Here is a 144,179-nt window from a genome sequence, read left to right as displayed (position 1 = left end):
TTTACAACATCAGGTTTTTTTTTCTGTGATCACTAGACCTACAGCTGAATTTCCTTTTAGCTCTGACCCACTACTTCATGAGAACTGAAGCTACTTGTCATGACATCAGAGAGGTGATGCCATGAGTATCAATATCCTTGATAGTACTTTAACATGGTTGGTACTTAAAAGATGTCTGCTGAATTTAATTGTGTTTATAGCAAGTCCTCTGATTGGTAGATGGGTAGCACCACAAATTGAGTGCTGGATTGAGAGTCAGGAAAATCTTGAGCTCAAATCTTACCTTACATACTAGCTATGTGTGGTTTTAGATGAATAGCTTTTAACCTCTCTCAGCCTGTTTTCTTATCTCTAAAATGGGACTAATAATAATAATAACACCTATTTTATAGAGTTGTTGTGAAGATTAAATGAGATTTTTTTTTGTTAAAAAAAAAAAAAGAATTGAAGCTACTTGTAGTTGTCCTCTAATCCTCCTCAATAGACTATTGGACATTTTTTGCCCAAAGGAACTCATCTTCTAATGTCATCTCTTATCATTTTAGTACTGCTCATGGCAAAGTGTCTTTTTTGGCAAACACACTGAAGTGGTTTACCATTTCCTTTTCCAACAGATCATCTTTTGTCAGAACTCTCACTATGACTAGTTCCTCTTTTTAAATTATAAACACACATTGCTTTATGAATCATGTTGGGAGAGAAAAATCAGAGCAAAGGAAAAAAAAAGACATGGGAAAGAAAAAAAAAACAGAAAAAAGAAGTGAATATAGCATGTGTTGATTTACATTCAGTCTCCTTAATTCTTTTTTTTGGATGCAGATGACATTTTCTGCCCAAAGTCTATTGGGAGTGCTTTAGATCACTGAACCACTGAGAAGAACCAAATCTTTCATAGTCGATCATTGCGTATTGTGTGCAATATATTCCTGATTCTGTGTGATTCTTGATTTCTGTGTGATGTTTCAGCATCAGTTTGTGTAAATCTTTCCAGGCCTTTCTAAAATCAAATTGTTCATCATTTTTATAGGACAATAATATTCCATTACCTTTATATACCACAACTTGTTCAACCATTCCCTACTCATTTTCCAATTCTTAGCTACCACAAAAACTGCTGCTACATACATTTTTGCATATGGGGGTCCTTTTCTCTCTTTTATGATTTCCCTGGGATACAGACTCCAGTGGTGGCATTATTGAGTCAAAGGGTATGCACAGTTTCATTGCTCTTTGGGCATAGTTCCAGATTGCTCTTCAGAATGGTTGAATCATTTCACAATTTCACCGACGATGTATTAGTGTCCCAATTTTCCCACATCCCCTGTAACATTCATCATTATCTTTTCCTGTCATCTTAGCCAAACTGAGAGATCTGAGGTGGTATCTCAGAGTTGTTTCAATTTGCATTTTAATAAAAGGTGAGTTGGAGCATTTTTCATATAACTATAGATGATTTTAATTTCATCATCTGAAAATTGTCTATTCATGTCCTTTGACCATTTATCAATTGGAAATGACTTGTATTCTTATAAATTTATGCAGTTCTTCATATATTTTAGAAATGAGACCTTTATCAGAAATAAGTGGCTGTAAAGATTTTTTCCCAGCTTTGTATTTCTCTTTTAATCTTGTTTCTGTTGGTTTTGTTTGTGCAAAAACTTTTTTTAATGTAATGTAATCAAAGTTGTCCATTTTGCCTTCCATAATGTTCTCTACTTCTTCTTTGGTCATAAATTCCTCCCTTCTCCAAAGATCTGATAGATAAATTATTCCTTGTTCTCCTAATTTGTTTATGGTATCATCCTTTATGCCCACATCATATATCCATTTTGACCTTATTTTGGTATATGGTGTGAGATGTAGGTCTATGCCAACTTTCTAACATATTATTTTCCAGTTTTCCCAGCAATTTTTGTCAAACAGTGAGCTCTCTTATTCCAGAAACTGGAATTTGAAGGTTTATCAAATACTAGATTGCTATAGGCCTTGATTATTATATTGTGTGTATATAATCTATTCCACTGATCCACCACTCTCTTTCTTAGCCAATACGAAATGATTTTGATGACTGCTGCTTCATAATACAGTTTTAGGTTTGGTACTGCTAATCCACCATACTTTGTATTTTTAAAAATTAATTATCTTGAATTCTTGATCTTTTGTTCTTTCAGATGAATTTTATTATTTTTCCTAGTTCCATAAAATGATGTTTGGATAATTTGATTGGTATGGCACTAAACAAGTAGATTAATTTAAGCAAAATTGTCATTTTTATTATATTAGCTTGGCCCAGCCATGAACAATTGATATTTTTCCAATTGTTTAGATCTGACTTTGTGTTCATATAGTTCTTGGGTTTATCTTGGCAGGTAGATCCCCAAGTATTTTATTTTGTCTACAATATGTAATTTCTCTTTCTATCTCTTGCTGCTGGACTTCATTAATAACATCTAGAAATACTAATGATTTGTGTGGAGTTTTTTAGAGCCTGCAACTTTGCTAAAGCTGTTAATTGTTTCAAGTAGATTTTTTAAATGATTCTCTAAGCATATCATCATATCATTTGCAAAGTGTATAGCTTTTATCTCCTCATTGACTACTCTTGATTACTTTCATTTCTTTTTTCTCATTGCTAAAGCTAACATTTCTAGTACAACGTTGAATAATGGTGACAATGGGCATCCTTGTTTTACCTCTGATCTTATTGGGAATGTGTCCAGATTTTCTCCATTACAAATAACACTTACTGTAGGTTTTAGATAGATACTGCTTATTATTTTAAGAAAAGATGCCTTTGGTAGGTATGCTCGCTATCTATTCATCTTTGATAACCCTAAATGACATAGCTCATAGTTTTCTTGAACTACACAAGTCCCTCTACCATCTCAAAGTAGTGATCTGGGGGCGGGGGAGGTCTCATTTTCATGCACTATCATCATTCCCTTCACCTTGAATCATAGTCCTATCCTGTATTCAATCTGACTCTTTTCTTCAGTATTGCCTCTCTTACCTTCCTTCACTTTTTTAGCCTATTCTGAGCTTTAGTACCAGCTCTATTGATAATATTCTTATAATACTGTGCTATGCTTCTGTGTTGATGCTCTATTTCTTATTTTACTCCCATCATTAGTTATCTTATTGTTAAAATCTAAGCTAGTTAGAGTTCTTTCAGGACCCAAATGGTTCTCTTTACACCAGTGATCCTTCTCCTCTTCCTAGTTTGATGTGTATGTGATCCTTTATCTTATATAAATATCACTTTTATTTCTTTTTCCATTGATCATCACCCAAATGCTCTCTACAGTGTCTCCCAACTACTAATTCCTAAATTTCCTCATATGAGTATGTCATCACTCAACTGAGACAGCTCTCTTCAATTTACCAATGATTTCTTAATTTTTCAAAAAAAGTAATCTTTTCTTAATTATTATTTCTCTGGACTACTTTGAAACTATTGCCCTCCTCCAGGACACTTTCTCCTCTGTAGATTTTCATGAAACAGTTCTTTCTGGTTGCTCTTTCTTGGTTTACATTGTTGTATTTCCAATCATGTCTTGGGCCTCTTTTCTTCATTCTCTTAACTTTCTCTATGATTTTATTAGCTTCCATGGCTTCAATTATCATCTTAATGCATATGACTATGAAATGATATAATCTAGTCTTCTCTTTTTGCAGCTTCCAAGATCACCAAATTTTTATTTCCAACTGGATATTCTATAAGCATCTCAAACTCAATATAGCCAAAACAGAACTTCATCTTTCCCCTTAAACCCAGTCTCTTGTCTATCTCAAGAGGTCTTCTATCTCAAGACCTGATAGCTAGAGAGGTTCTTGAAAGGATTACTAGACTTTGAAAGTCACAGCCTACATCTAGGGGAGGGGGTAGAGGGAAAGAGGGGAAAATTCGGAACAGAAGGGAGTACAAGGGATAATGTTGCAAAAAAATTACCTATGCATATGTACTGTCAAAAATGTTATAATTATAAAATTAAGGAAAAAAAGAAAAAAAAAAAAAAAGAAAGTCACAGCCTCACTGCTCATTTCATTTCTATCTCATTGATTTAGCAGCAAAATGATCATATATTTGGTAATATAAGAACTGTGATCAGGTTTTTCATCAAATGAAGCAGGAAAGATTAAAATGAGGCTTTTGTAGCAGTCAATTAACATATATTTACAAGGTGTCCATTATATTCCAGTTGCCTTTTCCTAATGTCCCTAAGTCTATGTCCAGCTATCACCCATTCTTCTAGATACCTAAACTCACAAATTCATTTTATTCTCCCTCATTTCCATAACAAATCAACCATCAAGCCTTATTTATTTTATCTTTATAATATTTCATGCAGCTATCCCCTCCTCACTACCTACATGGCCACCATTTTAGCTCAGGCCATCATTTAAACTATTATAATAATCATTTATGTGATCTATCTTTGCTCTAATCCAAACTTCATGAAGTTGCCAAAATATTAGCATAGGTTTAACCCTTTTATTGCCCCATTCAAAAAAACACCAGTGATTTATTTTCATCCTTAGGATCAATATAAATTTCTGTTAGTCATTTAAAGTCCATCAAAATCTGGCTACAGTTTATCTTCCCAGAATTATTACACATTAAAGCCTTCATGAACTCAGTCTCTCCCTCTTCTCTTTCCCTGGGGACCTAAAACCAACTCCCCAGGATTGTCCAGAATATTTTTCTATTCAAAGAGGAAACAGTGACTTCAGATCAGTTTAGTACAAAATCATGCAGATCCCTGCATTAGCCACTATATTGTATTACAGGATTGATAGATGCTCGCTCTAGTTAGAATTAGCTACAGATCAGTAGCTCAGCCTCAAGAGTTCAAAAGACTACCAACTATAGACTTCTGACTAGGGACAGGAGCCTGACAGCGCACTTAGCAGATACACCTAAGAAAGTGGGAATCAGCATCAAGAGCACAGAAAAGTATGATCAGGGCCAAATAGGGTTTGATCACCCCTACCCAAGAGTATGGGAGGAAGTAGAGTCCAAGCATTAAGGCTAAAACCAGGATCTAAAATTCAAGATATGAGCAAACAGAAGACACCAAATATTATGAAGAAACATTATAGGTGAAGAAGTATTCAAGAAAAAATCCAGAAAAAAGAGAATAATTCCATAATAACCATAATCAAATCCTCAGGGAAGAAAATAATTTGAATATAAGAACTGCAAAACTACCCAGAAAAAATAAAAGGATGCAAAAGGTAGAAAATGTAATAATAAGTGAAATAAAAGCTATGAAAAAAGAGGATTATCAACATAGAAAATAGCAAACCTTTCCAAAGAAAAAGACTTCCTGTAACTTAAAATATACGAAATCCAAAACAATGATTCTATAGGAGAGTAAGAAATATTAAAATTAAATCAAAAGATTAGAAAAAATGTTAAGTGTATACTATCAAAAAATCTATCCTGGAAAAAGTGATCAAGGAGACCTCATCAAACATGACTCTTTCCAAAACTGAGATGACTGATGTGAGTTTCCAATGATCTTGTGATGCTATCTACACCCAGAGAGAGGACTGTGGGAACTGAGTGTGGATCACAACATAGCATTTTTACTCTCTTTGTTGTTGTTCATTTGAATTTTGTTTTCTTACTCATTTACTTTCTTTTTTGATCTGATTTTTTTTGTACAGCAAGAGAATTATATTTATGTTTACACATAAAAAAGGAGAGATCATCAGACTACCTGAAAACTACCTGGAAAAGCTCAGCTAGAATATTTCAAGATATCAAATGAAAACTGCCCATATATCTTAGAATCAAAGGGCAAAGTGTAAATAGAAAGAGCCACTAATCATCCCTTGAAAGAAAACCCCTACATGATTACTACCAGGAATGTTATAGCCAAAATCTACAGTCTAATAAAACTAGCTGTAAGCAGTCAGGGAAAAAAAGAGTTCAAGCACTTCTAGGCCTCAATTTCCTGTTGCTCTGTGCCCGCCCAGTTAAAGGGCCCTTACATAATAGGTCAAGTGAAAGAAAGTATTTTTAAAGAATAGTGGAAATATGTACATCCTATAGGCAACAAAAAAATTTGAGGAAAAAATGCAAATTTGACAATGGGAAAACATGATCTAAGGGGAAAGATAAGAGAAGACAGGATCAAGGGCAGGAGATGACATTGGCAAGGGGAAGGGCCATTTTATCCTCTGAGCCTGTGGCAAAGGAGGTGGGGAATAAGGGCAATACTGAGATGGCTTAAAATATGGAATTGGATAGAAGAGATAGTTCTAGAAGAATAGTATCATTTTTTTTCTATGAATTATGAGGTTAAGTTGTCTGCTGAAGGGTGGGTGGGAATTGGTATTTTAGGTTATTTGAGAAAAGATGAGAAGGTTTGAATAGATACTGTGGTAGAGAGGAAGTTATGATCAGTTAAAGAAAATGAAAGATTCAAGAATGGTAGAAGTGGAATACTTGTGTTGAATGATATAATAAAATTAATGATGCTATAAAGTATGCATATGTTGGGGAAGAGATATGACATACTAATTAATTAATGATCACTAGAAACCTCATTATGCTGTTTCATTCAACATTGAATATATTCAATACCTTCACTCTTTAGCATCCTCTCCCCTCTGATTGGAAAAGAGAGAAATTATTTTACTATTATATTAATAACCAATTATTAAATTGAGATCTAGATTTTCTTCTCAATTTCCTCGTCAAGACTCAATTCTTGTTAAAGTCAATATCTGAAGGATGTGATTGACTGAGGATATTACCCTTTAGCCCTGAAGGAACATACTTGTCCATCTAGGAGACTTAATTTCCAGTCTGGGCAAGTTATGACGCTGGGGATAGGAGCCCCTGTCCTTAGAGCTTCAGTTTATGAAGGAGAAAATCAGCTAGAGTGGTCTGGATAGAGACAGCATTCCCCTGCCCAGATTGTTGGAGGTGACTGATTTTCATGATCAAACTATGTTCTCAGCAGGAAGAGCTGAAAATTTTTAGCCCATCTCCTCTTTAAATGTTCACCAATCAGGGTTAAGTTTCACATGTCAAGAGAATTCCCCTTATTATTTATTTATTTATTTTTTGCGGAGGCAATTAGGGTTAAGATACTTGCAAAGGTTCACACACCAAAAAGTGTTAAGTGTCTGAGGTCATTAGCTCAACAGAGAAGAGTTTCAGTTGGGAGCTCACCAGTTCAATATCTGGAGCCAAAATAAAGGAACAGATCCCTGGGGATAAATTACTCTTTGAGGGAAGGAAAGGACTTTTAGACTTTGTTTTCTCCACTCTGCCTCACCCCATTGTCCATGTCATCAGATAGACTGTTTAAGTAATAATTTATCCCTGTGGTAGCAGAGATACACACTAATAATAAATCAATAAACATCCATATGTGCTAGGCTCTGTATTAAAAACAAATTTCATGGAAAGACTGTCTCTTAAGGAAGGCAAGGATACTCTTCGGGAAACATGAGAAAAGACTTCCAGTATCAAGAATTGTGATTTATTCCTTTGCTACCCCCTTACATGTGTACCTGCTACCACTGAATATTATTTGAGCCCACCTTTTCAATGGACTCTATGTATCTGTGGAAGAGATAACCCAGGGGAGTCTTTTATATCAGTTGTCATTACTATCCCTAATTGTTTAATGGTTGACTGGAGGGAAGTGTAACAGGGAAGGATCTTAGGTGACAGTGTTAGGAGAATCACTGCTCACAAATGCTGTTCCTAGAACTTCCTTCTATATCCTCAACCCTCCAAATGCAAATTGGGAGATGCCCCAGAGGGCATATTATGTGACTATTTATCATTATGGAAATTCAAATATGTTCTAATACGATCCAATAAAACATGTGAGCTCTTAAGGGCATACCTCAGTTTATTGCATTTGGCAGATAATTGTTTTTGTTTTTTTTTTTTTTCAAATTTAAGGTTTGTGGTAATCCTGCATCAAATAAATTTATCAGTGCCATTTTTGCAACAACATGCACTCACATTGTGTCTCTGTATCACATTTTGGTAATGCTTGCAATATAGTAAACTTTTTCATTATTATTGTATCTGTTAGGATTATCTGTGATCAGTGATCTTTGATGATACTATTGTAACTATTTTGGGGCACCATAAACAAATCCCCAAATAAGCTTAAACAATAAATGTTGTATGTGTTCTGACTGCTCTGCCGACTAGCCACTTCCCTTGTCTCTCTCCATTTCTTTGAGGATCTCGGCTCCCTGAGATACAACAATATCAAAGAATATTACATAATCCTAGTTGAAAAAACAATGGCAGGTTTTGAGAGGATTGACTCAAATTTTGAAGAAGTTCTACCGTGCTAGAGAGAAATCTTTCAATCAATGCAGCAAATGTTTTTCTTGATTTATTTTAAGAAACTGACACAGCCACCCCAACCTTTAACAACCATCACTCTGATTTTCAACACATCAACACAAAGGCAAGGCCTTCCACCAGCAAAAAATTACAATTTTTTGTAAGCTCAGCATTTTTAGCAAGAAAATATTTAAATTAAGATATGTACTTTTTTTAAAAAGATATATACTACTACACACTTAATGGACTATAGTGTAGTATAAGCATAACTTTTATATGCATTGGGAAAACAAAAACTTTATTTTGATATTTGCAGTGGTGTGGAACCAAAGTCACAATATCTTTGAGATCTGCCTTTATGTGATCAAGCAGTTACTTTACTTAAGCAATTGCAGTAAGATACATAATGATCCTTCTCCTACAATGATCCTGGGGGAAGACCTTAACTTAAAAAGGCCAGGGGTCACCCACTGAATTCTGGACCATTACTAATCATTTTTACTTTTATCTCATTCCTGGATTCCATTGACTCTGGAGAAAAGAATGAGGCTGATGCCTTTAGGCAGCTTTGCCTCACTTAAATCCAATTACACATGTCAAGACATCACCTTCATGTTGTCATTTTCTCCTTTTAAAAAACCAAGAAGGAACAACAAAAATTATTTTGTGGTTAAAAAACTGTTATCTATAACTTCTCATCTGAAGTCCTGTATCACTGTAACTTATTAAAACTGTTAGCTGTAACTTCTCATCTGAAGTCCTGTATCACTGTAACTTAAATAAAGAAAAGTGGATACAACTTTTCTTTGTTTGTGTGTGTTCATGTTCTTGAAGACAAGGACCATTTCATTTTTGATTCTGTGTCCCCAGTGCCTATTACAAAGACTGGCACTAAAATTGAATCCATCAACAAGCATTTATTAAGTGCCAGAAGTTGTGCCAGCCTATATATAAATAGATTAGCAGGAGTGGGAGGGAAGGAGGAAGAGAGAGAGACAGAGAAAAGAAGAGAAGAGGGGAGGAGAGGAAAAAAGAGGAGAGGAAAAGAGAAGAGAGGAGAGGAGGAAGAGATGAGAGGAGAGAGGAAGGGGGAGAAAAAAAAGCATCTTGCATTTTTTTTGCATATAATTGATGAATATATTCCAGGTCACATAATATATGGCAAACCTTTTGAGCCTGAGGAAAATTTCAGTTCCTACTGAGATCGCACATATATGTATGCATGTATTAAAAGAAAGCACTATTTGACTTTTATTTATCTCTATGGAAAAGGTCAAAAAGGCCTGAAACACTATTTAGCTCTTGCTGATCTCTATGGAAAAGATAATCTGCCAAAGCAATGAGAAAGAACATAAACGGCTTTTAAGGATTAAATAATTAGAGGCAGATGTAAAATGAGCTTTTAATTTAAAAAAATAGTTCTCTTAAATCAGAATGGCTCTTAATGGATCTGTTGACTACCCAGGTGAAAAGGTCAATGTTAATGGAGTCAAAGATGAATAAGCTATGGAAGAAATTGTATTTTCTGACCCTGAGGATTCTCTGGAGAATTTATTAAAATTGGAGACTATAAAATACAATGATATGGGTAATCATGTTTGTGAACCATATTTCAATCCTGCTCATGTCTCTTTCTTCAGGAGTGTCTTCTAGTGAAGTGGGCTGGGGGAATATTTGATAGGGAATTTGTAGCTGCAAGAGAAATTTAAATAACAGGGCAACAAATTTTAGAACAAAGATCTGATCCAACCATTCTGGAGAGCGATTTGGAACTATGTCCAAAGGGCTGTAAAACTGTGCATGCCCTTTGGCCCAGGGTTTGTATCCCAAGGAAATCTTAAAGGAGGAAAAAGGACCCATATGTGCAAAATGTTTGTAACAGCATCTCTTTTTGTGGTAGAAAAGAATTGAAAAATGAGTAGATGTCCCTCAATTGGGGATTGGTTGAACAAGTTGTGGTATATGAAGGTAATGGAATAGTACTGTTATATAAAAAATGATGGAATAAGCTGATTTTTAGAAAGGCCCTGTTGAGGGCGGTAGCCCTTTGATATTCCTTGTTTGCTCTACAACTTCCTTTGGGACTTGGACCTTTGATACAAGATCTGGTCAAACTAGTTTGGGCTATCTGAGCTGGCCAGGGTTTTACAGCCCCCATTCTAATCTGCTCAGACAGACCAAATGGCATCAGGAAATTCCTTTTTGGGAAGAGACTCTGTCTGTCCCCAAAAGATAACAAGAGAGTCCTTATCTTATTTACATCACTGTATAAAAGAGAGAACTCGGGAATCTTCTCTGTGCAAATGGCCTTGTACCATGCAGCCATTTTGCCCATCGGCTCTCCGGTGTTTCCATTCTAATCAATAAAGACTATGTTTCCATACAGCATTAAGTAGCAAATTCCTCTGCTGTGGAACCCGCCATTGGTTACTTTGGGGAAGGAAGGAGAGAGAGAAAGGAACTGACCCATCTCGGTTTAGACCACAATTTACTCCTCCTCAGTTTACTCCTCATCAGCCTGGGGAAAGATTTACATGAACTGATGCTGAGAGAAATAAGCAGAACCAGGAGTACCTTTGTGCACAATAGCAGCAAGAATGTGCGATGATCAACTATAAAAGACTTGGTTCTTCTCAGTGGTTCAGTGATTCAAAGCAGTCCCAATAGATTTTGGATAGAAAATGCCATGTGCATCCAGAAAAAGAAAAAGGGAGATTGAATGTAAATCAAAACAAGATATGTTCACTTCTTTTTTCTGGTTTTTTTCCCCTCTCCCATGGTTTTTCCCTTTTGTTCTGATTTTTTCTCTCCCAGCATAATTCATAAAACAATGTATACTAAAAATAAATAGGAAGCAAAAAAGGAACAAAGATTAATGAGAGATGGTCTAATGGGGAAGTGTGTTTTAGAACAACTGTCATCTTAAGAATTATATCAACTGGGAGAGTTTAAGGATAATTTAAGTATTGCTCTTGAAAATCAGATTAATAAATTGAAGGAGTCAGATGGGGATCCCACTTTATCCCTTTTTCAGATGGAGAATCTTGCACACTTGGTCCCATAATGATAAATTCTCTTTACAACCCAGTTCCTTTATGATGGACAGAAAAGGAGGTTGTGAATTTGTTTAAAGAGATGGGTTTTATGGATGAATTTATTATGCACCACTTCTGTACCTCTTGTCATTTCTTATTTCTTCAGCCTACTTCAGTTACAATTATCATGCTTTTTGGCTGATGTGCCCTATATAAAGCCCCATATAAAGATAATATTATCCCCCATTTTACAGATAAAAAAAATTTTAAGTGGCTGAATTGAAGATCACATAGAAAATTAGTTACAAAGCCCAAATTAGAGTTCAGAGCTCCTAACTACTGGTCAGAAGCACCTTGTACTACATCACACTACTGCTCCAAGGCTCTCCTTAAAGAAAGCCTTATTTTTTTTGCAGTATGAGGATTGCTAATCCTTTTCCTTCTATAGCCTAAAAAATTATTACGTTCCTTCTTTCAGTCACTGGAATTCTCTTTTCATCATTTAAGAGCTCTCTGATACCCCTGGATGTCCTAGCATCATTCAGCTCTTCACTACCAAGCATAACTATCCCCATCAAATCTCTTGGCCTTCATTCCTTTAAAACAGACCTAATGGACTTTTTAGGTAGAGCCACAGAAGCTACAATGACAGCTAGAGGCAAACTCTTTGGGGAAGGAAGGAACAATAGGAAAAAATGGGGTGTTTCCCAAAGGTGGAGAGGGACTAGAAAAAATAAGAAATTCAGACTGCAAACCCTACCCCAAAGATCCTTCTTCCCACCATTTTTTTTATTTTATAATTATAAATTTTTTGACAGTATATATGCATGAGTAATTTTTTATAACATTATCCCTTGTATTCATTTTTCCAAATTATCTCCCCCTCTATTCCCTCCCCCCGATGACAGGCAATCCCATACAGTTTACATGTGTTACAGTATAACCTAGATACAATATATATATATATATATATATATATATATATATATATATATATATATATATATATATATATATACATATATATATATATGTAAATCCAATTTTCTTGTTGCACGTTAAGTATTAGATTCTGAAGGTATAAGTAACCTGTCTTCCCACCATTTTAATAAGAATTCAGGCTGCAAACCCCTCATCCTCCCCAAAGTTCTCTCCCATCCTTCATTCAATTCCCTCTCAACCCAGACTTTGCAAAACTAGAAACATTCCAAAAATCTCATTACACCCTAGTCCAAGGGAAACCTAGGGTCAGTACAAGAACTAGGAGGGAGCTTAGATTTCTCAGTTCATTTCTACTAACAAAAAAAAAAAGAAAATTGAGGCTCAGAGACATTAGAAGAGCTGGGGCTCCCATGGGATCCACATCTTTTACCAGAGATCAATCTGAGTATACTCTTTCAAGCTCTACAAATATAATTGCTCCTAAACTTTATCACCTTTTTGAGGTTCGCAGTTTTTTCCATGTCCGATGTAGAAAAGTTTTCCATATATAGCTGGACAGATGGGTATGCAATGTTTTCTATATATTTCAACTATCCTTCCAAAATAGTTGTATTCATTAATAAATCCACCAATCAGAGCAATATCAATGTGCCCCCTTTCCTCACAGTCCCTCCAATTTATTTTTTTGTCATCAGGTTTGCCAATCTGATCAGTATGAGGTATAACCTCACAATTGCATTTTTCTTGCAAATTAAGACAACTCTGAGATAACACTACACACCTGTCAGATTGGCTAAGATGACAGGAACAAATAATGATGAATGTTGGAGGGGATGTGGAAAAACTGGGACACTGATGCATTGTTGGTGGAGTTGTGAAAGAATCCAACCGTTCTGGAGAGCAATCTGGAACTATGCCCAAAAAGTTATCAAACTGTGCATACCCTTTGATCCAGCAGTGTTACTACTGGGTTTATATCCAAAGGAAATACTAAAGGAGGGAAAGGGACATGTATGTGCCCAAATGTTTGTGGCAGCCCTTTTGGAGAATGGTTGGGTAAATTATGGTATATGAATGTTATGGATTATTATTGTTCTATAAGAAATGACCAGCAGGATGATTTCAGAAAGGCCTGGAGAGACTTACAGGAACTGCTGCTGAGTAAAGTGAGCAGAACCAGGAGATCATTATACACTTCAACAATGATACTGTATGAGGATGTATTCTGATGGAAGTGGATATCTTCAACATAGAGAAGAGCTAATCCAATTCCAATTGATCAATGATGGACAGAATCAGCTACACCCAGAGAAGGATCACTGGGAAATGAGTATAAACTGTGAGCATTTTTTTGTTTTTGTTTTTCTTCCCAGATTATTTTTTACTTTCCAAATCCAACTCTTCCTTTGCAACAACAATAACAAAATTCAGTTCTGCACATATATATTTAGGGGAGGGGGTGGAGGGAAGGAGGGGAAAATTCAGAACAGAAGGGAGTACAAGGGATAATGGTGTTAAAAAATTACCTATGCATATGTACTGTCAAAAAATGTTATAATTATAAAATTAATAAAAACAATTGTATTTCTCTAATTATTAGTGATTTTAGAGTATTTTCCCCTCTGGCTAGAGGTAACCCGAGTTTCTACCCTTAATAGCTGCTCAAGCCATTTATCAATTGGGAAATGGCTTTTATTCTTATAAATTTGACTCAGTTCTTCATATATTTTCAAAAGAAAACCTTTATCAGAGAAACTTGCTTTAAAGATTTTCGTTAGTTATGTTTTTCCCTTCTAAACATCCTTTTATTGGATTTGTGTAAAAATTTTTAAATTTTATGTAATCAAAATTGCCCATTTCATCTTCCATAATCTCCTCTCCTATCTTCCCTCCCCCCTTCTCATTTGATCAAGAACTTTTCTTCTACCCAAAGATCTGATAAGTAATTTTGTTAATCCCATCCCAATTCTCACAAACCTATACTTGCCCCTTCCTGATTCCTATATTATAAAGGAGCCCAATCTTCCTTTTCTCTATAATAGAGATTCAAATAGAGGCAAACCTCTTCCCCTCTGTCATCCAGTAGCACTAGCCTCTTTACTGTCCATTTTCTATTTCCATGAACTTTTATGGGCTGTTCCCTATTCCTGAAACACTCTTCCTCTTCAGTCCTGTGCCCTGATTTTCCTGGCTTCCTTCTAGTCTCAGAGAAAATCCTGCCTTCTACACAAAAGCTTTTCTTAATGCTGTTGTCTTCCCCCTGTACATTTGTCTCCTATTTACCATGTATATTGTTGTTCATGTCTTCATGACCCCATTTGGGGCAAAGATACTGCAGTGTTTTGCAATTTACTTCTCCAGCTCATTTTACAGATGCGGAAATTGAGGCAAACAGGGTGAAGTATCCAGGATCACATGGCTATTGTCAAAGGTCAGATTTTTAACTCAGGGAAATGAGTCTTCCTGACCAAGCCTGATATTCTATCGATATGCCACAGACCTGCCCTATTTACATGTATAAAACTTGTGTGTTCTTTGCCTTGCTCCCCCATTAAATTATGAGTTCCTTAAAGGCAGGGATTGTATATTTGTCTTTATTTTCCCAGCCCAATGCTTGGCACAAAATAGCTAACTGCCTCACTTTTCTTCTGTGAAGAAAGCAAATTACTTATACTATAGAATCACTAAAATCTTTTTCACCTCTAACATTTTATATTCAATGTTCTGCCATCCCTGATAGATTATGAGCAGTTTAAAAATCCCTCCCAGTTTCTACATTATAAAATCCCTTCCTGCTCTGACATATTTTAAAAGTTCTAAAGGTCCTTCCTATTCCTATAGTCTTTCAAAGTACCTTCCTTCTTTGGCATTTTATATTCTAAGACTTGTCCTAATCCCAACATTTTATGTTAAAAGGTCCTTTTCCAATTCTGATATTTTACATCACTGCTTCAAAGACATTTTACATTGTAACTGTCCCTCTTAACTCCAATAAGTCTATTTTCCAAGGTTTTATCAAGCTCTTTTTTTATTCTATGTTTTAAAATCATTTTCCACTCTTGACACTTAATATTCTATAGTGCAGTATATGACGTGTTTAAGGAAGACTAGTAGCTCTGGTCTGTGGGCTTGCCAAGCTCTTTTCACCACTGCTTTTCCATTTTCCACATCCACTTTCCACCCAACTCTCACCTGTGTAAGATGCATAGCAGTCACACCCTAGAAAAACCACCTAAACAGACAAACTAGACCAAATTGAGAATAACCACAGGCATCAAACTCATTGAGTTTTGTAGGACTGGGGGGGAGGATGTCTACTCCAATCATGTGAAGACTTCTCCCAGTAGAGCAGATGAGAACAATTTGTTCTAATGGCCATGAAGGCAACTGAAGCAGGAGCTGGGCAGCACTTTAAACTTGGTCAGACACTGAAGATGCTAAAGTCATCCACTGCATCCTGACCATCGCTGGTCATCCTAGACTTCAATGACTCAAGACATTAGCCCATGATGTCAATGGTGGTCTTTAAAACAAAGAACAAAATATTCTATATTCCCTTCCTGCTCAGACATACTATGTCCCAAGGGTCCTTTCCTATCTAGTACTTTGTGTTTTAAAGTTCTTTCCAGTTCTAAGTTCTAAGGGCCTGCTCAGAAATACTATGTCCCAAGGACCCTTTCCTATCTAGTACTTTGTGTTTTAAAGTTCTTTCCAGTTCTAAGTTCTAAGGGCCTGCTCAGAAATACTATGTCCCAAGGACCCTTTCCTGTCTAGTACTCTTTGTTTTAAAGTTCCTTCCAAGAACTAAGTTCTAAGGGCCCTTCCTAGTCTGACATTCTATATTCTAAATTCTTTCTTACTCTGAAATTCCATATTCTAAGGTCTTTTTTCAATTCTGTTTCTAAATCTGTCTTCCAATGAAAGTCAATCCCAGCTTTGAAATTTTGTTTTAAATTTCCTTCCATCTCTAAATTTCCAATAATCCTCATTATTTCCTTCCAGGGTACAGGGACATGGCATTTGTCCATGGCTGACTTCTGGCATGTCCTGTGAACTTGAGATGCATTCCTTCCAAGGTGTTTGGAAGCTCTGCAGTGACCTTTCTACCTATGATGTCAAGATGCAGGGTTGTGAGATTGGGAATAGGGTTGGGGAGGAGATACTAGTGTGTAGGAGTATAGAACAAGGAGGTACCCATATCCTAGTCAAAAGGTGGCAAAGTGTAGTACAAAGAATGCCAGACTCAACACAGTCTAAAATATTGATTTTAGAACCAAAGCCTCTTTCAACCTTTTCAAATTTTTATTTTAAGTTATATAATGTATACAATTAACAGTATGCTTATATAACAAATATATGTGTATTACATGCACATATATATATATATATATATATATATATACATACAAATATATGTATATATGGTAGATGCTCTAAAAATTTTTACTGATAGATCTACAATCAAAAAAGTTCTAAAGCCCTTCAATCTAGACCAGGGGTTCTCAAATTACGGCCTGAGGGCCAGATGGCCCACCAGGTTATGGCCCATTGGCTGAGGGGCAGAGATAGAGTGTGAGCTTTTGTTTTTACTATAGTCTGGCCCTCCAACAGTCTGAGGGACAGTGAACTGCCCCGTATTAAAAAGTTTGAGGACAACTGATCTAGACTGTTATTAAAATTTTAACTTTGTCCCTACAGCCAATTTTTTTTTAGTCTGGTCCATCTTCCCCATACAGAATCTTCTTCCTAATACAAAAGTCTGACCATGTCACTCCTCCATTCAAAGACTTTCAATCTGTTACCTACCAAATAAAATTTAAATGGTTGATTCTGGCAGTCAGGCCCTCCCATACTCCATCATACTTCCCCATTTTCACACTACTGTAGCCAAATTTGACTTTTTCATCCCCTATTCTCATTCTGCTCTCTCCTGTCACTGAGATGGCTGTGCTCACAATCTCTGTCCTCACTAGAATGAACTATTCCTCCTCCAATCTCAGACATCACTCACCTGTTGAAGTTCCTACCTCCCTTCAAAGCTCAAAACAGCTAAACCTTTTCCTCCACGAACTTATAAGCTCCTTGAAAATAAAACCTATTTTCTAACTACCTTTAAATCTCGGGGGCTTAGTTTGGGAATAATGCATGGCAGACCCAACAAACATTTGTTGAATTATAGAATCACAAAAGGCGAGTCCACAAGCATTTATTAAACACTATGTGTACCAGGAACTGTATTAAGTGCTAGGGATATAAAGGCAAAAATAAGCCCATCTGGATATTCAATGGGGAAAAAACACAAAAATAACTAGAGACATATATAAGATATGCCCAGAATAGTTATAAGGTAATTTGGAAGAGAAAGATGCTAGAAGCTGGGAAAAGCCCTCCTGCACAGGGTGGGATTGGAGTTGTGTGTTAAAGGTGGAAAGAGAAGCCAAGAAACAGCTGTTTGAATGAAAGCATCCTTGACATGGGGGTAGCCAGTGTAAAGACAGAGAGATGGCAAATGGAATGTTGTGTGTGCAGAGCAGCAGATAGGCGGAAATAACTGGATTGTAGCAGGTATAAAAGGAAGGAAAAACAAGCAGGAACTAAGTTAGAGGATCTTTTATCTAGCAAAGGGCTTCCCATTTGATCCTGCAGATATTAAGTAGATACTATATTCTATTGAACAGGGGAATGGCATAATCAGACTTTAGAAAAATTATTTGGAGGGTGAGTAGAGGATGGATTGGAGTATGGAGAGACCAGGCAGACCAACTAGGGGTTATGTAATAGACCAAGTGAGAGGTGATGAGACCCTGAAATAGCAGGGTAGTTGTATAACTAGTGAGAAGACATATGTGAGGAATCTCAAGGCGGCAAAAAATGACAAGATTTAGGCAAAGGATTAGATGCATAGGGGAAATAACAATGTCATTCTTTTCATGATCCCATTTGGGATTTTCTTGGCAAGTAGTTTTCCATTTCCTTCTCCAGATCATTTTACAGATGAGGAAATTGAGGCAAAAAGGATAAAGTGGCTTTCCCAAAGTCACACAGCTAGTAAGTGGCCAAGGTTGGAGTTGACAGGAAGATGAGTCTTTCCGGCTACAGGTGCAGTGCTCTTCACTGGGCCACCTAATTGCTCTATTTCATTGATATCTTTTGTTTATATATCTTGTTCACTTCACAAAATATCCCCTTTTCTCCCTACAAAAAGCTGTTCTTGTAACTAAGATTAAAAAGAAAAAAAGACAGTTCAACAAAATCAATAGCAATCAAGTCTGACAATATAATGTTCCTCTCCCCAAATCCCCCCCCACCATGATTGAGAGTGCTTTTTCTCAGCTCTTCCCTAGGGTCAATCTCCATGTATAATTATACAGCAGTCCATTTTGTTTTTATTGTTCTTTCCATTTACATTTAAGTGCTTACCCGTGTCTGACATATAACAAAAACTGAATGTTTGACAGACATTGTATTCTTTATGTTTATTTTTTCCTGGTTCTGCTAACTTTACTCCATAATGGTTTATAACAAGTCTTTTCACATTTCTCTGAATTATTCATATTATTCTTCACAGTTCAATAAGGTTTTGTCACATTCACATACCATCATTTTCACCCAGTCCCCAATAAATAGGCCCTTGCTTCTCCCTCAAATTTTCTACCACAAAAATGGATATTAATAAAAAAGCCTGGTTAGTTTACCAGAAACATGACACAGCTAAAACCCAACTTAGCACAGTGTGGGACTCCATGTCTGTTTGGGGGGCTGCACCCAGGTCCAAAATCAACTCCAAGCTAGACCATGGATGTCCACCAAGACCCTCAGATATCCCTACTGCTAAAGTGTCACAAATGAAAGTTTCTCTTGACAAGAGAAGCCCCATCTGGAATCACAGAACTGGAAAATTGGAAGGGACATCGGTGGCCATTTAACCCTACTCAGACATGAAAGGAATCCTCCCATGAAAGAAATTCCAATAAATGGCCATCTAGCCTCTTCCATGGTACAAAAGAAAGAAGTACTTGCCTTGGAGTCAGAGGACCTGCATTAAAATCCTACTTCTTATATTTAGTATCTTTAATGACCTTAAGTCATTTCCTTCTTGAGTAGCAGTTTCTTCATCTATAAAGTGAAGTTGAATTAGATAATTTCTGACATCTCTTCCACCTCTTATCCATTATCCTATTGTTCATCACCTCTCAAGGAATACCATTACACTTTTAAACAGTTCTAATTGTGAGGAAGCGTTTCTTGACATCAAACCTAAATTGTTTCTTTTCTCCTTGTGTTCTGGGATCAAATGGAACAGATCTAATCCCTTATGCCCATGACAGACTTTCAATAAAGACTTGATGCCCTTCCCCATGACTTTTTTTTTCTCCAGGTTAAAACATTCCCAGTTCCTTTTACCTTTGACATCAAAATGCTTGGGGCACACCTCTAGAAACATCAGACACCAAAGAGTGAGTGGGAAAGTTGAGATTTCAGTTCTTCTTTCAGTGACTTTGACCTCTCTCAAGTGTTGAGGAGTTATAAAACTTATTCATTTTTGTTTTATTAGTAAATATGCATTTATAATCTACATGTGAAAGAGTCATTTCAGGTCATGCATTATTTAAGGTATTAGGTTTGGGAATATGAGACAATCAAGTCATAATTTATGAATTATTGTTGGTTATTTTCCTATTTTACATACTAAACCAGAGACTACTGGATTTGTGCCAAAGCAATAAAAGAATAATTTAGAAATCAAGGTCATCCATACATGTGCAGACACACTCATAAATTGGTCTGAGACAAAGTCATGTTAAGTATAGGTCTATTTTATTGTATTTACAGCACAGTAACTAGGGTAGGTAACTTAGAGATTGGAGTACCATCTAGTGGCTAGCAGAGACATTACACTCTAAAATCATTTCAGGTCAAAACCCCATGAAGGTATACTTGGTTAGTTGCTTTTCTGTCTCTTAATACCATGGCAAAGTAGGCACATCCATGGAGAAAAGTACCCTTCAAATGATGGGAAAAACATTGTAGCCAGAAGACCTGAGCTCAAATCCCAACTCAGATAATTATGAATTACAGTCAAAGCAATTTTCATATCCCTCAATTTGTTTTCTTAGTTGCAAAAAAGGAAAATTAACCATATATTCCACAGGATTTATAATGAGGCTAATTGAGAGACAGCACAGTGTATTAGGAGCAGCAAGTGGAAGTCAGGAAATGCAAGTGTGAATCCTAATTCTCACACACATTGGTACAATACATTGGTAAGTAAGTCACATCCCCATCCACAAATTCAGTTTCCCAGTTAAATGAGAATCCTCACAGTGCTGTCTTCCTCATCAGATGATACTCTGTGTCCTGTTCTAAAAGAATGGGACATGTGAAAATGCAGATTTACCAAGAGGATAAATAAGAGAATGATGAGGTACAGATAGGCTTCCCTAATACATCTGAGAAATATCCTCAAGCGTTCAAACACTGTGTACTCAACGTAATGGCCATTCCCCAACAGATAAATGGTCAAAAGATTATAAACAGATAGTTCAATAAATTCTGCAAATCACTAAAAAATTACCAAAATGAACATCAAAGCAACTCTGAGATTTCTTCTCACATCCATCAGATAGGTTTATGGGAAGCTGGGCATACTGATGATCACAAATGGGGTACTGGTTTAACTATCCTAGAATATAGTTTGGAACTTTGCCCCAATATCCACTTAATGGTAAATACTCATTGATCCAGAGATACCATCATTTGACATATATCATAAGCATCAATTCTTAATATGGGCTCTTTGAACTTTAAAAATAAAAATGTGTATATATATAGATGTATACATACACACATATGTGTATATATTTGTGTGTATATATATACACACATGTGTGTGTATTGTGTGTGTGTGTGTGTGTGTAGAGAGAAAGTATTTCAATGTAATTAGTTTTCTTTGTTATCCTATGTATTTTATGTATTTGAAAACAGTATCCAAAGAAAGGGTCCCTAGGCTTCACAAAGTTTCAAAGGGGACCAAACTCCTAAAGAGATTAAAGAGGGGAAAAAACCCAAATATACAAAAAAGCAGCTTTTTGTTTAAAAAAAAAAAAAAGCCATTCCTTAATTGATAATGGTCAAATGATAGAGACAGGAAGTATTCAAAAGAAAAAAATCAAATACTTCTGAGCTACCACACCTCATGCCTGTCAGAATAAATAGCATGATAAAAAAAGAAAAAGGCAAATGTAGGAGGGTATTTGGAAAAACTGGAACACTAGTTGGTGGTGGTATGAATTAGTGAAACCATTTTGGAGAACTATGACCAAGTAATACTATTAGGTCTATATCCAAAAGAAATCAAAGAAAAGGGAAAATAATCTATAGATACAAAAATATTTAAAGCAGCTTTTTTGTAGCGATTGGAAATCAAGGGGATGGCCATCAACTGTGGAATTTGATGGTTATGATGGAATACTATTGTGGTATAAGAAAAGATGAGCAGAAAAAACTGGGAAGATATATATATGAATTCATGTAGAGTGAGTAAAATCAGTTTCATTATATGCAGTCACAGCAGTATCGTAAGGATGATCAATTGTGAAAGACTTAGCTATTCTGATTAAGATAATGATCCAAGACAATTCCAAAGAACCCATGATGAAAGAACTCTAAATGAATAGTAAATATACTTTTACTAAATGTGGCTAATATGAAAATACGTTGTGCATGACTTCACATGTATAATCATTATCAAATTGCCTTCTTAAAGAGGGGAGGGAACAAGAAAAAATGTGGAACTCAAAGTTTGTAAAGATAAATGTTAAAAATATTTTTATATGTAATTGAGAAAGATTTGGGTTTTTTATTTTTTTGGTCTTTTATTTTTTATTTCAACAAATATTTCTGTTGAAATAAAAACCATATAGGTTTAAAATTTGATTTTACAGAATCTTGAGGATTTTGATAGGGAATTTGTACAAGGCTGGTTGGATAAAGATACACTGAGCTGAGGTTAAATTAGATTTGGCTGGTCTTTAGATCTGGATAAAGAACATCAGAAAATGTGAAAATTTGCCACCTTGAAGATCTCAAAGCCAAAAACAAATAAAAAAGGACCAAAAAGTCCCAATCCAAATCTAATTAGACATACTCCTACAACTTTCCTGACAGGTGAGCATCCAGCCTTTGCTTGAGAATTACTTCTCAAACCAGCCCATTAAACTCATCAGTAGGAAGTTTTCTGGAAATCAAGCTGAAAAAAATCTACTTTTTGAAAGTCCCATTCACTGTTCTAAGTATATCCTCTGGGGCTAAGCAGAACTAGCCTAGTAATACTTCCAAGTAAAAAAGCCTTTGAATACTATAAAATGGAGTTCATGTTCTCCACCTCCAACTTGTCATTTTTTTTTAGTCATCTCCAATTCCTTATGATCCCCTCCTTCGGGGGTTTTCTTGGAAAAGATGCTGAAATAGTTTGCCATTTCCTTTTCCAAAACATATGGGGAAACTTGAGCAGAATTAAGTTATTTATTATCACATAGCCAATAAGTATCCCAGCATGGGTATACATACATATATATATATATATATATATATATATATATATATATATATATATATATGTATATGTATGTGTGTATATATATATATATATATATATATATATATATATATATATATATATATATATATAGAGAGAGAGAGAGAGAGAGAGAGAGAGAGAGAGAGAGAGAGAGAGAGAGAGAGGTCTTGCTGAGTGTTCAGGCCTAGTGCTGTCCACCTAGCTGTCCCTCTTCTGAAACTAACCCACTTTCCTTCAGTCACCACATGGCACAGTCTCTAGGTTCCTCTTTATTCTGATTTGCCTTCCATTGTGCCACAATTTCCCATTTTTCTTCCTATAACATGGCATCTAGATCTGGTCGCAGCATATCACATGTGATTTAATCAGGGTAGAGAACAGTGAGACTATCATTTCCCTGAAAGGTTCATAACCATTTTTGCATTATGGACCCCTTTGGTTATTTGGTGACGTTTACTGACTCCTCCGAAGAGTGCTTTTAAAAACAAAATCCAATGATAGGGCTAACAAAAGTAATCAGAGAGGTTAGTGAAAATAAAAGATGTAATTGTGTTCCCATTCAAGTTTCCAGGTTCCCTAAAATCTACTCATGGTACCCTTGGATAAATTAAGAACCCCTAAAACCATTATAAATCTATTTTCCCTCCCCAGTAGTATTTTCTTCCAAATACATGTAAAGATAGTTTTCAACATTCATTTTATAAAGACACTGTTTCAAGTTTTTCTCCCTTCCTCCTTTACTTTCCCCACAAGGAATCTGGTGTGAATAAAACATGTACAATCTTCTTAAAATCCACTTACCTGTTTGCCATGTTGTACAAGAAAAATCAGGGAAAGAACCACAAGAAAGAAAAATCAAATAAAAAAGGTGAAAATTCTATGTTTCAATCCAATTCAGTCTCCATAATTCTCTCTCTCTGGATATGGATGGCTCTTTCCATCACAAATCTATTAAAATTACCTTGAATCACTTCATTGCTGAGAAGAGCCAAGTCCATCAGAGTTGATCATTACATAATCATCTTGTTACTTTGTACAATATTCTCTTGGTTCTGCTTTCTTCATGTAAGTTCATGTAAGTCTTTCCAGGCTTTTCTGAAAACAGCCTGCTCATCATTTCTTACAGAATATTATTTCATCACCTTCATATACTATCACCTACTATTCAGCCATTCCCCAACTGACGGGCATCCACTCAATTTCCAATTCTTTGTCACTACAAAAAAAAAGCTGCTACATTTTTATGTGTCTATGAAGAGTAATACTACATTAACTTTGAGGATAAAATGAGATTTGTCCAACAGAACACTGTGCAAGGCACATAGATGGTGATTAATATCCGTTTCCTTCTCTTTTTTGGCTGCTGAGTTATGCTGTTGACTTGGATTTTCTTCACAAAGAACTGTCTTCTCAGCACAAAATGTCATGTAGCCACATCTCCATCCTGATAATAGTATCATTTTTTAAACTCTAATAGTAGATTCAAAGAATTACCCCCCTCTATGACAAGCTTATAGGGTGATGTCTAGGACTTTGAACTGAATTTCGTGATATAGTCATATTTAACATAGGATCACATAGCTAGTATCTGAGTTCAGATTTGAAAAATCAGGTTTCCCTGACCTTCCAATCTCAGCTCTCTACTCAGTGCACTATCTACCTGCCCTGGACTGATCATACTCAGTAATAAAAGCTAGGAGCTATCAACGCAGTAAATATCCTTCCCAGGTAAGACAAGCCATGTGACTTCAGAGTGGACACTGAGCAGCCATGGAGCTCTCTTGGACTCTCAAGGACCTAGCTGTCTTTCTCCCTTTAGACTTTGCCCTTTTTGTGGGTTGTAAGTAAAGCTCTGGTGTAATGGATTTGTCCACTGAGATCCCTGGTCAGTCAGAAAAGCCCCTCCCCACATCCCAGCCCTGTTCCAGTTCAATTGAGGTTATTTACAAAGGCATAGATGCACATCATTCTTTAATCAAGAGAAAAATTTTAATCAATGTACCTTGTAGAATCCTAAAGAGAAGAGGATATAGGAAAGAGATATTCATTTAGTCTAATACTCATATTTTACAGAGGGAGAAACTGAGGGCTAGAAAAGGAAGGTTATTTGCCCATGGTCCCACAGGCAGCAGGACCCTCTTACTTCAAATCTCTCCACTTTACCACATCCAGAGCAATATCTGATCAAGCCGGACAGGCCAGGATGAAGCAGCAAGGGGGAGAGGAGACAGAGCTCCCCCATCACCCTCAGGTCCTACCTTGGCCTGAGGCCGTGCAGGGACTAACTCACCCAACCAAAGACAGTGGCAGACACAACTCTGCTCAAGATAGTAAAACCTAAATATTTATTAGCATGTATTTACAGAGAAAAGAATAAGTGGAAGCTAGGGGGAGGGGATATAACGGACAGACAGAACAGACAGACGGACAGACAGACCAGGAAGGCAGACAGACCTGACTGGCGCTGGAGAGGACACAGACACAATTGGAAGGGACAGGATTTATGTTGCATACTTTAACTACAGCGATTGTAAGACTGGGCCTACTTACAGGGCAGAAACACTAGAGGCAGGGTTTGGGGGACAGGGCCCAGAGGTCACAAAAGTCCTTGCCTCCTCAGAGAGGTTTCCCACCTCCTCCCCCCACCTCCCTGGAAGGCATCCATCTGCCTCAGCCCACCCCCCCCCTACCGACCCGTTCTCAGGTAGGGGAGCAGGGCCAAGAAGAGATAGAGGGAAAACTGGAGGGACAGCTCAGATGATGCTGGTGGGAGCAAAGACGGGGCCCACACACAGAGTGTCTGCGATCTCCCAGCCACACGACAGGGGTTTACACATGTCCTCTGCCTCCTCTTCCGGAGGCAAAAGCCTGCCTCGCACTGCTTCCCTGTGGGTGAGAGAGGCCTGATCATAACCACAATAACCAGCATTTACATTCTCTCTTTAAGGCTTACAGAACATTTTATAAACATGATCACCAAAATGACAAACAGGCTGATTTTAGAAAGGCTTGGAAAGATTTACATGAACTGATGCTGAGAGAAACAAGCAGAACTGGGAAGACATTGTGCACAGCACCAGCAGATTTGTGCGACTATGACAGATTTGGTTCTATGCAGTGATCCAATTCCAGTAAACTCTGCATGGAAAACACCATCCACATCCAGAGAGAACTAGAGAGACTGAAGCTAAATCAACACATGCTATGTTCACTTTTTTTTCCCTTTTTCGTCTTTTTTTTCTCTCTCATGGTTTTTCCCTTTTGTTCTGATTTTTCTCTCCCAACATGATTCATAAGGAATATGTAAAAAAAAAAAAAAAAAAAAAAGAATGTACATGTTTAACCAATAAAATGTTTTTTCATGTAACTGTAGGAAATAAAAATTTTAAAAATATTATCACCACTGGATCCTCACAACAAGTTCCATGAGGTAAGTACTCTTATTATCTGTGTCTGACAGATGAGAAAACAGACTGGTAAAGTAACTAGTCCTGAGGCAAAATGTGAACTAAGGTCTTCCTCCCTCTTTTTCCAGCACTTTCTCCACTGTGATACCTACCTGCCTGTCAGTAAGCAGGGAGGGACTATGGGCATCATTTGAGCATCACAGATTCAGAGGTAGAAGGACCCATAAAAGTCCATCTATTCTAATCCTCTAATTCGTGAGCCCCAGCAGGTAAGGGTCTTACACAGGACCCCATAAGCATCGGCATTGGGTCAGCAGAGACTGGATTCAAAGCCAGCGCCTCTGATTCTAAATCCAGCCCCTTTTCTACTCTACTACATCCCCTGGATTTTACCCAGAGTTTAATATAGCACCTGATATACAGTAAGCACTTAATAAATGCTCAATGACTAACTGCCACTCTCCATGTTGGTGAGATCAGTAGCAATCTTTTTACTCACAGCCTCACACCCAGTCAGTAAATAACATGTATTCAGCTCCAACTGTATGTACTGTGCTAAATGCTAGAGATTATAAAATAAAAGTAAAAGACAGGTCTGATTCTAGAGTACCTTTTATTGTGTCTATATGACTTAAGATAAATCAGATCCTCCCTTCTCTGAGCCCCAGTGTCCTCTGGTCTAGATTGAGGGAGTTGGGATTGATGGGCTCTCCCAGGACACTTCTAGCTCAGGGAAGTGGAATCGGAATCCTATGATCCTAAGCACAGTATCTGAGAATCAAGAGAGAACTGTAAACTGAGGACGAGGGTTCAGGAGACTTCATAGAAAGGGTTTTCATCTGAACTAAGCCTTAGAACATGGTGCCAAACTCATATAGAAAGAGGGGCTGCTCAAACAGCTCATAAAGCTCTGTTTGGGCATATATCGATTTATATGACCTCTGTTCTGATGAATTTTTATTTATTTTTTTTAGCTATTTCTTACATTTTTAATTTTATTTTTATTCCTACATTTTAATCTGGTTCATCCTAATGTTTGATACCTTTGCTTTACACTATAATGAGCAGTGATAAGGTAGGAGCATATTCCAGAAATGGAAGAAAGAGCTGGCGAGAAGGCATAAAACAGAAAACAGAATATATACTTCAGGGAAGAGATAAGTAATCCAAAGGGATGGGGAGATAAGAACTCGAAAAGGGGAATAATATAAACAGCTGAGAAGGAAGGCTGAACCCAAACCACAGAAAACCTTTTTTTTTTTTTTTTTTTTTTTTAAGGCTGGGGTTAAGTGACTTGCCCAGGGTCACACAGCTAGGAAGTGTTAAGTGTCTGAGACCAGATTTGAACTCGGGTCCTCCTGAATTCAAGGCTGGTGCTCTATCCACTGCGCCACCTAGCTGCCCCCAGACCACAGAAAACCTTAAAAAACAGACTGCGGAATTTGCATCTTATCCTCAAGATAATAAGGAGTAAGAGGGTTTGGAGCAAGGGAGCAGCATATCAAACTCATGCCATAGGAAGGTTCTTTTGACAGAAGGCCAGATGAGGTAATGAGAGCTGGATTAAGATATTGGTTATGTGAATGATATTGAAGGTATTAAAGGAATGGATGTGATATATGTCACTGAACTAAAATTTTATATATAATAGGGAACTACTGAAGGTTTGTGAGAAAGTTTATATCATGGTCATACCTGAGGTTTTAGGATGAGTATTCTGGCAACTGTATGGAGACGGGAAGGAAACAAGAATTTAGTAAGTACTTACTATGTGTCAGGCATTATCTCATTTGAGCTTTTCAACAACCCTGCAAGGTAGATGCTATTATTATCTCCATTTTACAGTTAAGGAAACTGAGGCAGAAGTTTAAGTGACTTGTGCAGTCACTTAATCTGACACAGATAGTAAATGACTGTGGTGAAATTTGAACTCAGTTCTTCCTTACTCCAGAGGTAGCACTCTATCTACTATGAAGGATAGTAAGGGGGATGGAAGATGTCAAGATCATCTATTAGGAAGTTATGACAGTAATCCAGGTAATAAGAGCCTGAATAAGGATAGCTATGTGAATGGAAAAAGATAGATTACTTATTCCTCAATAAATTAGTAATCTTTACAAATTTTAAAGTGCTATATAAATTTTTGATTAATCAATAATTATAATTAATACTGATATCCATTATCATTACCTCATCCTCCTCATCCTTTCAAAAATATTTGCAAGTTTGTGAATGTTAGAGAGCTTCTGTCATATAGCTCTGTAAAATTAATTATGTATTTCTAGTTATCCAACAGATGCTAAATTCTTTACAACCTGCAGCGATTAATTGCCCAGTTTCCTTTAAGCAATATACTGTTTTCTTACAAAATATGTAGAAATTAGTAAGTCTGGATATTCTATAATTTCCAGTTGCTATGCTGTGGATTATTTCAAATGTAAATAAAACTATTTTTATTTTTTTAAAAAAAGGATGGATATAGAAGAATGAAGGTAGAATTTCTTATTGATGGAGGGTGGAATGGGAATAAGAGAAAAAAAGACAAGGGATGACCTGAGATTATAAAATCCTGGGTGACTTGAAGGATAATGATATGACTTTGGGCAGAAAAAAGCAAAATTTTGATGCAAAAACCAGTCCAGGGATAAAAACATCAGTCCCATTTTGGACCTTTGAGATGCCTTCTAGGTGGAATTATGAGCCTGGCCTTTCTCAAGAAACAAACTGGGGCTGGATATATAAATTTGGGAATTATCAGTATATACATCCTAATTGACCCCAGGAAACAATCAAAGAAATTATTTAGAGAAAAATGTCGGGAGAAGAGAGGACAACTTGAGATGGTCTTGAAAAATAGCAAAATTTAAAGAGAACAATGAAAAATACTGGAAAGGTTAAGTAATTGGGTAGGTAGAAAGGGAAATGTCAAGAGAGGAAGAGAGGTTTCTGGTGTCGAGTAGATCAGGGTTGACGGGAGGGGGGAGGAAGACACCATTGGATTCAAGGGTCTGGAGGAGGGCAGGGAGGAAGATGGATATAAGATAAAACACCCAAGGGTGTTTTCATCATCAGAAATTGTGCTTGAGGCCTTAAGGACCAGCATGAACCAGTTCCATCTGGGGGCACTTTCGATTGTTAGAAAACTTTCTAACATTAAACCTATTTCTGGTAGATTGAGGGGATTTAAGTCTCCCCAAGTACTCCTGTTGCAGATGAACATAGAAATGGGGGCCCTATAGATGGCCCCCAAAGGTGGGGGAGACATACACTTGTTCTTGTCAAACTGACCTACATCCAGGTGCTTTTATGTACTATTCTGTGCCCTGATCTGTGGGCTTTTGTACAAGCTACTCTCCAAGGCCTGGCATGTATTCCCACTTCAACACTGTCTCTTCTAACTCCCCAGCTCCCTTTAAGTTCAGCTCAAAAGCCACCTTTCTCCATAGGGCTTTTCCTAGTCCCCTGAGAATTTTCCCACCTCCCTACCACCACCAAAAATATGTATTTTGTATATGTTTTGTACTGACTAATCTTGGTCCATGTTGCTTTTACCCTTGTCCCTAGGACACTGTGACTTCCTTGAGGGCAGAATTGTTTCATTGTCTTCTCTTTGTATCCCCTAGTAGCTGGCACAATGCCTTGTACACATTACTGGCCCTTTATAAATGTTCATTTAATAGGAATTAAATTCTCCAGTCTAAAGTGAAAAGGATACAGGAGAGGTAACAGCCTCCTCACCTTCTGCTCTCTTTCCAAAAAAGGGGTAGGTTTGAGAACTTTTTGATTGCCTGATTCAGTAGGGGCCACCTCAGTTCCAATTCTAATAAAGCAAGGGAAATGCAGAACTAACCAACATCCAATCCATTCTCATATGAGCCTCTCCACACTGAGCAGGCAAGAGTCAGCATCCAAAAATGTCTGATGGGCTAAGAACAATTTTTGGAGGCATAATTAGGATATATTTGAACTTAGGTCCATCTTATTGCAGGGTCGATGCTCTCTATCCACTGCACCTTATTTTTTAAAATTAATTTACAGATATAGAATAGGGTAGTGCAGCCAGACAATAATATATATGAAAAAGATAAAGTTTCAGTGAGCTTACAAACTTAATAAAGCCAATTATGGTCACGGCCAATAAAAACTCTTTTTCTTGATATAATCATTATTGTTATTCAGTAGGCTTTTTTTTCAATCATGTCTCATCCCATTTGGGGTTTTCTTGGCAAAGATCCTAGTGCAATTTGTCATTTCCTTCTCCAGCTCATTTTACAAATGGGGAAACTGAGGCAAGCAGAGTTAAGTAACTTGCCCAGGTCACAAGTGTCTGAGGTAAATTCAAACTCAGGAAGATGACTCGTTCCCCTTTCAGGTCTGGTGCTTTATCCGTCACACCACCTAGCTGCCCCAATGAGGTGTATTAAGAGAGGCACTGCATCCTGAAAAAGGGAGAAGATTGTCCTGTTGGATGCTCTCCTGGTAAGATCACGTTTGGGATGGTCTCTAGAAATGTTTTAGGAAGGAGATAACAAATGAGAACAGAACAGGATCTGAGAATGCTTCTCCTAGAGAAGAGAAAATTTTGCAATATTTGAAGGGTTGTTATGGGGAAAGGCTTCAGAGAAATAAGTTCCCCTAGAGAGCTGTCTAAATGCAGAATGGGCTCCCCCTCACTGGAGGTCTTCGATCATTTGTCAAGGATGGTATAGAGGGCTTTCCTACCAAAGGTTGGACAAGATGTTCTCTAAAGTGCCTCTGAGAGCTGAGATTCTTTGATTCTGTCCAGAGTCACTTGTCCAAAGACAATACACTAAATTAGTTATTGAGAGAGCTAGGATGACCACTCCTTAGAAAAGCAGCTATTTTGCACCAGCTATCCCTCCACCCCAACCCCAAGCCCCTTACCAGGTGACTCTAGACATGGCATAAGTAGTCTGGCAGGCCTGGCGCCCATTGCAGGAGGCCGTCGTGCCCACGGTGTAGGCTCCCATGTTCTCAAAGATGAGCCAATCGCCCGGCTGCAGCTCAGGCAGCCAGAGGCTCTCAGCCACACGGTCCAAGTCATCACAGGTTGGGCCCCAGAGGCTGCTGCTAAACACACGCTGATCTGGAGATGGTTTCTACAGTCATGGGGGAAAAAAAAGGAAAGGAGCAGTCACTAGAGGGACCCAGAATACTCTTCACAAGAGTATGGCTGAACAATGGACCTGGCAAGTCATCCCCAAGGAAGCCTGAGGAACTTAAGGCACAGGAGAGTGAATTGGAAAGACCTCTGATTTGAAATCAGAGACCTAAATCGAGGAGGGACTTCAGAGGGCCCCTCATTTTATGGATGAAGAAACTGGAAAGGGGGGAAGAGCATTCATGAATCATTCATTATGAACAAGCACTATATTACGGGCTGAAAGGACAACTAGGTGACACAGTGAGGTCAGAAGACCCAGGTTAGTGATTCCAAATCTGATCTCAGACACTCATTAGCTATGTCATCCTGGATAACTCATTTTACACCTTGTTTGCCTCAGTTTCCTTATCTGTAAAATGAGTTAGAAAGAAATGCCAAATCACCCCAGAATATCCCAAATGAGGTCATGAAGAGTCAGACATAAATGAACCATAAAAAATGGAGCTAAAAATACAAGTAAAGAGCCAGACAAGACAATCTGACTGATGTCAATGAGCGTAATACGTTCTAATTAGGGAGAGATACAAATAGAGACATAAGTAGCAGAAAAAAATGAAAAGACTCAGGAGTCCTTACGGCGCATTATTGGGAAAGGGGTATCTTGGTGGGATGTAAGTAGGAAGAGTAAGGCTGAGACTATTGGAAGACATCCATTGAGGTCCCGCATCAGTCTGGTGAAGTCCACCCACCTCTGGACATACAAGATGATCCAGAATAGGGCTAAGGCTTAGTGACATGGCCAAGAGGTAATTTTATTTTTTTATTTTATATTTTTTATAGTGGCAGAGATAAAATTAAGAGTGACAGGAGAATTGCTTTCTAGTAATGGCCTCTCATTTTAGACTTGGTGTTCTTTTCACTGTACTATCTTAGGAACACCTGCCTCCCAACCCTCCCCATCACACACACACACACACACACACACACACACACACACACTCTAAGAGATCAGCTCTTACGTTTACTATCATCATATAACCTTGGACAATCTCTTCTCCAACTCTCAAATGCCTTATGTGTAAAAGCAGCTGATCCCTAAAGTCCTTTTATTTCACAATCCTATGTCTGGTCCCACCCAGTCTACCCTATTTTTATTTCTTCCAACAGAAAATCTTTTTCTCATAAGAGACAGCTTATATAACAGAATCACTGAATTTCAGAGTAGGAAGTGACCTAAATGACCCTTATCCAAATCCAGACCCAAAAAAGTCCTCATTATAGCATACCCAAACAAAAGGTCATTTAGCCTTTGCTTAAAGAACTCTGGTAAGGGAAGAACCTGCTATCTTTTTCAAGCATCCCATTAAACTTATGAGAATAGCTCAGACTTTTAGGAATTATCTCCTTGTCAGCAAGCCTTAATTTATCATCCCATTGATCCAGGTTCCAATTTCTGGGGAAAAAATCAGGATCTAGGGAAAATGCATTCATTAAATACCTACCTATGTGCCAGGCGTTGTGCTTAAGCACTTATTTGATTTTCACAATCCTATAACTGAGGAAAGTGAGATAGTCAGAGGTTAAATGATTTGCTCAAGATCACACAAATAGTGTCAGAAGCCAGATCTGAATTCAGGTCTTCCTGAATCTAGACCCAATTACTTTTCTTTGCCACACCACCTTGATGCCCAATTCATCTTCCAGATGGCAGGCTTGGAAATATCTGAAAATGACTCATGCTCCACCCCCAAGTCTTCCCTTCTCTGGGCTAACCATTCCCAGGTGCATCACGATTTTCCTACGGCATGATCTGCCCTCCTCTGGCGGCCCTCTTCTGACACTCTCCAATTTATTGCTGTCCTTCCCAAAATGCATGCCTGTTCTCCACTTTCCACTTTCTCCTTGTATAAATCTTCCCCATTCCCACCTCACTTCAGAATTCTCCCCAACCAAGATTGCCTAGTTCACCATATATTTGAGCTTTTGGGCACAACCTTAGAGTAAAAGGTGAAGTCACAGATTAAGCAGCATTATCCAGGACTGTGATGATAAATGTTTAATCAGCAGCTTTCAAGGTGATGGTGGTGGTGGGGGAAGAAATGTATGATAAACTTTTAAGATTAACCATCATTAATATTTCCATCATTTTCTTAAGCCTATACAATCAACAAAATAATAAATCAAGCCCTGATTTGCCAATTTTGAAAGTGAAAATCCTCTCCAAAAAAATTTAACAATCAGCTCTCTGGAGTCCTTTGAACTGGCTCTAGCACACCCTTTTCCCTATCACAATTATAGTCTTGGTTGTTTTTTAGAACACTTCTTATCAGAGTTAGTGTGTATCTGATCACTAAACCCTTGACAAACAGGGATGTTCCCAATCCCTGATAAGACAACCAGAGAGCCAAAGACATGTTAGAAAAATACAATCTCCCCAGATTGCCTCCCCATGGGAATAATTTCTTCTCCTTACACATACCTGGCATCTCTTCCAACAAAGTCATGGGTGTCTATTCTCTGTTGGTGTGCCATGTTATTAAGATTTTACAATTATCTAGTCTCTTGTTCACTTATAATCTGTAGTCTAGCTCCTCAGGCTTTGAACTATTGTGGATCACATTCAATCTTGGGGCCCTTCCAAAAATCATTTCTCTGGCTCATACTGCCCTTCACTCAGAATGACCTCTGGGAAATTTGATAATATAGCTCATGTCTAGTATTATGATCAAAAGTAAGGTAAACTAAGGCACAAAGTTCTGAGCATATTCAATTTATTGGGAAGACTAGCAATTACCAGTAAAAATGGGTCTCAGAGATCCTCAGAAAGCCAAAATACCCCAAGGAAGGGAAAGATCTCCTATATAAATAAATGGGCTTTATTTATTTATATTTTATTTATTTACAAATAAAAGACTCTAAGGAGAATGAATTTTTCCTTGAGTTTATGCTATCATCCTAGATTAATACTGCTACCCTGCTATTTTTGTTCCTTATAGATGGAAAAGTAGCTATGAGAGAACTCTCTAACAATCCAGTGAGCACAGTGTATCCACCTGTCCACAAGTAGCCAGGTTTGGGATAACTGAGCCATTTCTAGAAACTGGAGTAGAAATACTTAAGCCAGATATACAGAGGGACCCCATGCACACTCAGGGCCAGGGCGTATATGCACATTTGTGGAACTTCAGTATTGGAAGTAGTTAGTCTGGAGGATCAGCCAGGATCTACCCTCTGCAGGGTCTTAAGAAAGCATCCATAAAATGGAGAACTCCCTTCCTGACCTAGGCTCTAAGCTGGGGAGTCTGACCTGAGCCCCTCTGCAAGTACAGGTAGCAACTTTTCTTTATCTCCTCGTCCTGTCCAATTTCTTGTCTACTCTCTTGAAAATCCTTTCCAGGTATCTCCCCAACAAAGAGCTAAGTAACTTTCTACATATCTCAATGTTGTCAGGACACCAGGAAAGTAATACCGGCTTTTCTCTCATCAAGATGGCCAATTTCCATCCTGCAGAATGTTTTAATGTTTTATTATTTTATGTATATTTTAAAATCAATCATATGAGTATATTCCCTCCCACTGCTTCCCCTATACTGAATTCCTTGTAATAAAGAAAAACAGTTAAGCAAAAACTATTAATAATGCCGATCTTCTCATAATAAATGCAATAGCTTTTCTTCACAATTTTTTCCTACATTTCCAGCCTTACAATTCTCCTTTTCACACACTATCATATGGTGATATTAATTTACTTGCTTTTCCTCCCTCCACCGTGACTACTGACCTCCCTGGCTTCCTTTAAGATCCAGCTAAAATCTCACTTTCTACAGAAACCATTCTCTAAACCCTCTCAAACTAGTGCTTTCCCAATTATTTCTTGTGTTTCCTACATATAGGTGGCTTTGCGTATGTTTGCTTGCATGTGCTCTCATTTAATTGTAAGCTCCTTGAGAGCTGGGATGTTTTGCCTCTTTTTGTATTTTCACCACTTAGCACAGTGCCTGACAGATAATAAGTATTTAATATTTATTGGATTAAATTTTCCATCCTGGAATATTCTCCCTCTTAATTCCATCTCTCAGCTCAAGTGCTGTCTCCTACAAGAGGCTTTTGTCAGTTCTCCATCAGCTAGAACATTCCCCACTAAGATTATTGTGATCAGAGTCTCTCACACTCTCAGCTCCAATACACACTGGGATAGTTCTTTTCCTTAAAAGATACTGAAACTGAGTTACCAGCCTTGGAGTCAGGAGGAGTTTAAAATCAAATCCAGCCTCAGGCACTTGACACTATATGATCCCAGATCAGTCACTTAATCCTCACCAAAAAAATTTTTTTTAAAGTTATTGAAACCATTCTCCACGTCTAATTGACTCAGGGGACTGAAGGCTTGGAACATTGACATCGATGCCTAAGTGCTAAAAACCATAGGGAAAGAGGGGAGACGCGCCATCTGATTTTTTCCTGTCAGTGATTTCTCAGAATCAATTAAAATTTGTCTGTATTTGTTCTGGCCTGTGTCTCTAAATAGTATTGCTCCATTTGATTTTTTCCTGTCAGTGATTTCTCAGAATCAATTAAAATTTGTCTGTGTTTTTTCTGGCCTGTGTCTCTAGATAGTATTCCCCTCAGCCTTGCTGACATTTTACTTTCCCTCTTCCTCCCAGGAGCCAGGCAACTGTCAGAATAAGTTCCTGAAGTCAAGAAGAAATCATCCTCATTTTATAACTGATATAATTGCGCATATTGACATAAAATGACTTGCCCATGTCACACAACTAGTAAGAACTGAGAGGCAGGATCTGAACTCTGGTCTTCCTGATTTCAGGTCCAGCACTCTGTCCATTAATATCTACTACCTCTACTACAGAGGCTGACCTAGAAAAATCCTAGAAAGAACTCAGCAATAACTCCAATCTAACACATATACAGATTCCTAATGACTTCAATAGAAATGTGAGCAAAGAGGAAGATAGTAAGGGGAAAATAGGGTCAAAAAAGTCATTCTTCAGCAAAAAGGGAAGCTGGACTGCCTCCAATCTCCTACCTATGTATTATGGATATTTGCTTCCAGAAGAGAATAATGAGGTACTAGATATAGTACGAAACAAACATCACAGAATATAAAACTGCTATTTGAACAGACAGGAAATGAATTCAGATGTGTTGATACAAGCCTAGAGACCAAGGCTGATGTTCAGAGATGCCATAGAGATAATGGTGATCAGATGGCTACAATTAAGGAAAGGAAGAAAGAAAAAGGAAGGAAGGAAAGAAAGGAAGAACAGGAAGATCAGTTAGAAGTATTGGAGTTATATATAAATCAGCTTCACAGAATGCAATTCAAGTTCACAGAAAGAACTTTGTAGTTCATTCCCATAAAGATTATAAAGGGGTGAGAGAAAGTAATGATTAAGAACTATTCACATTCATTATGGACACTCTTGTGGTACAAACAAGCAATCACAAAAGGCTGCTCTCTGCTCTCTTTGAGAGCAGAGAGAAAAGAGGAAGAGAAGAAAGGAAGAAGAAAAAGATGAAGAGAGAAAGGAAGGGAGGGAGGGAAAGAGAGACCAGACCAGTTACCAATGTGGGAATAATATCTAATCAGCTGTGTGCAATTCAATTTCACAGAATGAAATATGTGGTTCATTCCTATAAAGATTATATAAGGGTGAGAAACAATTATGAGAAAGAACTACCCACATCCATTAAAGGCATTCTTATGGTACAAACAATCACAAAAGGTTTTTCCCAGCATAACCAAGCAAAAGATCACATTGTATTTAATGTATGTCTTTTTAAAGTATTTTACTCAGGAGGTATATCAAAGAAAGCTCCCATTTTATCAACACCAAAATATTAATAGCACTTTTTGCAATAGCAAATAATAATAATAACCCTTATGTTTATATAGCCCTTTAAGATTTGCAAAGCACTATACTATCTCATTTGGTTCTCATGACCACCCAGGGAAGTAGGCACTATTATTATCCCCATTTTATAGGTAAGTGAGGCTTCAAGAGTAAGTTAGTTACTGAGTCGGAATTCAAAGAATTAGAAACTGAGGAATGGCTAAGCCAAATTAAATTTAATTGACTAAATAAATTGCAATGCAATGGATGTAGTAGAATAGTCCTGTACTGTAAAAAAAATGACTATAAATACTAGAAAGAAGCATGGAAAATCTATGAATAGATGCAGAGTAAAGCAAGCAGTATTAGAAAAAGTCTATGGAATGAGTGCTGCAGTGTCAATGTAAAGGCAAAATAGAATTGAACACAGAGTGATTATGATTAAGCTTGATCTGAGAGAAAAAAGGAGGCAATATGCCTTCCTCCCTCTGTAGACATGGGGGATATGGTATAGGACATTGCATATATCATCAGACTTGATGAACATATAGGTTAGTTTTCTTGAATTTGTTCCTCTTTATACCTTTTTTTATTCTTTGTCACAAAAGGATTGTGCTCTGGGGAGGGGAGAAGGAGGGGATAAATGTATTTGTAATTTAAAAGGACGTAAAATTTTTAAAAATCTTTTGTCTTGGTAGAATAAAAGTGAGACTCTCCTCCAAAATGATGGCTCTTATGTGCATAATGTCAGACTCCTTAATAAATGCAAACACAGGTAACTTTTATTCAATAATCTACTGAAAAGAGGCTACCCAGCACATAAACAGAACACTGATGTATATTTGAAATCCAAAAGCTCTGAATATTCACTCTCTTAATTCAGCTGTGTGATTTTGGGCAAGTCACTCAATTTTTCTATAAGTCAGCTTCCTCATCTATTAAATGGAAGGGTTCGAATAAGACTTGTCCCTCCTTATCCGATGCTTGTGATCCTATGATCAACTATGTAATGAAAAGACGAAGGTCACTTCTCTGCTGGCAGGAGTATTTAGAGCATGTCTCCAGGAAACTCTGGAAACAACATTTTGGACATATGCCCCAGGAAAAAAGCCTGCCACACTTTGATTTAAAAAAAAAGAACCAATAGAGAGAATAAAGTTTGGAAAGACAAGCTAAGGAAAGGAAAGGAAAGGAGGGCAAGCAAACTAGTAAGTTCAGTAATGCGAAAGCTGCAAGAAGCAAGCAAGGGTGTGCAGAGAGAAACATTTTACAGCAGCAGAAGAAAAAAGTACAAAGGAAATACTTTTAGACTGAACCTGCATTATTAACACTTTCTGAAGTCTAGACAATCAACAAAATAATAAACCAAACCCTAATTTGTAGGGTTCACTAATTTCTACTCACACTGAAAATTTAACATTCAGCTCTCTAAAAAAGTCAGTTGAGTCCAGCACATCCCTGGCTACAACTGTGACTGCCATTTCCATTGAAAGATACCTAGCAGAGCTTAAAAGAGAAAAATGCATCTTAGCCAAAAGTGCTCACCTCTTTTGGTCAGAGTCTAAATGGGAAGACAGATTCCTTAAAGTTAGTGAGTTCCTTCAAGATGCTCCCATTTATGGATGATCTCATGCTGACTGCATCAATCCCAGAATATCACTATGGTATCCCCTTTAGTGAGATCCATAAAAGCATTATTGTCTGGACTGTAATATCCATTTGGCTAGGCAGTCCATCGAGTTAATGCATGATTACATATACAGTGGTCATGTTTTGAAGATGGCCAACTGTGACAACAATGACAACAGTGAGTTATACTGTACTTGAGAAACTATAACACATTTCTGATCATTCCAATTCTTTTAACTCTAATATTTGACTTTAATAATAGGAGCACAGTAGGCAGCACTATGGATAGTGCAGTAGGCCTGGAATCGGGGAGACCTGAGTTCAAATTCTGCTTCAGACACAGTACTGTGTGATTCTAGGCAAGTCCCTTAACCTCTGTATCAACAGTAAAGTGGAGATAATGATAATACCTACCCTGTGTTGAGAAGACAAGATAACATCTAACGTACTTTTCAAATTTTGTAAATGCTAGCTTGTATTAATATTTTTTGGTTATACCTCACAAGTCATACATGAACACCACAATTTCTGATTTTATATCTGAAAGCAGAAGGGCCATTGGATTTGAAATCAGGTTTTTGGAATCAAATTCTGACTTTGCTATTTACTAATTGTGAAGTCCTTGAACAAGTCACATAAGCTTTATTGGAAGAGGGGTTCAGTCTTCTCATTTGTAAAATGAAATGATCTCTAAGATCCCTTATACTTCTAGATCAGTGACCCTATCAAGTCCTTTTCCCTTCCTGAGTCTCAGTTTCTTCATCCATCAAAAGAAGACGCTGGAACAGATTGCCCCTGAGCTTTCTCTTCAAACTCAAAGTCCTTTGATAGAATAATAATATTCCTGAGTTGTCAATGATCAGCCAGATGTCATCTTGTTAAGAGTCACTCAGCAATGCCAGATTGTAGATAGCAGCTTCTATCAAAGCTTCAATAGCTCTATTCTGAGCGCTGAAACATTTTTAAATGTTGACATTCAACTGAGAAATATTAGATAAGAAGTCTTGGCTTGTTGATCAGTTGAGATTTAAAATCCAAAATTACTTAAGGTAGTGTAGGTCTAATTTGTATCTCACTTTCCACCCAAGGCAGGAATCCCTCTCCAAAACAACTGGGTCAAGTGATGATCCAGCTTCTGCTTAAACACTTCCATGAGCCCAATACCTCCCAAGGTCACCCATCCCATCTGTGCAGGGCTCTGGTTATTTTATCTGGCACTTCTATTGAGCCAAACTGTGCGTTACCACAGTGTAGTGGAAAGAGTGTAAGACCTGAAGTTAGAAGAGGGTGGAGTTTACACTCATTTTTCATACCCATTAACTATAGAGCCACAAACATGTCTCAACACATCTGTAAAATGAGGTATATTAAGGTTGTATCTTATCTCACAAGACTGTCTTTAAGATCAAATAAGCTAATGTCACAAACAATTTACAAAATTGGTTTATAACATCAGTTGCAATGTTAATAGTTATTCTTATCAATCTCTTATTGCAATGATAATAAGATTATTTGTGACCAATTTGAAGTTATTTTTTTCTTTTCCTCCTCATCATCCCAACCCTGAAAGCCCCAAAGAAATGGACAATATGAAATTGAATTGCCTATAAAGAGAGTCAATCATGCTCTATATTTCCCCAAAGTGGGGATATTTGAAAAAGTCACACGCTTTAAAGGAAATGGGCCAAATGGCTTCAGAGAGAAAAGCAGCAGGAACATTGAAACTCACAGCATGAATTCACCAGATGGTTACAGAGCCACCCAGGCCCAAGCAATATCTATTCCTGAACAAAGAACCTCCAGTGACCTCTAATCCTACTACATCATTGGCCTCCCTCCAGGTTTGGCCTGGGGATCGTCCAGGAAATAACTGCTAGCTTCTCCAGGAGTCAGAATGCAAGACTGCCGCAGTGAGACACACTGATTCTGGGGAACCAGTCATTCCACCCCTTCTTCCTTTGACCTCTGAGTAGATTGGGGAATTGAGAGCTCAACAGGAAGGCTGTTCAGAAACTGGGGAATTTTAAAACCAAGGATGTTCATTGCCAGTGTCTGCTTTAGTCCGTGTATTCTCTACAAACCATGTGTGATTAATTCTTTCAGGCCACACAGAGTTGGGAAGGAAACAAAAATCTTAACAAGGGGAACACGAGCCAATCACAAGTCATTGCTGGATTATTTCATATTTTTTTTGGATGAGGCAATTGGAGTTAAGTGACTTGCCCAGGGTCACACAGCTAGGGAGTGTTAAGTGTCTGAGACCAAATTTGAACTCGGGTCCTCCTGACTCAGGGGCTGGTGCTCTATCCACTGCGCCCCCTAGCTGCCCCCGTTGTTTTATATCTTGAACCACATGAAACTGAGCCTGGACCAAGGTAATTTGCACATGTGCAAAGGGACTCAGGATAACTGGAGGAGAGGGTAAAATTGACAACTTTGCACAACTCTGCCTCAGGGCAGTCCAAATTATGCTCAAATCCTCATAATCCCATTGGTCCAAGAACAACAAAGGGACTCAGAACCCAGCCGAGATGCCCCGTGGGCACCTTCACCAAGGAAATTAATGCATGGGTTGGAGTGCCACCTGGTGGCTTGTCCACATAGTGCACTATGGCTAGCCATCCTTAGGAGCATTTATATACCTTGCCTGCCTTTGGAGCTATCATCAAAAGCAAATGAACCCAAAGAAAGGAACATTGCTAATGGAGGCGGCTTGGAGTACTGGAAATATTAGGCTTTCGATAAGAAAGTTTGGGTTCAAATCCTGGATCTTACATTCCTTGCCAATGACTAATGGCTCAACATCAGAAACCGATAAGATTTTATCAGCAGAAATGATATTCAGAGACAGACATTAACATTTTAATTTATGACTACCCCACAAGGACCAGGGGACTTTCTCATCTGCCTTACAGCTGAAATTCCCTATGCAATATCTTCCCCTATTAGAATATGAGCTCCTGAAGCAGTGGATAGAGCATCAGCCCCGAGACAGGAGGACCTGGCTTCAAATCTGGTCTCAGACACTTAACACTTCCTAGCTGTGTGACCCTGGGCACGTCACTTAACCCCAATTGCTTCAGAAAAAAAAAAAAAGAATACGAGCTCCGTAAGAGCAGAGACTGCTTTTTCAGAGCTTAAACTATACTTTGCAGACAATAAGTGCATAATTCATGCTTTAATTCATTCATTTAAGGTCAAGAATTAATAGGTCACATTTCTACAGTACATTAAGGGAGTGAGTTTAAACGACAAAAAATCGCGGATGTGAACACATTTCTATAAGCACTTTAAGGGAATAAGTTGAAATGGGATGGGGCTCAGGAGACCTGGATCTCTCACTGACTCCCTGTGTGATACTGGGCAAGTCACTACCCTTCTCTGGGTGAGCCTCAGTTTCCTCATCTATAAAAGGAAGGAGGAAGGGTTAAACTAGATACTCTCTAAGGTTCCTTCCAGCCCTAAATCTATGATTCTGTGGCCTGTCATCTGATAGAGAAAAAAGAGAATAGAAAGGGGATCAAAGATGATCTCCAAAGTCTTTTCCAGCTCTAAGCATCCTTCCCCTCTAAAACTCTGTGATTTACAAGGTACTTTCTTTGTGTCAATCCTGAGAGGGAGGTACTCCAGGCATCATTATTTGCATTTTATACACGAGGGAACTGAGGCTCAGAGCTTTGGTGATTTGCCCAAAATCACACAGCTAGCCAGTGTTAGTGCCAAGCCTCTTCCCAGGTCTCCTAACTCCAACCCCAACCCTGTTTCCAGACTATGTGCTGCCTCTAAAGTTTATCTTGCATACATACCTCTGACCCTCCCCCCCAAAAGGCTCAGCTTTGAAATAAGCAGAGATGGGGGACCGCCTTCCTAGGGACCACAGTGGTTAAATGTACCACGCAGTATCTCTATCAAGGAACCTGGTTGGAATATTTGTTCTCTTATTAGTTCTGCCTACATGAAAAAGATTTTTAAAAGTTAAACTTTTTTAATGGAAAAAAATAGCCTCCCATTCTATCCCATTTACCTTCTGCAAGATGGGCATGGGACAAGCGTTGTCAAAGAAGACACAGTTGAAGGCTCCATAGACACCCTCAGAAATATGGTACACGATACTCTTGGGAGAGGCCCCGTCTTCCTCTGTGAAGGGGAAGGGCAAGAGGGTCAGGGAGAATAGTCAGAACCCTGGCCAGGGAAATTCCCTGGGCTTTCCTGGAGTTGCAATGATGGATTCCTCCTCCCAGTAGGCCTTCCCTACAGGCTGACTGGGTTCCCTCTCCCCAAGAGGCCAGGCCATTGCTAATCACCCTCAAATGGAAAGGCAACATGGCATAAGAGAAAGGATTTGGAGCCACAGGTACCAGGCTTCAAATTTCAGCTTTGCAATGGACTATCTGAATCACTTTGGGCAAACCCTGGGCCTCAGTTTCCTCATCTGTAAAATGGGGAGGTTGGACTAGATAATCTCTAAAGTCCTTTTCCTGAGAGATTATGGAAGCAGTGGGGAAAAAATTGTAATAAAGGACCTGTGTTTGAACACTAGCTCTGCTTATTACTTTTGTGATGGGGTGGGGGAGGGGAGAAGACACTTCAATTTCTTGGGGACTTCTCTTTTGTAAAATGAGAACTATTGGATTAGCAGCTCTCTGAAGTTCCTTCCTGTTCTGAATCTATGATCTTGTAATATTTCTAGCTTTAAATTATGTGAGGCTATGGATCGAGGAGAGGCAAAAAGGAAAGCACATCCTCCTCCACTCCACCATATGGTTCTCTATGTACAGAGATACCCTTTGGTAACAGTTATCTTGCTGACCATCTTTCACAATATGCTTGGGAGGTGAAGGAAGAAGTAGCAGGAGGAAGGATCCCCCACTTCCTCTACCCAATCTGGGTCCCCATGATCACTATGTTTCTTCCCATCTCTGCCATGCCAGGTTCCCACAAATCCTGCCAAACAGCTACCTCCTCCTCCAGGCAGCCTTCTCAAATTAATCCTGGCCAATTCCAAGCACTGATGTCATCTCAGATCCTTTTGCATGTGGTTCGTATAGTCTGTTCACACTCTGAAATCGTGCCTGCATAAAACCCAACCAGCCTAAGAGGAACCTCCCAAGGGAAAGGACACCAAGCTTCCTTGGCCATCTCCCCACACCCAAACCCCCACATAACTTACCATCCACGCCAGCCTGATCTGATGGAACTTCCTTCTTGGCAACAATCCTGACAGCCAAGGTAAAAGCAGAGGCCACATAATAGCGTCCAGGCTCAGCCAGAATGTCTACTCCACAGCCTTCAGGAAAGTACATATCCAAGGCTGAGTTGATCACAGAAGCCATCTGGGGCCAGGAAAGGTAAAAAGGGAAAATGGTGAATAAGCCCTCAGTTCCCTCCAGAAATGAAATCTCAGCTCAAAAATCATTCTGTCTAGAAATAAAAATCTTACTTTTAGAGTTGGAAGAAAGTTCAGACATTACTCAATCTACTGCCTACCAGAATAGGGATCCTTTGAAATGCCTCCTCCACCATCCCATGGTTGATAATTTTGAAACCTGGGGCCAAGCAGAACTTGGAAAAGAAGCATTAAACCTGCCTACTTTGGCCCCCAATGCTAGTGAAAATTGCAAAAAAGCAAATTTAGGCTTGACATTAGGAAAATTTTCCTAACGATTAGAGCTGCTGTATCCAAGTGGAATGAGCTGCCTAGGAAAATGATGGGTTTCCTTTCTCTGGAAGACTATGAGCAAAAAAAGGGATCAAAAGATCAGTGGAAAAGACTCCACCTTCCTGCAACCCAGCAAAGGTAGCAAAGAAACAGACACACAAAAAATGGAATCAATTATCTGAATAGAGGTCAAAGTGTTGGTCTGTTTTATCTTTTCCCCTATCATAGTGTAGAAAAAAACAGCATCTTTTTTGTGTGACTGTTTGAGACATCACATGCTGTTTTTCCTAGCTGTGAGCTCCTTAAGAAAAAGGACGTGGAGTATCCCCACCATTGCAAGTACGGTGTTCAGGAGCAGCAATAAACAATGTAATGTCCGGGCTAAGCTTTCTAGAGGTCCTGTGGAAGGGCCTTGGTCTCACCAGGATAGACATCACGAGAATGGTCAAGAATAGTCTAGCTTCTTTATTCTGGCCCAGTCTTAATCTCAATGCAGGAGGCATGAGAGCCACCACGAGGCTGGTCAAAGATAGAATGTCTGTTTTCCAGTCCTTCTTAACCCTTATATGCCCCATTACAATTATATCATTACAGCATACCGATTATGTGTGAACTAGAGAACCATTACATCACCATGCTAAGTACTAAGTATATATGTGAACTAGAGAACCATTATATCATCAGTTCCACTGAGTTAACACCTTGTTTCAAGTGTACTTCACCAAAGTTCTGCCCTCTACAACTTAACAAATTTTTAATTAATTTTGTTGTTCATTTTTGATTCTCCATGACCCCGAGTTGGGGTTTTCTTGGTAAAGATAAAGAAACTGAGGCAAACAGGGTTAAGTGACTTGCCCAGAGTCACATAACTAGTGAGTGTCTGAGGCCAGATTGGAACTCAGGAAGATGACTCCAAGCATGGCAGTCCAGTCACTGTGCCAAGTAGCTGATTAGAAAAATAGCCAGCATTAACAATTTAGCTGCCTCCTCAAAATCCAAAGAGAAATAGTAAGAGGAGGCGATTAAGGTGAAAAATTATGATTATTAAAGACTTCCTTGTGATCCTAGGCAAGTGACCAGTTTAAAAGACCCCAGGACAAAAGACCAGTTTGCAGTAGTGGAGGTAGCTTCTTCATCCAGAGTTCCCAGGTCCAGTTGCAAGAGTACTGATAGTATTCAGTGGCCACTACTGCTCTTTCTTCTTCTTAGAGAACTGGGGAAAGCCCTGGATTTGAAGTCCATGGACCGGGATTTAAATTTCAATTCTCCACCTTACTATGTTGAGACCTTAGGGCAAATTTCTTCTCCCTTTTCGGGCCACCATTTTGTCATATGTAAGATGATTTCACCAGGGCTTAGATGAGACCCCTGGGTTCTCAATAGCTAGAGCAGCTGGGAACAAGTTCTAAAAACTTCCTAAGTTTGGACTGGTGATGTGTCTGGAATCCAAAGGATCAGCCCAGCTAAGTGCAGAGAAAGTCACCAACAACGAGTTAGCCACTAGGAGATAAAGCTAGGGGTCACAGCCACCTGTAATGACCACATACTAAGGCAGAGAGGAGCCACTATCTATGTAAATGAAGGAAATCACAGGTCCCTAAAATAACAAAGCATTATTGTTATCAATAGTTACTGCAGTTGATCATATACCTTATCTTAATGCTTTTGATCCTTAGCAAAAGGCCAGTGGATAGTCAGCGTAGACAAGTATTAACCTCTCCATTTTACAAGAGGGGAAACTAAGGCTCAGAAAGATTTAGCACATAACCTGTCAAGTAGCAGAGCCAGTATTCAAATCCCGTTCTCATGAATACAAGTCCAGGACTCTGTCCAAATTGGGGGAAGGAAAGCTACCATAGAAATAAATTGTACCAGTCCTCTTCAATCTTCCTCCTATTGCTCTGCCCTCCCTAACTGCTCCCTTGTCACCATTTATTAGGACACATCACTCAGGTCCAGGATCTTTCCTGAGCCTCCCCTCAAAGTTGTGCTTTAAACTCTTAAAATTACTTTCTATAAATATTGATTTCTCTGAACGCGTTCAGTCAATCATTAAGAATTTACTAAATGCCCACTATGTGCCAGACTCTAGGAATACAAAGAAAAACTGAAAACAGTCCCTTCTCAAGGAGCTTATTCTATTGGGAGAGGTAAACAAAAGTAGATATGAGGTAATTTGGGGGAAGGAGAAAGAAGGAAGAAAAGTAGAGAACAGAAGAGAACAAGAATGCCCTCATATAGAAGGAGGTGCTTGAGCTGCATATTTTGCTCCTGAGAGTAGGAACTGTTTCCTTTGTCTTTGTATCCAAAGTGCCCAGGGCCATGCTATAAAACAGTCATGGAACTACATGACTGGGTCACAACTCTGATTCTACCATCTTATGTGTTTACTGAATTGATATAATGGCAGAGCTGGGAGGACTGGGCTAAGGAACCTGAGGCTTTTTGGTGGTTTATTCCCACAGCCTCTGTGCATCCCCCTCCCCCAAACCGGGGTCCTCTGAAATTTCCGAGGAGGAGGAGCCCACAGATCACTAGACTTTTACCTCTTCAAACCTGACTTTGGAGTCCTCAGTGCCAGGAAAGCCACCTCCAAGATCCAGGATGTGCATCCGGTAGCCCAGCTCAGTCCCCATTTCAAACACCAGGCGAGCATCTGCGATGGATTGAGTAAAGGCCTGAGGGTCGGAGGCGCAGCCACTTCCAACATGAAAACTAAAGAGAAAGAATCCTGCTCTAAGCAAAGGGACTTACTGGGGGATGAGGGGAGAGGAGACGGGGAGAGAAGGAAGGGAAGGGGAGGAAGGGAAGGAAGGGAAGGAAGATAGAAGGAAGGGAAGATAGGGAGTTAGAGAGGAGAGGGGAAGGTGAAGGAGGAGGAGGAGGAGAAAAAGTAGCCCCTCCTCAACCCTACCAGCTACAGAGTTGTAGGTCTTAGGTTTAAAAGGAATGTACCCATTCTACAGAGGAAGCAACTGAACCCAGAGAGATAAAGGACCTTGGGTAATGGAGAAGGAAAGTAGAAAAGGAGTCACCACTTCTCTGATATAAAAAAATTGTATTCTGGGAGAGAAGAAAGAGGTTACGAGGGAAATTTAGCCAATGTCAAAACAAAAGACATCAATAAAAATGCATTGGGGGGATATTTAAAGAGGAAAATGTCTGGCATGTAAAATGTTTGACTCATAAGGGAACTTAAAGGCCATCGACTTCAGCTCCCTCAATTTACTGATGCAGAGATGGAGATCCAGGAAAATGATAAAACACAGCTAATAAGGACAAAATCATGTGGAGGCATCTCTAATAGGAGTCTAGGCAGAGGGGTGCTGTAATTTTCCCCATGTCCTTTCCTAATCCCACTCCTGAAAAGGTCAGCTGGTTGCCAAAGTCATCAAATTAGTATCCCTCTGGGATGCCAGAATGGCCTTCAGATTCCTCCTAATAACACTAATGAATAATTGTAAGACAAACCAGCGTCAATCAACCCAGAGAGATTAATCAGCTGGAAAATGATTGCTAAGTGATTTGGTTTTGCCTAAAACCCAATTTTAAATTTCCAGAGCATCCTCCCTTCCATTATTCTCATATATTTTCATAACATCTCTGGGACTTGGGCAGAGCTAATATCTACCCTTTGCAGATGAGGAAAATAAGGTCCAGGTGGGTAGCTGATTTGCCCAACGTCACACAGCCAGGACATGGCTATAGGAACCCAGGGTCTGACAGGTTTCCACCCACCCAAAGGAGGCAAGGTTCTAGAAGGCCTCAGGAGGCAGGTCACCTGGGAGAAAGCATTCACTGACCTAACACCCACCACATCCATGTTCATCTTCTTGGCAGTTTCTAGCAGGTGTCTACAGGACTTCAGAGTAGCACCGAGCTTCATGCTCAGGCGGGCAGGAGAGCAGGAGTCATCTGTGGCAATGCGTAAAACCATCCTGTGGGGAGACACGCACACCCCGCCCTCCCCGCTGGGTGGAGATCCACCCCCCTCCACAGGGTTCTCTTGCTTGCTGCTCCTCCAGGACATCTCTCCTGGGCCAGCAGGCTGCAGGCCACCTGGCTTAGAACCATTCAACTACCAACCATCCCCAGCAAGGGAGCCATGGTGGGCGCATACCCCCCAACGCCCTACACTGAGGGGCCAAAGCTGTGGCTTAGCCTTAGTACCAACCTCCACCACCTCCAGTTTGTAGGCATCTCTCTTTCTTAACCCACCTCTGACTCCCTTTTTTCCCTCTCTATAACAGATGTTACTGAGATCATAGCCAGGGGATTCCCTGAGACAGGAAGACCACCCTGGACCAGACAGCGCCAGATAGGCTGGACTAAAAAGTGTGAATGGTGCCATGTGGTCCCACACAGTGACCCCACAGACAAGTAATATACATTTTTTTCTTCATTGGCCACCATCTCATCATCAAAACCTTCAGTGGTTCCCTATTGCCCTTTAAAATCATTCCACACTCTTCCCCCGGCACTGCATTTTCAGGCCCTCTACCATCTGGCCCCAAGCTCCTAGATCCAAAACAAACCCTCAATTCTAGACTGATTACATAGGGGAAAAAACATATTTAATGTTCAAATTGTTCACACAGGAATTTATTGCCTTTAAGGAACATTGGCTGAGGACCCTTACTTAGTATATGACAAATCGTACCAGGATCTGGAGTCATAGGGCCACATCTGTAAAATGGGCAACACTGGACTCCCTGGCCAATTTATTGCCATTCATGGTAACCTATGAAGCCTCTGTTCCTCCTCTGTAAGAAGGTGGTCTTGGACTTAAGTGACCTGTGAGATCCCCCCTTCCCTGCTCTGGAAGACTGGTCCTCTGACTAACTGAGGTTCACATCTGAATTCTAAATCTATATTTCTATCTCTACAGATGAGGGACTGTAAAAAGTCAGATTCAACAGAGCTGCTCACAACCCCCATCCTTACCCTCAAGGTGCTACTCACAGTAGCCCAAATTTCTATCTTAAAGCTTTTCAATCTGCAAGTGCTACAGTATATCCTGCCCATCTTCAGAGAGCCCATTGTTAAATGTTCAGGGTGAGCATTTTACTCCTCAAAAACCAGTAAATACTACAAATCAGGGTACATGTTGTTCATGGTTTTTAGAAGTGATGGAGAAGATGTTAATAATGTTTTAAAATATGGCCTAGATCCATTTTCTCCACCAGAGAATCTTTTGTTAAACATTTACCAGCACACTCTTTCTTCATGTAAGAAGGTGAATGCTATGTGAACATTATTATCCCCAATAATTGAGGAAGAAATAGAGATGGCAAGTTAAATGATTTAAAAGCAAAGGATCATTAATGTAAAACTAAAATGGCCCATAGGAGCAATCTAGTCCAAACCTTTAATTTTATAAGTAATAATTTATAATAAAATTTTATATAACATATAAGTATATTATATGTAACACATTTATATATAATATATACATGTGGTCATAAGATGGTCACCTGCTCTCACTGGACAAGGATTGGCCCAGGGCTACAAAAATATTCTGAGGGACTTTCCATTTAGTTGTGATCTCTACCCACACACTGAGCTAGGTCACCATCACAAGGCAAAACCAAGGGAGGAAGACCTCTAACTTCCTATAATTGAGCAAGTGACTTGGAATCTACACATCACAACTCTGAGGCCTTATATACCAAACTTTGATATGATTCTACCAATTTGATTAATACATTGGAATCAAGTAAGGGTCCAAATGAATTATTTCTCCCAATATTTATATACTTATAATAATTTATAAATATTTCATTTTATGCTGACAACTCTGGGAGGCTGCAGCTATCTATGAAGATAATGAGACCCAGAAAATGTAAGTAACTTGCCCAGGATCACATAAACCAACTCCAAGCTCCATCAGTCTTAATAAAACTGATAAGGCTTACTAATTACACTAAAGACAATCCAACACTTTTATTTTTTACCTGAGGGAATTGGGGAAATTACTACACCAAGGTCACACACAGCTATTAAAGAGCAGAGCCAGATCTTGACTCCAGGCTTAGAACTTTGAGAGTTGGACAGGACCTTAGAGGTCAAAAGTCCAAACTGCATCTGAACAAGAATTTCCCCCCCACACCCCCTCCTAAACCTCTACAAAAGCCTGTTGTTGATCTGAGGACTGGATTCGGCTCCTTAGATTGCTCTATGCAACCTTGGACAAGTGGATTAATTTGAGACCTCACAGTCATGATCTCAAGGTGAGAGGAGTTGAACCTTTCAAAAGGTCCCTTTTCAATTCTAAATCTATGATTTGGAGAAATGATCATTGACTGAATCTCAATTCTGAACTCTCATCATGAACAATCATCCAGCCTTCTCTTGAAGACTTTCAATACTAAGGAATCCTTTCCTCCCCCCAGGGAAGCTTGGCCCCTTTGGATGACTCTTAGAGAAACTTTTCCTTACAATCAGCCTACCTGGCAGTGGGGTGGGACCTCGCCACCTTCGCCAGCTCCACCTCGTTGTCAAAGCTGAGCACTCGAATGCCAAGCCTGGCAGCCTGCTTCACCTGGGCAGCCTGCTTGCATGGGCTGGTATAGATGATCTTGTGGGCAGGGACCCCAATGTGCCGTAGCAGCTCCATCTCTGCCTACAAGGACAGTAAGGGACTGAACTCTGCATTGCTCATCCTGGACCCTACCTAGCAAGACTCCAACAAGCTGGTTAATCACCATCCCATAAGCTAATTGGGAACTTGAGCTTCCTAGAGGAGTTGGAATTTGAGTTAGGATGTTAAATGATAGATAAAAATTCAGTGAAAGGCAGCCTGGCCCAGTGAATATGACAAGCAGCCTCAGAGTCAGGAAGTCACAGTGAAGTTCAAGTCCCATCTCTGGTACAATACTGGCTGTATAACTCTAGACAAGCTCCTTAAATCTCTTGATGTCTGTGGATCAACGCTCTAAGACTAGAGGGTAGAGACAGAAATTCCCTACAAGGAAGGAAGGAAGGAAGGAAGGAAGGAAGGAAGGAAGGAAGGAAGGAAGGAAGGAAGGAAGGAAAGAAGGAAGGAAGGAAGGAAGGAAGGAAGGAAGGAAGGAAGGAAGGAAGGAAGGAAGGAAGGGGGAAAGGAAAGGAAAAAGGAAAGGAAAAAGGAAAGGAAAAAGGAAAGGAAAAAGGAAAGGAAAAAGGAAAGGAAAGGAAAGGAAAGGAAAGGAAAGGAAAGGAAAGGAAAGGAAAGGAAAGGAAAGGAAAGGAAAGGAAAGGAAAGGAAAGGAAAGGAAAGGAAAGGAAAGGAAAGGAAAGGAAAGGAAAGGAAAGGAAAGGAAAGGAGAGAAGGAAGGGAGTGGAGAAAGGAAAGAGAGGGAAGGAGTGGGGAAAGGAAAGGGAAGGAGAGAGGGAGAAAGGAAACAGGGAGGGAAGGAGAGAAGGACATTTCTTCAGATTCAGAAAATAGGGTCAATATACCATTTAGCATGGGATTCCCTTTTCTTGGCCCTCATTTTCTCCCACCTAATCCCAAACTCCAAGGGAGATAGAGCTGGACCCAGTGGGTCAATCCAGGACCCTACAGTTCCCTCCTTCCACCACTACTCCATCCAGGAAATGAACCCTGAGGGAGTTTCCAAGTGTCTAAAATCCTCAGGAGAGTTTTCTCTGATCAGCCTTGGGAAAGGGAAGAGGTAAACAACTCTAGGCTGAATATCTACTATGAAATGCTCTACAAAGGAGATGATCTATTACAATAGTGCAAATCAAGCTAGATTTCATCCTCAGGCTCATTCTTTCAACCCCACTCAAATCTTATCTTCTTTATCAATGGAACCCATAACCTAGATTCATCATCCCACCCCTCTTTGCTTGGTCCAAATCCTATTCACTCTTCAAGCTTTTCCATTAAGTCTTCCCTGACAATCCTAGCCCAAAGAGACAATAATAAATATTACTGTAACCCAAGAAATGACAAGGCAGATGACTTCAGAAAAAAGAAAAAACTGGGGAGACTTATATAAGCTGATGCTTAAGTGGGCAGAACCAGAACAACATTATACACAATAATGATGATAATTAAGTGTGAAAGATTTAGCTACTCTTATCCAAACAATGATCTGTCAACAATTCCAAAGGACTCATGGTGAAAAATGCCATCTACATTCAGAGAGAGAACTGATGAATTCTGAGTGCCATATCCTTGAAACATATCCTTTTTCGCTTATTTTTCTTGTTTCCTAAAACATGACTTAATATGTTTTCCATGATTCCACATACTTATAATGGGTATTATAATACTTGTCTTCTCAATGGGTGGTAGAGTTAGAAGGGAGGAAAATAATCTCAAACTCAAAATTTCTAAAAACAAATGTTATGGAATAAATAGAAAATGAAAAAATGAAACAGTTTTCACTTATTTTTCTTGCTTTTTTTTTTTTAACCACAAGACAATATGAAAATTGTTTTGCATGATTTCACATTTATAATGGGTATCATAGTACTTGTCTCCTCAGTAGATGGTGGAGGAGTTGGAGGGAGGAAAAAAACCTAAAACTCAAAATTTCCAAAAATGAATGTTATAAATAAAATTGAAAATAAAAAATATTATGTCCCTTTTCAGTTTGCAAAATGCTGTAAGGAGCCTTAAGGAATCATTTAATCCAACCCCTTTATTTTCAGATGAATTAACTAGACACACCTAGAGTGGTGAAGTAAGCCTAGCCCTAGGACACAGTTAATGCTTGACAGACAGGCTCAAATTTAGTTTTTCTGACTCCAAATGTCTGTCTACAACACACTAGCTGTCCTTTTCTAAAATCTTATGTCCAGGATAATCAACTAACTATGACAGGCTTGCTTCTTTTCTCACATGTTCAGTGATCCAATACAATAAAATACAGTTTACAATAGTAAACTTTGGGTGGAAAATGTCATCCACATCCACAGAGAAAAACTATAGAGGCTGAATGCAAATCAACATATGCTATATTCACTTTTTATTCTTTGAAAAAGAACTATAGAGCCTGAATTCAATAACATATGCTAAAATCATATTTTTTCTTCCTTTTTTTTCTCTCATGATTCTTCCCCCTTTTTTGTTCTTATTTTTCTCTCCCAACTTGATTCATAAGGAAATATGTACAAAAACAAATGTACATGTATAACCAACAAAAATGTTTCTACATGTAACTGGGGAAAATTAAAATTAAAAATAAATAAAATGTTATGGATGGACTCTTCAAATATTTATTGCTCTTATCATGACAGCTGTTTTCGTAGATAGAATCTTTTCATATTTTAGTTCCCATTCTATGATTTTTAATGTTTGAAAGCACTTTTCTTACAATTAATATTTACAGTATTAATTCACATATTTAACAGGTAAGAAAAGTGAAGCTTAGAGAGAGATAATCACAACTAGAAAATGACAGAACTTTAAAACTTGAATCCCAAATTTCTTGATTCTGAACCTTGAGATTTTCCCTTTTTTGTTGTTGTAGTAGTAGTAATTGTATTTTGAGGGGGGAGGGTTACTGTTGTTTGTTTCACTTCATATCTTTTAAGGACAGCTAAGTAGCACAGTGAATAACCTCATCTTCCTGTGTTCAAACCTGGCCTCAGACACTTATTAATAGCTATATGATCTTGGACAAGTCACTTAACCTTGAATACCTCAGTTTCCGCATCTGTAAAATGAACTGGAGAAGGAAATGACAACAATTTGCCAAGAAAATTCCAAATGGGATCACAAAGAGACACAATTCAAAATGACAACGACAACTACATCAAAAAGGCTTCAACTCAGTCTTAGACCTCTTGGTTCCTCAGCCCAAAATGTGACAAGAGAACTCAACAAATTGAATAATTGAAAGACATATTTAGCAATGGTAAAAATCCCATACATCATTACTGAAACTGCAGATAACTTTGAAGATGACTTTCTCCTCCCTGGATCTCAGCCTTCTCCAACTATAATAGGAGAAGGAAGGACCGTGAAGTTTATCTCTCATCCCACTTCCCATAATATACAACCTATAGTCAACCTTTGCAATATTTCTTGAATATACCCTTCCTCTCCTCTGCTACTGCCCAGATTTTAGCCTCATCATCTCATGCCTGGATTATTGCAATAGTTACCTGCCCCAGGTCTCTCCCCACTCCGTTATCCTCACACAGCCATCAAAGTAGTTTTTCCTAAAGCACAGTTCTGACCATGTCATTCCCCTACTCAAAATAAACTCGAATGACTCCTCATTGCCTCCAGGATCAAATAGACTTACATGCATTTTCACTGGATTGTCTCCCATGCTGGGAATATTCTCCTTCCTCATTTTTTCTCCCTGTCTTCCTTTAAATCCCAGCTAAAATATTACTTTCTTCAGGAAGGTGTTCTTAATTCTATCTAGTGCTTACACTCATTGATTATTCCTACATATCCATATGTGTGTGTGGACCCTAGGAAAGTCCCTTAACTTTTGTCTCAGTTTCCTCATCTGCAAAATAAGCTGGAAAGGGAAATAGCAAACCGCTCCAGGATCTTTGCCAAAAAAAACAAAAACAAAAACAAAGAACAAGTGGGGTTATGAAAAGTTAGTTATGGCTGAAATAACTCAATAAAAACAAGAAAGGTGATCATTCAATGTCAACAGTCTATTCTAAGATTCCTCATCCTACCTTTTCCAGCTTCAAAGTCTAGGTTCTGAGGTTTACCTCCCAACTCTGACAGTGCATGCTGCAAATTCTTAAAATGAAATAGGACTCCTAAAGTAGGTCAGAGAAGGGAAGAAGGGGTCATCTCCTTACCTTATTAGCACAACTGAACCCCAGCCCCAGCTCCGCCAGGGCCCTCAGCACCCCAGGGCTGCTGTTGCACTTGACGACAAAGAAGGGTCTGACCCGGGGTAGGTTCTTCAGAAAACGAAGGTGCTTCTTCACCACATCTCCCAGGTCGGCCACAAAGAAGGAGACACCTTCATCCTATACAGAAAACAGGAGTGAACCAGTTTCACTGGAATCCCTGCTCTTTCCCATATCTCTCCCCCATCCAAAGAACAAACTTCCAAACATCTCATCATCCCACTGCTAGGTCCCCAAATCGCTTTTTTAATTATTTCCCACTGATAGAGCTAAGAGTTGTGCGGGTGGGGCAGCAAGGTGGCGCAGTGGAGAGAGCACCAGCCCTGAAGTCACGAGGACCAGAGTTCAAATCTGACCTCAGACACTTAACACTTCCTAGCTGTGTGACCCTGGGCAAGTCACTTAACCCTAATTGCCTCAGCCAAAAAAAATTTTCCTCCACCTAAAAATAGGAAGATTAATCTACTTAAAAACATGGAATTAAGAGCTGTAGGAAAAGTTCAGAGATTATCAAGCCCTGTCCCTTTTATTTGGCAAGCGAGGAAAATGAAGTCCTAAAGAATTGTCCAACATCATAGGTCACTGATAGGAGATCTCTTCCCGTTCCTGTAATTAGCCTTTATGCATCTGCCAAATAAAGATTCCCTTACTCTAGAGGTCCAGAGCCTATCAGCCTGCATCTCTTCCTGCCTTCCACTCCAGTTCACTTAAATTCGAGCCTATAGAGATCTTGGGAGTGATTTGCCTTTTGTTATTACTATTGCTTGCTGTTCAGTCCTTCCAGTCCTGTCAGTCTTCATGACTCCATTTGAGGTTTTCTTGGCAGAGATACTAGTGTGATATTGCCATTTCTTTCTCCATCTCATTTTACGAATGAGGAAACTGAGGTAGAGTTAAGTGACATGCCCAGGATCTCACAGCTGGTAAGTCTAAGACCAAATTTGGATTCAGTAAAAGTCTTCCTGACTCCAGGCCTTGCACTCTAGAGCACTGTATCACATAGCTGTCCATGTACAGGATCTTGAGTTATTATAATGAATTTTGATCTAGAAGATGCCTCAGTAGTCTGACCCCTTCCCTTATTTTATCAATAAGGAAAGTTAACACTGATTTAGTGACTTTCCCAAAGACAACCAGGTAAGAGTGTAGGAGCTGTGTCCCAAGTGAGTCAAAATCCAGAGCTTAATCCGCCTCCAAAAGCCCACCTTCCCCAACTGAATTTTCCCCAACTGCAGACTCCTCTCTTTTCCTACCTGTGAGCCCCCCAGGGTCAGCTCCTCCAGCAGGTCTCTGGTGGTGAAGCCCTCCTCCACCATCACAAAGTCTGATTCACTCAGGTAGCCAGCCATGCTTGGGAGCCACGGGGAATGCTAGGTGGACCGGCTCCCACCGCCGTAGAAAGTATGCAACACACTGCCAGGTTTGAAGAAAAGACAGGGAAGAGAAGGTCCCAGAGGGAGATCCAGGAGCAATAGGCTCCCATAGGGCCCTCAGCATCCTAAGCCCCAGTTTATTTCCCAGAACACATCAGCATAGGATGGATTGGGGAAGGGTAAGAATGCGCCTTGTCTTGCAGGTAAGTAGGATCTCCAGGAAAAGGCCTGAGATTTCAGCATGAAATTCTCAAGGACCCTGATCTAAGAGGATACTAGTACAGACAGGATGATGAGGTGCCTAAACCCACTTAGGATCCAGAGGACCTGAGGACCTGATCTAATTACCATTCTGCCCACCCTGCCTTCTTCTCTCTGGGCCCAGGGTTTCAAGACAACCACTACCTAGGCTTATTCTCCCAAGGTAACCAGACTGAAACCTCCCCTCCCCCTTTTCCTTCCCTTAGGCAGGGGCCCCTCCACTTACCGAGCCCCGTCCTCCTTGGGGGGGGCAGAGCCGGGTGCGATGCTAGGGGGGCTCGCAGGTGAGCTCAGAACTTGTGCAACACCCCGAGGAGTAGCTGCTGCTGGGGAGCTGAGGCCCCTGCTCCCCGAGAAAGGGGGGAGAGAGGGAAAGAAGGGAGAAGCTAATCAGAATAGGGTGAAGGGAAGAGGGAAGGAGGAGGAGGAAAGACCTACAACATGGAAAGAATCTGGTGATCGTCTGACTCAAACCTCCTCCATTTTACAGATGGCAAACGTGAGGCCCCAAAGAGTGTAAGGGACTTGTCCAAGATTGGGGGCACAGAAGGAGGAGAGAGTTAGATATCCTCCCCCTCGGGAATCCTCCCCTCCCCCCTTCCTCCCTTCAAGTCACCTTAAAACGCATTTACACGGCTTCTGCCCATAGGTCTCCCCAGCGAGTGAATCGGATACCGGCGCCTCCGCTCCCCCCGCGGCTCCGGCCCGGCCCTGCGGCCTGCGCCCCGCCCGCCCGCAGCAGCGACTGATTCCACACCCCGCCTCCCGCCAGCCTCTCCCCTTATATACTCCTACTCCCCCAGGACCCCCCTCGCCCCGCCTCCTCTGACTCCCGTAACCCTGGCAACCAGGCATCGCCAGCCCATTGGTCGATTCCGACACAAAGCATTCGCCCCCGGCCGCACCCTGCCTCGCGACACACACCTCAGCATCGTCCCCCACCACCGCCCCCTGACTCCTGGACCTCACCCTCCATACTTCCCCGTCCACATCCAGTGAACCCAAAGCGCTTCGGACCCCACAGTACAGTCTGGTCACAAAGAGGTAGCTTGTCCGCAGCATCCAGGCCCAGAAGGAAAGGCCCAGACATCCCGAATGATAGGTGATTGGGAGGAGGAAGGCTTCCCAGCAAAATAGGCCATCCCTCCCAATTCTAAATTCCAAATCCAGGGCGGATTTGTAACTTGTGACTCAGGGCCAGATCCAGCTCCTCTCCTCCGATCTGCTTTTCCTTTACATCCCAGCCAGCCAGATCTCTCTTCTCTGAGACACTGCCTTATCAAATTAAGGGGCTGGACAGAAATCCCAGGATTTCATACTTGAGAGCGATCCACAACCATACGTCAATCACTTATTTGATACCTGAGGGAAATGAGGCCCAAAAGAAAAATCACCCGGAACTAAAATCCGGATTCACAGATCTAGGGATGTTTCTAATACTCCATGCTAGATGGACTTTTAATCTTTGGTATCCCTAAGGCTCAAGTCTCTAGAGCCCCCTTGGCTCTTGCCATTTAGGCACAAGACCTTGCAGTTTATGGCTTCTCTCTCCAGGCCTTCTGCCATTCAGCACTGAATGTGGGCACAACACTTCACTTCCTCCTCTTTCTGCAAAAGAACCAAGGGCTTTCTTTCTAGATCCAAAATTCTCCAAGGCAGGAGTGTGTAAGTCCTCTGAAGGCAGAGTTGGTGTCTAGGGATCCATAGGATTCTAGAGTGTGAGCTGGAAGAGAAGGTAGAGGGCATCTTATTCAAGTCCCTCATTTTACAAGTGAGGAAAATGAGACCCCATATTAGTGGCAAGGTCACACACAAGTGAGTAAATGGCACTAAGGAGTGAATGCATGTTCTCTTGACTCCAAAGCTAGTGTTCTTTTCACTTTGTCACAGATTCAGACACAAAACTTTAAAGATATAGATTTCTTTGTAACCCTAAGGGCCAACACAGAGTTGGGTAAATAGAAAGCACTGCCCCTTTGTGGAAGAGGAGACAGTAAACAATCCAATCCTGAGCCCTGGATCTTGAGGATACACATCAGCTTCCTAGAAATGGATGGTGCAGGGGAAAGAATCCTGGGTTTGTATCTAGTTTTGACATTTACTCCTTGTGTAGCAGTGGGCAAGATGCACAACCTTGCTGAACCTCAGTTTTCTCATCTGTAAAAAATGAGGGAGTTGGATTTAATAACAAGTTAATTTTCATACTGGAATTTCTCATGAATTTCATCTCCTTCTCCAAGACAATACCATCGTATTCAATACCCAGGGCCCCCCTGTCAGTATCAACACACATTTTATTGAATAATTGTTATATGCCAGGAAATATACTAAGTAGTGGGGCTACAAATCTAAGAGTGAAGCAGTTCCTGCCCTCAATGAAGTTATATTCTAATGGAGGAGAAAGAGAATAGGAACATTTAAGTGAGTGTGTGTGTGTGTGTATACAATATTGCATGTGTGTCATAAAAATGTATATATATACATATATATTAGAATACATGGATATATATATATATATATATATATATATATATATATATATATATATATATATATATATATACATACACACACATAAATATGGAGGGAGGGCACTGTGGTTGTGATAACCTGTTCTTTGGTATTTTGGTTACATAACTTCTGTGACTTTTTGATCATCTGTTTTCAGAGTTGACATTTATATAGGTAAAAATGAGGATTCGGGAATGATATAGAGGTTTTCTACCAGGATCTCTGGGAAGATAAACATGTCTTCAACAGTTTGGAAGAAAGCTAGATTGGAATTTGGGGAGATATAATGAATTCTACTTTAGACATGTTGAGTTTGAAATGCTGCTTAGACTTTTTGAAAATATACTATAAGGCACTTGGTGTTACAGAACTAGAGCTCAAAGAGATAAGGATGGAATCTATAGATTTGGGCATAATCTATATAGAGATGATAATTGAATCCATTGAAGTTTATGAGGTCACTGAGAGAGAGTATGGAAATAAAAAAGAAAAGGGTCCAGAACAAAGTGTTAGATCACACTCATAGTTAAAACGACATGGATGCAGAAGAGAATGAGAAAGTGTCATGAAAACCCAGGTGAAGAGAGTACTCTTAGTATCAAATGCAGCATACAAGTCAAGGATAAAAATTGAAAAGCAGCAACTGGACTTAATGGTTAGGAGATCATTAGTAACTTTGGAGATAATAGTTTCAGTTGAATGGCAAAATCAGAAGCCAGATTGTAAGAGGTTGAAATAGAGTTATTGAAATAGAGTTATAGAAAAGAAAGAGGATACCAAGTGTATCTAGGCTTCTTCAAAGAATTTGGCTGAGAAGGGGGGAGGGAGAAAGGGGAGAGATGTAGGGCGACAGTGAGAGATGATCAAATCCAATGAGATTTGTCTTGATTTTTTTTCAAGAATAGGGGAGACTTGGGTATGTTTGGAGACAGCAAGGAAAGAACCAGTAGATAAAGATTGAAGATTGGTGAGAGGAAATCTGCTTAAGAAGATGAAAAAGAATCAAATCAAAGGTACATGTAGAAAGGGTGATCTTAGGAAAAATCTACTTCTTCTCTGGAGACTGGAGTAAAGAAGAAAATGGTGGGAATGAGGTTAATCTGTTATGAGAAGAGATAGAAAGGTTGTCAGGTGAGGAGGAAGGGAGAAAGGGAGTTCCCAGTGGAAAGTCTCAATTTTTTTTTGTAAAGGACTTTCCAAACTATCCCTGAATTCCCAACCCAAAATCTCTAGTAGCCTGATCTCCATCCCTTTGTGTTTTGTTCTCTAAGTTTCAGGACTTACTGATCCCAGTTCTTATTTACCTTCCCCTTTCTCCTGTTACTTCCATTGCAATTGGACATGAGTTTGTCCTCTCCTTCCATTTTCTTTTTTCCCCTCTGTCCCCACGTTGTTCAAACCACAAGAGTCCTAGTTTTCCTTTATCATTTGTTCTTTCATTTCCCCTCTCCCATGGAAGGAAAAACATGGAAATACAGATTAGTGTCACCACTACTTCACAAATAGAATATAACATCACACAAAGACAAGCCCATCCATCACAGAGGCAGACACTTAAATCATTGGTCAACACCAAAAGGAAATCTCTAGTGAAGTACCACAGGACTCTATGCATGGCTATTTAACATTTCTATTAGTGACTTTGATAAAGGCATAAATGTCATGCTTATCAAATTTACAAGTGATCAAGGACTATGAGGAGTATACTGGATGATGAAAGCAACTGAATGGGCTAAAACATGCATGAATCATGACCCCAATGTAATTAGATGAAATTATATTTCATTATTTTAATGATATGTAGCTTGTGGTTGGTGCTACCTAATACAGTGTAGATAATACAGGTGATAGTCTTCATGTTCATCACCTAGTGGCAAATTTTCTAGTGATGAAATGCTTTGAAATTAGCTAGGCCAGTGCTTGAAGTACAGACTTAGTCTATTTCTAGACCTAAATTTGAAGTTCTGTTTTAGCTTAGTGAGAACTTTCAAAGTTTGTGGTCCACTGGTATAGAATCACTTTTTGTCAAGGGAGCAAAACAAGGATGGGGTATGTATGTTCCTTTGAACCAGTGAATCCTTCAGTGAAAGGAACTACCAATATAGACATTTTCTCTGCTGATTCAATTTAGAAATACTATGAAGTTATCATCTTAGACAGTTGCCTGAGACGCTGAAAGGTTAAACCCATGATCCACAACCAAGAGATGTCAAAGGCAGGTCTTCCGATTCCACTATCTGATTCCAATACCAACCCTATATTCTTGATGCTATTTCAACCTCTTATAGCAAAGCATCACAAATTTAGAACTAAAGCAATGCAAGAAAGTATCTGAAGGAAAGCACCTCTACCTAGTCCAACCATTGAGAAAATTGAGCCTCAAAGAGACAGAATAATGAAAGAAGAGAAGGAAGCACTTTTCAGAAATAGAGGAAAGCCTATGCTTTAAGTACCTGCTATGTGTCAGGCTCTATATTAAGTGCTTTTAAAAATTATTTCATTTGATCTTCAGCAACCCTAGCAGGCAGATACTATTAATGATCCTCATTTACAATTGGGGAAATTGAGGTTAAGTGACTTATCCAGGGTCACACAGTTTATATGTGTTTGTGTGTGTGTGTAAAGATATAGATAGATAAGTATGGATTTGAATTTAAATCTTCCTGATTGCAGAAATAGGGCTCTATCCTCTGAGCCACTCAGCTGCTCTCTATTCCTTCTCTATTTAGAGATAGATTTAACATTCAACAAACAGCTAGCAATCCAGTTTGGCTTGTAATGAGTGCATAAAGAGTGAATGTTGTAATCTATCTTTGTGTGTATTTTGAAAATAAAAAGCTATTATTTAAAAAAATAAAAATAAATTAAGTGCATAAAGGGGAAAAATATAAAATAATGTCATTAATTAAAAACCCTCAACAACATAAGACCAAGTAGATCCCCAGGATATTCCTCCAGAAACTTATCTTCAAATTAGCATTTACCCGTTAAATGACTATTCTTTGGATCTGGTCATTCAACCAGTTTCAAATCCTCTTAATTATATTGTCAGACATATTATCTAGTACAGTGATTGACATCTTATTCATATGGATGGTATAAGGGACTTGGTCAAATGTTTTGCCAAAAATCTACACAGATTTTACCTATAGCATTTCCTAGGTCTATCAGCCTGGTAACTGTCAGACAATGAAATAATGTTAGATTGGCTGTGATGTTATTTCTGAAGCCATTTGGCTTTTCTAGAGGCTCATTCACCAGCATTTCTTAAAAACTGAGTTCAAACTCATTTGTGATTTTCTTCTAGGGCAACATTTACTTTCTCCAATCCTACAGTCCTTCCCAGTCTAAGATTCCCAACAGAAGTTCAGCAGCAAAGCTTTGCTAGAATTTGCTGAACTAGTTCCAAAGTCAATTGTCAAATGCAGCATGATTATTTATATGTCAGAAATACATTTCGGCTTGATTTATTCTTTTGCCTAGACTTTTAAAGGAAAAAAAAGTTAATAATACAGATTCATCTTAAAAGTAGTCAGTGATAAGGAGATGAAGTTTTTGTGAGGCAATCTGGGTTAAATGACCTACCCAATGTTACACAGGCAAGTATTTGAGGCCGAATTTGAATAATACTCTATTCACTGTACTATTTAATTACACTATATAAGGAGATCATTAAACATTAACAGCATGCTGCTCAACTGTTATATGCACCAGGATGTGCACGGATAAAAGGACATAGTTCATTTGGGTCTAGTGACTTAAATTCTTAAAGTCTAATAGGTAGACTCTTATCTTACTATCGCCTTACTGATCTAAAATTTCAACTAACTATGAATTGTTCTATTTCCTTTCCAGTCAAAGCACCATTCTCCTTGGCAGAGGAAAATAGAAACAAAATAATAACTGCTTAGTTATACCTTCTCTCCATCTGGTATCATCCATCCCCAAACAATTTTTGATTTTTTTCCCAATATACTTTTATTTAGGAAAAAACCACTTTTTTGTTATTTTCACACCAACCTCAACTGATCTACAGCTGTAATTCTCCTGATACTTCTTTTCAAGAGCATGTCATGACTTTGCATTTCTTTTCCCTTACTCATCTTTGCTTCCATCTCCTACACGTCTTTTTTAAAGATTTTTACTGATATTTTTTATTTTCATTGCCTACATTTCCTCTGTATTACTCCTTCTCTCTTCTTCCCAAAATCTATCCCTTATAAAAAAGAAATTTTTGAAGGAGAAAAGAGAAAAAAATTATCATTGAAAAATGTCCTTGTCTTTTTTTTTTAATGTAAGTTGGTCAATAAATTCCCTATATAACTATATTGGTGGGGTCTCCTTTTCTTTTTCTTTTAAGTTGTTTGTGTATGCCCTCAGATTTTCATTTTGAGTGTTTCCCATCTCTTCTGAGCTGACTTCCTTTATGTATTTTAAGCCATGGGATACTACCTAACCTTTTTCTGAATCTTTTGAAATCTGCTTCCCCAAAACACAGAATGCATGTCAGACCATGGGATGCTTCCCTAACTTCTCAGAATTTATTACTTAGTCTTCAAATTTCCCATCATTTCAATTGACTCAAATTTATAAGAATCTAAGCCATTCTGCAATTGATAAATGGTCAAAGGATATGAATAGACAATTTTCAGATGAAGAAATTAAAACTGTTTCTAATCATATGAGAAGGTGCTCCAAATCACTACTGATCAGAGAAATGCAAATTAAGACAACTATGAGGACACCACTACACATCTTTCAGATTGGCTAAGATGACAGGAACAAATAATGATGAATGTTGGAGGGGATGTGGGGAAACTGGGGACACTAATACGTTGTATGGAATTTTGAACAGATCCAGCCATTCTGGAGAGCAATTTGGAATTATGTTCAAAAATTTATCCAACTGTGTGTACCATTTGACCCAGCAGTGTTTCTATTGGGCCTATATCCCAAAGACATCTTAAAAGAAGGAAAGGGACCCACATGTGCAAAAATGTTTGTGGCAGCCCTTTTCATAATGGCAAGAAACTGGAAACTGAGTGGTACCCATCAACTGGAGAATGGTTAAATAAGTTATGGTACATGAATATTATGGAATATTACTGTTCTATAAGAAATGATCAGGAGGATGATTTTAGAGAGGCCTGGAGAGACTTACATGAACTGATGCTGAGTGAAATGAGCAGGACTAGGAGATCATTGTACACAACAACAACACTATTATACAAAGATCAATTCTGACGAATGTGACTCTTTCCAACAATGAGATGACTGAGGCCAGTTCCAATGATGATGTGATGAAGAAAGCCATCTACACCCAAAGAGAAGACTGTGGAAATTGAGTGTGGACCACAACATAGCATTCTCATACTTTTTGTTGTTGTTCGCTTGCATTTTGTTTTTACTCATTTACTTCCTTTTTTTGATCTGATTTCTCTTGTGCAGCAAGAGAATTGTATAAATATGTTTATACATATTGGATTTAACATATATTTTAACATGTTTAAAAAAATTCCCATCAGTAATCAGTTCCTTCTCATTGGTGAAATAAGATTCAGAATAATAGTTCTCCTTATTGCTCTATTTCTTATAAATATACATATATTATTATATTATGATATATAATTATATTATAGATATAAATTATTATAAAAGTAAACCAGGAGTTTGTTAGCTGTTTTGCTTTGGCAACTCCTACAGATGCAGAGATATTAGAAGCCCACACCTCTACTATATCATGCCCAAGTCAGATTTGCTAGATCAATTTTCTAAATTCCTCTTATATTTCCTCATCCTTCTCTAAGGGGAAGAGGAGGCTTAAAGTATTTCCTCTCTCTCTCTCTCTCTCTCTCTCTCTCTCTCTCTCTCTCTCTCTCTCTCTCTCTCTCTCTCTCTCTCTCTCTCTCTCTCTCTTTCTTTATCTTTTGTCTGTATTTGTTCTGCAAGGTTTTAGGAATAAGAGAATGTGGGATGAAATGGTATACTCTAGAAAAGAATGGGTTGATAGAAAAGATAATGAATTCTATTTTAGGGGGTGTGAGGAAAGACATCCAGGAAAAATAGAAATGAGATAGATATTGAGATTGCCATATCATAATCCACTGAAGGAACTGGGATTGTTTCATTAGGAGAAGAGAAGGACTGGGAAGAAATGATAACTTTCTTCAAGTACTGACAATAACATCATGTGCTAACATTATTCCCTTTGGCACAAAGGGCAGAAGTAGAAGCAATTGGTAGGAGTTGCAAAAAAGCAGATTTAAGTTTGCTGAAAGGAAATCTCCCTGCTAAGCGCTATGGGAAATGTCTAAATACAGTATCCCTCTCCCTCATTTCAAGTAAATGCAGGATGTCATTTGGTGGGTGTCTGTTATAGGAGATTTGTTTGGGGGATGGATAAAACTAGATGACCTCTGATATCACTTTAAAATTCTGTGATTCTGAGAGTTGGAGAACAATTTCACTTAGTAACCCCTGTCTAAACTTAGCTGTTATGGAGAGCTACGAGGCAAATGACAATGAGAGTGGTCCCCAGCTGAAAGGAATTCTAAGGATACTGGAGTGAGGTATGAGCAGGCCAAAAGAGAGAGAGACAAAGACAGACAGAGACAGATAGACATAGGTACAGAAACAGAGACAGAGAATGGGACAGGGTGACAGACAGAGAGAAAGATAGATGGATAGATAGATGCATTCACCCATAGAGTATTTGAGTGAATGAACATTGATTGAGACAATTCTTTCTCACTCTTTGTTCTTACACTGATACTGAACTACTTGTGACCCTGTCTCTAAACTCAGCTTTCATTAGCTTCCTTTCAATTCAGTGCAATTCAAAAACATTAAGTTCCTGTGAAAACTCTATATTCAACATCAAAGATACAAATGAAAAATGATAATTTCATATTCATTGAAATTCTCAAGAAAAAGAAGACACAAATAGAAACTATTCATATGAAGAGGAAAGAGAATAGTTGTATAAAGAAACTAATGTGGATGCACAGGAAACTGGTTCATCAATAAAACTGACCTTCTCCAGATGCAGAATAATCCATTTTGGACATAGTCAATGTAAGAATGTATTTTGCTTGACTGTGCATATTTATTACAATGGTTTTGCTTTTCTTTTTGTGAAGATGAGAGCAGGAACAAGGGAAAGAATAGAGAGCAAGGGAGGAATTAGAGGGGAAGGAAGAAAGGAAGGAAGGGAAGGAAGGAAGGAAGGAAGGAAGGAAGGAAGGAAGGAAGGAAGGAAGGAAGGAAGGAAGGAAGGAAGGAAGGAAGGAAGGAAGGAAGGAAGGAAGGAAGGAAGGAAGGAAGGAAGAGAAGGAAGAGAAGGAAGAGAAGGAAGGAAGGAAGAGAAGGAAGGAAGGAAGGAAGGAAGGAAGGAAGGAAGGAAGGAAGGAAGGAAGGAAGGAAGGAAGGAAGGAAGGAAGGAAGGAAGGAAGGAAGGAAGGAAGAGAAGGAAGAGAAGGAAGGAAGGAAGAGAAGGAAAGGGAAGGAAGGAAAGGGAAGGAAGGGAGAGAAGGAAGGAAGGAAAGGGAAGGAAGGGAGAGAAGGAAGGAAGGAAAGGGAAGAAAGGGAGAGAAGGAAGGAAGGAAAGGGAAGGAAGGGAGAGAAGGAGGGAGAGAAGTAGGGAGGAAGGAAAAGAGGGAGGAAAGAGAGAGGGAAAAAGGAAAGTAGGGAAGAAGGAAGGAAGGGAGGAAAAAAGGAAGGAAGGAAGGAATTAAGGAAGGAATTAAGGAAGGAAGGAAAAGAAAAACCATTGAAGCATCCTTTTTAATGCATAGAACAAAAAGAGAGAAGAAAAAAAAGCAATTAAGCAGGATAACTTTAAAAATCCTAAGTTGAACTTAATATATACTTTAAGAAGAAAAGCAAGCTCTGCATAGGAGAGTTTCAAATCCAATTCTCTTTTTCTTTTCCGCTGTGCCTATAGAAATACTAATTTTATGTAGTGTCTGTTTGGGGGAAGGGAAAGAAATAGTCCCCAGTCTTTAAGGAGCTTTAAATCTAAGGGGAGAGGGGAGAGAGAGCTAGGGAGGTGGTTGAAAGTCATAGTAAATAAACAGAGTGAACCTCCAAGTCAGGGACACTCTGGGCCCAAATTCTGCCTCTGTGTGAAGCTGGGTCAAGTCCAATTAACTTGATGCCACAAGCCACCTCTCTAAGGGCTATGTGGTACAAAAACAGTTAGCAAATCTATTTTCTTTTTGTTTGTTTTTACTATTACTTTTTTGTTTTTTATATCACAATTATTTTCTGAATCTACTCTACCCCACCCCCCACCTAAAGAGTCCTTCCCTTTTAACAAAAGAACAAACAGTTTAATCATCTGGACCACAGTAATAGTCCTGGACTGCTGATTGCAGTATTCCCACATATATAGTCTTTCCACATTACAAGGGAAAAGAAAGGAGATTCATATCTACTTTTGAGATTTTGTTTCTTCCATTACTATAAAAAAACACAATCGATGAAAAAGTATTTTTGATTACTCTGGGCAAAGGATTATGTTAAATTTTGGGGATACAAATAGAAAGGCAAAATGTCCTTGCTTTCAAAGATCTCATATTCTAACAGAAGGACACAATATATATAGAAAGTTTCAGATGCAAGTCACACGGGAAGAGATCATGGAACTTAGTATGCAGCAGAGAAGTAAATGATAATGCATCTTCCTTAATGTTATCTCCATTCATAAAACCATATCTCTCTCTTGATATTGAACCATTTAGGACTTGAATGTCAAGAGCTTTCTTTTCTGCATCTTCAGAAGTTGCTGCCAAAAAATAGAGCTACACGTACTACAGGGTTGCAACTCTACAAGGATCAGTTCCCTAAATGACACCTTAAAAGACTGAGCTAAAATCAGAGCTATTGGTTGGGGAGGGGAAGAAGGGATGGTGCTGTTATGCTTGGACACAATTACTTGCCCACTAATGACAGTTGATCAGCAGTTTGCTAGAGAATTGCATTTTCTTCCATTTTAAAAAAATCTTTTGGTTTTGTTTTTTTCTGAACAGCTGAGTGGCACAGTAGATAGAGCATTGGAATCTGAAAGATTCAAGTTCAAGGGCAGCCTCACTTATTTGGGCAAATCGCTTTTGTTTTCCTCAGTTTGTTAAATGGGGATAATAATAGCCACTGAACATGAAAGGGAAATCCACCTAAAATTCTTAACTAGATCACAGATCATGAAATGCTAATTAATTGACCTCATTATATAATTTTACAGATAAAACTGAGGCCCAGATTGTGACTTCCCCAAAGCTACATATAATCAGGAAAACAACATAGAAACATGAGTTATTATTATATTATTATTACCACCATGCTTTCTCATCACCAACTATACTCCAAACTCATCATCCTCTTTACTTCTCTTGGACAGTGTTGTCCTTGGACACCAGTACCAGGGCCCTTTCTATCCAAACACTTATCTGTTTTCTGCAAGAACATAAGAGGAATAAGAAAACACTTAATTTCATAGTATTTTCAGATATACAAAGTACTTTCTATCACAAACCCACACAAGTAATATTATTCAAATTTTACAAATGGGGTAACAGAGTCAGACAAATAAAATTATTTGCTCAGTATCAAACAACTGGAAAACATGAGTAAAATTCAAAATCAGTTCTTATAAGTACACCGCCCTTTCCACTACATAACACTGTCAGAAAATCTGTGAGCTCCAATTTTCCCATTGCAAGAGAGACCTTGAAATAGAAAACCAGAGTCTTGAGTCATCTTCAGGTATGCAAATGTTTTTATAAAATTATTAAACAAGGATTCTTGTCATGCTCCAACACTGAAGGGGGGCGGGGTTCAAATAGTTATCTATAATAAAACAAACTAGGCAATCTCAAGAAGGCCTTATTACAGATTCGCCTTACTTCAAATGATCAACTAATGGAGATATACCAGTCAATCAGTCTTCAAGCATTTATTAAATTCCAGGCTAGTCTTGAGGCTACAAAACCCCAAAATGAAACAAGTCTTTCCTAGCCTCACAAAGCTGCTGCTCAGCTAGAAATCCTGCTGGAGCTGTCCTTGGCCATAGGTGCTGACTCAGCTTGCCATTCTCATCTTCCTTCTGCTCTCAGCAGAATTACTGACACTTTGTGACTTTTGTAGTCCCTCCATGTATATGAGGTGCCGAAATAGCTGAACAAACACTGACAAATTCCCATTTTAGGTAGACTATCAAATAATGCCCTCGTATAATCTATAGGCGAGAGTTAGGGTAGAGGGTAATTGATAACCAAAGATGGGGTGCAAAATGATCAGTATAAAGGCTCAATACCACTGTCACCAGGATTGTTCTCTAAGTTGGAAAATTGGAAATAAATTTAGATAATACTATTGGGATAGGCAGTGCCTAAACATAGTTTTCTTTATCACTTATCTTTCCAATTCTTTTATACCATGTGCTCTGGGTCCCTAGTAGCATGTACTTTTAAGACACAGATTGGTACAGATTAGTGCCCTAAAACAGCCTTCGCTCTGCACAAGGAAGATATGAGAGGATTCCCCAATACAAACACGATGACTATCATTTCCTCCTTCATGTCTCCCAGGCCTTACTAGTTTTTTTCCTTTAGGTTCAATTTCATTGACTCACCTCATATTTTCTTCCTATGTTTTCTCCTTAGAATCAATGTACTATAGTCAATAGTGTGAGAACTGAAGCAAGAAAAATCTAGGGTCAAATGCAGTTTCAGATATTTATACAAGACCATTAGCAAATCACTTACTTAAAGATTCCTTATCTGTAAAAATGGAATTAATAATGGCACTCAGCTCAGAGGCTAAGAGGAGGAATGATATATATATATATATATATATACATATATATGTATATATATATATATCATTGAGGAATGAGGAATATATATATATATATATATAATTTTGAAATCAGGAAAACAATACAAAAATCTGAGCTATTATTATTATCACCACCATGTTTTCTCATCACCAAGTATATTCCAAACTCATCATCTCTTTTACTTCTCTCTGATCCATCCTATATAGACTAAGTATTGGACATTCTCAGAGCAGTACATCCTTAGGTAGTATAATAGGTAGAGTTCTAGACTTAAAGTGAGAAAGACTCTTCTTTCTCATTTCATATCTGGCCTTGGACACTTACCAGCTATGTGACCTTGGGCAAATCACTTAATTATGCTTAACTCAGTTTCCTCATCTGTAAAATGAGCTAAAGGAAGAAATGGTAGATCATTCCAATATGCTTGCCCAGGAAATCCTAGATGGGATCACAAAGAGACACAACTAAAAAGACTGAACAACCAAAAATTGCACATTATAATCCCTAGCTCCATAGTTTCACATTTCACCTAAGGACAGGTCAATGTATATCAGCGACTAGGTAAAGTGTCACAGGTAGGAACAATTCCTTACTAGATAAGAGTTGTGGGAATTGAATGGGAATTTGAGTAATCATAAGCCAACATAACTTACTGGGACAGTTTTAACATTTCTTGAGAGAACTAAGGTTCAAAGGTTAAGATATAAATGAAAGACACTGGTTACAGAAGATGATATTCATGCTGAGAGATAATAATAGCTATTATTTATCTAGTGCTTTAATATTTGCAAAGCACTTTACATATGTTATCTCATTTGGTCATTATTAAAGATTAGGATAGGAGTAAGAGGTAATATATGGGAAGAGTCAGAGATCCATTTGTCCAAGTCAACTTCTAATCCCAAAAAATTTTAGCTTTTTACAACGGCCATGTTCATTCTCAATTTTCACCACATATTCCAGCATCCAGTTTTGGTGTGACCACAGGGCAAGTTTGCTTCTTTCTTAAAATCTATGCCCACAAAGCCATAAACTCAGATTTGTAGATCGCTAATCTCACAACTAACAACAGTTAATGTAAAGACATGGCAAGTATGGGAGAGAGGGAGGAAGAGAAGGGGTAAAGAATAGTAAAGGGAGGAAGGAAGAAGAGGGAAAGGAGAGAAGGAGAAAGGAAGGGAGGACACACTTGGATCCAGATCTGATTGGTAGAATGTTTCCCCTTGAAAAAAGTTCAAATTTCTCTGTGTAAATTCTGCCCATTGCTGCAAGTTCTGTCCTCTGGTGCTAAGCACAAATCTAATTAATTCCTCTTGACATCCCTTTAAATATTTGATGACAGCCTATAAATGTTCTTCCTATAAATTTTTTCTTCCTCAAATGAAATAACCCCAATTCCTTTATATGCATTTATAGTATATTCTCTACTCCTTTCACCATCCTAGTATCTCTCTCCTGGGCACATATTAATGTATTGATGTGTTTAATAAAAAGTAATGCCTAACTGCTTTGCAATTTTCCTTGCAGTTTGTCCAGGCCAAGAAACCCTCCCATTCATTTGTATTCTGAGGTACCTTAAATTATGGACTTCTCTATTCACTTCTTAGGCCTTCATTACATAGCCTATTCCTCCAGTCTGCCTTTTTTTCTTTTCTTTTTTTTAACCACTATCAAAAAATGTGGTAAGAATGGCTTTATTGTGTAATTAGCTATATAGTAATGGTGGATCCCTTTAATCCCTATTTTTTTCTGTTTTTTTTCCACTAATGTTCTTGATCTTTTAATTTTCAATAATCTTTTAATTGTCAAATCTCAGGATTTGTATGACTGCTTTTCTTTTGCCTTTAAAACAGTGAAGTTCCCCTTCCATGCACAGATTTTCTCTCTTCCCTCTCCCCCCTCCCCCATTTCATGATGCTGCCCTCTCCTGTTGCTTCTTCTAACGGATTCATCACTTTATATTTTTCTGGACCCCAGCCACAGAAGCCAAGAAAGTAATCTACATTTGTATATGCATGTGGGTGAATCCTTTCCTCATAGTAACCCTGTTCAGGAAATAATGCATATATTACAATTTTACAAATGAAAAAACTGTGGCTCAGAGAGTTTAGGTGACAATTCCTGTTTAAAAAAAAAAAAGATGTTAAGATATAAGCCAGATGATAAGGGGAATCATTGTGTACTACATAAGATACTGGACTTGGACTCTGGAAGATCTGAGTTTAAATCCTGCCTCAGACTAATTGTGTGACTCTCTCTGTGCTTCACCTGCCTCATCTGTAAAAAGGGAGGGTTGCCCATAATCGTCTCTAAGTTCCCTTTCAACTTGAAATTCATGATTCTACCAAAAATATTTATCTTTTAATAAAATCTAAATCTAAAATTTATTTAGATTTGAGAATAATTACATGGCAGAAACAAAACAGTACTATTAATTTCAAAGTAGAGAGATTCAAATGAAGGAGCCAGTAATGAAACTAATGATTTCTGATTTTAATAAAGAAATATCCATAGCCTAATTAACAAGCAAAATAAAAATTTAACCTTGTGTAAGTATAATCGAAACTTGGTGGAATGAGATTCATAATAAGAATGTGACTCTGTAGATGTTGGCATTTTGTGTTATGAATTATATATTATGAATATATTTATATTATTTATGAGAGGAAATTTAGAAACCAGAGGGAGAAATCTGATGGAAAACATTTGGATGAATCAATGGAGCAAGAAACAACATTTTTGCCATTATGTACTGTAGATTATTAGGACATCAAGAAACACTAAATAAGGAGAAGGCCACAAATATGGATTGGCAGAGAACTCCACTTATCCAGACATGTTCTAGCATCAGTCTATCTCTTTTTACTGTCTGTTTCTCCTTATATTTCTGTCTCTGTCTTTATCTCTAGATGTGTCTGTCTCTTCTGACTCTCTCCCAAAAATAGATCAGCTAATAGTTTCTGGATTTGCCTTAACAATAATTGCAGCATTCAAAAAGGCAGAAGAATCAATTAGGAAATGCTACTCCAAATTTGACTCTCACTATAAGGTTAGTAATATTTCTTCCTTTTTTTGAAAGGTTACTAAGTAAGTCATAAGTGAAAGTTTGGTGGCAAATGGACAGCAAAGGTGGATGAGTTCACTTGTGGTCGTGGCTCCAAGAAACCATGGCATGCACAATTGCCACATCCCAGTAAAACCATCTTGGGAGATGGTTTTAAGGGTAACTGACAATCTCAAACCCAGTGATGAGTTAAGGAGGGATGTCTACTACGACTATATGAAGACTTCCCCCAATGGAATGACTGAAGCAGGTGTTGTGGAGCCCTTAGAACTTGGTCAGACATTGGAAATGCCAAGGTCATCAACTGCATCCTGGAATATTGATTTTTATCTTCCCATTGGTTCTCTTTGAAAATGAAGGATGAAGGGGGTAGCTAGATGGAACACTGGATAGTGTGCTAGCCCTGAAGTCAGGAGGATCTAAGTTCAAATCCAACCTTAGACATCACAGTTACTAGTTGCATGACCCTGGGCAAGTCATTTAACCCCAATGGCCTAAAAATTTCAGAAAAGAAGTTTCTCTAGAAATGAAGAATGAACAACTAAGTTATAGAATTAGGGAAATGTAAATATAGCTTGCCTAGAGGTTAGGGATATTAGATAAAGTTTCTTATGCTATTCTTGAAAGAAAATGGAAATAAATGAACTAGACAGTAATACAATTAGGCTTAATGACCATGTTCAAAGAGTAGTCATTAATGGTTCAGTCATATTGGAAGAAGGCCTTCATTGGAGCACATCTTTTAACATCTTTATCAATAATTAAATGAATGTATTACTAGTATGCTTATAAAGTTTTCAGAAGACACAAACAACAAATTGGATGATTGTCTTAGGAAATATCTTATTAGACCATGAAATTGAATTGAATATGATGAATTTCACAGCAAGAAATATAAAGTCTTATTTTTAAAAAACTCATTAGTATGGCCAAGAGAAGTATGGCTAGAGAACAGTTTGTGAAGGAAAAAATGGAAGTTTTAGTTTAGTGTGAGTGAACAGTGAGACAGCAACAGAGAAAGCTAAAACTATCCTGAGTTATGTTAAAAGTCATAGCACTAATTCAGGAGGACCTGAGTTCAAATCTGGTCTCAGACATTTAATAACACTTCCAAGCTGTGTGACCCTGGGCAAGTCACTTAACCTCAGCCTCAGAGGGGAAAAAAAAGTCATAGCACCATGAGTCAATACAGTCATTTCAGAAATTTGGAATTATATAAATAATTTTGAATTATACAAAGTAATTAAAATGTCCCTACTCTTTAAACCAGAGATTCTACTGCTAGGCTTATATAACCCCAAGAAAACCATTGGTAAGCAGAAATTCCTCAAATACATCAAAATATTTTATAGCAATATTTGTTATGATAGCACAGGATTTGAAAAAAAAACAAATGCCTACTGACTGGAGAATAAGCTAACTGTGATACACAGACATAATGAAATATTACTCTAAGAAATGGTCAATGTGATGAATACAGAGAAGCTTGGAAAGATCTGCATTAACTGATAGAAAGTAAATTAAGGAGAGCCAAGAAAACAATCTATACAATGACTACAACAATAACTAGAAAAACAACCACCCCAAAAAGTGAATGTTTTAAAAACAACAAAAAATAAGCATGACGTGAAAAAAGAAGAGAAAAATTTCCCCTTTGAAGAGATGGAAAGTACATAAAGGTTGAACATTGGAATGTTTTGAGATTTTTTTCAATATTCTAATCAATTATGCTGATTTTCCATCTTTTTCCTTTTTTATCTTTAAAAAATACTAATTTTTATATGTGACAGTTCTTGGTGAGGGATAGGTAAAAGAATACTTGGGGAAACCATGATGATGTATAAGAAACCCCAAAGATGTTATTAAAAACTTATTTTTAAAAAAGGAAAAAATAAAGTTATAGTTCTACAGGAATAAAAAAGAGATGGTTTTATTGTACTCTACCCTAAACATACTATATCTGACATATTGTGTTTTCTTCTAAGGAAATCACATTTTAGGAGGAACATTGACAAATTGGAAAGTATGTAGAAGTCATTCAAACTGGTGAATAGTTTAAAGTTGATCAATTGATGATAAATGGTCAAAGGATATGAATAGACAATTCTCAGATAATGAAATTGAAACTATTTCCACTCATACGAAAGAATTCCAAATCACCATTGATCAGAGAAATGCAAATTAAGACAACTCTGACATACCACTACACACCTGTCTGATTGGCTAAGATGACAGGAAAAAATAATGATGAATGTTGGAGGGGATGTGGGAAAACTGGGACACTGATGCATTGTTGGTGGAGTTGTGAAAGAATCCAGCCATTCTGAAGAGCAATCTGGAATTATGCCCAAAATGTTATCAAATTGTGCATACCCTTTGATCCAGCAGTGCTACTACTGGGCTTATATCCCAAAGAAATACTAAAGAGCAGAAAGGGACCTGTGTGTGCCAAAATGTTTGTGGCAGCTCTTTTTGTTGTAGCTAGAAACTGGAAAATGAATGGGTGTCCATCAATTGGAGAATGGTTGGGTAAATTATGGTATATGAAGGTTATGGAATATTATTGTTCTGTAAGAAATGACCAGCAGGAGGAATACAGAGAGGCTTGGAGAGACTTACATCAACTGATGCTGAGTGAAATGAACAGAACCAGAAGATCACTGTATACTTCAATGTTGTATGAAGAGATATTCTGATGGAAGTGAATATCTTCAACATAAAGAAGATCCAACTCACTTCCAACTGATCAAGGATAGACAGAAACAACTACACCCAGAGAAGAAACACTGGGAATTGAACTGTTTGCACTACTGTCTTTCTACCCAGGTTACTTATACATTCGGAATCCAATACTTAACATGCAACAAGAAAATTGGATTTACACACATATATTGTATCTAGGTTATACTGTAACACATGTAAAATGTATGGGATTGCCTGTCATCTAGGAGAGGGAGTAGAAGGAGGGAGGGGAAAATCTGGAAAAAAATGAATACAAGGGATAATGTTATAAAAAAATTACTCATATAAAAATACACGTTAAGTATTGGATTCCGAAGGTATAAGTAACCTGGGTAGATAGACAGTAGTGCTAACAATTTACATTCACTTCCCAGTGTTCCTTCTCTGGGTGTAGTTGTTTCTGTCCATCATTGATTAATTGGAACTGAATTAGATCTTCTCTTTGTTGAAGATTTCCACTTCATCAGAATACATTCTCATACAGTATTGTTGTATAGTGATCTCCTGGTTCTGCTCATTTCACTCAGCATCCGTTGATGTAAGTCTCTCCAAGCCTCTCTGTATTCCTCCTGCTGGTCATTTCTTACAGAGCAATAATATTCTATAACCTTCATATACCACAATTTACCCAACCAGGGACCAGCCTTCTTTTCAGTCAGAGTAATCACCACAAGAATAGCAGGATAAAGTCCAAATTTTTTTATTATCTCCTTCACAATCTAGTTTCCTTGCCTTGGGGCCTGGGCTAGTTTTCTGAAGGTCCTCCAGAATGTGTCTTGGTTTCTGTGGGGAAGGCAGGAGGACCACCACTATGGTGTCTGTCTTGAAATCTGTCCCAATCCAAAGGCTTGTGCTCCAGCCTCCAGCCACCACAAAGGTGGGAGATGAAATGATTCTGTCTGGCTGAATTTGTCCCAATTTATATGCTCTATTATAATTACATTACCATAAGTGTAAATCTTGTAGAATAGGTGTCAATCTTGTAGAACTATATTAAGTACTAAGTACATGTACTGAGCTAGAGAACTATTAATCACCATTCTAAACTAGATATCCACTGTCTAATCAGTTCCACTAAGTTAGCTAGCACCTTGTAAGAATCCTTGTTTCAAGTACAGACTTCTGGCCCATAACACAAGACATAAACATTGTAAACAGATAATCTCAGGGGGCAAGGCATTATCCATAGAGCATGAACAATATATCCTGCCATATGCACAATATGGGAGTCACTAGTAAAGGGGCCAAAGAAGCCACTCATATAAGAGGAAGTACTAAAAAATGATTGGCAACCAGATTCTCTGAAATCCTGAAAGAGATAGGTTAGTAGAGATCCCTGTGTCACTTACAATTTAATATTAACACAATTTAAACCACAAATCAACTGAAAAAATATATCCATGTACCCCACTATTTATGAATATAAGTCCATACATATTACAAGGGTCCTTACTGGGGTCCATGTATATAGAATAGATTTGAAGAGGTTCTTGAACTTGGATAGACAAAAAATTACATTATTTCCAATAAATTTTAACTGAAATTTGGCATTTCTTTCAATTAACTTTTTTTAAATTCTGAAAAGGGATCTACAGGTTTCAACAGATTTGTGGCTCACACACACACACACACACACACACTTTAAGAGTCCCTGTTTTACCTGGAAGGAGCACTGCTTTCATTTTGGCCTCTAATAATGTAATGAAAGGCTTTGTCTCCCCAAAAAGAAATTTCAGACATCAGAAGAAGAGGGGAGAGGGAAGGAAAAGCAGATTCCTTACCAATAGGCTACTAACCTTTCCTCCCTGTTCAGTGTTACAAGGTCCTGCACTTTAAAGTCATCAAGATGTGGGTTACAGGATATAGGTTCTAATTCTGGTATGCATTTCAGAAGAAAAGGTTAAGTTAAAAAAAGACTTGTAATCTAGGTCTAGTTTGACAGCTGGAAAGGGAGGTTGTCAGGCAGGCTAGGACTGACTGATCCTAGATAATGAGAGAAGGAAACCACAGTTTTAGAGACAGTCATTTCCTTTGTCTGGACCAAGCCCACAATCCTTTCATTTCTGAGTTTGGGAGTTTTCACTAAGAAATCGTCCTCATTGAAAAAAGATTGAACTTTCTCAGAAAACCCCTTGGGGAAAAAGAACTTAAAGGGAAAATGAAGCCTGCCCATCAGAGGGGCATTATGATGCAAGGGAAAGTCTTCTGGGCTCGAATCAGAAGACTACAATTATAGCCTTTCTTTGACCATTGACTCTCAGTAAATTTGGGCAACTAGCTTTCACTTGCCAAGCCTCAGTTTTTTCTGAAAATTGAGAGAATGTTACACCTGTAGTTTCTGAATTTTCTGAAGTTATGATTCTGTTTACTTTAAAAAGAAAATATAACATAGCGGACCAAAGACTGGTCTCTGCAAAGGGAAGGCAATAAAACCTACAGTATTTAGTCCATAAAAGGCATTATAAAATTTAATATGCTAAATAAATGCTGGTTATTATTGTTATTTAAACAACTTGGAGAAAATTATCATTGTGATATTGTGGTGCTTGAGGACTGCATATGACTCTGCATAAGCCATAAAACACTTCCAGCATCATAGTAGTCCCACAATAGAGTATGGAATCCAAATGAGCTTATGTACTACCTTCTTTAAGCCTGCATAAAGGCATCTTGCCACTGCGTTCATTATTCTGCAAGAGGAGATAACATCTGAGTTGTCCACCATGTAGAACCAACTCAGTAGGCACCTTGATTCCACTCTGATGCAAACTTGAACTAGCATCCCAAAATGCCACAAGAATCCTCAGAAGAGATCAGAGATGCTCAACCTACAAATGCTTAAATAGGTCCTAGAAAGGACAGATTTCAGACCCTGGGCACCAAATCAGGTCCTCAAGTCTGTCCACACAATCCAAAGAAGAGGGCAAACTCAGTTTCTGGCCCCCATGCTTTGAATAAACCAAACTTTCATCCCACTCCAACCCTCTTGGAAGTTGCAGGAAAAGAGATATTGTCCAGATCTAATATTTTTAAAAATGCATCCATCTAAGTTATTAATAAAAGAGGCTGTTCTTCCTCTCATGGTAGGACAAGGCAGAAAGTTTTCTCCCAGAAGCACATCCTTGTATTTCCCAGATGGATGGATATCTCTGTGCTAGATGATCTGGATATGTGTAAAGCCAAGCCCTATTTTACACACTAATAATGGGAATTCCAGAATCAGAAAATCCCCTCTGTCAATTCAGGCTAGCACCCTCTCTGCAACTTAAAAGTCTTGGAGTACTGCCCAGATCTGTGAAAGGTTAGGCAATCTGCCTAGGAATCAAATAACCAATATATGTCAAAGGCAAGATTTGAACCTCAGTTCAGTAAACAACATGTTTATCCAGAAAAATATAAATTTTGTTCCCAATAAAAATTTAATAGCTCACCTAAAATACTTCATACAATTTCCTTTACACAAGCCAGTATTTGAAATGATTATTTCCATTCCCCACCATATGCTTTTTATGCATATGACTTACTATTTGGAGTCCTTTATGAGCAATTTATGAAAAGACTGATTGTCATCCTCTAAATTCCTCAAAGGTTAATTAAGGTATATGCTTATCACAGTATCTGGTACATTGTAGGCAATTAATAAGAGCTTATTGACTAACTGGTGGCTATGTCAACACTTATTGACTGACAGGAAATGCTATGGTTAATGAACTAGAGCAGGCCTGTTGCCTTATAATTCAATTCAATTAAACATTTATTGAATACTTGATCTGGCTAAGACAGGTGTCAAAACTGCCTCTTATAATACTCCCAAGAGCAGTCAAATTAAAATGTAATTAATAAATATTTAACAAAATAAATAAAAATACATTAGAACATGGATAATGTTGATGTTGATCTGTGATTTTCTAAGTCAATATAAGGTCCTCAGGAATCTTTATGTAAGGATTAACAGCCCTTATTTCTACATGAGTTTGACAAAATTGGTATAAGGTGCAATAGATTTGAGTAAAAAAAAAATCTTCATCCCACTTGCTCTCCTTTGGATGCTGCAAGAAAAGAGAGATTGTCCCAATCTGGTAGATACGAGCAGACTCTGACCTCTAGTAGTTTACTTTCAACTGGAATGGGGGATGAGAAAATACATGTACACAAGTAAATAAAATATCTAGTATTCTAAAAGTCTTAGAGTGGTTGGTTTAAAGTTGTCATGGGATTGCTATAGATGTAATCCTTGGAACCACCGTATTAGTCTAATGTCTGATAAAGTCATTTTAAAAGGCCTGAGGTTCATAGTAATTCTACTATGTGCACAGTGTGTATGCTATATATAGTATGGTAATTATATACATAGTATAGCATATATACAAGTTAACCAGTATATATAGCATAGTAATACACTTTGGAAGTTTAGTTATGAAGTGTAGGAATGGTTTATTATGATGCCCCCGCCCATTAGAGAGCTTTGGGATCCTGTGCCAAGAGGTTATTCTCTCCTATATGGTTTCCAGAGCTCCATCCTCATAGCGCCAACAAACCTACACTACAACCTACAAGGACAGGATCACCCACAGGTTTTATCAGTAAAAATGTTAGAGTAATCAGATACAGTCTTTAATAGAATGAAAGGACATTATTGGGGGAGGGAAGAGGGTAAGGACCTCTAATTGCCTTTTTCTGTCATTTCTTTCCTCATTCCTCACCTGACTGCACTACTTTGGAACTTCTCCATTAGATCCCAGGGATCTCATTTTGGGAATAACTTCATTTTCCTGTAAGATCTTGGCAACCTCAGTACCCCATCTCATTACCACACTCTGCCTTTCTGACCAAGGATAGTCCCATCAATTCAAAAAACCTCCATTGAAGGAGGAAGCTTCTTCAGGCAGCTGATTTCTCACTTGGACACTCTTGGTTGTTGCCCTTCATTCTTGAAGAGGACCAAAATGAAACACTGTGTTAGAATCAAGTTATAGTGATCCAACTGATCAGTCCAATACGAGCCTGGAATGCTCCACCACAGGTTGGACACAAATAGTCAATGTGAATATTTGGGGTGGATTCTCTAAATCTGCACATCTCATGTTTATTTTGAGCTTCAGTTCTGCTTTGCTCATAGAGAATACCATCTTCTCTGATAAGGTTATGCCATGTTGGGCAATGTCATGAAATCAATTCCAAAGTTCTTCAAAGTGTCCTTGCATCTCTTCTTCTGACTGCCATGTGAGTGCTTGCCCTCTTTAAGTTCTCCATAAAGTAGTCTTTTGAAAAGCATATATTTGGCATTTGTACAATGTGTCCCACCCATTGGAGGTGCTTTCTCCGAAGTAGGGTTTGAATACTTGGTAGTTTAATTCAAGTAATGACTTCAGTTAGTACAAAACAATTTCAATAGATAGGATGGAAAATGCCACTCACATCCAGAGAGAGAACTATGGAGAATGAATGTAGATCAAAGCATAAAATTTTCACCTTTGTTTGCTTGTTCATTTTTTCTTTTTCATGATTTTTCCCTTTTGATCTGATTTTTCTTGTAGAATATAATGAATATGTAAATATCTTTCAAAAAGATTGCACATGTTTAACCAATATCAGATTGAGTGTTGTCTTGAGGAGGGGGAAGGTAAGGGAGGAAGGGAGAAAAATTTGGAACAAAGTCTTACAAAAATGAATGTCGAAAACTATCTTTACATGTATTTTGAAAAATAAAATGCTATTGAGAGAAAAAGAGAGGGAGAAAGCACCTCAGTGTCTGGTATCTTATCCTGCCAGGTAAATGTCAGAATCTCCCTAATACAATTCAAATGGAAGTGATTCAGTTTCCTCATGTGGTGCTGGTAGACTATCCAAGTTTCACAGGCATACAGCAATGCAGTCACTCATAGATTCAGATTGCAATCTCTTTGAGGATAGAGATTGATTCTCTTTTTTTCCTTATTAATATCCCCAGCACTTGGCACAGTGTGCCTAATGAATATTTATCCACAGTTGTCTATTGTCATTGCTCTAGCCACTAGAGAAACATTCAAGACAAACACCCCTCACAGGCAATAGTTTAATGCCCCCTCTCACTCGTCTCTTTAGACTTCATTCCTCATGATTGCATTTGTAAGTTTGGGGCAGGTCTCTACTGTCAGTCCCTGTAACCATCTATTCTACCATTTCATGCTCCATGGACCAAGGAAAACTGAACCACCTCCATCTCTTTACTCTCTCACTTTGGAGAAATTCTCCAAAACTCCCACTATAGAGTGAGGGGGTGAGGTTACCCTCTAGTTTTTAGCTTCTTCTTTCCCAAGCTAGAAAGAAACACAACTCCTAGGATCTTTAGAGACTTCAGTCCCCTTGCAGAAGGCCAGCTAAAGCCTTATTGTTATGTACCACACAAAATAATTTCAAGAGGAAAAAGGCATTACAATTGGGGGGACCAGGAATAGCCTTGTAGAAAGGGTTTTGTTTTACTTTTTCTTCCCACTGGGGAGGTGGAAGAAAAAAGGAGAGAAAATAGATTTTATGTTTAGTAAAAAAAAATTTAATTTTATAGAAGGTGGGACCTAAGTTATTCTTCAAAAGAAGCTATGATATATTTGATTTAGTATGAAAATAGATCTTTCGTGATTTCACATGTACGATTGGTACCACATTGTTTGCCTTTTCAATGGGTATTAGGCAGGGTAGAGAAAGGGAGATAATTAGGAGCTCAAAATTTCAAAAATAAATGTTAAAATGCAAATGTATGTATGTGTATATATGCGAAGTTTGACAGTATATATATACATATATATAAGTATATATATATAAAAGTATATATATATATATATATGTATATATATTACAGACATGGGAGGTCAGTCTGGTTAAGTTAAGTCATGTGGAGTGCTGGAGGTTAATTATGGCAAAGGTGGTGCAGGAAGCTAGTGAGTGGAGAGGGGAATTCTAATATTCCCAGGCTGCTTTCTGATGTAACAAATGAAACCCACAAATTCCATTTGTAATTCCTGTTTTTGAGTTCTCTGAACCTAAAACTCAGGCTGACTTCACTCTGACTAGATCCCTTTCAGATGTCATTATACAGTTTTTGCTTTCCACCCTGTTTGTTCTCAGGTATCCTCTGACTCTTTGTAGCTTGTCAGCTGGTCTTCTGAGTTCCTGATATTATTGTTCCAGACTCTTCAAGCATCTTCTGTTCTGGGGCTTTTCTTCCCTTTTCCCTTCCTTCTTCCTTCTTCCTCTTTCCTCATTCCCCCAGCAAAGAGAATCCAGGTTTCAGTTCAACATATTTCTTTGCTTTAAAAGTTAGAGAAGTTTGCATTTCAGTTTTTCCATCTGGGGCTCTTCAGCCCACCCTCAGGGCAATAAAATCAACTTTCATGTCAGAGTCTAAGGTATATCTGGACTTTCTTCTCATCACAGATTCTGCCTCTACCAAAAATGCATACCAGAAATAGCCAGAGGATACGACATGACCAGGGAAGGAAAGCTCTATCATACTGCTCCACAGGGGAGGAGGAGGGGAGGGGGGGGTGTTTCTACTGGACCTCAAACAAGAAACAAAGAGACATAATTATGTCAAGAATATTTTTCGATTCCAATTGATCAATGACGGACAGAATCAGCTACACCCAGAGAAGGAACACTGGGAAATGAGTGTAAACTGTGAGCATTTTTGTTTTTCTCCCCAGATTATTTTTACCTTCCGAATCCAATTCTTCCTTTGCAACAACAACAACAACAACAAAAAATTGGTTCTGCACATATATATTGTACCTAGGATAAACTATAAGATATTTAATATGTATGGGAATATCTGCCATCTAGGGGAGGGGATGGAGGGAAGGAGGGGAAAAATTCGCAACAGAAAGGAGTACAAGGGATAATGTTGTAAAAAAATTACCTATGCATATGTACTGTCAAAAAAAAGTTATAATTATAAAATTAATTTTAAAAATAAAATAAAATAAAAATAAACAAGAAAAAAAGAATATTTTTGAGAAACCAGACAATGTAATCATATAACAATAAAATATAATAATTATAAAAATAATGAGAATTTATGTAGCACTTAAAAATTTATGAAATGTTATATATGCTGTCTCATTTGATCTGCATAACAACTTTGCAAGGTAAGTACTATTACTATATCCATTTTCCATAGGAGAAAACTGAGTTTAGGAGAGTAGTGACTTAGAGTCACACACAGCTGGTAAGTTTCTGCAGCAGGATTTTATCCCACATCATCCTGACAGTCTTCTGCTCTAATCTCTAGAATACCTAGCTATCTGTCTTTTCTGACCTCAGGATGGTACTTTGTTCTGACCTTAAATTAACTTAATTATTAATTTGTATTATATGTGTATATATAATTAATAAAATTAATTAATTAAAAAACAACCAAATTTTCCTAAAAGGAAGGGAGCACAGATTTATCAAAAACCCATAGTGTACTTGGATACACGCTGGGCTAAGCATTTTACAAATATTAATCTCATTTAATCCTCACAATAACCCTGTGAGGCAGGTTTTATTTTGAATTCTATTTTATAGTTAAGAAAGCTGAGACAGACAAGGATTAAGTAATTTGTACAAAGTCACACAGCTAATAAACATCTGAGGCTGAATTTGAATTTGTTCCTGACTCCAGATCCAACTCTTATCTGATGTGCCATTTAGCATTAATTTAACAATCCACTGGTAGCCTCCCTTCTTTTCCTCTTAAATACCATAATCAGAACTTTCTCCTCTATTTCCGTGGCCTGACAAAATGGCAGCTTGTATACTCACAAAGCATTTCTGCTGGTCTCCACAAGTCATTTCTCTAATTACAGTTCAGATGCTATATGGTGTAATGTTGCCAGAACCAAAGATTAATATTTACTAAATTGATGCCCTAGTATCAGAACCAGTAGGGACACATTCCGTTATCATATTTTTATTTCTTCTGTATTCAAGATTTGCTCTTCTGGCTGGATTCACAGCTCAGCAAAGGGTCTTCATTCTAAGCGAGGCTCAGAGATTCAGAGCTGGAAGGGGCCAGAAAGACCAGGATTAAGCCCTTCATTTTGCAAATGGAATCTTGATGGGACTTTGAGCAACATGACAATATGCCAATATGCCCATCAACCATACCAAAAGTAAGCCTTTGTTTGGAACTTTAAAGGACTCTCCTCTGGAAGATGTGGATATGTTGAGAGGCAGTGTGATATAACTGATGGAACTCTGGACTTGAGAGCAAAAAGACAGTGGTTCAAATTCTACTTAAAGACACTTATTATCTGGTTGTTTGGCTATTTTCAAGTCCCAGCTAAAATTCTGTCTTCTATAAGAAGCCTTTCCCAAATCCCCTTCAATGTCAGAATTTTCCCCTTGCTAATTTCCTCCAAATTATCATATCTGTAACTTATTTATACATAGTTGTCAAGTTCTCGCTTCAATTTGGTTATGAATTCTCTGAGAACAGGGATTATCTTTTGTTTTCTTTTTATCCCCAACACTTAGCAGAGTCCCTGACACATTATAGGCACTCCGACTAACAACTTCCCTGAGCCTAAGTTTTTTCATTTGTAAAATGAGAGAACTGGATCCTGTGACCTTTAAGGTCTCTTCTAGCTATAAATCTGTGCTTCTGGTCCATTAATGCCTCATGTAGAGAATTGAGATTAGTACTTTTTAATCCATTCACACCTCATTAAGAGAAGTGTGGGAGAATCCCCCAATATTATCAGTCACCAGTACCAGAGATGAGAACCCAGTACACAGTCCTTGAAGTGAAGGAACAACAAGGTTGTGAGACAGATATAGAAAAGCAGAATACTAGATTTTGCCCTCCTCCTCTGAACTATTTGAATTTTGTGGGTCCAATGAGAAAAAAGGTATCTTTCCTGCAGCCCCAAATCTATTTCCTTTGTGGGGAGAATTAGAGATTATTCACACTAGACAAAGCGGGTTTCTTGATTCTTATTGGCTCTCTTGAGTCAAGGGATTTTAAACTCATAGATTTAGAACTAGAAAGGACTCTAGAGACCTTAGATGAAGAAACTAAAGCCCAAGATGTTTAGATTATTTTTCAATGGTCTTCCTAAACTAAATCCAATATTCCATTTATCCTATTATAAGAAGTCCTTAAAGTTTTCCACAATCATTGGGATACTGGAAATTTTTTATATTGTTTAACATATTCTTCATTGTAAAATAGAGGCTGTTAAGATCTGATAAATGTTCTTATCTAGAATGCTTACCTAGGAACTGAGGATCTGATAAATGTTCTTATCTAGAATGCTATACCCTAGGAACTGAGAGATTATGAAACTGAAACACAGAAAGATCATTACTTGTCAAAAAGTCATATAAATACTCAAAAGCAAAGCAACGTTTTGAACTTTGAACTTGGAGTCCTTTGACTCCAAATTCAAGGGTTTTTCCATTTCACTATTTGCTTTCTTTTCCTTAAACTTTCCAATTTTAGCCAATTTTGATAATGGATTTGACACAGAAACATATAATAAAAAGAAAACATCCATACCCCTATTTCATTGTTGTTTCATTGGTTCAGTTGAACCGGTTGTTTCATTGGGTGCAGAGCCAATGGTTCATTTTAGATCAATAAGAAGCTAACTTTTCTGACATGTCATCAAGTTCAATCTTTCTCTCTCTCTCTCTGACTCTTTCTCTCTGTCTCTGTCTTTCTCTGTCTCTGTCTCTGTCTCTCTCTGTCTCTGTCTTTGTCTCTGTATGTCTATCTGTCTCTTGTGGCATTCTGAATGCATACAATATGTATAAGTCTCACAAACAATATGCTGGATGGGTTTACTGTGCATATTTACCCATTATTTCAACTTTTTTCTTTATAGGAACCTTTATACTGCTTTGTTCAATCACAGAATTTCATGGAACACAGTTTGAGAAATATGAAATGAACTCTATTGAATATGCATCCCTATTAAGTTTAATCTTCTTAGATTATTAAATCTCAGGGTTCTCACCTTTTGAGATCCTTTTGGGACCATGGTTCTGGAATTTAATGTATTTGCTGTCCTTCACAACTTTGTGATATCCATAAGTTGGATAAGCATACCATCTCTGTCTTAATGTAAAACTTTCAATACATGTTAAAAACACAATGCCAGGAACAGATTGTGCTACTAAAACTTTCCTCCAGTTTGACACTGATTTCTTAATATTGTCTACCAGGATCTCCTTGGAAATGCATGGATTTAAAACTTTAAGGAATTGATAGGAAACCTTGATTCTACACAATTATATTGCAACTATCTAAGATAATGTGGTTATGACAGAGGGGCGGGTGGATTCTGAGAGGAGTCCAGAGAAGGGAGAGTAAAGGAGCAAGAATCTTTCATAGCAAGAATGTCATATGGCAAAATCTCAGGCCTACAAGTTAAAAATTCTAGGTTCTGAACCAGCATCTCTACCAACTACCTACAAATCTGGGCCTCTAGAGAAAATTATGAAACTGCTGCCCCAATTAACTATACATTTATGCTTTCCATCCTCAAATGATAAGGCAATGCAATGGTCAGGGCTCAGGTTTTAGAATCAGGAAGGCCTGAATTCAAATTTCATAACACTTACTAGCTGTGCAACTCTGGGCAAATCACTTATTCTCTGTTTCAGCTTCATCATCTGTAAAATGAAGATCATGATTTCACTTATTTTTCAGTGTTGTTAATCCCTGACAGTCCAATGACACATACTAAATGATTAATAAATGTTTTCTTACTTTCTTTAAAATGGACACTCATTTCAAATAGTCCTTTTATTAATCTTTGATTGATTCTCTATTATACTATCCACAGATGTTACAAATCTCTCTCCTCAAGCCCCAGATTGATCCTATAGTCCTCTTTCTCTCATGAGCTGTCCTTGCCTTCTACTTGACACTGAGAAAATTCAGACTATCTATCAAGACATCTTGTTGTCTACACTAGACTTCAATTTATCCCCTCCTCCTTTTCTCTCATCTCAGAAGATGAAATGCCCTTTTTCCTTGTCAATAAAGTGAACTTCTCCACTTGTGTTTTCAATCAGTCTTCCTTCCTTCTGTCTCTTCTAAGAATTTGCTTCTCTCTATCTGTCTCTGTCTCTGTCTCTGTCTCCCTTCCTCCTTCTCTTCTTCCATCCTTCTCTCCCTCTCTTCTTCCATCCTTCCCTTTCTTTTTTTCTCTCCTCTCCCTTCCTTTCTCCTTCTCTTCCTCCCTTCTCCCCTATCTCTTTTCTCTAATCTAGCTTTTCCTGGTGCCTAGAAATGTGCTTATTTCCAGAATCTTTAAAAAAAGACAAAAGCTTCTCTTGACCTCGTCATTCCCTCAAGTTCTTATTTTATATCTATCTTCCCCTTCACTACTAAATTTTTAGAATGAATAGTCTATACTGCTTTCTTCCACTCCTTCATCATCCATTTATTACTTAACTCTTTGTAATCTGGGTTCCAACACAACCATTAGACTGAAACTGTTCTCCAAGGTCACTAGCAACTTCTCAATAACTTTTAAGTTATAAAATTTAAATACTATATATGTCTTATAAGTTAATAATAGCTTTTTCTAAGTCCTCAACCTTCTCAAACTTTCTGCAATAGTTGACGTTGATAACAACTTCCCATTCCTTCATGGCTTCTCTTTGGTTGTCTTCCATGACACTGTTCCTTCTGCCAATTCCCAAAGTGTCCTGATGCACTCTCTGCCAATTCCCAAAGTGTAGCATTCTACTATGCCTCAGTCCTTGGCTCTCTCCCTCTGTCCTGTGGAGATTTCTCCAATTCCTATTGGTTTAATTCTCACATCTATGCAGGTGACTCTTAAATGTAACAATGGAGTCTCAGTCTTTACTTCCTGGGATTACCAAAAGTATTGAGTGCTTGTACTAGAAACTGAGGAAACAAAAACTAAAACAATGTCTACCCTCAGGGAGCTTACATGTATAATACGCATGCACATAAATTAATGCAAAATAAATATTTAAGGGAAGAAGTCCTAGGAAGTGGAAGGATCCGGAAAGCCTTCCTGGAAAACATGGCACTTGGGAATTTTAAAAAGTAGAAGAAAGCAATGAAAGCATTCCAGTCCTGGAAGACAGTTTCTGCAAAAGCATGGACACAGGAGATGTTATGTCCAAGAAACAATGAGTAGAACAGTTTATCTGGACTATGAGATATATGAAAGGGAATAATAAATAATAGTTATTCCAGAAAGATGGTATATAGCCAAAAGGCAAAGGGCTTTAAATACCTAATGGAGGGGTTTGTATTTGGTCATAGAAATAAAAGAAGCTCCTGGGCCAGGAAGAAACACTGAGTTTTAGGAAGGTAATACAGAGAAACCTCAAATTTGAACCCAAATCCTCTGACTTCAAATCCAGCACTTGTAGACTTCTATATAAGTTTGAATGAAATGGGAAACTGAGGACTTCTCAGAATAATAACTGAGAAGTTCAAGACTCAGCACCAAGGCTCTGTTAATCATTAAGACTCTAGAAAGAAGAGCAAAAGACTTGCTTTTCTAGCAAAAAAAAAAAAAAAAAATGAGATTACCTCTTGGACCTTTACTTAACTGCTTAGAGAAAAACATGACTAATTATTTAATGGCTTGGAGATATTCAAGAAGTCTCCAAACTAGCTATCTCTATTTGTTGATTGAGGAAGCCTGAGGTAAACTAAGTCTCCTTGGTTATTCTAGAAACCTTCTAACTCCTCTGGTTTAATGGATCACTTACCTCTAAATAAATCTCCTAATCATGAGGGATTATGTGGTTTCTCATAAAATTATTAACAAAAGTAGATTGAACCTACAACCTAAATTTAGTTTATGAAGGTCTGATGGGTTTGGGAAAATGAAATTCTTTGTACAAACCTTATAATAGAATGCTTATACTAGCTCAAGTAAGCAGTTGTAAACCTTGTAAAACTGACCAGCATAAATTTAGGCAAACACACCTGCAAGCATTTGTAAACCTTCTAAAACAGACCACCATAAACTTAGGTAAACACGTCTGTAATAAGTCAACTATATCGGCCTGACTAGAATTTAGCAAAGCCGTGCTACTTCCACTTGAGCAACCATTGAGAAAGGTAGTGAAGCCAGGTGGCGCAGTGGACAGAGCACCAGCCCTGAATTCAGGAGGACCCGAATTCAAATCTACAGCTCAAAGCTTGATTTCTTTTATTGATTGTCAAGACCTAAGAAAGTATTAGTAATGCAGTTTAAGCTTTAGAAAAAATTTTGTATTCTGATGACTTGGTAATTCCACCTCTCTATTGCTCTATAACTGTGGCTTTAGTTCAGCAGGAGAGCAGCATGGCAGAGAGTCATCCCTAACTTGTAACATGAAGGTATCATTGTGATGAGGTTTAGATTTGGGGGTTTTGTCAGGGAACCAAATGATGAGGTCTAGATTTAGGGAGTTAAATGATAAGATCTAGTGGCAGGTTCAGAGCTCAGGGTACCAAATGGAGAGGATAGTCTCCCCTGTACCCCTTGGGATTCGGTTCAAGGGTAGGGAGTTTTGGGGAACCCCCTTCTGGAGGCACAGAGATTCTCTGTAAAGGAATTTATAAACCCGAAAAAGCTAGACCGATAAAAGAGGTTTATTATTGGCATTAGGAAGCCAGCCTTTACTATGCATGAATAGAAGGGTTGAATTCCTTAAAGGCAAAGTCTGACAGAGAAGTAAAAGTTTCTAGTATAGAGATCCTGACAGATGGTCATAAGTCTTGTTAGGGAAATAGGTGAGGATAAAGATAGGGTAGCATTGGAAGAGAGTATTAATCCAGTGGGCAGAGTCTTGCTATGCCAGGAAGAGAGATTCCTTGGCATCTTAGGTCCTCTGCAAGGATTGAGCCCCAAGTTGGCTCTTTTTATAATAGAAGTCTTTGGCTACAGGCTAGATTTCAGCTTGAGCTGTAATATGAATAGAATTGAATGAGTTTAATTCAATAGGGTTGGAATTTTTTTAGCTCAGGATTGAACCAACCCTACCTAGATAAAACACTTTATCTGATTCCCTGGGGCGGTCTCTCACTGAGGAGATTTTTCTCCTTCAAGGAGCTTTAGAGAGTTTTAGGGTCCCTTCTTCATTCCCCCCTCAAGCAGTAACCTCCAAATTCATTTGGGATAAAGGGGCAAAGGTCTCTTCTTCAATTGTATATCTAAAAGGGGAGCAGACTAGATATTATACTGGCCTCCAAAATCCAGTCTCTCCTCTCTCTCATTGATCTGTAACACATAACCCAAAAGCCATTTGCATAAGACTCTCCTTCCTTATAGAGATTAATTATTCAATGCTCCATACCAAAGTAAGGGGTAGAGAACAGAGAGAAGAGACTTCCAGATTTTCTGGCTTCCAATTCTAAGAAGACATAGGGTTCCAACCTTTCTTTATGTCCCTAAAGGGAGAGAAAGACTCTGAGAAAAAGTCAACATGCACAGGAGCTTGGAATCTCTATCATGTCCCTATCCCAGACTTGATAGGCTAGAGAATTTGGGAGATTCCTTATGGGGTAAAATCTAAAGTTTCCTTGTTTCAGTTATTTTGCTCCCAACAGGAAAACCTAGTTATTTTGTATTGATTGGTATATATCTCTTTTATAGACAATCTCTGATTTGTTTGCTTTAATTCTGTTTTGTTGGAGTTCTGTTATCTAGTTGGATAAATGGTTTATTCACTATTTGCTATGTGTGTTCATTGTGAAAATGGTATTTAGTGGGAAGGGAGTCCAGTCATTAGTATACAGTATGGGACATTCCTTTGTCATTAAAGGATAAAGATGAACACATCATAAAGCTAAAAATTACTTCCCCTAGACTAATAATATTTAAAGGAGCAAATAGATATAACTTTTGTCCAGTATCTCCTCTCTCTGAAGAGAGCAATGTGGTCAGCTTCTGGCACTATTTTCCTGTTTGCCCTCTAGACAGGAATTAAAAACTCCCTTGAAGAAAGTTTGGGGAAAAAGACTCTAGAGATATCAATTCTTGCCTTCTTGTGAGCCATATCTTGACAGATACATGAGAACACATAACCACATGGGCAAAACAAAACAGTGTAACTCTAGATCATTCCTTACATATCATTCACAGAGCTGCCAAAATAATCTTTCTAATGCACAAATAGCATCATTTTATCACCACTCAAAACTCTCTAAAAACTTCTAATAAAATAAAAACTCCTTATCCCAGAATTTAAGAGCTTCCATAATCTGACTCCATTCTATCTTTCTAGCCTTTTTTTTTTTAAATTGTTCTACTTTACGTTGATTCTACCAAAGTAGACTAATGAGCTCATCCTACATCTTACCATCTGCATGATTTTGTACAATCAATCTTCATTAATTGGAACATATTTTTTTTATGGTGAAGGTGAAATTCTTAATTTCCTTCAAGGCTCAGCTAAGGCAGCACCTTTCAATTCCTGATCCATCCACCCAAACCACCCAAGTAAAAGTATCATTTCCTCTCAAGTTTCTTTAAGAGTATTTTGTCTGGATTTCTCTTTTGTTCTTACATATTCTATGTTGTATATTGCTTTTCTTATGTAAATGTTATATTCCTCAGTAAATTATGAGCTCCTTGAGATTAAATATTATATATACATATATATATATATATATATATATATATATATATATATATATATATTTGTTCATTTCTATGTCCTACCTTAGAAAACAAAGAGCCCTTATAGAGAAACTAAAGCCTCCAAAAGTTTCTGACTTCCAGCTTGCTACACTAGGAACTTTGGGGAATTTTCCTATGAATAGGATTAGGGACTTCTGAGATATTTTGCTCTGAAGTAGAAAACTAATTAACTGTGAATTGTCTGATTTATTCTAATCTGTATGACTTCTCTTATTTTTATTTGCTGTCAGCTTGAACAAATCGGTTTATTCACTATTTGTGATGATTTATGTAACTAATATTTAACAAGAACAACAAACATAGTAACAATAATAGATAACATTAGTACTACGTACCATGCACTGTACTAAAGCACTTTACAATTGTTAGCATATTTGAGTCACATAACAACCCATAAAGGTAGTTGCTATTATTATCCCCATTTTACAGATGAAAAAACTGAGGCAAACAGATTAAGTTACTTGCCCAGGGTCATCCAGGGTTTCCCCACAGAGTCTAACTTTGAGCATTTACAGGCAGAGCATGTGTTTTTGCTATTAATGTCATCAGTATTTTCCAGGAAACTGGCAGGTTCCATGGAAATCTGTTTTTTACTGCAATGATCTCAAAACAGCAGCTGTTCCTAAAAAGGCTGTGGGTATTTAGAATTATGAGCAGATGTCTAGATTTAACCATACTTTTGTTATTTGGAAACCACCTTTCAATTTTAAATTGAATTGCATTGAATTGAATTGAATGTTAGAGGTGGAAGTTACCTTACAACACAAAACACAGTATCAGCATTGGAAAAGATATTAGATCATAGTTTGTAAAATGACTGGGTTGACAGGACTAAAACATATTTTTAAAATATAACATAGGGGCAGCTAGATGGCGCAGTGCATAGAGCACCAACCCTGAAGTCAGGAGGACCTGAGTTCAAATCTGGTCTCAGACACTTAACACTTCCTAGCTGTGTGACCCTGGGCAAGTCACTTAACCCTAATTGTCTTAGCAAAAAAAAAAAAAAAATTATATATATATATATATATATATATATATATATATATATATATATCTATCTTCCTCTTCTCTCTCCCACCAGAATCTTGGACTTTATCCCTAAAACCACCCTGAACTCTGATCATTGAGCTTCCACCTTATTTTTGCCCAAATTAAGGACCACTTCGTGGACATGCTTCCACGTGCCCCTTTTCTGGCTATCTTTTACATTACCTTCCCTAATTAGAATGTAATCATCTTAAGGCTGTCTTATTCAGCATATGCTCTGGAGCTACTCTGCCAACTCCTAACTCAGCCTTGAAGTTTGGGTCCCCAGAACTCATCTAATATCTCCTTCAAGGCTTTAGGCTTAACTGTGAGAGATTGGAGTATATTTTCCTAATGTTATAGTACATGAGCTTCATAAGTATGATTCCTCCCATAATTATAAATTGATATTAATTAGCAAGTCGGACAATTTTATTGTTGTTGATCAGTGGTTATCAGTCTATTATTTTGATTTTCTTGGCAAAGATACTGCAGTGGGTTTGTCATTTCCTTTTCTAGCTCATTTTGTAGATGAAAAAACTGGAGCAAACAGGATAGAGTGACTTGGCCAGGATCACACAGCTAATAAGGGTCTGAATTGAATTTGAATTCAATAAGATGATTCCATGTTGGGTGCTCTATTCACTATGCTCCCTAGCTGCCCACTCCTCTTTCCCGGACTTAACTTTTAGAAAGGGTATTTTATGAAGGTAGCATAGTAGGAATAGTTAGCATAAAACATTCCCCCAAAAGCCTTTGACACACTTTCCCAAAAGCATATATTCCCAAAAGTCCAGGGGAAAATGGGCTCAAGTTTAGAGGGCACATTTGGCAAAGCAGTAACTTACAATTCCTGGAAGTCTTTTTTGCTGGAGTCTTCGAGATGTTTCCCCTTTGGTATTGACTTATTGCTATCATTTATATAAAACCTTAAGATTTGCAATGTACATTATCTCATTCTAGCCTCATAATAACCCTGGAAGATAGGTTGTTGTTTTTGTTGTTGTTGTTGTTGTTTTTACACAAAAGAGGAAATAGAAGCAGACAGAAGTTACATGACTTGCCCAGAGTCACACAGCTATTAAGTACCTGAGTACAAATTTAAGTTCAGGTCTTCCTGATTCTAGGTTCAGCATCTCACCTCTAGGTGTATGTATAACTTTTCTGCTAGGCTCTTTGTGGAGACTCACCTCTGCTTTCTGCATCGTATCATTTGTCCTTGGCTCCAGATGCAGACACTGTCATTAATCATTTCAGGGATGTTGCAAGGACACTGTAGAAAAATCCAAGTCCTTCTCCAAAATTCATGAGGCATGGAGTATAGTCCAAGACTTGGGCCAAAGTCTTCTGTTCCTCTCCCCATTATCCCAAGTGAATCCTTCTCATGGCTTTAGCTGGTGCCAGGGACTGGAATCTCTGCTTGTAGCTACCATTACCCTTCTACATGGTCTTCAGGGGACACGACCAAGATCCTCAACCACCCCAAACAGACTTCCTGCAGTGCCAAGGGAGGTGTCTCCTTCACGTCAGCATCTAGTGAAAAACTGTAGTGTGTTCTCATTTGATAAACGTTTCTTAGTGCTTGTTTTAGGTGGGGTGAGGTGATTTTATGGACTGACTCAACCTACCTTCCATCCTTACATCTATATTACAGAATTTCAATTGGAAGGGACATCAATGGCCATCTAACTCAATCTATCCCTGCAGAAAAATGCCCTCTACAGCACACTTGAAAAAGCAGCTATCTAGTCTTTCTATTAAAAACTCCACCTAGGGAGAAACCCACTACTTCCTGAGGCAGCTCATTATGCTTTGGATTAAGTTCTAAGGTTTTCCTTATAAAACAATAATTTCCCTTTCTGAAAAAATAGGAAGGTAATATGAGAGAAGAGATTAAAACATGCAGGGGATGGGGAAAGGCCTCCTAGAGACTCTGCTTTAGAACAGAATTTGCAAAAAGAGTTAGAAGCATCATAAGATTAAAGATCATCTAGCCTTCTTCATGATCTCCCCATTTTACAGAAGAGAACACAGGAAACTGGTTGGCCCAACGTTCACAGAGCTGAGATTCATGCCCTTCTTTCCTTCTTACCACCTCTTATTTTTTTCCCATTGCCCTAACCAGATTTCCTCTGAGAAGGCACTGGTTTAGCTTGGATTGACTAAATACAACAGTTGCTTTATTTCTCTAGTCCCCTTTTTCCAAGAATGTATGATATATATTCCTAAGAAAGCTATATCTGAAATTAGACAAGCCTTAATGCTGTCACTCACTGGATTTGCAACTTGGGCCAAATCCCTTCTGTTTGAGCCTCATTTTCCTCATCTGTATAATGAGGACATTGGATCTCTAAAACCCTCATATTATGAGATTGTGTTCCAGTGGTCAAAACCACTTAGCAGCTTGGCCACCTTTCAGTCCAGGACACTCATCTTCCCCTGGTCCATGCCTTACCCATTGAATGATCTCTGTTTTATTTCCTATCCCATTTAATAGAGCCTTCAACTCTGTCCTTTCACTGTTCAATCTCTAAACATAGACAACTTCCTGGAGAGTGCTGTTTGCCCTTCTTATTTGAAGATCATTGACATCATGATGTCGAAATCAAGAGTGTCCAACCATGGCTGATCAGCCCAATATGAGCTCAGGCTTTACCACAGGTTGGCCATAAATAATCCATTTGAACATTTGGGAGGCCTCTAGATTTGTGCATCTCATGTTTCTTTTGAGCCACTGCAATTCTGCTTTGCTCGTACAGCATAGAACGTTCATTTCATATGAACATGTTATGCTTGGCGGTCCTGTGCTGGCATTTCCAGAGTCTCACAATTGATACTCAAATTCTTCAGAGAGATCTTGAGATGTCCTTGTATTGCTTCTTCTGATCTCTGTGTGAGTGCTTGCATTGTGTGAGCCCTACATAAAATGGTATTTTAGCCAAATGTGCATACAGCTATGCTCTCTGCAGCAGAGTTTAAATATGCAAACTGGGAAACAAGATTAAATAAATGCAAAAGCTCCCGAAGCTCCCCCCCCCCTCCAGACTGGCCTTTTCTCCCATTATGTAGGAGAGTCTAGACTTGCATTCTAATCATGGAAATCTAACCCAGAAATAAAAGAATACAAGTAATAAACTCTTAATTCAAGGCCATCTTTACCTTTAAAAGAAGTACAAGAGGTGGTGGGAAATAGGAGGGGACAGCACCTGTAACTTTTGAGCTATCTATCACTATTTGTTATTATAAAGTCTCAAGTCACAATTAAAAGGATAGTTTAAGGCTATATTCTCATGGGAGCATTTTCCCTCAGTTAATTCCACACACCCTCTATTTCTAAGGAAAGTAGAGTGGACACCTTAATTCTGTCTTTCCTCCCTCTGAGATGGCAGAGGTTCAGGGTCCAGCCTTCATCATAAAGAAGCTGCAGCTGACATGGACACTTTCCTCAGCCATTCATGCAGTTCACAGAAGAAAAGTTTGATCAGGCAGAGAAGACTGAAGATCTTTTGAGAGCAAAGCTGAATGCACCAACCAATGGACAGAAAAAAATTATGAAGCAAACAGAGGTACTATTGCAGCCAAATCCTAATGTTAGAATAGAAGATTTTGTTTATGAGAAGTTGAACAGAAAAGTCCCAAGAACTCTTGAGGCAATACATGATTGATGCAGGGAATGAGTTTGGCCCAGGAATTGCTTGCATAATGCCCTCAGCAAATGTGGAGAAACACAAAAACAATTGGAAAAGCAAACAGAGAGCGGATTCAAACACTGACAATAAACTTTCTTATCCCTTTAAGAAACTTTATAGGAGATTATAAAACAATTGCTAAAATAAAAAAAAAAAAGAAAAGAAATTACTACAAAATGTAAGACTTGATTTGGATACAGTAAAAGACCAGACTGAAAAAGGCAAAAATTGAAGTCTAGAGCATTATGTGATAGGAATTAAGAAAAACTGAGCAGAACCAGAACATTAATACACAGTGCAATGATCAACTATGATAGACTTTGCTCTTTTAGCAACACAGTGATCCAAGACAATTCCAAAAGACTCATAATAGAAAATGCCATCCACATCCAGATTAAGAACTCTGGAGTCTAAATGCAGATCAAAACACACTATTTTCACTTGTTTTAAATGTTTTTTATTCTTTCTTTCTCATGCTTTTTTCCCTTTGTTCTGATTCTTCTTTCACAAGACTAATATGGAAATATGTTTAACATGATTGTACATGTATAGCTTATATAGGATTGCTTGCTGTCTTCGGAAGGTGGGGCAGGAAGGAGAAAAATTTGGAGCTCAAAGTCTTATGAAACTGAATGTTGAAAACTAGATTAAACTTTGTGGATTAGACTTACACATACCAAAGGACTGGCTGAAAGATATAGTTTGAGAACAGAATAAAAATCTCCTAGTTTAGTAATGGAGTAGTTTATCACATGTCCAAGTAACGCTGGATAAACCACATGTAATTGGGGGGGAAATAATATTAAGTGAAGAATAACTCAGAGTAAATTTGACAGATTCTTTCTGGAAGGGATCGACAGTACACATGCACACTGCTTTCTTTGCTTCCTAAATGACTTGTGGAAAAAAGACGACTTACTAAATTCAATGTTAACAATATATGCTGGTAAAGAAGATCCAACCCACTTCCAGTTGATCAATGATGGACAGAAACAACTACACCCAGAGAAGGAACACTGGGAAGTGAATGTAAATTGTTAGCACTACTGTCTATCTACCCAGGTTACTTACACCTTCGGAATCCAATTCTTAACGTGCAACAAGAAAATTGGATTTACACACATATATTGCATCTAGGTTATACTGTAACACATGTAAAATGTATGGGCTTGCATGTCATCTAGGGGAGGGAGTAGATGGAGGGAGGGGAAAATCTGGAAAAATGAATACAAGGGATAATGTTATTTTTAAAATTACTCATGCATATATACTGTCAAAAAAATTTATAATTATAAAATAAAATAAAAAAAAACAACCCAATATATGCTGGACTACAGAAACAACTTGGAATTTTCATTTGCCTGGATCTCAAACAAGCCTTCCACAACTTCTGTGTAAATGCTCTCCACTTCCTCCTCAGCAGTTAGCACAAGCAAATAACACAGTTGTTTCTCCTGCTCTCAGGGACTTGAAGGAATCCTGCAAATAGCAATGAATGATCACTTCTCACAGATGAGGTGATCATAACAGACAGTATGGTTACCATGGATTCATGCTGGCTGATAGGTGAAAGGGGCAATCAAAAGGTCAAAGTCCCAATTACTTACTTAGAAGGCTTTGGACCTTGAGTTGCTAAGAGGTAGTTTCTAAAACGTCCTTTTCGGTTTCAGAACTTGACCGGGGGCCTTGCTTGGGAAATTTTAATTATTACATAATCCTATCCCAGAGCAGGCGCTCTGGGAGTCCTGCCTGCATGGATACTGACCTTTACTCTGGAGAAGTTGTAGATTACACTTTCACCCACCAGAGCGGTTGGAAGACCCAGCCTGAGGACAGAATAAACATCTCCAGTAGGGTAACATAGTAACCTCGGATAAACCACCTGAAACTGAAGGTAAATAAATGCTCAACAACCGGCTTTTCAGGTTTAATTTGCATTGTGAGCACTGCTCTCCGGTATTTGGTTAAATCTAGCTGAACAACAGTGAATCAAGTTCTGAAAGCATTTGTCACTCCTGGTAGGGGACGGCTCCACACGGAACTCTTTGGCTGGGTGAACTAAAGGAGTTCTATTGTCGGGCTCCTTGTCAACCGTTTGAGGTTTTCTTGGCAGAGACACTGGAAGGGATCACCATTTCCTCCTCCAACTCATTTTGCAAATAGGGAAACTGAGGCACACAGGCTCACACAACTAGTCGGGATCAGAGGAGGGACTTGAATTCAGGTGTTCCTGATTATAGTGCTCTCTCCACTGCCCTATGAACTTAGCTAAGATCTATATTTAACCAAAATTCATGAGACTGCAAGCCTCCCAACATAATCTGTACAAATGGGGATTCGAACTATAGTCTACACCTCCTCACCTCGCCAGCCAGCTCTAAGCAAATTCACGTCCTCCGCAAACCCCTCCCATCCGAAAGCACAGATGCCCCGCCCCTTCCCGAAGTCTTCTCCAATCATAAATGAAGTCTTACACTCCGCCGAGCTTCATTGGTAAAGGGAAATGTCTGTTGCTGGTTTGGGGGTGGGCCGTAGTCTTAATGGACGTCTCCCAGGCCCACCGGCAGCCTGAGGCGCGGGTGCATCACCGGTGTACGTGCGGCGGGCGTAGCGTAACGTAACGTAGCGTGCGTGGCGGGACCAGGCTGCTGGAGGTCTTGGAACCACCGTGTTGGGGTCGAGGCAGCGAGTGAGGGACAATGGCGCCCAGCGTGGCCACGGCGCCGGAGCCGAAGCAGAACTCGCCCAGGGGCATCCGCGCCGTGCTTCTGGGGCCGCCCGGGGCTGGCAAGGGCACGCAGGTGAGCGGCCGGGCCGGGGCGAGCCCAAGGTCAGCTGGGCTGGGGTGAGGCGGGCCTCGCACCCAGGGCGCGGAATCGGAGTAACGGAGTTTCTGACGCAGCGAGGAGCCCGGGCCGCCTGAGCGAGGCGTGAGGTCAGGGCAGGAGAGAGCTGGCCGCTCCCATTATACGGTTGAGAAAACGGACCCAGCTTGTCAGTGTCCGAGGGAGATTCGAACCCGGGTCCTCCTGATTCCAAGCCCCGACCCTCCTGCACCGAAATGGGCGGTCCTCACTTTTTTTTTTCCCTTTTGGTGACAGTCTTGAAACCTGTGGAATATTCTCAAAATTGGGTTTTTAAGCGCATAAAATAAAGTGACCAAGGAAAGCAAGTACATGGAAACGTGGTTTTTAAAGAGCCTTTGTATGAGGATATTTTTGCGAGGGGTGGAAGGGAGGAGAGAGGCTGAGCTTTGTAGGGGCTGTCCTCTGGGAAGATGGAGGTGCGGTCTGGAACCGGAGCAGAGACCGAGTCTGAGCGCCTGGACTTCTAACTCGTGGGAGGTGTTGGTGTTTGCGGGGATGGCCGGGAGAGGAAAGTTTGGTGAGCGCGAGGAGAAGCATCTTCCTCATCCGTGGCTGGAAGCTCTTCGAGGAAAGGGACCCCCGCTTCATCCTGAGGGAGTGTTACAGTTGGGAGAACTGTCCAACCTAAACTTGCCTTTTTGCAGCTCTCCCTCAGGTTGAATAAAGAAAGCGGCTAGTCAGGAGTAGAAATAGTGTCTCTACTAAGGGAGGGGAGATAATAGAACAAGGGATCATCATCACTGTCAAACTGACTTTGATATTCCCACTACTCCTCATTCTAGAAAACTTGGACTTCTCCCTCCTCTGTTCTTCCCCTCCTTCCTCCAGCTCCTCGCCTTTGTCCCTGTTCTACTTGGTTCTTTTCTCCGCCCTCCTCCTCTCTGCTGAAATCTCTTTCCTTTAAGGGCCAGTTCAGGTGCTGCCTTTTGAAGTGAAGTCTCCAATGAGGTAATGTATGTTACACGGCTTACAAACCCGAAAACGCTGTGTCAATGTCAGCTTTCACTTATTAAAATGATTCACTTCCTCTACTCCTTCAGGAATTTGTCTCCTTTGTATCTTTTATGAGTTAGGTGTATCTGTCGTTTTTCCTCCCTATTAGATTGTAAACTTCAAGTGCAAAGTTTGTACTGCAAGGGTTTGCATCCTGTGCTTGTCTCTTAATAAGTGTTTGCTGAATATAAAGAGAATAAGAACAGAGTCAACCAAAAAACACTGTTGAATTGGGAATTTCAGGTCTTGAAGAGGTCATTTTCAGTAGGGTGATAGAAAATGGAAAAGTACACAAGTGGTGGGAAATTGTGGTTATGGTAATAGACAGCTTCTTCAAGAAGTTTACCAGTAAAAAGTAGAGTGTTGAGACAATGAATGGTTAAAAGGGAAGTCTTAGAGGAATGGGGAAAGCTGAGCACATGTGAAGGAAGCTGGGTAATTGTTGGCCTTGGCCAAATCACCATGACTCAAGGGCCTTCTTTGCAAAATAGGAGTTGGGGAGAATTGGGTTGTGCAACTGAGTGATTTCTGATTCTAATCTTCAGACTCTCTAGGTGTCTATTATTCATTACCCAGGTTAAAGCATCTGGGACATGAGGACTGCGAGTCTCTTGAACTAGGTTTTCCTAAGAACTCTGAGCCCTGGTTAAAGTGCGGGTCTTGGGGACCGACCTGCTCCCACTTAACTAGGATCATTAAATTTTTTTAGAGTTGGAAAAGATCTTCCAGATCACCTAGTCCAATTTTCTTCATTTTTTAATTCCTTAAGAGCAAGATTCACAGTAAGGATTGAATAAATATTTGTCAAATAAGGCAGATAGTGTTGGAAGGATGGAGAGTATAAGGATGAGACTAGAGTAGATTGTTGATAATACTTAGTGGAAGAATAGAATGTTGCCTTACCACATCCTTAACTGCCCTTTTGGAAGACTTAGGCTGGACCACTTACTTCACTGACAATAAGATTCTGTTTGAGTCTCAGATGTTGACATCTCCCTACCCTTCAAACACTGGGTTAGAAACCTGAGGTCTGAAGCTCATTGGTGTAGAAGGTGGTAGCAACGGGGTGCATACAAATCAGTGGTTTCTTAGTTAGGCTTTTTTCTTGCTAGTATTTTCAGAAATTGCAAGATTTAAGATTTGTAATAGTTTCCTGAGGTAGAGAGAGAATGAATCCCTTAAGACTTCAAGAAGTTGAGTCTCTTGCTCCAAAATCATAGAGCCAGTAAGTATTCAGGGGAGTTTGAAACTCAAATCTCATGCCTTTCAAGTCCATCTCCCTCCCTGCTACACCGGAGAAATCAAATACGTGGTTCTTAAGCTTGATGTGGCTGAGAACCCTCCTCAGCAATAACCTAGCATTTGGATGCAGTAATAGCATCTCTCTCTTTATCCTAAAACAAAATCATTAGAATTTCAAAAATCAAAAAATCTTATCTTACTAATCTAAATAAACACAGAGAAGGAAACTGAAATTTAATATCTAAATCTTCTAGTGCTGAACTGGCAAAAGTTTTATGATTGTTATAAATATGAAATCTAGTTTTAAAATTGCAAATATTTCACTACAAGTATTCAGAGTTCAATCATGTCTTTTATGACCACATTTGGCAAATTGCCTTTTCCAGCTCATTATACAGATGAGAAACTGAGGCAAACTGGGGGAAGTGCTTTTCCCATGGTCACATGACGAATGAGTGTCTGAGGTCAGATTTGAACTTGAGATGAGTCTTCCTGACTCCAGGCCCAGCCATCTAAGTGCCATGCACTGTGGTACTACCTAGCTGCCCCATTACAACAATGAACTTTCTCCAAAAGTGTCCCATATAAAACTTGAGTTATCCTGCTTTAACAAGCAAAGCAATCTTATGTAGTTTATGGATTCTTTCCCCTTCAGCTTAAATAAAAGTGGTATGTGGATTTGCCAAAAGTTCCTAGTTGCTGTTGACTTTCTCCCAATTCTGTCCCAAATAGTTCTGGACCATAAGAATAGTTATTGTCTCCCGTCCCTCAATTGTCCAAATTTTACAGTAAAAACTTTTCTTTGTTTTTTTGTTTTGTTTTGTTTTTTTTCCCCCGCTGCATTCACTAAAGTCCTGTTCCAATTTCTAATTGTGGTTAAAGGTGCTCCTAGCTCACTAGGTGGGATTTAATGTCTTACCAGAAGATTATAGATTTAGAGCTAGAAGAGATCTTCCAGTTCAACTACTCTGGCCTTGTTACACAGATAAAGAAACTGAGACCCAGAAAAGCTGTGGCTCGTCCAAGATCACCCAGATAGTAAGTAGCAGAGCTAGCTTTGAGTACAGAACCGATGTTGGGCTGTGTGCCCATCCTCCAAGGACCAGCCCCCATGAATGTGGAGAGGCTCATCAGCAGCTTGCTGCAGAGCAAAGGACTTTTCAACTGCAGAAGTTCTCAGATGCCATCTTGAGTCACCAAAGGGTTGTGAGCTGTGGCAGTGACAGTATCCACTCTGATAAAATCCTGATTCCAGAGCGAGGGGAGGTGAAAGTGTGTATTTCACATGTGTGTACTTTACATAAGTTCTCTTGGCCACAAAGTTGTCTTATATAATAAATACATAAGCACAGCCTATGTTCTAAGCAAGTCTGTATTATTAAATAAAACCAACTTATTTTCGTGATAGTCTTTTCCTTCTAATGATACCTTGTGCTTTCGTGACACTTTGGCTATCATTCCTGGCCTAGTTTCATCCCTCTAACAACCCCTGGAGGTAGGGAGGAAAGAGATTATTATTATCCTTCTTTTACAGATGAGAGAATTGAGACTGGCCTAAAAAAAAAAATGAGATCCCTGCCCAACGGCTCCCCGACTAGAAGGGAGGGACACATGTAGCCAGGGTTAGGGTCAGGTCTCTCTCTGGGTCCCCATCAGACCTCCCTCACCTTCACCACGATATCTTAAAGAAGATTCCTGTGAGAACTCTGGGAGGGAGGGAGTGGGATGCATGGAATTATCCCCTATCTTCAAATGAGGAGGAGAGGAATCTTCTCCATGGCCATAGAGTGTAGGAGCCAAGATCCAAAGTCAGGGTCCACAATTCCCAAATGTACTGCATGTTCCACACCAGATTATCATTGAAATGGACTCAAAATAGTCTTCCTTAAACTATGGCATATTTAATCTCCTGATGACTTTCTTTGCAACTATCTATTTTGTAAATCAAGTAATTCATGTTTCTGGTATACTTATTAGGGAAAAAAAAAAAAAAAGCTGGAAAGCATTAAAGGGAGTTTCTCATATATCCTAAAAATGTAAGCTATTCCATCTATGAGTTACAATGATGTAACTATTTCAAGTGCTAATGTAGTGCTATTTCAAGCAATTGTGTTGTTGGTAGGAATAATTATTAAGCATTTATATACCTATGCAATATTGGTGATACAAAAACACAAAACTGCCCTTGACGTTTTACACTCTGATTAGGGAAATCATACATAGATGCATAAGGATAAAGAACTGTAATTTTAGTATATGCTAACAGCCATATGAGCAACTGGGCCGTTCTTCAATATCCATTTCATGTAGCCTCTCTGGGAATTTTTCCTCTTTATCCCAACACTAACATGGTATTGTATACCTTTCATTCATGTTCTCCCAGCTGCCTTTTTAGATTGTGACCCTGAGGCTAGAGACTGTTGTGTTCTTTCTTGTCTCCTTTTTTAACCCTTGATATGCTGAGGGGGAAACCCTAGTGAATAAGGGGGAGGAAAAGGGAGATAATAGAGTGTGAAGCAAGATGAGTAGAAGTGATTTGTGGAACTGGGCTGTGAAAAGAATTGATGGTGAGGCAGGAGGACCTGTTATTTGGGGGCAACAGTGGGTGTAAGAGCTATAGGAAATTAAAAAAACAACAACAACACTGGATTTGCATTCATGAAGCTTAGATTTGAATGCTAGTTTGCCTATGTCACCTTGAACAAGTCCCTTTCAATTCAAAAGCCTCTGTTCTAATAAGTTTGGAGGGAGAGAGAGGCAAATTATGGAAGGTCTTGAATGGAGGGGCCAAAGAAATTTATACTTTGCTTTGGGGAGTGAGAAGCTGTGGAAGACTTTTGATAGATAGGATGATACATACTTTAGGAAGATTTTGTATTGATATAGAGGGAAAAGAAATTAAATGTAGGATTATACTTTTGGAGATTTAATTAATAGTAGTTTAAGCATGAGGTGAAAAGGACCTAAAATCTTGGTAAATGGAAAAGAAAAGGTCCATGGGAGCAAGATTACTGGGGGATTGCATTCAGTCTTCCTGACTATAGTCACTTGGGGGTTTTTTGGTTTTGTTTTTGCAAGGATTAAGTGACTTGCCCAGGGTCTCATAGCAAGTATAACATGCCATTATAAAATAAGGGGATTGGATTAAATGATCTCTAAAGTCCTTTCCAGCTCCAAAACTGATCAGTTTCCATCAGACATTTTCACTAGGTCCCCCAAACCTCCTTTTCAAAGCCTCTTGTTGGCCTGCCAGCTTGGCACTCATTCCCTTGGAATATAACACTGACAGTTGGGTTCTAGCCATGCTTTTGGGGGCGGGTAAAAATAGGAGAGTTGGTTCAGTTGGGACAGTTCATTTCTGTGGTTTCTCTGCTTTTTCTGTCCCATGAGTAAGCACTGCCTCTCCCTTGAGTTGATTCCAACAAATGAGAAGATAGATTAACAGAACTTTGTCCTGTTTTGATATAGAGTGTTGGATATGAGAAGCTTTCTCTTGCCCAATGATCCTAGGTTTTAGTTATTGCTCAGATCATTTAATGTTTTTAACACTTTAAAAACACTTTAAAAAATCCAGTTTTCATTTTAATTTATCCCTATGACTTAAGTCTATTAACTGAAAGCTAGAATGAATAGCACAAATTTGTAATACGGATTTCAATTTATTTTATTGGGGGAAGTGGGGGCTATAAGATAGTGAGGTATAGAAGAAAGGGCACTAGGACCAGGGTTTAAATATTGGGACTGCCACTTATTGTCTTTATGGCGTTGGCAACTGATCTTATTTATTCTGAGTATTTTCTCATCAGTAAAGTGATGAGGTTGGATGAAATGAACTCTGACTTTTATAATTTATAATTATATACTTATATATAATATATATAATTAAAAATATAAATTTATTTCTATAAATATAATTTATAAGTCAGAGCATCAGCTCAAAGAACTAGGAGTGTTTAGCCTGAAAAAAACCTCCATAGTCCCAAATTCCATCACTTAAGACTGAATGAAAGAATTTAGTTGTTACTTATCTTCACATATTTTTCATCTGATAATTGTGTGGAAAGGAGATTAAATTTATTCTGTGACCTTAATTCAGTTATAGGACTAACAATTGGAAGTTGTGAGATGAATGAAAAAAGCTGTTGGGTAGAATTGACCATCTTGGCAAAGAAAGATTTCTCCATCATAGGAAGGGCTCGGGCTCAGGTGCAGGCTAGATGACAAGAACAGCTTTGTGATGTTAGAAAAAAGATAACTATATGATAATGTGAGGGAAAGAAAGCAGATTAGCTTTATCAGGAGAAGCTTCACAAACTAGGAGATCAAATCCGAGAGGTTTCTTTAAGGAATTAAAGATTCTAGGAAGTAGAAGTAAAAAGATTCTGTGTTATAGCTAGAAGTGGACAGACCTTTTCACAGGTGGGAGAGGGAGGCTCAAGTCCTAGAAACAGAAATACAGCTGGTACTTAAAAGTGTTTGAAGGTGAATATTGTGAAATTAGTCTGGAAAGATGGGCTACAGGTAGTCTGTGGAAGGACTCCAAAGGCCAAGCTGAAGAATGTGCATTTTAGTCTAGAGGCAATAGGGAACCACTGCAAACATTTTTTAGAGGAGTCATTTGTTTAGACCTAGAGGTTTACTAGGTGTCCTTCAGATTTTGTGATCCTATAACTAGGTGTTTTAATTAATGTTTCATATGGTTCAATTAAATTCTGTTCAATATTTTTATAAATAGCAGTGATATGGCATCATACTCTCAGTAGCTAACATTTAGAGTATCTGCCGTGTGACAGCCCCTGTATTAAACCCTTTACAAATATTTTACTTGCTCCTCAAGCATGGGGGGGGGAGGGTGTCTCTGGGTAGATGCTATTATTTTCACTACTTTATAGTTGAAGCTGAAGGAAACAGAAGTAAAGTGACTTGTCCAGAGCTACACAGCTCATAAGTCTGGCAGGATTTGAATTCAGGTCTTCCCTGGCTTTAACCACAAGGCCACATAGCTAGCTTTTCAGATTTGCCAATGGCACTAAACTGGAAAGGATCACTAATGAGTTGAATGATCCAAAGAGACAGTGGAAATATATTCAAGACTAATAAATTTAGTAGGGATAAATGTAAAGGCCTGCCCTTATATAGCTGGTTCTTTAATCCAAATGGCAACTGAAGGAGGTAGAGTTAGATAGCGATTTTGAAGGGAAAGACTTGGTTTTAATTGATTACAGCCACTTCATTATGAATCGGTAGTGTGACATAGTAACCGAAAAAAGCTGGTGCAGTCTTAGACTACCCTAACAGAAGCAGCATGGTGCAGACCCAGACCCAAGGAGACCGTTGTCCATTTGTCATGGGCCTGGTCTGATCACATCTGCAACATGAGGAACATGTTGACACTGCATTTTAGGAAGAATAGTGACAAACCTGAAGCACTTGGGGGGTGGGAGGGGACAAGGGAATTTAAAGCTGTCAGATGAGAATTGATTGTGTGAATTGGGAACAATTCCCTAGAAGAAATTGGAGGGAGTGGGGTTGAACTCAATGTTCAGCTGAAAAGCTATCTGGGGCAGAAACTAACTTATTCTCATTGGCCCCAGAGAATAGAACCAGGATCAGTTTGAAGTTAAAGAGGCAGATTTCAGTTAAATTGAAGGGAAAATGTCCTCAAAATAAGAGTAGCTCCCCCCAAAAATGCCTCATCTGTCTGTGACACCCCTTCCTTGTTCCTGAAGACCTGCCTCCTTTCATGGAAAGGCATAACAACTCCCTGAGATACTATAGAGAAGCTTCCTCCCTGCCTCAGATTCTTTTTGAATCAGCTGATCCCTAAGATTTCCCTTTTGAGATTTTGTGATTTTCCCCATCTATCTGTTAAGCCATGACATTTCTTCTTTCAAGTTTCTTCTTGTAGAATAGTGGCTTACTAAGCAGAGACCTGGGTTCAAATCCTGCCTCCACTACTTTGTAGTGATTATTATTAACCTTCAGCCTTCTTTTACTCATCTCTGTGAGGCACCTGGATGTCCTACCACTAGGTTTATTTAGTTAGATGTCCTGCTAGCACGTGAAATAATATCCAGTCTGAGAAAGTTCCCTCCTGCATGTCATTGTCTAAAACTTCTCGATTTTTTTCTCTTCCTCCTGCTCTCCCCCTTGCAGGCTCCCAAGCTGGCTGAAAGTTACTGTGTTTGCCATTTGGCTACAGGGGACATGTTGCGAGCCATGGTAGCTTCCGGCTCAGAGCTGGGCCAGAGACTCAAGAAGACAATGGATGCTGGAAAGCTGGTAGGTTTGGTGGGCTTGTGGGCTTGCCCAACAGTGCTGGGTTTGTGACACTTGTGCTTTGATTGGTTCAGCTTTTTTTGAGAAACTACATATTCAATGAGTAGCTTAACAGTTCCATGGATGAGAGATTTTGTTTCCGTGACTTGAAGAGATCCTTGATTTTTGTTGTCATCGTCCCAGTCCCCTTGGCACATGAAGTAGGGTTAACTTCATGAGCTGCATGCACCACTTCTGTGGTGCTGGCCCCTGGCTTCCCCAGCAGCTGTCTCTTGTCCCAAACTGGTTTGCATTTATTGATAATCTGTGCATAATTTGCATTCCCTCAATAGAGTGTAAGCTCTTCAAAGGAGAGGATAATTTAATTTTTTCTCTGTATCGTTCACTTAGGCACCAGACTCCTGGTGATAAGCCTCAGACTCTTAGCTAGGCTAGTGAGCTGCAGGACAGTACTTCACTGAGCCCATACTTAAAACTTGCACTTCTGGGTAAAAGAGGAGATTCTTTGCCTCGTTTCTTACCTAGCCTTAATACTGAATGGGTGCAGCCTCAGTCAAGCTGAGACCTGTGGAAGACTTAGTTTAAAGAGGGCAAGGGCTCCCGTTGCATCCATCTCCAGTCCTCCTGATATATATCTGGCCACTGAACCCAGATGGCTCCAGATAGGAAAGTGAGGCAGGTGTCTTCCCTCACTTAAATCCATTTCACTTCCATGTCCTCTTGGAGAAAAAGACAAACAACAACAACTTGGTAAAACCTGCCAGAGCTTATACTGTATCAGCGTAGCCTTCGAGACCTTTTCATTTCAAGTCATTGGATATCCAAGTCTGAAAAGAGTGCTAAATTATGTTCCATCTCAGCCCCTCTCATTTTAAATAGGAAAAAATATGAGAGGTTGTTACTAAGCATTTCATTCCTAGTATGTCACCTAATTAAAACTTGTTTTCCTGCCTTAAGTCCAGCATTCCTCTTAATATTATATGCTACTGTCTGGTTTAATCTTTCAGTAACATGGTCTCTTATAATGGATTTTAAAGGATTTGTGGTTCAATTCAAGGTTAGCAAACATTTTTAACAATCTACCATGTGGAAAATATAGGTATGACAATGATTATTCCAAGACTAGGCCTCCAGGAGATTTATTTATTTGTCTTTTGTTTCTAGTAAATTTTGACTTCCTAGACTATTGGATGGAGGCATTTTAGAGATTTCCCTTTTCCTGAAAAAAGAACCCTTGGTGACTGGACCATTGAGGGTTATCATCTGGCCCCAGTGGACAGGAGGAGGTCAAGTTAGAAGGAATTAAAAGGAAGCAGATTTTGACTTAATCAGATAGCTGGAGTGGGCCTTAGAAGACTTAGATACAGGCTTGCCTAAGGTTATGCAGGTAGTCCTTATCGGACTCAAGACCCAAGGTACCTTTGACCCAAATCTAGTGCCCTTTCAGAAGTCCTCCAAGAAACAGCTTGTTATCAGTCCGAGCTGACTGCAGAACGGGCTTCCTTGGGTAGCATTGACATACCCCCCGAACTTGAAGTGTGAATTCAGGTCAAGACTAGATGACTCCTTATTGGGATTGTAAAGGATGGGGCCTCAGATGAGGGAGTTTTACTAGGTGATGGCCAAGGTCCTTTCTAACTCAAAATTCTGTACTTGCTACATTATCACTTCCCTTTGAAATAAGCTGTACCCAAGAGTTTTTAATACTGATTTGGGCTCTTTTTTTTCTTTCCCCCATCTCTGCCTCTTGTTTGTATGGCCTTGAGTCACGTTGGAAGGCCATTGTGGACTTTGGTGCTTAGTAGAAAGGCCTTTGGGGATATGGCATCAGTGTTTATCTCTAGTGTTCCCTACTCTCCAAGTTTGTACTTTGCCCTTGAGTCGAATTGATCTGGCAGATCAGAGTATTAGCTGGCAGGCTAGCAGCCCCTTTGTGGCAGTTAAGAAAAGTGTCATGGAACAACTTTTGTTATGCAGCAGGCCTGCTTAAACTTAGGCTCTCCAGTTCATTTAAATTTTGGTGAAATGTATTTTGGGGATGGTTTTTTCCATCTCCCCATAAAGTAGTGGCAGAGTTCCTCCTGTCTGCATTTGAATTCCTGCTCTGTGGCTACTACCTGTATGGCCTTGGACAGCTGACTTCAGGAAATGATCATTCAGCTTGTTTTCTTTGTAATTGTATTTTTTGAAAGGGAGGAAGCTCGATGATTTCTAAACTGCCATGTTACCTGCATTACCACAGGTAATCACAGGAGTATTCCTTGTTCCCTGCCTTTCGGCCCACATTTATATGAAATCCACAGCACTGGCCTGACCCAAGGCATCAAGTCCCTCCCAGCCCAGCAGACTCTGGGACCAGAAGTGTAAAGACCCAAAGCGCAGAAATTAGAGACCTGGCATGGCATGGCCGGCCCTGGAGGTGGGAAGGCACTACCTCATGAGGTTCAGACAGAATTACTATCAGACAGATAGTTGGATCTATCAGAGAAACTCACTTCTGTTTTCTCAGTTTTATTCTGAGCTCTTTGGGGAACACTAAGGTCAAGGATGTTGTGTAAATGTTTAATAATTGGGCCTGAAGCGCTTGAGTGCCCTCCCCCACCTAGGGCAGCTCATCTCTGCTCCCCCTTCCCTTCCAGGGCTCCTTGCCCTTGTTGGCTACCCCCAGGAGCGTCTGGAATCCTTGCCCTGTCCCTCCCCTTAGGCCCGCTTCCCTCTTCCCAGTGGCAGTGGGCCAGTCCGCTCCAGGTTCCCTCTTTGTAGTGCCCCAAGAATTCCTGGGCTTTCCACCTGAAGCCTCCGTAGGTATTGACCCCACCCCAGTCAGAGTGTGAGCCAGGAACTGTCTTCTGCTTTTACACTTTGCTTGCTTACCACTGTGCGTGTTTTAACCTACTCGTTCTGTCAGCAAAGTATTGTTTCTTCTTTGTCTTTCAGGTGAGTGATGACATGGTTGTGGAATTGATTGAGAAGAACTTAGACAGCCCTCCTTGCAAGAACGGCTTTCTCTTAGATGGCTTCCCTCGGACAGTGAGACAGGCGGAAATGGTAGGTGGATTCGTTTTGTGGCCCCCGAGTGGGAGGGAGGTCTGCTGGCGCTTTTAACATTCCAGACTTTTCTGAAGAGAAGAGGGGTCATGTCACAACCCTAGAGGCTTAAGTGCAGCGTCACCCTTACTCTCTTGCAGCTTGATGACCTCATGGACAAGAGGAAAGAAAAACTAGATTCAGTCATTGAGTTCAACATCGCCGACTCTCTGCTTATCCGGAGAATCACAGGAAGGTATTCACTTTCCCTGCCCCCCACCCTCCCCATTTATTTAATTCCTCAAACCCCTGCTTGCAGACCTCTCTTTGTCAGTCCTGAGCAAGGTGTAGTAGTACACAGACCCCTTTAAAGACTACTGTTGGAACAAGAAGTTCTGCTCCATCTTGGTTTTGTCCTGAGAGTACAGAGATTTGCTGAGCTGGTTTCAATCTGTGAAAGTGGCTATACTTGTAGTCCTGCTCTGGGCGTCCTTTATGAGGTCAAGGAACAAGGAATCAGGGACTGCTCTAGTTCCAGCCTAGGTGTCAGTTAGAGAAATGGGGGCTTCGTGCTCCCAGCCCTGGCTCTCTCCAGTCCCTAAGTTTATTCTTAGGAAGTCAGAATCTCTTAGTGTCCTGTTACAATGTTAGAGGTCTGGCTTGTCAAGGGGATTTCTGTAGATGCTCAGGAGCCGGCTCTGGGGTGGATGCTGCAAGAACCTCAGAGATGGAATATGAATCAGTGAGTGGATTCGTTCAGCACATAGTGCCAGGATTTGCTCAGGCAGGGGAAGGGATGGCAAGCAGCTGAGGGTAGGACAGATTCTCTAGAATTATCCATAAGAGGGTGGGCCCCTCTTAATTGACCCAGAAGCAGGAATTTGGTCTTGGCCAGGGCTTATCGCCAATTAGCCCCACCTGAAGCAGGAGTCGTTCTAGCTGGAGATAGAAGATAGGAGATAGTTTGCTTCCTGATGGAGGGGTGGAGAGTAGATCAAGAAATCGAGTCCTGGTTTTCTAATTAGGAAGTCCTGAAGTGGTAGGGAAGGATCCCAATAGTGAAGCAACTGTATCAATTAAAACCCTTTCAGAGAATTTCCAGGTGTGGTCTGTATAGTAAATTACACTTGTATTTTTAATTATCATTAAGATGTTTCTTGTCTTATTTCACCAACTATTTCTAGTAAACTTTTATAGAACAGGAGCTAAGTTTGATATAACTTTGTAAATCCAGTGCCTAGCACCATGTATTTTTAGTAGATGTAGTATTTGTTGGCAGGCCCACAGACCAAAAAGAAGTGAAACTGAAGGCATCATTAAGGACTGCTGTTTTAATGGGAGCTAAAAACTAGGAAAAACCAGCTCCAGTGAGAAAAGAGTTTTTGTTTCAAACAGTCTACAAGCATTAATTGTCTCCTGTGTGCCCAGCACTATGCTAAACATCACAGAATATAGAAGTAAAAGACAGTATTCTTGCCCCACACTCCAAAGAGAAAACACTGCACAAACTCTTAACAAGCCGCATGAAGTCCTCTTTGTTGAGAGCCCAGTGTGAGCTAGGCTTCTGTGGGGCACTGATTTCTAGAGCTTGAGCTTCAATCACATGGCAGCCAGAACAAGCCAGGGCTTCCTAACCCAACGGCAATAGAAGGCTTGGGAGGGGGAGGCTCCCAGCCTGAACCTTGGCCCTGCTCATACCCAATCAGTGAACATCCTCCAGAGCACCCAGAGGAGTATAACTGGCATGAAATTATGATCAGTGATAGGAAGCATTGTAAAATACCAGCATATGCTCGCAGAATGAAAGCAGCTTGAGCAGACTTTCCAAAAAATCTTTTGTTTTTGGCTCACTCCCTAATAGGTACTAAGTCAATAACTAAGTCTAAATATCATTGCGTGGACTTTGCAGGTAAGGATACTGAGGTTCAGGCAGATTAAGGAACACTTCCAAAGTCACTCAAAAAGTGTCACAGCAGAATTTGGGAGGAAAAAACCAGGAGGACTTGGTAACCAGGAAGCTGAGAGCCTGAGGGGGGAAGAAGAGCCCCAGAGGACTAGCTTTTCCTCTGCTGGACAGCTGAATAAGTAGGGACCCTTGGAGCTCATTTAATCCAATTATCTCATTTCACAGCAGGCTAGCCCTTGTCTGGGAATTGTCTGAGTCAAGTTTGGGGCATAAGTCTTCTGATCCCAGTTCAGTGGTCTTCTCTTGTCCACCCAGTTGGGTGGAGGTGGGTCAGAAACGAGGAGGGGCAGAGGGAACATACACACATTTGGGCCTTGTTGGCAATTTGAGGTGATCAGGGGCAGATTGAGAAGGAAATGTCCCTTCTTGGACAATAGGAAATCTAGAACTGAAACATTAATAAATGCACAATGAAAGTTAAGAGGCTTGGGTATTGCCTGTCTAGACCCTGTTGAAAGTTATGAGTGACTATTTAAACAAAAAGTGAGGTAGCAGCAGGGAGGTCACTCTGTCAGTATTGGGTCTGTATTCATGGCATCATTTCTTCATTTAGCACTTGACACTCGACATGATTTCTTGGTTGGGTTGGCGGTTTCCCCTCTGCTGTGCAGTGAGAGTCCCCTTGTAGAGAAAGAGAAACTGAAGGGTCAGAAAGCCCTCCTGTGAGGGTGTCCCTGGGCATGGAATCAGAGCTATACTCTCAGGAGTACAGGGGCGAATGTCACAAAAAACTGCTCTGGCCAGCCTCTGAAAGGCCTGGGAGTGGCCTCAGTCTGAGCAGGGTTTGGAGCCTGTTCCTGCAGGGAGGAGCCCATCCAGCTGTGTTTCCACGGCATTGGGAGTGAGTAACTGCCTGGGGCTCTCCGGGGTGTAAACCTTGCCAGGGGAAGGCCAGCCATTAATAATGGGAGGTGAAGTTGGGAAGAGTCTTATAAAGAGTGTGGTTCAGCTTCCCCATTCTGCAGCTGGAGAAATTGGAGCCCAAGGGATTCGGATACTTGGGAAGAATCATAGACAATGGCAAAGCCGAGGCTCAGACCACGGGGCACTGCACTAGTGGCTCTGCTGCACTTAGTTCGCCCCCCAGAAATGTGTGAGGGACAGTCCTTCCGGATCTGAGGAATGCCAGAGAGCTGAGGTGGGGAGGAGTTCTTGTTTCTGTTCTCTGGGTGCTTTGAAGCTGGGAAGCACCATGCTATTGTCCATCAGGAGCCTTCTGTTCACCTGCCCCCAGCTTCTCAGCTTTACTCTGAAGAATACTCATGACACCCACCCCAGGTATCTATCTTACCTGCTAATGGAACTGTTGACAAAGGAAGCCATTGATTTGGATTGTAATAGAGGAGGCAATTAATTCTGCGGGTCAGGCAGAGCCTTGGTAGTTGTTAACAAAACAGGTACAGATGTAGATAAATTTGTTTTCTAATCTATGTTTCAACGATAAAAAATGCAAATTGAGCCAAAAAAAGTTTCCCTTAAATGTAGTTTCAAAGACAGCTTGGTCAAATTTATTTTTTTTAATTGCTTTTTTTTTTTTTTCTTGTTATACTTGGTTCTTTAATTTTTTAAAATGTGTATTTGTGAATTGAGAGAGAAAAATCAGAACAAAAGGGAAAAACCACAAAAGGAAAAAACTAGAACAAAAAGAAAAAATAAACATGTTGATTTTCATTCGGTCTCCATAATTCTCTCTCTGGATGCAAATAAGTGTTTTATATCCAAATTTATTGGATGGGATTGCCTTGAATCACTGAACCACTGAGAAGAACCAAGTCATTTATACTTGATCATCACACAGTCTTGCTGTCAAACTTTGTACAATATATTCCTGGTTCTGCTTGTTTTGCTCAGCATCAGTTCATGTAACTTTCCAGGCCTTTCTAAAATCGCCTTGTACTTCCTCTTTTAATCTTGCTTGTGCAAAATTGTTTTTGTTTGTGCAAAAACTTTTTCATGTAAAGTAATCAAAGTTGTCGGTTTTGCATTTTATTATGTTGCCAAATTTCTTTAAAAATAATAATAATAAAACCTTGAGGATTATTGTTTTTGAGACATGTGATAGGATCATGGATTTTAGAGGTAAAAGGAACTTTTGTGGTTTTTAAGTTCATTCCCTTCATTTTACAGATGAGAAAACTGGGATACAGTTTACAGTGAGTGACTAGAGTAGGCTTGAGCCCAATCTTCCTGACTCTAATGCCCCATCCACTCTGATATGGCTGCTTTTCAGTGTGTTTCTTGTAACATCTTTTGGGTTTAGACTATTACTATTATTATCTTTAGAATTACTGTTTACATTTTTCATCCAAAGGGTATTCTTTGTTTAAATACATGTTCTCAGAAAGTTTACTAAATTATCTAAAGTTATTTTTTAATTACATCCAGGGACCAAGGGTTTTTTTGTTTTTGATCATTTAACATTTTTCAGGCTGATCCATCCTGCAAGTGGCCGGTCCTACCATGAAGAATTCAACCCCCCGAAGCAGCACATGAAGGATGATGTATGTAGATTGGTGGAGATAGATTCCTGGTTTTCTTTTAGATGCCTGGGAATACTTTGTGTCTGAAGTTTTTCCTGAACCTTCCCTAAAAAAAAAAAAAAAAATTAAGATTGGAGAGTTCAGAGAAAGGAGTTCAGTGTAGAAATGAAGAATCTTGAGAAAGCTAGAAGCATCTTTGGAAGTTAACAATCTTGTATTGACCTTTACATTTGGAAAATACAGTGTTTTGAGTTTAACCTTGGGGAGCAGTAGATTTCAGGCCTGGAGAGCACTCATGCAAATCCTCAATCCTCCCTTACCTGGTACATAAGCTCCTGGTGGTCAGAGGCAGCCTTATTTGCAGGCAGATTTCCTGAACCAGGTTGGTCTTATTCAAAAAAAATAGCAGAGAGGATCTAAAGTTGTGAAGAAGAGCTAGCCTCAGATTGCTGGGGCAAGCTTAGAGATCGTGCATTCAGCTCCCTTGTTCTCAGGTGAGGAGGTAGAGGACTCACCCCAGATCATACAGGTAGTGAGTAGGAGGGCCAGGGCTTTGGGATGGTGGTTTTCCATTGTGACGTTATGAAGAAGAACGGAAGGACAAGAATCACAGGGGGGATGGGAGATGGGAATCAGTTTGCATTGCAGGCCTGTCTTGCTTACTGCCTTCTTCCTGTTCCCAGATCACTGGGGAGCCTTTGATTCGACGTTCTGATGATAACGAAGCTGCGTTGCAAACCCGCCTGAAGGCCTACCACTCCCAGACTACCCCCCTGGTGAAGTACTACAGTAAAAGAGGGATCCATTCAGCAGTGGATGCGTCTCAGTCCCCAGATGTGGTGTTTGCCAGCATCCTGGCAGCCTTCTCCAAAGCAACATGTAAAGATGTGATTATATTTATCTAAGGGTCTGTTCCCATGGGGACCGCTTGATCCTCCTTCTGTCTCTGTTTGGGGGAGAGTTCAGAGTGAGGCTCGGCCCTGCCAGGAAGACACAGTGTTCAAGCTCTTAATTAAATAAGCACTTGACCATTTCTTCGGCATGTGTACCTGTGCACAACTGTCGTCATCCATTTATATGTGGTGGTTCTCACGTGTGTATGTGTGAGAGAGTGAGCGGGAGAAAGAGGGAGTGTTGGCCAGAGGAGAAGACCTTTAGGACATCCTTAGTCTGGGTATTGTCTGCTGAGTCGGTGACTGTTCTGAACCACCCAAGGGATAGAGCCCCAGCCCTGAAGTCAGGAGGACCCGAGTTCAAATCCGGCCTCAGACACTTCACACTTCCTAGCTGTACAACTCGGGGTCAGGCACCCCCAATTACCTGGCCTTGGAGGGGGGGATACAAAGGACCATCTTGGACAGCCCCTTTGTGTAAGTCAACTGAGGCCCTGAGAGAGAAAGTGGATTACATAGAGCTAGGATTGTCATGGCCCAACCCTAAGATCACAATAGATGGGATACCCCACCTAATCCTGCCCTCTATATTTTTTGAATGAACCTGCTGACACAGAAGTTCTGAAAGCCAGCAGAGGAAAGGATGTGACTGTTACAGAGGCTGCTATGGGGCCAGCCAAGAACCTAGTCCTGGGTCAGACTGTCGGCATGTGGTGGCCAGGGACCAGCAGGGGGAATTGTAGCCAGGAGGATCTAGAGCAGTGAGGGACCCTCACTGTGAGGGAGGAGCTGGTGGAGCTCCTGTCACTTGCCCAAAGACACACAAGGGCTAAGTGTGCGGCTGTGACTGGAACTTGAGGCTCCCGCCTGGGTGACTCCCATTTTATCTGGTACGCATTCTGGTAATGACCTTACTCCAAAAGGCCTTGTAAAGGAGCTGTTCTGTTTTGGTGACTGATTGTGAGAAAACGTAGATGAAGTGATTGATCCTTTCACTTCAAAGCAGCCCCCTTCCCCGGGATGGCAGGAAGTGCAGACTTCTCTCTGCGCCAGCCTCTTCCCTCTGAAGCTCTGGGCTTCCCATCCCTGGGCTTGTTTCATTTGAAATAATGAACTCTGCTGTGAGACCTAGAAAAGGCAGGTTCTGAAAAACCCATTTTCAGGTCAGTAGTTGGAGCAGTGAATACCACTGGCTGTCCTTCCTCCATTTAGTCTGCTGATTCACTGCAGCATGGCCTCAGTTCCCAGCCCCAAGGTCTTCCCTCTTTGTCTCTGGGTTACCAGAAGGCTCGACCTTGTCACTTGGCCTAGTGGGCCCTCTGTCTGGTCTGAGTGTGCTTGTGTGCCCTTCCACGCTTCTTATCTGACTTTTGCTCTGAAGGCTAAAATCCTCTCACTCAGAAGTGAAACTCAGCCTTACAATGTCTACTTACTGGAAAACACATGATTAGTAAGTTTACCGAAAGGACAAAAGTGAAAGAAAAACAGTCTTGACTAAAGAGACCTTGTTCCTCCCTCTTCCCTCAGCCCCTGCCAAGGGTCAGACTCCTGGCCAAAAGACCTTGGGCTCCTGTGCCTGGCTGGAAACAGGCATCCACGTGATTTCTCCAGCAGGCTGGCTGGCTCAGCGTCCCTGGCCAAGGCTTCTCTCTCCAGGCCCAGACGTGTGCACAGACCTTCAGGGACAGCTCTGGGTCCACATGGGGAGGGCCTGGACCAGGGCAAGAGCCCCGGACGAGCCTACCCACCATTTGCTTTGCCAGGACTGTGGGCCCTCACCTCACTTGCTCTCAGTTTCCTTGCCTGTAAAAATACTTGGTTTCCTAGCTCAGGAGTGAAGAATTAGGGCCAGTTACCAGTTTTTTTCTCTTCTGACAGAGCCCCATGAGGGCAGGGACCAGGTCCTGTCCCAACTTTGTATCTTCCCAGGGTCTAGCACGATGCTCCCTGAACATTATAGATATTTGCCAAGCTACTTGTCATCTAGACCCGGAAGGGACCTTTGAGAGCCTCCATCCCCACCCCTTTGTTTTGCAGGTGAGAAAATTGAGGACCAGAGAAATTAAGGGACTCGCCTGAGACCACACAAGTAGTAAGTAGCGGGGCTGGGATCCCAAGCTGGCTCTTCTGGCCTTCCTTCTTCCACCACCTGAACACTGCCCGCTGAACACAGTAATGAGAGGGTGGCAGCTGGGAGAGCTCTGGGCAGGGAGTCCAGCCCTTCCATTAACAGATGAGGAAATGGGCCCAGAGCTGGGAAGTGGCTGGGGGAGTAAGTAGCCAAGCCAGCCTTGAGACCTCCTTGTGATTCCGTCTCTGGAAGGAATCCCAAAACACCGAGTTGGGTTTTCCTTGGTCCTTCCCCTGCTGAACCAGGGCCCAGCGTTCGCCTAGTGGTGAGCACGTGGGGTTAGCCCTGGCTGACGGGCAGCTTGGGCCTGTAGGCCTCATTCTGCTTTGCTTGGTTGTCTGGCTTTTAATGCACTTTGTCTTCTCATGTTTCCTTTTCTTTATTTCAGCCAAATGACTGCAGGCCAGGCAAGACCACACCATTGCTGACCAACTTCAGAGCAAGAGTCCAGGCTTTTAAAAGTGCTGGGCAGAAGGGAGGGGTTGGCGAGGAACAAGAAAGGATACAAATTGGGGGGCAATTGCTTTAGTGGGGTCGTTTTTCCCCATTCAAGTGGGAGTTTTATAAATAGTAGCTAGATGGGAGGGTATGTTGTGGGGAGAGGGTTTATATTTTTAAAGCTCCCAAGGTGGAGGGTGTGGCAAAGAGGAGGAAGGCCTAGTATTAATCCTACAGGATCCCTTGGGCACAGTTACCTTTCATCCAGGAATGTGATTGTAATGGAAAAGCCATTGACCTAAGACCTCAGTTGTCATTTATGGACCTCTAAGCTTGCCAGATGGGGAGAGCAGTAACTCCCCCATTGCCTCCTCTCTGTTCTGTACCTCATAACAGGGTAGGTTTTGGTTGCTGACCTTAACACCCCACATAATGTGACCAAATAACAGTCCCCATGTTTGGTGAGGAATCTCTGTGAGAAGGGTGGCTGGACACATTACATTTAATGGAACTCATAAGATTTATGTGAAGCCAGCTGATTCCTCCCGTTTTACTTACCTCTGATACTAACTCCATTAATCTCAAGGGAAAAGCCATCATAAGTTGCTATCTGCAAGTGTGCATCCTCTATTCTTGCCTTCTTTCTACACTGTAAAGAATCCTTTTTATTTCCTTTAAAAAAAAACAAACCAACTTTGAAGATTGTCTCATTCCAAAGAAATTCCTTCCTCCTGCAACTCTTGAGGCTGAAACACAACAGTCCTGTGGTGGTGTGTTTTGTTTTTAAAAAACAAGGTGCCTTTCACCTTTAACTGACCAAATGCTGCTCTTTTTTGGCCCTGGAATCAATAAAATGTAATAATCATTTGTAGCCCTTTGGTGATGTTGTCTCGGGTGGGGGGGGGGATGGATGTAGCACTGGATTCTGAGTTGGGTTTGTGTGCTTTTTGGCAGTAACTCATTTACCACTGAAGGCTGAAGCCTGTGTGTGTGTAAGAGCCTTTACTTAGATTTTTGCTAAGTGCTGAAAACTTAGACCTCAGTTGACCTTGAGTTTGTGGAAATCCTTATTTTTGATGTTTTCTAAATACATCACTCCTGCCTTGACAAAGAAAGCCTTTGTGAGTTGCTGTGGTCAAACTTTTCCTCACTTCATAGCCAACCTGGTTGGGATCTTCTCCAAATCTGAGTGGAGTCTGGGTTAGCTGGTTTTGTTCTGGTCTTTTATGTCAAGGTTCCTCAGACTAGTAGGACTCAGAGTTTGTACTCCATTATGCCCCTCCAGAACCTAAGGCTCCCTCCATGTAGCAGTGAGCCTTCGGGGAAGGGCATCAGCAGAGGAGGCACATAGAAAACCTTGGCTTACTGGAGTCCATAAATAGCTGCTTCCATTTAAATCTGACCATCATTCAGCAGGGAGTTTTCACAAACTAGACCAATTCTAAATTGCTGAGCTAGATTTTCCACTATTTGCCTTTTCAGCTTTCTCTCTAACTAGGGAGATGGTCCACTTGTCTGTCCTGGTTAAATTCCCCACCCTGTGCCCATCCTATAATGCTGCTGTTTTGGGGGAAGGGGAGAATAATAAACCTTTTTTTTTCTTCTTTATAGCTGTACTAAATATTCTTATTGTAGAAGGGCTTCCATGCAACCACCATGCTTGAAATCTGAGGGGGGCAGTGTCAAGAAATATATGGAAATTTGGAGAGGAAGTGGATTTTAGGATTTGCAGGGAAAGAGATATTCCATTTTGGACATATTGAATCTAAAATATCATTGAGATACCAAGGTTGAGATGTGCAATATGGAACCAAATCTCAAAAAGAGACAAGGGGTGAGTAGCTGGATTTGGAATTCATCTGCATAGAGATATTTAAACCAGTAGTTGCTGGTGTCAGAGGAACAATCTGTAAATGAGAGTGAACAAAAGAGTGGTCAAGAAGCAAATTCTTGCAGAGAATCCTTCTTTTAGTACCCGAAACTGGAAAAAATTGGGAAGTGGGGAGATCCAGAATGATGGGGAATTGCTTCAGATGACAGTGGAAAGGAAGGCAGACAAAGCTAGCTACTGGAGGGGTAGGACTGAGATGGGTGGGGATGACAGAATTTGGGGAGGTCACCGTAGAAGGGAACAGATTTTTGACTCAGATGATTGAATCACAAATTAGAGGAGATAGATGGGAGTTTGCCATTGGAGGAAGGAAAAGCCATTTGATCAGAGCCCCACCCTCTTGGCTCTCAGCTTCCCACTAAGCTTGAGAGCTCATTCCAAGTAGGAGCTGGTGATGTTTGAAGCATGAGGTTCTGGCATCTGAATGGGCATACAGCCTATATTTTAGTCTCCTGAATTCATTCCTGGCCACCATCCCACGATCTGGACCCCAATAGGACAGGAAATGAAGCATAGATGACGTAGGACCTTGGGAATCCAAAAGTTCAGCGTCTGATAGATGCACTCAAGGTTGTCCCCTTCACAGTAAGAACCCTTTCTACAGGCCACTGGTCATCCAGCCTAAGAAATTCGCTGCCACCAAAGGCAGCCCATTCTACTCTGGAGATGGGATACTTGAATGGTGCTCTCAGGCTAACCAAATTCAGCCTCTGAACTTCAACCCATTAATGCTAGTTCGGTCTTCCAAGACAAAGCAGATAAGCCGAGGTCTTTGCCCTGTCGGCCCTTCAAAGACGGCAGGCATGTTCTCTGCTCCCCAGTTTACTCTACAAACAAGCCCGCATTAAGTTGCAGGCACTAGCCAGGCTCTGCAGCTAGAACTGGAAAGGCTCTGCGCTTCAATTGTAGCTTTACTAGTTTTAGGGGAGCCGATGGGGTGGAGAGAACAGGGGAGACAGTAGCAGTGAGGGGGCTCCAAAACGCTTCCCCCACAGCTAACACCGACTGACCCTTGGAGGAAAGTGGATTCCAGGCAGAGGAGGGACACCGCAGTAGCAGTATGCAGGAGAGCCAGTCTGAAGGCCCTGTTGGGAGATGGAATCCCCACAGGCCAATGGAAGGAAAAGAACATTAAGTGCCGACTAGCCCAGGCTCACAGCTGGAACCAAGGGCCTCCAGGGGCAGGAGCCAGGACCAGATTGTTTGTGAGGGGGTTGAAGAGGTAGCATAGGGCCAGATTTTAAAGGGTCTTAGATGCCCATAAACAGGAGTTTATGATTGATCCACAAGTAATAGGGAGCCTACGGAAGTGATGGAGTGCCGCCCTTTAGGGAGTCTGCTTTTCTGGAGGACGGATTGCAGGGGGGAAAGGACTAAGGCCAGAAGTCTAATGAAGAGGCTAGTCCCGGTATCTTTTCCAAGTCTGAGCCTGATGGCATTGTTTTGAGCCCCTTCGTAATCTGTGCTCATCTAGAAGCAGGTCCTTTAAATTGTCCTTAAATTTTGTGTGTCCAGAATAAAAATGACACATTTCTGGAGTATCAGCATCTTTCCTGACGATAGGCCTGGGAAGTATTCGGAGAGAGGTGGGCAGCACAATGCCTGGATGTCTTGGCCTGGCCTGGAGTTCAGAAGGCTTGAATTCAAATTTAACCTCAGACTTCGGTACCTGTGTGCTTCTAGGCAAGTCCTAGGCAGCCTTTCTCTTTGCCTCAGTTTCCTCATCCGTCATATGGGGATAACACCCTCTCATTGTGGGCTCGAGTGAGAACTTTACAAAGCACTTAGCATAGTCCCTGGCACATAGTGGGTACTTAATGAATGTTAACTATTATGACCACAATGTAGTTGTCTCCATTTTACAGAGAAGGGAACTCGGGCCAGGGAAGTTCATTGGTATAAGGTGCCCTTGGTAGAGCACACTGGAGTGCATGAGCACAGTGGTTCTCGTGGCAGTTTTGCAGGAGACTGTCATGGACTCCAGTGACCTTCAGATCATTTTCACAGAGACTGTTGTCCAACCCTATCTCTCCCATCCTTTAGTTTTCCTCATTTTTTTTAAAGGATTTTACACTTATCCTTATTAAATTTAATCTTTTTAGATTAAAAACTGAATAGGACTTAAAAGTCAAATTTTAATCTCTTACTTTATAATAAAGGCAATAAGCCCAAAGGCTGGCCTGAAGTCACATGGGCAGTAAATAGCAGAGCCTGCAGCTGACTGAAGCACTAGGCCCTCTGACTCCACATCCCCAGCACTGTGGCTTGGGGCCTCCATAAATTCCTTGATCTTGCCCATAATGAGGTTACTAGAAACGGGATCAAAGCAAGGCTAGTCTTATAGGTTACCGGAAGAGGATCAGGAGATGGGGCTCTCACTAACCACTGGGTCCCTGCCGAGTCCCTGCCCTGCAGAGTAAAATGGGTCCATTTCATTCACTCACCCCTGGAGAGCCTACAGCTTTTTTTTTTCTTTTTGGAGATGCAAAATATGCACAGATGATTTATCAAAGAACTTAAGAAATATTGTATCTTTACAACAACCCTAGGATGTAGGTACGATTATTGTCACTTTTGAGGGACAATGCTCCAAGGGAGTGAAGTGAGGCTTCAGGAGGTCAAGTGATTTGCTGATTTGTCCAGGGTCACACAGTTAAGAAAGTGAGGAAGAATTTGAACTCAGGATTCCTTGATTTCATATCCAGATCCGCATTAGCTAGCCTCAATGTATAGAAAATGTTTTATGAAGCAAAAAAGCACCAACTAAATGACAGCTATTTTTTTTAATATAACTTTTTATTGACAGAACATATGCCTGGGTAATTGTTTACATTATCCCTTGCATTCACTTCTGTTCCGATTTTTCCCCTCCTTCCCTCCACCCCCTCCCCTAGATGGCAGGCAGTCTCATACATGTTAGATATGTTATAGTATATCCTAGTAAGTAACCGAACAGTTCTCTTATTGCACAGGGAGATTTGGATTTAGAAAGTAAAAATGACCTGGGAAGAAAAACAAAAATGCTCACAGTTTACACTCATTTCCCAGTGTTCCTTCTCTGGGTGTAACTGATTCTGTCCATCACTGATCAATTGGAATTGGATTAATTCTTCTCTATGTTGAAGATATCCACTTCCATCAGAATACATCCTCATACAGTATTGTTGTTGAAGTGTACAGTGATCTTCTGGTTCTGCTCGTTTCACTTAGCATCAGTTCATGTAAGTCTTTCCAGGCCTCTCTGTATTCCTCCTGCTGGTCATTTCTTACAGAGCAATAATATTCCATAACTTTCATATACCACAATTTACCCAACCATTCTCCAATTGATGGCATCCATTCATCTTCCAGTTTCTAGCCACTATGAAAAGAGCTGCCACAAACATTTGGGCACATACAGGTCCTTTTCCCCTCTTTAGTATTTCCTTGGGATATAAGCCCAGTAGTAGCACTGCTGAGTCAAAGGGTATGCACAGTTTGATAACTTTTGGGGCATAGTTCCAGATTGCTCTCCAGAATGGCTGGATGCGTTCACAACTCCACCAACAATGCATCAATGAAATAACAGCTATTTTTGAAAAAAACAATTCTAGGTTTAGAGCTAAAGAAGACGTCTTCCTCCTCAACATTTTGACTTGTTTCCTTGGAACATTCTATTGAAGTTAAAGGTATTTCAAGACAACAAGAAAATGATGGGAAGATCCCCAAATTTGTAATCCAGGGATCTGGTTGTCCACCCCAACTCTTCTACTTGGGTTATGTGACTTAGGCAAGCCCTTCATTCTCTAGACCTCTGTGTCCTCATTTGTGAAGCAAAGGAATTGGACAATAATGATTTCCAAATCCAAACCCTGTGAAATTGAGGGAAAGAGAGGGGGGCAATTGCATAAGACTGGGTAAGGACACCATCCTGTCAGCTCAGAGACCTCAGAGGTTTCCATAAAGGGAAGCTGCACTCTGAAGAAACCTAGTAACATCCTCCTTCTTAGTTAAAATCCATGACAAAAAGGACATACTTTTTTTTTTTTAATAGGTAGTGGGTTTTCATCATTTATAACCCCAAAGAGAATGTGGTTCTTTTAATGTACATCTTGGAAAACAGGCATCGGTGTGGGTAGATGTTGATTATCTTGCATCTTAAAAGAGGCAAATTCTATAATGAATGTGGAAATAGGTTTAAAAGAATTGCACATATTTAACTTATATCAGCTCAATTGCTGCCTTGAGGAGAAGGAAGTTGCGGGAGGAGGACTGCTAGATGGCACAGTGGATAGAGCACCAGCCCTGAAGTCAAGGACCTGAGTGCAAATCCAACCTCAGACACTTAACACTTCCTAGCTGTGTGACCCTAGGCAAGTCACTTAATCCCAATTACCTGAGGGGGGGAGGGGAAGGAAGTTAAGGGAGGAAAGGAGAAAAATTTAGAACACAAAATTTTACAAAAATGAATGCTGAAAACCGTCTTTACATGTCTTTGGAAAAATAAAATACTATTTTTAAAAGAAAGAAAAGAAAAAAGCAAGTTCCAAAGGCTAGAACAGAGAGGGTGAAAAAGAAGTTAAGCAAAGATGTTTTTAATGGAAATAAGTAGAAACCAAGCATCCGTCCGTCAGTCATGGACCCACTAAACAAAGTGTGGTGTGTGAATGTAATGGAATATTTAAAATACCACGAGGGAATAGAACATCAGAGAAATGGAAAGACTGAAATGGAAAGACTTGAATGACAATCATATTATGAAACATGAATGAAAAGAGCAATAAAAAGAACTTAATAATGATCAGCCTTTGTCCCAGAGAAACTCTCAGGAAATTTGCCTCCTACTTTTTGTTGGCAATGTGTGTGTCTTAGTGGAGATGATTGAAGGCATGTGGGATGACGCATACACTATTATCAATTGGTTTTGGTTGATTGTTTCTCCTTATCACAAGGGAAAATTTCTTGGGGGAGAGGAAATATATCAGGAAATGACTATGATTTAAAACCAAAGAACTTTTAAAAAGAGACAGAGAGAAGAAAGAAGAGGGAGGAACGAAGGAAGGAATGATGAAAAGGAAAAAGAGAAGAAAGGAAAGAAGGGAGGGGGAGGGAGGAAAGAAGGAAGGATGGATGAAAGGGAAGCAAGGGAGGGAGGGAGGGAGGAAGGAAGGAAAGAAGGAAGGAAGGAAGGAAGGAAGGAAGGAAGGAAGGAAGGAAGGAAGGAAGGAAGGAAGGAAGGAAGGAAGGAAGGAAGGAAGGAAGGAAGGAAGGAAGGAAGGAAGGAAGGAAGGAAGGAAGGAAGGAAGGAAGGGAAGAAATTGAGTAAGGCAGCTAAATATTTAGTGGCAAAAAGAGGTATGGCAAAGTGGTAATGGCTTCCTTCTCTCCCATGCCCAGTTCACAAATAGGTACAGCATGATGCAAGGCAGAAACTATGGACAGATATCAAGTGCTAACTTGTGAAGCATAAACACAATTATCTAATGATTAGAGCAAAAATAAAAAACCAACCAGGGCAGAACTCCTCTGACAGCAGTGAGTTGCCCTTCTCTGGAGGTGGACGACCACCTGTTGGCTGTGTAGAAGAGATCCCCACTTTAGGAAAGGGCCTAAGCAGACTCTATGACGGACCCTTCAGAGGACAAGGAACAAGATCAGCACTCTGGGAAGTAAGCATGACTGGAAAATGCTGGGTGCTAGGGAAACTTCATTTCAGCTGTCAGCATTCTGACGGGGAGCAGGGCAGCTGTGTACTGCAGAGCGGAGCAGAGGGCCGGTGTACCAGAGCACAGCCCCAGGGGATTCTCTTCCTTCAAATGAGGTCACCAGCTGCTCTAAGAGCCGGAGTACCAGGTGAGGTGACAGGAGAGTCCAACAAGCTGGCGGTCCTGGCACCTCCTGTGGCCCCAAAGGTGGGATGCCGAGGGATCAAGAGCTCTCTACATCCCAGCCACACACCCCCCATCATTCCACAGCCTCTCTTCTCCCTTGAGGACTGATGCCCAAATCCTGTGTCCTACAAGGATGCTAATTATATTCACATCCTGGTGCCAGGAGATGATGCAGAAATTACCTTGTGGCTTTCTCTGGTAGCAGCAGCGGGAGCCCATTCTAATTTTCCAAGTTTGGAACACATTCCTTCTCCTTTACTTACCCTCAAGTCCAGTCAAACTGGTCTTTCCGTGTAGCTCTCCCTCGCCTATATGCATCCCTTTGCCCTGGCCCTTTTCCACTCTTTTTTCTTCCTTTCTGCCTTTTAGAATCCCTGATTTCTTTCCAGCAATCCATCTTCCTCTTAGCTGCCAAAACAATCTTCCTGAAACACAGGTCTGAATGCATCATCTTCCCCCTTCCTTCTTACCTTCGAGATCAACTTTAAAACCCTCAGTCTGGCATGTACAGTCCTTCACAACCTGGCCCCTTTCTACTTTTCCAGTCTCCTCATTCTTTACTCCCTTAAGCATATTCCATTTTCCAGCAGGGACTAAGTTTTTACCTTTCTTTGCATTCCCACACAGTAGGTCCTTAATAAATGCTTGTTGACTGAGCTTTCTCAGATGCCAGGTGCACACACACCCCTGAGCTCTCCCTTGAAGCCTGTCCAAGTTGGGATTTGGCTTGCTAGAGTCTGCTCGGCACTTGCATAACTTTCAAGAGCCCAGGATAACCTTCAAAAAAAATGTAAAAAGGGAAGTATGTATTTTAGTCCAGACTAATGCAGCTCACAGAGGTGGGAGAGCTAGGTAAGCAGGGGAAGAGTCTGTCACCTGCTGGACGGCAGATAGGAGAAATCCAGGAGATGCTCCTGGCCTGCAGAGCATCTCCTCGGGGAAGAAGAGTTATCCATGCAAAACTGCAAACACGCTAAAAATATTGTTTTATTGATGCCTTTCACTTTACATCAGTCGTTTCCAAATATACCACCCCACCCATCCACCCACCAACCCAGTGAATCTTTCCAAGAACAAAAAAACAGCTAAACAAAACCAACTGCTGCAGTGACCGTGTCTGGCATTGTACGTCACATCCCATACCCATCATCCCCCATGTCTCCAACAAAGACATGCACCTCTTCTCTGCAATTCTCTTCACCTCTTCACTGCAATTAGACAGAAGCACTCAGCCTCACTGTCAATCAGCTAACCTGATTTCAACCTAACTAGACCTGAGTTCAAATCCTGCCTCAGATACTTACTCAACCTCAGTTTCCTCATTTGTAAAATGGGATAATAGTAGCCCCTACTTCATGTGGTCATAAGGAGGACCAAATGAGATGACATTTGTACAGCACTTTGTAAAATTTAAAGCATATGTTCTATCATTTTTGAGTCTTGGGATCCTGGAGTGTTTTGCCATTTCCTTCCCCTGCTTATTTGACAGATGAAGAAACAGAAATGTCTGAGGCCTTGAATGCAGGTCTTCCCGACTCTAATCCCAACATTCTATCTCCTGTGCCTCCTAGCTGCCCCACAAAGCACTGTGAAAGCTGTTTATCATCACTATCATTTTTATTATAGATCCATTCCCTATCCTTATAAAAACATCACAGAATTTCAGAGATGGAATGGGTCTTTTGAGGGCATCTAACAGCTCTATCTCCAGCATACTTGAAAAGTAGTCACTCAGTCTCCTCCACCTGGAGCTCACCTTCCCAAAGAGCTGATTTCACTACAGGTCTCTCTAATCAATAGGAAGTTTTTCCTCACATAAACTAAACTCTCCCTCTTGATAATTCCGGAAAAAAAAATGAGAGCATTGCAAGTAAATACATTACATACCCACACTCACACCTCTGACATTTCACCTCTCATTCAGAAAACTAATCAATATTTTGGGGACTGCAGGGAAGACAACAGGCTTACAAATGGTGGGTGACCTGGGCCTGGGGCCGCTCAGTTGGAAACCTGTTGAATGTCCAGTTCAGAAGATCTTTGAGTCTCTGCATGCTGGAGAGCTGGACCCACAGCATCTCTCAAGAAAGGTGAACAGGATTAGCCAACTATAGAAGATGGCGGCGTGGAGGCAGACAGCTGCTTGAGCTCCTCGTTTTCTCTCAGAACTTACTTCATGACAAGCCTCTGACTTGATGCTTGACCCAGAAAGAAATCCACAAATTATCACCAAGAGAAGACATCCTTGAAAGTCGCCAGAAAAGGTCTGTGTTTGTTCAGGGGAGGGTCAATCAGACTGGGCGCAGACTGAGGGCAGACAGCCAGAGCAAGACAGGCAGCTCACACAGCTCAGACCAGAGGGGGAGGGGTGTGATCTCTGCCGTTTCTGTGAAAGGGCTTTTGCCCCAGTGTGGATGCTCCGTCTTGGCAGCAAGCCAGGAGCAGCAGAGAGGGTGTAAACACTGGAGGTGAAGATTAAAACCCCAGAAAGCCAGCGTCTCTCAGAGCCCGGCCACCCCCAACCCCCATCTGGACTGACTCGGTGCGTTCTCATTGCTGTTCTGTTAGTGGCTCTCTGCTGCCCTAGCCCCAGTCTGTAGAGGAAGCCCATTAATAACATCCAGCCTTATCCCCCGCAAAACAGACCAATTGTTTCTCTTGTCAGTTTGTTTTCTTTGATTCCTACTCTGACAAAATGAACAAAAAATTCAAAAGGGCTCTAACCATTGACAGCTTCTGTGTGGAGAGGGAGCAGACTTCAAATGCTGAGGAGACTAGGAACAGAATGTCCCCAGATGTATCCCCTGGGAGGGATATAAGCTGCTCCTCAATACAAAAGAACCTCATAGAGGAAATCAAAAGGGCTCTCACAAGAGAGCTGGAAGAGAGATGGGAAAAAGAAAGGGAAGCTTGGCAAGAGAGCCTGGAGAAGTCATCCCATGCATTCAAAGACAGAATGGATAAAGAAATCAAATCATTGAGAAACAAGATTAGTGAGCTGGAAAAGGTAAACAACTCCAAGGAAAACAGGATTAGTGAGCTGGAAAAGGTAAACAACTCCAAGGAAAACAGGATTAGAGAGCTGGAAAAAGAAATCAGCTCTCTAAAAAATAAAATGGATACAATGGAAAAAAATTCCATAGAAGATAAAAACTCAATTGGACAATTACAAAGAGATATAAAAAAAGTGAGTGAAGAAAATACATCATTGAAAATTAGACTGGAACAAGTAGAAATGAATGACTCAAGGAGAAACCAAGAGGGAGTCAAGCAAAACCAGAGAAATGAAACAATTGAAAAGACTGTCAAGTACCTTACCAGAAAGACAACAGACCTGGAAAACAGATCCAGGAGAGACAATTTGAGAATAATCGGACTCCCTGAAAAATGGGAGGAAAAAAAGAGCTTGGACACCATTTTCGAGGAAATTATCAAAGAGAACTGCCCAGACGTTTTGGAAACAGAGGGTAAAATAGACATTGAGAAAATTCATCGATCACCTACTGAAAGGGACCCTAAAATCAAAACGCCAAGAAATATAGTGGCCAAGTTCAAGAACCATCAGACAAAGGAAAAGATATTGGAAGCTGCTAGAAAAAAACAATTCAGATATGGAGGATCCACAATAAGGATAACACAGGATCTAGCAGCATCCACATTAAAAGAACGCAGGGCCTGGAACATGATATTCCGAAAGGCTAAGGAACTTGGTATGCAGCCAAGAATAACTTACCCAGCAAGAATGAGCATCGTTTTCCAGGGAAGAAGATGGACATTTAACGAAATAAATGAATTCCATCTATTTTTGATGAAAAAACCAGACCTACATAAGAGGTTTGATCTTCAAATACAGAACTCAAGAGACTTCTAAAAAAGGTAAAAAGAAATCTTGAGAACTATACTTCTGTCAAAAAAATATGTAAAGAACATATGTACAATTTGTCTTAGAAAATAGAGGTGGAAAGGAGATTATATCATAAAAAAGTATAAAGTGGTGGTACTACATCTCATGAAGAGGCAAAGGTAACCTATTATATCTGAGAGAAAGAAAGGAGGGAGATGAACATAGCGTGTATCAATAGACATATTCGATTTATAGTGAAACTTCTTCCACTTCATTGAAAAGTGAAAGGGAAGGAGTAAGCTAGGGGGAAGGGAATACAGTAATTTCGAGGAAAAGGGGTAAAATAAGGGGAGGAACTTTAAGGTGGGGAAGGGATCCTAAAAAGGGAGGGCTGTGAAAAGCAAGTGGTGTTTACCAGTTTAATACTGGATAGGAGGGTAGAAGGGAAGGAAAGGGGAAAAGTATAAGCAGGGGTTAATAGGATGGCAAGCAATATAGAATTAGTCCTTCTAACCATAAATGTGAATGGGGCAAACTGCTTCATAAAGAGGAAGCAGTTAGCAGACTGGATTAAAAGTCAGAATCCTACTATATGTTGTTTACAGGAAACACACCTGAAACAGGATGAGACATTCAAACTAAAAGTAAAAGGGTGGAGCAGAATCTATTATGCTTCAGGCAAAACCAAAAAAGCAGGAGTAGCCATCCTCATCTCAGATCAAGCAAAAACAAAAATTGATCTAATTAAAAGAGATAAGGAAGGGCATTATATCCTGCTAAAGGGAAGCATCAATAGTGAAGCAGTATCAATATTAAACATGTATGCACCAAGTGGTGCAGCATCTAAATTCTTAAAAGAGAAATTAAGAGAGCTGCAAGAGGAAATAGATAGCAAAACTATAATAGCGGGAGATCTCAACCTTGCACTCTCAGAATTAGATAAATCAAACCACAAAATAAATAAGAAAGAAGTCAAAGAGGTAAATAGAATACTAGAAAAGTTTGATATGATAGATCTTTGGCGAAAGCTAAATGGAGACAGAAAGGAATATACTTTCTTCTCAGCAGTTCATGGAACCTATACAAAAATTGATCATATACTAGGGCATAAAAACCTCAAAATCAAATGCAGTAAGGCAGAAATAGTAAATGCATCCTTTTCAGACCATAATGCAATCAAAATAACATTTAATAAAAAGCCAGGGGAAAATAGACCAAAAAATAATTGGAAACTAAATAATCTTATACTAAAGAATGATTTGGTAAAACAACAAATCATAGACATAATTAATAACTTCACCCAAGAAAATGACAATAATGAGACATCATACCAAAATGTGTGGGATACAGCCAAAGCAGTAATTAGGGGAAGTTTTATATCTCTACAGGCCTACCTGCATAAAATAGAGAAAGAGAGGGCCAACGAATTGGGTTTACAACTAAAATTGCTAGAAAAGGAACAAATTAAAAACCCCCAGACAAACACAAAACTTGAAATTCAAAAAATAAAAGGTGAGATTAATAAAATTGAAAGTAAAAAAACTATTGAATTAATTAATAAAACTAAGAGTTGGTTTTATGAAAAAACCAACAAAATAGACAAACCCTTAGTAAACCTGATTAAAAAAAGGAAAGAGAAAAAGCAAATTGATAGTCTTGAAAATGAAAAGGGTGAACTCACCACTAATGAAGAGGAAATTAGAACAATAGTTAGGAGCTACTTTGCTCAACTTTATGCCGATAAATTCGATAACTTAAATGAAATGGAAGAATACCTTCAAAAATATAGCTTGCCCAGATTAACAGAAGAAGAAGTAAGTAGTCTAAATAGTCCCATCTCAGAAAAAGAAATAGACCAAGCTATTAACCAACTTCCTAAGAAAAAGTCCCCAGGACCAGATGGATTTACAGGTGAATTCTACCAAACATTTAAAGAACAACTAACTCCAATGCTATGTAAACTATTTGAAAAAATAGGGATTGAAGGAGTCCTACCAAATTCCTTCTATGACACAGACATGGTACTGATACCTAAACCAGGTAGATCGAAAACTGAGAAAGAAAACTATAGACCAATTTCCTTAATGAATATTGATGCTAAAATCTTAAATAAGATATTAGCAAATAGACTTCAGAAAATCATCCCCAGGATAATACACTATGACCAAGTGGGATTTATACCAGGAATGCAGGGATGGTTTAATATTAGGAAAACTATTAGTATAATTGACCATATTAATAATCAAATTAATAAAAACCATATGATCATCTCAATAGATGCAGAAAAGGCATTTGATAAAATCCAACATCCATTCCTACTAAAAACGCTTGAGAGTATAGGAATAAATGGACTATTCCTTAAAATAATAAGGAGCATATATTTAAAACCTTCAGTAAACATCATATGTAATGGTGATAAACTAGAACCTTTCCCTGTAAGATCAGGAGTGAAACAAGGTTGCCCACTATCACCATTACTATTCAATATAGTACTAGAAACTCTAGCCTTGGCAATAAGAGCCGAGAAAGAGATCCAAGGAATTAGAGTAGGAAATGAAGAAATCAAATTGTCACTTTTCGCAGATGACATGATGGTATACTTAGAGAACCCCAAAGACTCTGCTAAAAAGCTATTAGAAATAATTCAGAATTTTAGCAAAGTCGCAGGATACAAAATAAATCCACATAAATCCTCAGGATTTTTATACATTACCAACACAATCCAACAGCAAGAGATACAAAGAGAAATTCCATTCAAAATAACAGTCGACAGTATCAAATATTTGGGAATATATCTACCAAAGGAGAGTCAGGAATTATATGAGCAAAATTACAAAACACTTGCCACAAAAATAAAGTCAGATTTAAATCATTGGAAAGACATTCAATGTTCTTGGATAGGCCGAGCGAATATAATAAAGATGACAATACTCCCCAAACTAATCTATTTATTTAGTGCTATACCAATCAGACTCCCAAGAAACTATCTTAATGACCTAGAAAAAATAACAACAAAATTCATATGGAAGAATAAAAGGTCAAGAATTGCAAGGGAACTAATGAAAAAAAAGTCAGAGGAAGGTGGTCTAAGTGTACCTGATTTAAAGCTATATTATAAAGCAACAGTCACCAAAACCATTTGGTATTGGCTAAGAAATAGACTAGTTGATCAGTGGCATAGGTTAGGTTCACAGGACAAGATAGTGAATAAAAATAGCAATCTAATCTTTGACAAACCCAAAGATCCCAAATTTTGGGATAAGAATTCATTATTTGACAAAAACTGCTGGGAAAACTGGAAATTAGTATGGCAGAAACTAGGCATGGACCCACATTTAACACCACATACTAAGATTAGATCAAAATGGGTCCAAGATTTAGGCATAAAGAACGAAATCATAAATAAATTGGAGGAACATGGGATGGTTTACCTCTCAGACTTGTGGAGGAGGAAGGAGTTTGTGTCCAAGGGAGAACTAGAGACCATTATTGATCACAAAATAGAACATTTTGATTACACCAAATTAAAAAGTTTCTGCACAAACAAAACTAATGCAAACAAGATTAGAAGGGAAGTAACAAATTGGGAAAAAATTTTTACAGTTAAAGGTTCTGATAAAGGCCTCATCTCCAAAATATACAGAGAATTGACTTTAATTTATAAGAAATCAAGCCATTCTCCAATTGATAAATGGTCAAAGGATATGAACAGACAATTTTCAGATGATGAAATTAAAACTATTTCCACTCATATGAAAGAGTGTTCCAAATCACTATTGATCAGAGAAATGCAAATTAAGACAACTCTGAGGTATCATTACACACCTGTCAGATTGGCTAAGATGACAGGAACAAATAACGATGAATGTTGGAGGGGCTGTGGGAAAACTGGGACACTGATGCATTGTTGGTGGAGTTGTGAAAGAATCCAACCATTCTGGAGAGCAATCTGGAATTATGCCCAAAAAGTTATCAAAATGTGCATACCCTTTGACCCAGCCATACTACTACTGGGCTTATACCCCAAGGAACTACTAGAGAAGGGAAAGGGTCCTGTATGTGCCAAAATGTTTGTGGCAGCCCTTTTCATAGTGGCTAGAAGCTGGAAGATGAATGGATGTCCATCAATTGGAGAATGGTTGGGTAAACTATGGTATATGAATGTTATGGAATATTATTGTTCTATAAGAAATGACCAACAGGAGAAATACAGAGAGGCTTGGAGAGACTTACATCAACTGATGCTGAGTGAAACGAGCAGAACCAGAAGATCATTATACACTTCAACAATGATACTGTACGAGGATGTATGCTGATGGAAGTGGATTTCTTCAACATAGAGAAGAACTAATCCAATTCCAATTGATTAATGATGGACAGAACCAGCTATATCCAGAAAAGGAACACTGGGAAATGAATGTAAACTGTTATTTTTACCTTCTGAATCCAATTCTTCCTGTGCAACAAAAAAATTCGGTTCTACACACATATATTGTATCTAAATTATACTGTAATATATTTAACATATATAAGACTGCTTGCCATCTGGGGGAGGGGGTTGGGGGAGGAAGGGAAAAAATCTGAATAGAAGTAAGTGCAAGGGATAATGTGGTAAAAAATTACCCATGCATATGTACTGTTAAAAAATGTTATAATTATAAAATAAAATTAAAAATTAAAAAAAATAAAAAAAAAAAAAAAAAAAAAAGAAAGGTGAACAGCCTGACTGTTCAGAGGTGACTAGTCTTGACCTAGTTTGATATTAAGGGAGTTGTCTGCCTTCTTAACAAGGAGACCAAAATAGTCCCTTTTTTCTTTTTTGTGCCAAAGTTCTAGAGCTGTTCCCTGGCCCTTCTCTCTCTGCCAAATCCGGGACCCCAGGCTGTTCTCTGAGGCTGGGGGAGTCCTCAAATCTTTCCTCAAATGGAATGTTAGGACGCCCGCCCCCACCTCCCTCCCAGAGGAAACAGAATGGCAGACTCAGGAATGGAAGCAGAGAGGTGCTCTTTGGACCTCCGTGGTGGTCTGGATCCAGACCATTCCAGCATCCTGCAGCAGACCCCAGCTCCATCACATGCTCCAGATACCCAGGGAGCAGTCACGGTGCCAGTTCTGTGCAAGGGCAGTGAGAACTTGGAATGTTGCTGATGGACTACAGTTCAGGAGGCTCTCTAAAACTTGCAAACTAAGAAACCAATTTCACAAGCTCTGACAGCACATTTCCCCCTAAGAGCTCAAAGTGATTTTACATCAATCTTCATGTATTTTTTTTCACATTCAATACCTTTTATTTATGTGGACTCAAAAAATACATCAGAAAAAGTAGAGTCTAAAATGTAAATTTATGGTTTTCTGTTGAATCCTCTTTTTATGTTGTGCTATACACATGGAAATGTTCTTTTTGTGTGTGTCTTCTTGTATTTGAGTTCAAAATGAATAAAACATTTTTAAAACACATCAGAATCATTTCCTAGTGTGCCCCTCCCATTGAGTCATCCCAGGTAACAAAGAAAAATTGAAGCTGACGGTGTATGTATCATTCCACACACCCTTAGTTCCCCAACTGTTTCTGCCTCTTTTCTCTGGCTTCAACATTGCTCACTGTAATTAATATTTTAGTGTAGCGACCTAGAGTGGTACCCCATCTGTATAGTCATGCTTCATGGCTAGCAAGACTTTTGATGTGTGGCTCAAAAGGAGGCAAAAAGGCACGTCCAGCCTCTTCTCTCCCCACCTTTCTCCAACGGAGACTTCCATTCCTGCCAGAAGTCACTATTTTGTCCTCTTAGAGAGGAAGAACCAGTCTAGAAGTATATCTACCTGCTCCATGAAATATTGTTCATCTAGCAGATATAATCAGATTCAAGCTAACTTGGGTTGCTTTGTCATTTTTGAGGGGAAGAGGGATTTCAATCTCTATACCCAAGGCTTGACCCCTTCTCCACCTAACAGCAGTTCCACAATGAACACACATAATGAATAGGAAAGAAATCCATTTACCCAAATTACAGCAAAACAGAAAGAAATCAAGGTATACAGACAGGAAAATATATCCCAAATAATACAAAGTGAAGCAACTCAGCCATTGGGAGGAAGATAATTCACTTCAATCAAGAGAGAGTGCCCTAAATTTCATTCAAAGGAAATGAATAGCAAGCTGGGAATAGGAAAATGATGAAGACTGCCAGCTTCTCTCATGTATTCATTGAGTCTTTTCCACCCTGAAATGGGTTTGCCCACCTCCATATTCTCTTTTGAAGCAGGAAACCAATTCTTGAAGAAAACCTGAAGTTTAACCAGTCCTAAACTGGGAGAAAAGAGGGGGAGAATAGGACATCTCAAAACTGAAACGCTGTCTCTTTCCAAGTCCACATCACCCAACCCTGAGAATAAAGCCTTCATCTCCACTAATAAGGAGAGAATCCTATACCAGTGGGCCTTGTAATTGAGATTTCATTAAATCACAATTATTCTTCCAGCAGAAGCTCAAAAGGTCACACCTAAACTAACTTCATTGGAGCAGAGATGCTCTAACCTCCCCTTCTCCCAAAGTGATCATCCAACCTCCATTGGAAGGTCTCCTGTATAGCAGCTCTCTGATTGACTCAAATGAATTAATTCCAAAAAAGTAACTGCTCTTTACTGCATTCCATAAACGCTGATAAACTGGTGAGAGAGCTGGAGGCCAGGCCAGGAGAAAATCAGTTAGAAGGAAAGGAGATGTTTAGAAGGCATATAGGAAAGCAAGATAGACAACTACAGCCATGGAACTGGAAAGAACAAAATGCCCAGTCCTTTCTCTAGTATTTATCTGACCCTTCCTTGCACTGCAATTATTGGGGTTACATATGGATTCCTCTTACTAAATTGTACCTCCAGCTGGGCTTCTGAATATGTAAGTGTTGAAGTACTTGTTTCTGGGAGGCAGCATAGTGGAGGATTTGGAGTTAGCAGTCTGAGCTTTGAAAGCCATCCTTGCCATGTACTACCTTCCTAAAACGCAGGCATGACCATGCCCTTCCCCAATTATTATTGATAGAAATAGAGATTTAGGCGCAGTTAGTGCCCTGGTGTCATGAGCACCTGAGTTCAAATCCAACCTCAGACACTTGACTTGCTAGTTGTGTAACCTTGGATAAGTCATTTAACTCTGAGCAAAGGAAAGAAGGAGGGAAAAAAAGGAAGGAGGGAAGGAAAGGAATGAAGGAAGGAGGGAAGGAAGGAAGGAAGGAAGGAAGGAAGGAAGGAAGGAAGGAAGGAAGGAAGGAAGGAAGGAAGGAAGGAAGGAAGGAAGGAAGGAAGGAAGGAAGGAAGGAAGGAAGGAAGGAAGGAAGGAAGGAAGGAAATTTTATAGCAGAAAAGGATCTGAGATGGCATAAAATCCAACCACCACATTTTTCAGATGAGGAAACTGAGATCCAGAGAAGTTGAGTGTAGGTGTCCGAAGTGATATTGAAATGTAGGAAATCTCCCTCCAAATTGCATACTCCATCCTCTTAACCTCTAGCATTTAAGGCCTTTTGCAAGCTGGCTCCTGCTGGCCTTTGCAGACTCGTCCCATATAACTTCCTTTCAAGCCTGTCCCTCATTTCCTGATCTCCCTAGCTGTTAACCCTTTTCTCTAATCACTGTATTAATTCTTTTCCTTATTTTTTTATTTTTTTATTATTTTTTTTTTGCAAAGCAATTGGGGTTAAGTGATTTGCCCAGAGATACACAGCTAGGAAGTGTTCAGTGTCTGAGGAGGAATTTGAACTCAGGTCCTCCTGACTCCAGGGCTAGTATTCTACTTCTATTAATTCTGTATATACTTTATACCTATTTATGTTTGTATGTTGTTTGTACTTCCAATAGAGCATAAACTTTATGGAGGTAGACATTGTTTTTCCCCTTGTTTTATGCAGTTTTTCTTGTCTTGCACTGCACAATGCCTAGCACATATTTGGTGCCTATTTAATAAATGCCTATTGATTGATTGATATCTGTGAAACTACAAGCAACCTTCAATGGCTCCCTAGATCCTGCCAAATAAAGCATAAATTTATGGTCCTGGCATTCAAAATGTACTGCAACCTTAATCTCTCTGGGATTCATCTTCCTCGTCTATAAATGAGAAGCAGCTGGTTGAGGTGAAATAATCTCTGAGATCCTTAGATCCATGAATTGCATTTAGTTGAATTGAACTAAATTCAATTGAATCAAATTGATACTAATTAATTAGGCATGAGAATGAAAAAAATAACTCCTCGAAGACAAACTAGCCTCTGAACTGAACCAGCAAGCTGAGGGCCTTTGAAACTTCCCATGACTAAGAAAAAAGCCCCATGTTTTGTTTTGTCTGATAGCCCTGGCTAGGAGTGGTTTGGACAGCTCCCAGGATCACTGACCATGACCCTTGGCTGGGACTGGCTCCTCTGCCACGTGTTGGAGCTGGCTGGTGGCAGAGAGTTAGAGGGTGAGAAGGAGGCTGGGGGTGCTGATTGGGGAGTGGCCCTTCAGGACTGTCAGCCTGGCCCCAGCTCACTCAGCTGCATCTAGAGGCCAGCCCAGTGTGCTATAGGGAAAAGAGCCTTTGACTGGGAAGTGGGAAATAATAGTCCCAGCTCTGCTCTATTTAATAATAATCCTAGCTTTCCTTTCTGGAGTGCTTTATGGTTTACAAAACCCTTGTTCACAACAGCCTTGTGAGGGAATCAATCCAAGTATATCCACCCCACAAAGATCAAAGCCTTCCTTGAGGACACCCCCAAGTCTAGACTAGTAGCTTATTGGCTTATTCATACTGAATCTTGTTGAAGGATTCCTCCCATTTTGCAGATGAGAAAACTGAGGTACACAAAGTTTAGAGCACCAGTTTTCTGACATGCAGCCCAGAGTTCTTACCACTGCACTGTCCTATGTGTCTGCTCCTGGCCCTACTTTCATTCTCTATGAACTGAAAAGGTTGCACTGTGTTAGAAGGCAAAGAAGGAAATCTGTGGTAGACCAGATGTCCCATCTAGTGCATGACAATAGGAAGCCCCAAGTCAGTGGTCTGCACAGGAGTCTATGGGGATCTGGTAATTAGGTGACACTCATCCTCCCACCACAAGCTCCCCAGAGCATGTGATCCTATTCTGACCAGAGTACCCATGGGAGCAGTCTTTTGTGGCTTGCACCTCAGTGAGCTCCTGAGTCATCAGTCAAAGAAAAGCCCTTTATTGGACAGGTCCTGAGGTATCCCAGCCAGCATAGGACCAATGATGAAGCATGCTGCTTTCCTCCAGCAGAGAAGTGATGGGCTAAGTATGCAGAATGAGACACACATTTTTGAATATGACTAATGCATAGCTTTCTCCTCCTCCTCCTCCTTTTCATCCTTCTCCTTTCTGGTTCTTGTTTTCCTTCTCCTCCTCCTCCTCCTCTTCCTTATTCTTCTTCTTCCTCTTCCAATAGCAGATGAGGGAAGAGGAAGAAAATAAATTTGATGATTGAAAAAATTAAATTTTAATTTAAAAAAGAGGCACACCCTTTTTGTAGTACAAGGACCTGGAAACTGAGTGGATGTCTTTCAGTTGGAAAAGGAATGATTATGATACATGTTGTTCTGTAAGAAATGACCAGCAGGATGAATACAGAGAGGTCTGAAGAGAACTTACATGAACTGATGCTGAGTGAAATGAGCAGAACCGCAGATCATTGTACACAACAACAATAAGACCATGTGGTGATCACCTCTGATGGACATGGCTCTTTCCAGGAATGAGGTGATTCAGGCCAAGTCCAATAAATTTGTGGGGAGAACCATCTGCACCCAGAGAGACACTGTGGGGGCTGAGTGTGGATCACAAATGTGGAAATATGTATAGAAGAACTGTACATGTTTAACATATATGGGATGACTTGCCGTTGAGGGGAGGAAGGAAGAAAAATTTGGAACACAAGATTTTGCAAAGGTGAATGTTGAAAACTATCTTTGCATGTATTGGGGGAAAATAAAATCCTATTTTTAAAAAGAGGCAGAATTGCCTCCTTCTTGCAGAGGAAGGAGGTCTGGGTGTGGTGTAAGGTAGCCTGGATTTTGGGCCCCAATTCTACCTTTTCTTACCTGTGTGACTCTATGCAAGTCCCTCTACAATCTTTGGTCCTCAACTTCCTCTCCAGTAAAGTGAAGGCATTGCACTAGAGTCTCCAAGTGCCTTTCCAGTATTTATTTCCTTATTCAAAGGAACAAGCCTCTTGTCTCAGCTTCTCCATAGCAGTAAGGCCTAGGAGGAAGCTAGATTCCCAGAACTCCTGGGCTCTTTTCCCAGTTCTGAATGGCCCTGGTTAGGAAGGAAAGCTCTCATTAGCTCAAGCTCAGACAGTAGAAAGATCACTTTGGGAGAACTCTTAGATTGAATTCTGAGATCTGTGACTTACCACATGTCTGACCTCCAAGGGCAAAACTGTTCCCTTCTCTGAGCCCTGCAATTTTCTCATGAATAAAATACAGGTGTTGGAATAGATCAGAGATTTTTAACCTGGGGTCCAATGAACTTGTTTTTTGTAAACTATTTTGATAACTATATTTTGATATAATCCATTTCCTTCCTAATTTTGTGTGCAAAAATTTATTTTTTTATATTTTTTATATTTAAATTTTATTATATACATTTTAAAACATGATTCTGAGAAAGGGTCCATAATCCTTATCAGATTCCCCAAGGGGCTCAAGAAGAAAGGTATCCTTGTGACTGAAAAAATTTAGATTATAAGATAAAACTTTTTCTTTGTATCCAGTCCAGATTGCTCATATCTCCAAAGGTAGAACCTCCTAGGCTTAGTCTACTCCATATCCAGAAAATCAGAACTGGGGGAATATCTCCAAGGCCTCAGAAACTGCTCTCTCTCCTTAAAAGAACAAGAAATAAATGGTTGGTACCATTCTGAGTACAATTGCAGCTCCTCAATGGGTTCTTCCCATCTCCATCACCTCCCGCTTGGTCCTTAGCTGTCTTCCCCAAGTCATTATTAAATTTTCAAATCAATATCCACTTTTTCTCCCCCTTTCTCCTGCTGTCCCATTGGGAAACAACAAAAACCAGACTTGCAAATATATATAGTCAAACAAAACAAATTCCATATTGACCATGTCCATTGGCCATGTGATCTCAACATTGTGAATGCTCCCTGGAATGGAGGCTGCTCAAGCTTCTGACTCCTATCCATGTTTTTTTTTTAAATGAATCTTTATTTCAGAAAGAATCTTGGAATCATGAAAGGAACTTCCCAGTTTCCCAAAGGCAGTCCAAATCCATTTCTTAGCAGCCAGCTGAGTATAGTAAAGGGAAAAGCACCCAGCAATGCTACTACTAGAAAGAAAGACAAATCAAAGAAATCAAAGAAAGAGAAAAATGAATCACATGTATAAAAATATTTATAGCAACTCTTTTCATAGTGCCAAAGAATTGGGGAATGAATAAGCAAGTTATAGTATGTGAAAGGATTGGAATACTATTGTACTATAAGAAATGATGAAAGAAGGGATTTAGAGAAAACAAGGAAAAGTTATAAGAACTGATGCAAAGTAAAATGAAAATAATTTAATAATAGCAATATTGTAAAGAAAAACAAGACTTGGAAACTCGGATTGATACAATGATTAACCAGAGTTCAAAAGGATTCATGATTCCACTTCCCAATAGAGATGTAATGGACTCCCAGAAGAGATTGAAACAAATTTGAGGGAGGAACTATGGAATTGTGGGAATGTGTTTTGCTTGAATATATATGTTTATAACTATGATTTTGTTTTTCTCAAATTCTCACTAAGGCAGCAAAAGGGAGGTATTAGAGAAGATGGATATATATATATGTATATATATATATATTTGAAAATTGAATAATGATTTGCAGAAGGCAACTGATGTTTCCAGGCAGGAGGTAATGGAGGTGGGAAATTAGTTGTGCCATATCCAGAAGTGAAGTTGGTAGGAAGAATGTAGCATTCTCTTTAAACTTTTGTCCACTCCCCACCCTGGACATCCCCCAGGTAAGGTACATAGAAAGGAAGTGTCATGAGAAAATATACCTTTATTTCTGCAATTCTGTCTTTGCTATACTTATGCAATAAATATCTCTCTATATAAGCAAATTGATAACACTTGGTTATTTGAGAAGAATTCAACCAATTAAATTGATACTGAGGAAATAACTCATCAGTGACATTGGATGGGGGCTTGTAAGTGATAGCACTAGAGAAAAAACACAACCCCTCAGGGTTACCCCTAGAATCCCAGGTGTCCTAGAGCCTAGTACTAAATCAATAATAATAAAAATTGGCAGTTATAAAATGCTTTAAGGCTTTAGAGGCAAAACAGTAGTAGAAAGAATGTTGGTTTGGGATTTAAAAGGACATGACTTTAAATCCCATCTCTTTTACTTACTACCTGTATAGTCTTAATCAGTCTGAGTTTGATTTCCTCTATTATAAAATGAAAATTTTATAATAAAATATAAATAAAAAATATAATATAAATAAAATTTCCTCTATTATAAAATGAAAGTGTGGGACCTTTCAAAGCCCCTTCTTGCTTTGTCTTATTTGAACTCTGTGAAAGAGGTACTACTAATATTATCCATAATTTTAAGTAAGGAAACTAAAGATCTGATAAATTAAATGAATAGTTCATGGTTGCCAGATTCATTAATAATATTAATAATAAAAACAATGATAAACACAGCAGCTCAAGATTTGTAGAACATTT

At 39.5% G+C, this 144,179-nt stretch overlaps 2 protein-coding genes and 1 pseudogene across 5 annotated transcripts; 2 read left to right on the top strand and 1 right to left on the bottom strand.

Annotated features, from left to right (window-relative positions):
* Positions 1-25,370: 25,370 nt before the first annotated feature.
* Positions 25,371-99,384, bottom strand: AZIN2 (antizyme inhibitor 2). 4 transcript variants are annotated; one of them, XM_074305414.1, is made up of 11 exons: positions 99,296-99,384; positions 57,239-57,355; positions 56,632-56,791; positions 55,325-55,498; positions 51,007-51,179; positions 48,361-48,495; positions 47,104-47,272; positions 44,069-44,231; positions 42,923-43,035; positions 31,198-31,412; positions 25,371-25,771 (listed from the first exon to the last, which is right to left on the bottom strand). In XM_074305414.1, the coding sequence occupies exons 3-11, from the start codon at positions 56,725-56,727 to the stop codon at positions 25,639-25,641; spliced, it is 1,371 nt and encodes a 456-aa protein (XP_074161515.1). In that variant the 5' UTR covers positions 56,728-56,791; positions 57,239-57,355; positions 99,296-99,384; the 3' UTR covers positions 25,371-25,638. The 4 variants fall into 4 exon arrangements, with proteins under 4 accessions (XP_074161515.1, XP_074161513.1, XP_074161514.1 ...); XM_074305412.1 differs by lacking the exon at positions 99,296-99,384 and adding an exon at positions 60,828-60,981; XM_074305413.1 differs by lacking the exon at positions 99,296-99,384 and adding an exon at positions 57,629-57,774.
* On the top strand, positions 96,463-97,762 carry LOC141562527 (endophilin-B1 pseudogene; annotated as a pseudogene).
* Positions 99,385-100,063: 679 nt separating the features above from the next.
* Positions 100,064-120,717, top strand: AK2 (adenylate kinase 2). Its single transcript, XM_074305416.1, has 8 exons — positions 100,064-100,331; positions 108,789-108,914; positions 111,849-111,959; positions 112,100-112,194; positions 116,333-116,405; positions 117,068-117,263; positions 119,315-119,369; positions 119,797-120,717. The coding sequence occupies exons 1-7, from the start codon at positions 100,230-100,232 to the stop codon at positions 119,341-119,343; spliced, it is 732 nt and encodes a 243-aa protein (XP_074161517.1). The 5' UTR covers positions 100,064-100,229; the 3' UTR covers positions 119,344-119,369; positions 119,797-120,717.
* The last annotated feature ends 23,462 nt before the right edge of the window (positions 120,718-144,179 follow it).

This window comes from Sminthopsis crassicaudata, chromosome 3 (genome assembly GCF_048593235.1).
Source record: "Sminthopsis crassicaudata isolate SCR6 chromosome 3, ASM4859323v1, whole genome shotgun sequence".
NCBI classification, from domain to species: Eukaryota; Metazoa; Chordata; class Mammalia; order Dasyuromorphia; family Dasyuridae; genus Sminthopsis; species Sminthopsis crassicaudata.
The sequence above is the reverse complement of the archived record's forward strand: the minus strand, read 5'-3'. Positions and strand labels throughout refer to the sequence as shown.

What these genes read in the sequence shown, in the direction of transcription:
- AK2 (XM_074305416.1), top strand. Translation starts at nt 100,230, where the DNA reads ATGGCGCCCAGCGTGGCCACGGCGCCGGAGCCGAAGCAGAACTCGCCC. An exon ending in CAGTGAGACAGGCGGAAATG is followed by an intron (nt 111,960 to 112,099) that starts GTAGGTGGATTC and finishes ACTCTCTTGCAG; the next exon opens with CTTGATGACCTCATGGACAA. An exon ending in ATCCGGAGAATCACAGGAAG is followed by an intron (nt 112,195 to 116,332) that starts GTATTCACTTTC and finishes AACATTTTTCAG; the next exon opens with GCTGATCCATCCTGCAAGTG.
- AZIN2 (XM_074305414.1), bottom strand. Translation starts at nt 56,727, where the DNA reads ATGGCTGGCTACCTGAGTGAATCAGACTTTGTGATGGTGGAGGAGGGC. An exon ending in AGGTCCCACCCCACTGCCAG is followed by an intron (nt 48,496 to 51,006) that starts GTAGGCTGATTG and finishes GTCTCCCCACAG; the next exon opens with GATGGTTTTACGCATTGCCA. An exon ending in AGATCAGGCTGGCGTGGATG is followed by an intron (nt 43,036 to 44,068) that starts GTAAGTTATGTG and finishes TCCCCTTCACAG; the next exon opens with AGGAAGACGGGGCCTCTCCC.